We start from the raw sequence: 144,179 nt of genomic DNA on the forward strand, positions 1-144,179 counted from the left end.
GAAGGGAGTTGGGCTGATAACAAAGAGTGTTGCTGAAGTGAATTGTGCTGATAGCCAAGAGCATTACCGAGGTGAACTGTGTGAGCACAACGAGCATTCCTGAAGTGAACTTTTGAACTTTTGATAACAGAAACCTACCAGTTTGTTTTTGCTAGAAACATAACAAGGAAACAATGTTGCTTTATATGTATGTGCATTTTCTTTCTACCATTTTGATCTGACCAAAAGCTGTATAAAGATATTGATATTTTTATAACAACCTGTGTGGTGTACATTTGTGGTGCTTCACTGTGTTACTGTGAGTGTTGGTGAAAATACTTTACGCATTGCCTGCTCGTGCCAAGCTACCAAGGGGGCAAGCAGGGGTTATCAACAGTGTGTACCCCCTTACCCGGACTAGAAGCAAGGGTCCCTATTTGGACAAAGGTACCTACCTCTGCCAACCAGGTCTAACACATAACAACATAAGATGACCGGTCAGAAACAAATAAGTGTATCTAGGAGCACAGACTTTCATCAAATATTTACAAATTTTAAAACATTTTCTTAATTCTCTATGGCTGTGCTTAGAAATTGTTGGTTTCAATGTATATTAGACTTTTTGTAACTATATTTAGAACCAAAAGAAAAATGTTTTTTTTGTGGAGAAGCACCTTCTCTAACCTCATGATTTCTTGTGGTGCTGTCTTCTCCTTCAGGGCAAATATCAATCAGGAGAGTGACACATCAGGGGTGCCCTCTGTCAGCCCTACTCTTTAACCTATACAATGAACCCCTGACAACTAAAATGAGATCGCTCTTAGACATCAGTCCATTCAGATGTAGACGTTGGGAAAAAAACATTGGTCTCTATGCAGTCAATTTGATGATTTATACCAGTGATATCAAAAGGTCCCTCTCCGAGATTTTGAAAACCTTAGAGGAGTTTAGGAATATATCAGGTGACTCAGTTGACAATGAAAAGGCTGAAATTATGGAGTGGAATAGGCAGTGCTTTAGCCCTTTGATGATACAGGAGATTAGATGTTGGAAAGTGGGTTATTGGTAGGGGCAAATGTAGGTCTGCCACTGGCAATAACACAGGGTAGGACTCAGCATAGGTCTTAGAAAAGTATTTCTATGCTCAACCCTTGGTAATGTGGCTGCGAGCAGAAAGGCTTAACTTCAAAGAGAGGTATGTAAAGCATTTAAAACATAATTTCAGTAAATATTTAAGACACAACACATAATAAAAATCCAAAACTAATTTATAAATAAAGGAAATATTTGTATCTTTAAAATGACACCAAAACAACAAATATCCAATGTAGTGAACCGGAGATATACATTTTCAAAGATTTAATAAAATATAGCACTTAGAAGATTATAGCACCATATTGTGATACCTGCTCGTGATAGAACGGACCAAAGTCAAAGTTTCAGGCCGAGCGCGATGGAGCGAGGGACCACTGCCTGCCCTTAAAAAATTAGACTAAAACGTTTCATATATTTTTTTTTTAATGCATCCAGTTTTCCTTTAAGGAAAACGGGATGCATTTAAAAAAAAGCTGCTTTATTTAAAAGCAGTTCCAGACATGGTGGTCTGCTGAGCCCAGCAGGCCACCATCCCTGGGAGGGCCAGTCATTCTCAATAGGGTCGCAAAATGCGAGTGCCTCATGAATATTGATGAGCGTCACATTTTGCGACCCCATTGACAATTGCTAACAGTATCTCTGACATAGTTGTACATTTGGAATTGCGACTCGCAAATTGCGACTTGCTATTTTTCGCAATTTGCGAGTCGCAATTCCAAATGGTCGTACATCTGGCCCTATGTGGCTTGGGAGCATCCTAAAAGGAGTTTGCCATGAGTAGCAGAAAAGCCATAAATGTCAGACATAAAAGTGTTTTGGATTTGACCCTCAGGGCTTAAGACAATTGACCCCAACTGAACAAATGGTGGCTGCTTCTTTAGCTGTGGGTGTTGATGATGCAGATCAGTTTCTTAAAATGGCCAATGCTTTCCCTGGGTCCCTTCTCTTCATCAGTCTTTACACTTCAGATCATTTATATTATTCTCATAATAGGGTAGTTAGGTTATGCTCACTGCTACATCTTGTTTTCAGTTGCAACATTCTTTTTACATGAAATTGAGTTTCAAACTTCAAAAAGTATCAAGAAGAATAGTAGGGCAAGTTATTATCTTCAGATGACTTGACCACTGAGTAACTCAAATGCTGGTTTCTCCTTACACTCTTTTATTTATCTGATGTATTTATTATACATTACAAAGCTGACATATCAAAGTGAGATTTCTGCCAAGGCAGATAGCCAGCGTGGCTAGCTCGCCCTTAATAGTTAATGCCCTGCCTATTACGTTTCTCATCATGCTTTTAAGACAATGCTGGCATTGAAAGAGTATAGCTGGACGATATTTTCACGTTCCAAAAGCAGATACAGAAGAAGTTGCAAGATTTTAGATAATATTCAAGGATCGCCACATTTCACAGCGTTCATTCCAGTAACATAATGTGAAAATTCAATACAGCGTTCGCAGATCCCAAATGACCATAAGTTTGAGTTATTCATTTTGAGATGAAAGAAACAAGCACAGAACAAACGTCCAGGTTAACAATCAGTCGATTCGAGTGCAGACCAACGGGGACACCTCGTGTTAGAGCATCACTTTAAAAAGCAGATTTCAGCATTGTTCTCCTCATACTTTTGCTGTCTGACTCATTCTTGGAATTCCCAAGGATGGAATATCACATGAGAAGAATACATTTCCTTTTTGTCTTTTAACAGAAAGATACAGCCTTTCCAATATTACCATTTGTAACCGGATCTACATAGAACCTTGATTTAAATGCAACGTAAAGAAGTCTACTAGCCCATGTGTATGTTACTATTTATCTATTTTGAGGCATTACCATCTTCTGTTTTGATTCACGAGCAGCTATAAAGAGTTCTAATTAAAATGTTAAAGCGTTAAGAGGTTACTGCAGTAACTAATAATACAAATAATGAGGGTGGGAGAAAGCAGCTTGGTCAATGTGAAGAAACCGAGGGGCATATTCTGAAGGGCCTATCGCCGAGTTATACATCGCCACAGATGACCTTGGCAACTATCGCTAATGAGATGCAGAGTAGGCGTTCCTGAGCAAAAAGCCTCAACAACACCACACCTCAACATTCTCAACGACCAGCAAGATTGGCGATAAGGTCACAAAACATGCGATAAGGCACTTTAGCAGCAGGACCTTAACACCTGCTCTGACCTGGTGTAAAGTTGGACGACAACTGGCACCAGAAAAGGGAGCCCAGCACACAGCCACACCTGCAGACCAACAGATGCCATGGAGCCAATGATCATGCAGCTCGTAGCCACAACGGGGCCACAACACCCACCGCCACCACCCCATGACCTCCACCCGGACCTCCTGCCACCTCCCCAGACCACCCCAGAGGCAGCACAGACAAAGACAGCGGACCCTCAGAAAACGCACCAACCTCACAGACCCAACACCAGATAATAACATTGCCCACCACAGGCTCAAAAGGACAACCACCCCCCGCATCCTGACCATGATTGCCCACAGGCCGATGGTACCAACACAGCGGACAACCAACATCCCTCCTCAGACAAAGCTGCTGGCTGTGCTGCATCTGTTGGCCTCTGGTACCTTCCAACCAACAAACGCCAGTCGGAGGAGTCTCACAGCCAGCCCTATCCAAGTTCATCACAACTGTCTTTGATGCCAACATCAGCTTGGTACTCCAGTACCCATACCCCCCGCTGCACCGGAACAGCTGGAGACCAAGCAAGGTGTCTATGCCATAGCTGGCTTCCTGCACGTGTTAGGGGGAAATTGACTGCACACATGTCCTACTTGTGCACCCAGGTGACACTGCATACAATTACCTCAACGGAAAGCACACGCATTCCATCAATGTGCAGGCAACAGTTGAACACCGGGGAATCACCACCAATGTCATCGCCAACTACCCAGGCAGTGTGCATCATTCCATCTCTACCGACAGTCCATCATCAACCAGTGTGGCACCCATGGAAATGCAATGCTCGTTGATAAGGTCCAAATGAGCACACGACACACCTCAACTCCACAATCATGCAATTCACAACACTGGGAATGCACATGTTACAAACTCACTTACAACATGCTCAACAACATGCCCACCCACCAGACAGGACAGCACAACTTACTGTGGGAACCTGGGTCAGCCATATACATGAGTCATCAATGGCATGGCACATCAGCCACACAATAGCAGATTGTGGGGAGAAGTGGTAACCAGGCATGTGCGAAGGAGGCAAGTGACCCACGAATGAGAATGCACACAATGCCAAGTGTGGCGTGGATGTGATGGCCAGACTGCAGTATGCAGACTACACACATATCCATGTCAACATACACCTCTGGTGTATGGAGTGTAGTGGACAGTGGATGCAACCATGTCACCCCAGCCAGTGGGGAAGATCGCGGAACTGTAGCTTGTTACGTCGCCCCCCTGTAAGCGTGAGCGGAGTGGGCTGGCCCGGCGTACACCAGGCCAGCGTAGGGGTGAGAATAAAAAGCACGTAGCTCTGGGCGTGGTTCTCTTCTGGAATGCCCAATGTCTCTGCCAGGGTGGTGCCTCTCACCCCGCCACGAGACCGATGCCGTCTTCATGAGCAGAGTAGCTTGCGATCCTCTGCGCCTGCTGTACCCTGGACCGCTGGTCCCTGAACCCGTCCTGTCCACCCCTGCGCACCCAGGCCTCTCTGCTCACCTGCCGACACCGGCGTGTGTCAAAGAGGGCCCACCACGTGCCGATGCAACCTCCAAGCCCGAGGCCCGCAACCTTGGCAGCCTCCTCAGACCATCACAGCCTCCCCGAGCAAGGCCTGAAATCCTCCTTTCTCGTTGACGTACTCCACCGGCATACACAGCGAAAAAGTAGGTCACACATTTGGAACTGAGTCTTGATTACACTATGGCAGAGTATATATTTATAGCTGATTTTATGTCACTATACTCCCTTCGATGTGGTGCCACCAAGTCTGTGTATTGCTGCCCTCAGGCCACACTGCGCTCGAGTAGGTCACAAATTTGGAACTGATTTTGATTTCATCTTGGCAGAGTTCATATCATTGCACGCAAGGAGAGATGTAACAGGAAGACTTGTGTCAGTCAGGAGGAAAGAAGGATCATTGTTACAGAGGTGATTGAGCACTACCAACAACTGCCCTGGTGTCACTAACTCTGTGCATTGCAAGCCGACGACACTTGCTTGTGGGCCCCTGCTGACCGCTGCCTTCAGCCTACACTGTGGTCCAGCAGGCCTCACACCAATCCAATCCAGTCCGTACCAGGCAGGACACCGCATCGTCGCTGACTGAACACCCACTCAGCTCTTGTGCTTCTACCTCTGTCAACCACAAGTCAGTCACCCCCACATGCCATTTCAAGGTCGTGTGTTAGATTTCCAGGAGGAGCTCGCTGAACAGCGGTTGGCCCGTGCTGACCGCTGCCTCAGGCCTACACTGCGGTCGAGTAGGTCACACTTTCCGAACTCTGTCTTGATTTAATAATGGCAGATTTAATATCAGTGTAGAGGCCTCATCGCAGACTGCATCCCCTTTCAGCTGCTGTGCCACTAAGTATGTGCCCCGACATCCATGGACACTTTCTGGTTGTACTTTGGTGGTGACTAAGTCTATGGACTAGGGTTGTCTTCATCATCATCTCGGAGATACTGACTTGGTGGTAAAAATGAAGCAATAGCATTCCACTCCTCCATTTGCCGCTTCCGGACAGTTCCTACCCTCTGCATCATGCCCTGGAGGACACCTTCCACTGTCTCCCTCAACACTTCGCCACATTCACCTTGGACATCGATGAGGACCTGCTCAGCTCGCGTGGCCCTATCTCTCTGTACCGCAAGTCACCATCCCGTGGCAGTGTGCCTGTGCCGGCTGCAGTGCATCCGGGGCCACTAACTCTGTGCAGCTCAAGCCATGGACCCTTTCTAAATGAATGTTGGATGGCGTCTGTGTCGATGGCCTGGGGCTCATCCACGCTATGTGTCTGTGGCCCTGCGCTGTCCGCTGCCTCCGGCCTCAACTGTGGTCCACCTGGGCTCACACATCAAATCGAGTCCTGACCTGCCTGGACGTTGCATCACTGCAGGATGCACATGCCACCATCAACCAAACAACAGGTGCCAGAGTCTGAGGTGTCTTACTGGCAGACTATCAGAGTTGCTCACACCTGTCGTGGGTGCCATCATCAGCTTGACACCGCTCAGCTCTTCAGGTGACGCTAACTCAGTGCACCACAACTCATGGACCATTCTGGTTGCATATTGGGTGAACACAGTACTGTCTCAAGCTCCCACCATAATGCTTCACAGTTGTTTATGTTTTGCTGGTGTTTTCTGTTACCGCTTTAATTGTAATCATTGTTCAAGTTGTTGCCAGCACCAACGACTCCATGAGGGCTGGCTTACACTCACCCCACACACATCCAGCACAGGAGTCACTGTACATGTGACCCTGATAATAAAGGTGTCGGGGGCACATGCCGTAGCCAGTTCAACAAACTATCTGAGTGTGTCCGTGTGCTCATGATGTATGCATTAGGGCCCCAGGCCATACAACATTACCTTGTGCCATGTACAGCGGAAGCAGCCATGTCACCGCAGGCAGCAGGTGAGACCTTGCACATGTAGCTTTGTTGCCCCCCACTCAATACGTAAGAGTAGTGAACTGGGCCAGCGTATGCCAGTCCAGTGTGGGGGTGTGGATAATGATCCTGTGGCTCTGGGTGTGGTTCAGTACTAGAGATGTGCAAATGCATGTGTCTCTGTCGCAGTGTGGCCTCCGTTGGGGAATGTAGGTGGTCCCTGATGGGACTTAACACCCACGTATGTGATCTAGTTTGGCTTCCGTGAGGTCGAACCCCACCTGCAACTGTTCGGCCACCCCCTTCTGGCAGTCTGACACCTGGCCTTGGGATGCGATGTGTGCCTCAGTGGGCTGCTGGGAGCCAGTCGTGGTGGTGGGTGCATCCAGCTGTATGGTCTGTGCAGGGGGTGGGGCATCCTTGATGCAGATGGGCTGCCCTGCCTCTGGAGGTCGATTGCCTAAGATGTCCATGTACTGTTGTAGGGCGTCGGTGTAGAAAGTGTGGAGGTCCTCTTCAGCATCACTTTCGAGTTGTCTGGTCTGCTCTGCTGGAGGTGTTGCTTGTCCCTCTGCAATGTGAAGGGGAGATGCTTATTGACTTTGTGTTGGCATGTATGTTGACAAATATTTCAAGTTTACATATGGACTACATGACAATGTACATTGTGACTGTTTGGGAGGAGTGGACTATTTTGATGCGGGACAGTGGACATTTGGACTACATGGCGTAGGTGAGGTTGTACACGTACATTTTCATCTCACAGTTTCCTGCTATGTCAGATGTGATTGGCCATTTTCTACGCACAAGCGGACCCAGTTGTGTCCTCTGTTCTGCAGTGTAAGTGTTGCACTGTGTGCCACATTGTCGTCCACGTGGATGTGCTGTCATTGCTATGTGTGTGTGCTGCATTGTGGGAGAGACGCCCCTGCTGCTGTGATTTTGCTACCCCTTATCCCTTGGAGGCGGTGTGCCTTTGACTTTTGTGCTTTTAAGGTGCAGTGATGTTCACGACTTGGATCATTTTTGCTCTTGGACGGTTTTTGTACTCTTGTGCATTGTTTGTCTGCAGATGTATTGTTAACATCAGTGGTTGTTTGTGGATGTGGATGTGTCAGAGTGTGAGCTTCCCCTTTACGGATGTGGTCCACACTAAGCCACCTGAGTGTTGTGGCATGCACGATGTCATGGTGATTGTACTCCAGCCCTGCTGCTCGTCATGTACTGTCACTTGCATTGTCAGTGTGGCTCATAAATACGCATCTTTGCTGTGTTTGGCAAGGGTGCATGTGTGTGTTGTGGAATTGGTGATGTGTGGTGTGGGACACCTTTGGGCACATGGTGGACGGGGGACTACTTGATGTTTGTATGTGTGCTGCAGTGTGCCACGGGGATCAGGGACATGACCCAGGGTCATTGTGGGTGTGCGGTGTGCTACACGCCGTTATGCATGTGTGTAATTGTGCCCATCACCCCCTGTACCTCCAGCCCCTGTACATTACTCGCCCTGTTGATGTTGTGCCACATCATGTTGGGCAGTTTCTGGACTCCCGACTCCTTGCACCGTCTCCACATTGGTGATATTGGCCACCTTTTGCTCCAGCTCCTCCTTATGGCTCAAAACTCCCACTTCCATTGACCGTTGCTGCCTTTCTGTTGGCAGCGGGTTTCTGCTTGGTTTGGCATTTCACATCATGCCAGCACATCTTGGCCTCCTCGACACTCCGACTGCATTCATGATGGAATGCCATTTTGCTGTCTGTGTTGCCAATGACACGGTGGAGGTGATGGAAAGTTGTTGTTAGTGTTCTGTCACCTACGTGACGACGATCCGGTTTTCCTGCGGACTGACCCCGCCTTTCTTCCTCTTCTCCTTGGCCTTCCCTGACCCCGGGGTTCCTTGCTGCTAGTCTGTGGGGCTTTTGGGGTTCATGTTGGTGTGGGCACTCGGTCCAGGTGCATCCATGGGGCCACGCAGTTTATGTTTTTTGCCTTTGATTTTGTTCCGTTTTTTGTGTGCATTTTCCTGCATGAGGCATGGGAATTGCAGGCCTGTCGCTGGCTATCGCTGACTTTTGTATCACGTTAGGCCTCATCGCAACTATTTAGGTGTTCATTTTTCGCATTTTTGTGGCATTGCGTTGGTGTTAAAGCGGTCATTTGACGCGTTATCATATGACTATTGCATGGTGCCGCCGTGTTGAGAATACCACGTTACCACGGTGTTATTTTCCAGCGATAGACTGTGATGTGCAAAGTTGCATTACGCTAATTTTGCGATGATTATCACACGTTCTTGAGAATATCCAGTAGCTCCCGAGCTACTCGTTGGAAACCCCTGCCCTAGAGTCTAACTTAGCCATGATAGCATGGATAAACTTTCCTTTGTTATGTCCATTGCGCCTTCATCCACAATGATTTCTTCCTGACTTCCAGCTTCCTATTCGATGACTTCTCAACCTACAACATAATGGAAGCCTGTCCTGCTCCTCCCCTACTTGGCAAATGTATCACAGCCAGCACAGTGCTGATACATAAACACTTCCAAGGAATATCTTCTAAAAGATAAATTCATAATTCAAGACAACACCAGAACTGTTACTGATGATGAAGAAAATAAAGAAAAGGGAGAGATGGAAGTATGAAAAAACCTCCAGTCAACTTCAAATTGTAACCAAAAATGAATCCAAGGGGAGTGGGTGATATAAAAAAACGACTACAAAAACCCAATGATAGTGGGTTGCCTCAGAGAAACCTGATCCAACATGTAATCCCTTAGGGTTTTTTCAGAGACCCTCACTCAACGTGGTACCTCAGTGGCATGTTTCATCATCAGGTCGACACACAGCCAACTAATGTGTCCAGATCGGGTCTAGTGGCTTTCCACAGGAGCTGACTCTGATATACCCTTGCATGCCAATATATTAGAGGACAATATCCTCTACTATGTGATCAGAAAGAAAGTGCAAGCATGCACAGTAAGCCATATAATTTATGCGAGTCACTGAATTACACCATTCTTCAGTCTACTGGCCCAGTGCCTTATACGAGGACCTAATAAAGCCATAAAGGGCAAGTTAGAGGTGGGCAGATCCTGTAGTTACACATTCATCAAGGCCTCTGTGCCCCGCTCGGGATAGTGTCCCCTTTTATTCTGACACAGAGGGATCTGTAACAGTTAGATCCTGAGGAAAGACACTGGAACCGGTTTGGGCTCAGGTGGCTGAAACATATAGACCCCCCTTTCACAACAGTAGATGACAGAGATCGTAGTTACCCCAAGTCCATCTTTATCTTTTTTAACCATACCCCAATGCCCGTTTCCATTATATAATTAGGTTAGGGACATTGTAGGTAATTTTACTATACATTTCACAGATCCCACTAGTAATCCATTTCAGAGATGCTCCCACCATGAGGAGGTTGAGCGCACTCAGCCACATAATATCTGTGTGTCTACCTGATGATGAAGAATGCCGTTGAGGCACCACAGTGTTCAGGGATTTGAAGTTGAATTGCGTTTCTTTGAGGCAACCCACTCTCCTTGGAGTTTTGTAGTAGTTTGTTCATGTTACCCACTCCCCTTTGATTCATTATTGATAATAAAGACTCAGTCACCTCTGTGATTGACCTCCATATCTCTGTGGAGAAGAGCATTAGATCACCACTGAACAGTACTCAAAGAGGCCTATTCACAGAGGTAAAATTACATGTGACTAAATCTACACGGGTACCTTCACTCTTACACTTTTGTGTACCTGAACTACTTTGAGCTGTTCACCATTTGTGAATGTAAGGCCAAATTTACAAAGGGTAAAGTTGCTACAGCTAAAAAAGAGCAGTAGTTAGTCCAGCACCGCACATGGCTCACACCTCATACTGCACACCCTCCCATAGAAAATAATGGTGGTAGGTACTTAAAGAAAATCCCATGCTCACATTAAATCATTTAAAATAGTTAAAAAAACATCCACTCATCGGTTTGTGGATAGCATTTTGTAGTCCATTAGTAGCACTATTGTCCTCCTCGTGTGAGTAATGGTGGCAGACAGGCACATCGTGGAACATTATGTACCTAGATAAGTGGATACTGGCCGTGGCAGAACAGGATATACGAGGTTGCAAACGTGACGGATATCCCATCTGCCGAAATTACAATTCCATTATATTGTATGGAACCAGGACCGCACTGGGAACCAAAACCGGCCCTGGCAAAGTGCTCGGCCGGCCCCCTGTGGGGTTGGGTGTGCGGCTGAGCAGTTTGACAGGGCAGGCTTTGGCTGATTTGCTTACAGCGGCTGATATTGCAGCTATCCTGTAAAAAAATAGGCCCCCCCAGGGGCCCACAACTGGCCACAACCCTGGCAGCCCGCCAGGTATATGCCCGGTGCCTGCTGCGGCCAGTCCGGCCCTGTATGAAACATGAAATTTAGAGGACGTGATCCCGTCATATTTGTGACGGAGTATCCAATACGCTAAACTTGTAATCAGGCCTTAAATCTTTCTATCTTTCTGTACCAATAAGGCAAGATTTATTTGTATGTGCATTTCCTGCTCACTTGAATTCTGTGTCTGCGCCTTTAGCAAGTACTGTGCGATATGTACACATATCTTAGGGGTCAGGCACAGCGTATTATACTCGCTTTACAGAGACAAGGTTCTAGGAGGAGATCAGGCTCTGTGTGCAGTTGCAACTGGGAGCAATGCAAGTTTTACATGTTATACACAGAGAAAAGCTCATGCACCGACAGGACCCCTGCTCCTTCGGCTCCATTGTCAGCCTCAGAGCATAAAAATGTCTGAGACCCAAATGAGCGGTTGCCTACCAGGCGTGCCTCGTGTGCTGGAGATCTGTGAATCGTCGCAGGCTGTCAGCACTCACGGACAACAAGATATGCATTTTTGGGTTATTATGAACTTAAGAAACACCATATTATACATAAAAATAAATGCACCCAAATTCGGAATGCAAAAACTTCACACAAGACTCACTCTCCTACATATTCTCCCGGAGGCCTGGTGACTGGACTGCACTGGCATGAACTATTAATCCCCACAGTAGCTAAACCTCAAAGAAAGCTGCTGGACTCCTCCCCTATGCCCCAGCCCACCTATCAGAAGAAAATCAACAGGAGTTGCTGAGTGGCAGTGGAGGAGGCGGAGACCACTGAGACACCCAATCCTACCTTGTCCCAAATGGCCCCATCCCTGTCTATTGAGATGAATGGAGGTCTTCCTACCCTACCCTGTGTCATGTGAATAACGCCCAAAATTAATTCCTATTTCTGGCAGTAACACACACCGTGCCCACCAATGTGTCATCATTGCCCAGGACTTATGCCTTCAGGTTGAGGGAAACCTCACAGAGTCAACACAAGCACAGGGTCACCCAATCCCTCAAAATAACCACGGAGTTACACATCTTTGTCACCTAGTAACAAGCACAGTTTATTGCAGCTGCCTGGTGTTTCTTCTCACCCTTTTGTTACTCCCCGGGATGGCAGGGCGACACCCCTCTTGCCCCTTAACTCCAACCGTTCTTGCACACCATTTCAAATCAAATGAGTTACATGACAAGGCCACCCTTGTTACTTCTCTCTTTCATGCTCACAATTGAGATCCTGGCCAGCACTATTAGACAATCCTATTGATGCCATCGCTCCCTAACCACAAATCTTTCGAAGGGCTACAACTATGCTCAACCTCCTTTACTTTCTCAACAGGGGAAAAGGGAGGTATTTCCCATTATCAAGTGTTATTCTAAATCACAACTCATGGATTACACATTTATAGAGATTCGGAAAAACATCAAATATCCGGTTGCTTTGATAAACTGAGCTGAGAACAACATATTGAAGAATAACGCCTTGTCCCTCCTATGGCCTACAACCACAAGCTTTCTACACTGCAGCAAGCTCAGTTTCTCTTTTTCTCTTTGTGGGGTTGTGTTCCAGATATAACAAGCATTGAAAATGTAATTGGGTCTCGCCTGTGATGCAGGGGAATATACCTATATTCACCTTGCCAATAATGTTCTCGCTTAACCAGATGACACACATAGATCTACTGCAACAATTGGCACATTCCTTTTCAACATCAGACGAAAAAAATGGATAAACCTTTGCTTGGAAGAATCTAAATAGTTGCTGAATATTTCCTATATTTGATGTAATTTCAATTCCCTCCAATCCATAGCGGTAAAATAGCGAGACTCTCGAAGAACAAGCTAGACAACATTTTGCGTTCCAGCAAATCCAGTGTGTTTAGTGTTTGCTCAGCCCTTTAAGTCAAGAGAATACAAGAAAACGACCAACTGCAGCAAATGCTGATGGGTATACCTTTCAAAGTAAAAACGCGACTCTACATTGTAGCATGCATCCTTTTATACAATGTACTGCATCAGAAAGCATAGTGAGCAATTTACTAAAATATTTCGCATTACAGCTCAGTGCAGCAACCAAAGTTGCACTGGTCAGCAGTGGTAAAGTGCTCAGTGTCCTAAGGCTAACAGAAAGAATCAGCAAACAGAGGGGGTAAACATGCAAAAGGTTTGGTAGAAGACCATCCTAGGGCTGAAAGGTCTAACACAGGGGTCTCCAACCTTTTCTGTGTTGAGAGCTACTTCTGCTCAAGGAAAGTTCTGCTGAGCTACTAGAATATGTTATCACTGTAAAATAGTGTCAACATGTGTCAACATTACACTATGACCACTCTTAGCAGGTTTATCAGTAGTGCTCACCCAAGCATTCCGGACAAGGTTACCAGCAGAAATGACAGGAAAACATATCTCACTATTAAATGCCACCACCTTACTAATGAAGTTACATTCAAATTATCAAATGCTCTGCGGCACAGAGGAGAGAACGAGAGCAGTAACTCCCCCCCCCCCCCCAACTCAGCTTGAATTATCATTCGGCTATTAATTTAAATGTGTTTTAGAATGAAAATAATTTGTCTTCGCCAGCAGATTAGTTTTTGAAAATATACATATTTATTTCGATCAAATATCATTTTCCATTTTGGGCAACCAAACTGAGTTTCCAGATTAAAAACCTTTTCTAAAATAACATATTTGCCATTAAAATATCAGTTTTCATCTTTAGAAAACACACAATCCATAAACATCAATACTATCATGTAAAATGCCTCACATAGACAGTTTCTGCTTAAAGTGCCCAGATATTCCAATCATAGGTAATGGATGCTCACCGTAGCATCAAGGATGCCTATGTTGTACGAATAATGGCCACCATTTTACCAGCGCCAACGTACCAAAGCTGAATGCCATAACATTCAGGATGCCCAACGCATATTAGTTATGACCATTATTATGCGAGAAACATACATCATTCTGCAAGGGGTGGCTAAAAGTAGGCTAGTCATGCTCTTAATATGTCAATGATGGCAGCCAATGTGTGAAAACAACAATAAATAATACCCATAATAGTCAAGGATGACCATTATTACACCATGGCCACTATTATGCCGTGAACTGACCCAATTGCACCAAAGATAAAACCCTTATACTGTGGGCCAGCATAAACGTTTGATGGTCCTTGACTCTAGGCGTAGCTTACAGTAAGCAACACTGTTTATTAAGGAGAGATACCATGTCAGACAGACAAACACATAAATGAATGCAGCAGATGAGGCTCTTATTTTTCTTTGCACTGGATCCACACTCTGCTCCTCTCAGCTCTTGGGTTGATCATGCTCCTAACAAATTTTCTCTGTGGCTCCTACAGTCCCACACTTTGGTTGGTCAGCATTGATTACTACTGCCATTCTTTGATGGTGCATTGTTCACATATGTGCTGCGACTGATAGAGCAGGGCATATAACATGGCCAATCTCCTTGTGATTTAGAGTGGATACAGACAGTCATGTGGCAGACCCCGTAACCAAACTCTGTTTGTATTTGAGTGTTATTATAAGGCTCTGCTATTGGTTTGGTTGGCTTCACTCCAAGTGTTTTGAGATGAGCAGTGCTGCCATCTTTAATATGCATAGACTCGCTGAGATTGTCTTGGCTTGTCTTCAACTCTGAGAGCTACTTTCAGGGTGCTGGTGAGCTACCAGTAGCTCCTGAGCTACTCGTTGGTTACCCCTGGTCTAACACATGGGGTATTTCCTCCATTCTGGTTAGTAACCCAACGGTCTCAATATTTATAGAAGCACTAGTGTAGCAAAATTGTGCATGCGCTAACATATATGTTTGGGGAAGTTGGATAGAGCCATCCCCATGCAGAGGCCCTCCCTGACTGTTGCCCTCCCCCCTCCTCCCTACCCCGGTTGTGGCCGTATTCTCCCCGACATTATTCGAATGGTGGGCCTGACCCAGTGATAGAAGGGCGACCCCGCTCAGTCGGTTCGATGGCAGAGATAGAGAGTGGTAGTGCTAGAGACAGTGCATGTGAGGACTAGTTTTGTGGGTTTCTTTCTCTCTTTCTTCTTTCTGTTTCAAGTTTCAGTTCAATTGTTTTCTTATGTACTGGCATATAAACATTTATACTCACTGTGATGGATCTCAAGGGGCTCATCACTTGTTGATAACGATTGGGCCCCAGGGAGGGCAGAAAGGTGTGGCGTGAGCATAACCAAATCACAGGACTGGGTGGGTCATCCTACCCACACAATATGACAAAGCTATGGGGTATCATATGTACCAATTGATTACATTGACTGTTTCACCGCATATCTCTGTACTGTAAAGAATATACCCAACGTAATGTCAATACCTGGACAGACAGATATTTTTTATACTGTGTTTGTTGGATAGTATATCCTGAACCTCGCAGTGTGAATGTTCTGTATATGATTAAAAATGCCAATAAAAATATTTTCCCCCCAAAGATATATATATGTTTGGGGAAGTCAAACATATACATGTATAGTGAAACTGTCCTTTGTGACATTAAAACGTACACAAGAAAAGTCCTAAAAATATCCCAAAACCTTACATAAGACAGGGCAGAAGACTAGTAGGAGTGGCAAGTCAGTGGGTTATCTCATTAGATAGCCAAACCCTCAACTGAGAAAACATTTTTGGCTGACAAAATAATGTTTTCGTTTACTGATGATCCAATAATTTTTCCAACGTGAATAGTTACGAGCTATTCTTGAGCACCATTTGTGAAGTAGGCAGAAACATTAATTTAGGGCCAGATGTAGGAATGTGAGGAACAGCAATTCCTAAGTAGAGATGTTTATCAAATCACTATTTGGTAATAACTACTCTTAATGTAATACATTTTAAATTTTAAAATAGTAATTCCTATACATCATGAAATTAATGACAGAGATCACCATTTGTGACCCATTATGGTCGATAGTCATCACAGGGATGGTGGACTGGTGGGGTCAGCAGACCACCATGATTGTGATTTCTTTTAATGAAAGTAATCTTTTTTTCATAGAAACACATCCCATTTCAAAAGAAAAAAATGAAATGTTTAAGTCTCATTTGTTGAGAGTAGCCTGCTCTTAAAAATATATATTTGTTAACATCAACAAAGGGGAAAGGTTCCGATAAGGACCCCTTACCATTTGCCAATGGCTAGCACTATGTTTCAGTAGTAAGTAAAAATTGTTGTGCAACCATAAATCGGTTGCACAACAGTAATACATACCACTATGATTCAGTATTAGGAAGGGACGCACTTAACACACTGCTTCCAAATACCAAATCACAAACCCAAATTGTGATTCTGTACAATTGCAATTTGGTGTTTGTACTTCAAAAAGCATTTTGCGATTGGCAACAGCCCAATTTTGGGAATCAGTCCGTTTGTGACCTAAAAAAGCTTTGTACGTGTGACCCCTAATTTGTTCCACCACCTTACTATTTTATTCTGTCATTTGACACATAGTCATATTTGCATCTACATACACCTTTCAGTATTACTTAGAATTTCTGAATAGTTTATTTTTGTTGTTGCCCAGAATAAGTGACATGACACTAGCATAATAAAGTGACAAACTGACCACTGATCCTATAATGATGTGTCAAAGTAGGTCATATTTATAATAGTTCAAGTAATGCAGCACAGCAAGGAATGTTGCTGTGCTGCAGTATGTGGATGGGAGACAGCAGAACAATGCCATATTTACCAGGAGATGGTGCTGGTCAGCCACCTCTATGCGCTGGCACACTTATGGCTGCCTAGAGCTATTACAGGCACTCTTGTGCCATTGTGAAAGGGTGCCTATGTAATAGGCAGGAATTTTTTTTGTGCTGGAAGGGAAACATTCCTGCACAAAAACAATCTTTAGAGGCATCTTCTTCTTTTTTATGTGCTATAGAATGCAGCTCATATGGAAAGAGGAAGTAGTGAGAAGAAAAGACCATTATGGCACAAACCCCTGTTTACAAGTCTTTGTAAATCTGGGTTTACATCAAAATACATGGGTGGATGCAAGGGAATGCCTAAGCTCCACCCATGTATTACCTACCTAATGTAAAGTGACACAATTTAGCGTTATATACTGCCTTGTGTTACTTGGTATTTACTAAACCATGCAAAGCCACACCAAGTAGCACTGATTAATAGTGGCAAAGTGCGCAGAGTCCTAAAGCCCAACAAAAACAGGTTCAGAAAATAGGAGAATGAAGGCAAAATGCTTGCGGATGACTCTGCAGAAAACAGCTAAGTCCAACAAGAATGCCGTCAAGCCAAAAATCAGGGTAGACCAGTTAATACCTTGATGGCTTCTCTGTTTAGTCAATAAGACATGGACGAAGGCCCTGTCCTACAGGGGCGCTTGTCATTTCCACGACTCACTGAATGGATCCCTCTGTCTATATTTTCCTGTACCTCTGGACTGATCTATGGGGAACCCTTCACCTCATATGCAAATCCCTTCTGTGAAGCACCTAATCTTAACTTGCTCACACATGTATTCCAGTAGACAGACAATACCACCATGACTAATGAAGTGATTTGGCCCACTACACCCCTTGAATCAGACTTCTGTCCTCAACTCAAGGAAAATTAGGTCCATAAGGACAGTACCCAAAAGAGGCCACTGACAGCTGTCAGTTTCAAGAGCCAGGTCCTGGCCCATACCCTATCATGTGGAAGATCTAGTCTGGCATTAGGTACGAGTCTCCTACAGCCTGAGGTTTCTCAGAGGGGGAGTAACAGCCCGGGATCTTAGGCACCCTACTGCCCACCAGTCCAGGGTTGGTATCCTGTGACTGGCTTTTCAGCCCAGGGTCTGTACCCTGAGTCTGACCAGGAGACAGAGGTAAGTCCATCCTCACCCTACACCTCCATCTGAGCTCTAGGCCCCCTGCTTGGAAGGAGGAATGTAAGAACTTACAACGCATACATTTACAATGCATGCCTTTACAACGCAGTTTTTACATCACAACATCCTTTACAACACACACATTTACTTCGCATGCCACTACAACAAATTTGTTAAAACTACACTTACAACGCATTCCACTACATTGCATCATACCTTTACAACGCATACCATTACCATACATACCATTACATTGCATTTAAGGTAAGTGTTGGATAGTGTAGGGGTAAAAATTACAATTCTAACTCCAGGGGGTGCAACAGTAGGTTAAGTGTTGGATAGACTAGGGGTAAACATTACTATTCTAACTCCAGGGGGTGCAACAGTAGGGTAAGTGTTGGATAGAGTAAGGGTACAAATTACTATTCTAACTCCAGGGGGTGCAACAGTAGGGTAAGTGTTGGTTAGTGTAGGGGTACTATGAGGTGTAATGCCTGCGTTGTAGTAACATGCGTTGTAGTGTCATGCGTTGTAGTGACATGCAAAGTAATGGCTGCATTGTAGTGACATGCATTGTAAAGGATGTTGTGATGTAATGACTGCGTTATAAATGTAGTTTCCCTGAAAGGAGCACCTTCAGAAACCTGAACTGTCAGGGGTACCTGGGCAATCTTCCCCGCCAGCTCTCTTGACACCAGGGTTAACTTATTCCTTAGAATGCAGTCAATGGGCATTTGGGGACTAACTATGACCCTCCTGTGGGTCATTAGGTTTCTTAGGAGAGACAGAGTTCAACTGCTTCTGTCCTAGCTGGGAATACTCATAGCATTAAGGTTGGAAATGGGGTGCCCTGGGCTACCACTCATAAGAATCTCCCCTTGTTTCTCAAAAGGGAATGGGAACCCATTCCCCCACCTACCTCTAGGATTTGTCTGGGTCTCTTTTAACCTCCACCTTATTCTACTGGCGGGAACCCGAAACATCCTTCTTGAAGTCACTCCCAGGTACCTTCTTGTGGACATAGATGTCGAGCCATAGGTCCGCCTCCTTAGCAAGCATCCTGTATTCAGTGAGTGTACTACCATTCTAGGTCTTGGCACAGCTGTGAAAAATAAGAACTGATCATGTGCTCTCTTGCCACAAATTGTACAGCCCTGGTAATCTTTATTTCACTGCCTCTCACCCAACTATTCAGTGCCTTGTTAAAGGAATCTACACAACCCACTCAAGACTGATGGGGCAGCTTCTGACTGTCCCTAAATGGCTGCCTGTACTTCTCTAGGGTGAGGCGATATTTCCTCGCAAGGGTGTCCTCACCCTGTCTCCCTTCTCTAGGGCCAATAGGGCATCCCTCTCTTCACTAGGTGTGTGCCTCCAGAGACTGTCCCTCAATCCTCCTCAGGGACCCTCCTCATCGCCAGAGCAACCTCATAGGTTTTAAACCACTTGTTCATGTGATTTCCCACAACAAGTTTAGGCGCCAGGGGACACATTTAAAAGGAATTGAAGTTATTTTGCTGTTGTGCACTACCCCAATTCAAAAGAGCAGGAATTGCTTGTATTTACAAGATACGGTCTATTCCTGTCCTTTCAGCCAGTGCCGGTGCACAATTAGTAGTTGTGTGCCAAAGCAGACACCCTTGCACTAATGTGCAAGGGTGTCTGTCTTGTTGGAAGGATTGTTTTTGTGCAAAATGGGACAATTTTCTGCACAAAAATAATAATTGGAGGTGTTTTCCTTGTTCCATGTGTGCTACAAAATGGAGCACACATGGAAAGAGGAAAAACGAGGAGCACTTATTACATAAGCTCTAGGGAGGTGCAAGGTTTTGGCGTTGCCCCAGGTTTATTAAATATTGTCAATCTAGGACAGCATCAAAGTCCATGGGTGTTGATTGGGAACACCCACAGCAACATTAGTGGAATGTCTCTTTGCCTCAGAGTAAGGCAAGGCATTGACTTGCGTATCTTTGCCGTACTCCATATATACAAGGTCATGAAAATCAATGCAGGGTTGTTTTACATGGCCTGTAGATATGGCTAAGCCCTGTGTGCCACCAGACCGTCACAAAAAGTGATGTTCCGGCAGTGCACATGGTTTGTAAATATGTCCCCAGGTCCTTCAGAATGTGGACACTGTTGTCACCAGAGGATCCTGCGGGTATGCTGCCACCATTATTGCTGAACTCCACTTGTTTAGTTCTGATGTCCAGCCTTCTGAGACTTAGCTCATGGGCCAGTCTCCTTTCCTTCATGGCTAGTCTCTCCTTTGCCAAGGCTCTCTCAGCCGGAGTCTTCTCTTTCTCTGTTTCTTTATCCATTTTCTTTTCCTCTATCTTGAACTTGGCCATCTGCAGCCTAAACTCCCTGTCAGCTGTCCTGCCTGCCAGCTCCTCTGGGGGAAGACCTTGGAAAGATAGACTGATCTCCATGCTTGCAGGAAGCTCCAGTTCAGAAGACAAATCATCCCCCTCAGCTGAATGCTGCATCTCAGGACTAGTATCCTGGCCCACTCCCTGCCTTTCCACATCATCATCCCCTTCTGTTGCTTAAGCAGTGACTGGTGGACTTCTGCTTAGGCCATCAGCATCTTTTAGAGCTTCAGCTTTACGGTGTTGCTCTTGGATGGTAGTCCCCTTTCCTTGCAGAACTCCTTGAGCTTAGCCAGAGTAGGCATACATGTTGGCAGGCTCGAACTCCATCCTTGCAGATGTGAATCCAGGCACAACAATCAGGTACAATGAGGGTGAATTTTGAAAAAGCAAAAGGGTCAATCAAGGTGAATTTAAAAGATACTCAAAATGTTCTCAAATAATTTATCTGGGATTTTTGTGTAACACAGAATCACTGTATGGCACTGCACGAACGGAAGTCCTAATATCACTGCTAAACACTAATGCTGCAAATTGAGTTATTGGTTGATTGGACTGAAACCCTCCTCAAGCAGCAACCACAATTCCTGTCAGGATGAAGTCACAAGTAACCCCAAATTAACCTGTGCTTAACCCTCTGATAGCTTGACACAAAGCAGATAGGCTCAACTGAGTGGCAACGTATAAAGTGTTTATGCAGCACTTCCATTAGTATTAAAGTGAAAACATAACAGAAGAAAAATTCCAGAACACTTTAGAAAAATAGAATGAAATTGAATACATTATTTAAGACCAAAATTACAAAAATCCAATTAGTAGAACCAGAGATAAGCACTTTTAAAGATTTAAGTAAAAATAGTGAAAAAAATCACAATGCACCAACTGTGGGTATCCGGTTGCTCTGGACCGTGACACAGTGACATGTTCAGGCTGACTGCAATGGAGTGAAGGCCGGATACAGGCATCAACTTATACATGCTGAACAAAGTACCTTAAATCCTGGTTGCAGAGCATTGTGAGAGCCCGTGTAGAGAATGTGCTGCACAGCAGCAATTACGATGGGCTTCTAGCTGCGATACGAGGTCCTTTGTAGAGGAGGTGTTCTGGATGCGTTGTGCAGCAGCTGTTCCAAAGAGCTGCAAGGTACTGTGCCACAAATGCATTTCATATCGGCAATTCCAATGTAGAGCTGTGAGGCGATGCGTCAGTTCTGCTTGGACTGCAGCTGGCTGGCAGAGCAACTTCAGGCCCACTTCCAAGGGTATAGGACTAGGGTGGCACCACTTGGGGCAAGATTCACAGGTGATGGTTTAAATAGGGGTGGAGACTTTTCTGTCCCTGATGCTCTGATTGGAAGGACAGCCAACTAGCCTTTGGTGTCACTCTGGTAGTCCTGTGTACAAGATGCAGGTAATGTCCTTGCCACTCAGGCAGCAGGGAAGCAGGCAGCAGGGCAACAGAGTAACAGGAACAGAGTAGCAGGCCTTCTGACAGCAGAGCAGTACAGCAGTCCTTCTGAACCTTCCATAGGTCCAGAGGTGCAATGAAATGTTGAGTCTGAAGGTCCAATATTTATACCTGGTACCAGCTTTGAAGTAGGAGGGGACATCAAATATCTCCTCCAAAGATTAGAGTGTAAATGGATTGACACTTTTGGCACAATCAGAAATGGACTCAATACCAGTAACGAATAGCGTTCTTTTATTTCTTTGATGAACTACTAGACATGTATTCACTCTAGGGTATGTAATTTCTGTGTTTTGTGTACAAGTTTGTGTTCATGTTTCCCATTGGCCATTGTATAAGCATTTGTCACCACATGGCTCATCCCCTCCACATTATCATCAACGATTTAATTCCAACCGTCCTCTCCAAACCGCCCTATCTTTTGGATACACACCATGCTGTGGATACACTGTGTGGGAGACATACTGACATGTCCATACTTGCCCTAAACTCCCATATTTGAACACAGCCACTATGTTGTACCCACTACTAGCTCCATTCTTGCCACATCAATTTTGGACTTGGCTTTGGCTGCTATCTCAGGTGCTATTCGCAGGCCCGTAGGACAGAATTGAGGTTGTTTGGCTCTTTCTAAATCTCACGACCCTTGCTAGCGTGGGTCGAATCCTGCTTCCACACACATTTGTGTATGATTTTTTAGAATGGCACACAATACCATCCTGTTTATACAGATTGTGTGTGACATGCTGGCATGTCCAGATACTTCTGTTTTACTACTAGCTGCAACAATGCCACATCAATTTGGGACATTTCTTCCCTTGCTATGTCATAGCGCTCCTTATATGCTCCTCACAGGCACGCAGGATAGAGTAGAGGTTGTGCTGCCCTTTTTTTTACACCACAACCTTCGCTATCATGGGTTTTATCCCTGCTTCTGCTCATTAGTAATTTTTCCATTATCTTGAGAATATTTTCAGATTTGTATTCCTCATTCACTGAGTCTTTTCTATCAAATTTAGATTTTGAATTCCACCTGCCTTGATGTGGAATCTTCAACGCTCACCCCAGGATCACTACGTTCCACATTGGACATACAGTTTGAGCAAGCACACCTACAGACACGCCCCTCCTCGAGGACGCAACACAGAGGCTTTCCAAAATGCATATCTTTGGCAGTCGGCAACAGACGCGGACTGAGCACCTTCATCCGGCAGGCTCATGCACTTCAAGAAGAGCATCGTTCTCATTCAGGTATTTGCTCGCCTTGGACTCTTATTTCCTAGATGATATCTCTAGGCCTAGCTCTGACGGCTGTCTTTCACATACTTTGTGTCCTCAGGGATTTATATAACCCGAACCCTGCTGTTCCATCCTAATTAAGTCCACAGATCATTCCGACTAGTGGACCCTAGGTGAGTGATTTTTCTCCCCTCCTCGGTGACCACTCTCACTATTGACTCTCCCCTAATCATTCCTTGTTTTTTCAGGGAATTCTGCCCCCACTGGGATTTGTCAATCAATGTTCATCCCGGATACTAGACTGATATCTGCATGTCTTTCTTTGCTACTACACCTCAAATTACTCTAGGTAAGCGTCAGTGAGTATAGTCCACCACTGACCACTTTTACCAACTTAGCTCCCTCTAATAATTCTTTTTATCTTTAGCTACAGCCATCTATCACGGAACTGCCAGAAACCAGATGGAATTTTCACAGTTCCATTACAAGCCAGTATGTACTTGATTGCTACATAGAACATTAGTTTTTTATAAATCACTAAATTACTTTTAATAGTAAGCCATGTCTTCCTCAGACCCCTGCCATTGTTAGTCCTGATGAGACTCCGGTACCCTGAAAGGGCCGAAACATCGTCGACTTAACAGTGGAGACAGACAGAACTTTGCTTCACCTGCGGATACAATAATTACATTTTTGTATCTATAAATGTGTATCTTATTTGTATCAATCAATCACATTGTTGTGCTGATTCACAATTTCACTTCCTGCCTTTTTTCTAGTTTTGTTTTGATTACACAATCAGGGTTTTGTTGTTCTTCATCTATTCACTGAACACAACCCTATTTATTGTACAATTTATGCATACTTATGAATAAAACTCATTCAGTTGAACCTTGTCACATACTGGCAGAGTCATTATTGCTTCTTCTAACTATTTGTAACTTGATATTTATTGTTCCTGGATTCAGTCTGCACAGAATTATCTGTGACATTTATAAATTTCCTTTTGAATGAGTTCCATGTAAACGCCTATTTCATGAATTACTTGATACCCCTGTTCGCGACATAAGGGTTGCTCCTGTTGCTTTACTAAAAGTTTCTAAAAGTGGCATTTTCTGAATTGCGACTTAAAATGCAATTTGACCATTTCAGAGGGTTTTAAATTGCAATTTTTTAGACATCAAACTCAATATTTTGACTTACTCCCAATTTAAAGTTACCACTTATTAAATGTAATAAGGTAACCCAATGTGATCCTATGAGAGAGGTAGGCCTTGCAATATTGAAAAACAATATTCAGAGTTTTTCACTACCACAGATGTTAAAGATAGATATACATGTCCACCTTTTTCAGTACACCTACCTTAGGAGCAGTGTTCCCTGTAAGGTGCACGCATGTTCGCTAGAACGTTCGCTCCGCCGCATTTAAACACGAGCGGCGCTAAAAACAGTAATTTTCTGTTGGGGGAAGCGGTGTTAACACAGTGTAAGAGTAGAGCACAGAAAACACGAGGCCACTGCAGGTAAGTGTATTTTTGTATGCAGATTGGCAGCCTCTGCAGGCGTTCAGCAGTAAGTTGCCCCTGCACTTGCTGCATTTATTTTCTTAATGGCACGCAGCAAGTGCAAAAGCAGGGCGTGTGTTTTACACGTCATGCTTTTGCATTTGATGTATGTCTTTTCTTAATGGAGCGCGGCTGTGGGCTGATTGTGGGCATTTGTAAAAGTATTCCTGTTAATCGCAGCACAGTCATGCGCTGCGATTAACATAAATACTTTCACAAATGTCCACAATCAGCCCGCAGTTGAGAAAAAAAATGCATCAAGTCCAAAAGCATAGCTTGTGTTTTACACATTGTGCTTTTGGAATTGATGCAGGTGGCATTTGGCATCAGGCGCGCAACGCCCATTGGGCTCAAAGGGCTTCAAAGTTATCATGCATTACTAAATTGATTCATCATCTCTGCCTGGTGGCCGGGTAGTTCATTTCCAGTAGCTGGAAAGCCGAGCACTCCACTTGCTGTGACAGATAGAGCTGAGCCCTGCAGCCAATAAAATTACATTTTAAGACTACAATATTCATTAGCCTGAGCTGTTGTGCACCATAAGGCTGAATATTCATGATTGGATAATGACTAGTGACGTGTTACACATTACAGGGCAGTCAGCCTACTGCGGGATCTGTGGCCCTCCTGAGAAATGACGATTGTAACTATTTGAGAAGCGCAGGTGCATGGAGGGGACCGGACAGACATTCTGACCAAAGTAAGATGATTTCTGAGATAGAATGCGTATACGGGTGTGAACTGGGTCACTTTAAACTTTGTGAAAGTGACCTAGTGGCTCCTTCCTGACTGTGTGGAGGGAGGCCTGCATAAGTTCAAGGTGACGCTGAACCCTCCACCATAAAACAGGTGGAAAGCTGCGACCGGCAAGCATGAGCTCCAGTTTTATTATTTGTCCAGTATTACAGTACATTCTAGAGTTCTTGAATAGTGGCAAAGCAATTTAGCCAGAACCAAGCAAATATATGAATATTGGTTCATTTGCCTGCTTGAATAACAGCAGGGAATCAAACTAAGTTGGCCAGATTCCCTTTCTGTTTTTTAGATCGATTGACAGTATAATCTCCTAGTTGCACTTGATATGCTATGAAATTTGCTTTTTAGGCTAGCGCGCAGGTCATGAATGATCATATCAATGAGATCTTCTTCTGAGCAACAGCAGTGCGTGCCTGCCCTCTTATATTGAGAACTAAAGTCACACAGTCTGTCGATGGTTAGTGCCCCTACTTCCGTTTTCTGGTGCTTTGCAGCAGTTGTAAGCTCTTCATAGACTTTCTCATTGCTCAAATTGGTGTAATTTCTGATAGTAATGTTACCCTGGTCTTTATTGCTTGATTTTGCTCCTGAGAAAGTGTCACTCATAATCGTTGAAATTTAACTCATAATTTCTCTGAAATTAGGAAAATGTCACACATAGTAATCTCAAAACTTGGCAGCTATGTTCATTTGCCACTTATATGTTCACATAACATGAACGTAGTTTTAAGATGTTGTGCGTGAAGGCTTGCAGTTTGCACTTTTGCAAAAATCGTGCTTTTTTGCAAATTCTATAAAGCTTTACGTGCCTCTCACAGCTACTTCCTATCAATGTGAATGTCAGGTTAGAATTAATGGCAAACAACTGGCATTTTTTGGCTTTGCATGAAAGGTTTCTTTGGGGAACCCAACACTTTGTTTTCATTGAACTTTGCTCCTCATAATTATGCCCACTGACTTATTTTTTGGTGTGCTTCCTATAAAAGCTATTCAGCATGCTTTTTTCCACTTTTAAAAGAAAAAAGAAAGATTGTCATGAATCAAGGCAAGAAAGTGGGGTTGCAAAAGATGACTTTTAAAACGTGGTGATTTAAAGTGCATGCAAAGGAGTACCTGAGGATTTGTAAAGCATACTTGGGCACATGCATCAAGGCAGGATTTTGCGAGTCCTTAATTGCGATTATTAAGGAATCGTGATTAAGGACTCGCAAAAGCTTATGCATGTAGGAATTGCTATAAAAATAGCTATTCCTAAACATTCCTTAACTGCGACTTGCAAATTGCTAGTCGGAATAAAGGAATGGCATTCCATTCTTTCCTATGGGCCTATAGGAATGAATGGAAAATTGCTTGCCCAATTTGTGATTACTGAAATTGCGCTTGCCAAATTGTTTCATGCATCGCAAAAGCCCATTTTGCGATTGCAAACGGATGATTTTTGCGAATCGCACCGTTTGCGCTCGCAAAAAGCTTTTATATATTTGCCCCACTGTTCCTCATTACCAATGGTCCTTTAAATCCAGTTACCACATATTAATTATAACACAATCAATTATGTACACATCAATGTTAGTTTTTATTGTGTGCGATGACTATTGCATATAAAACTAGGCCACTCGTAATGAGGGTCTAAATCTGCTCACCTCCATATTGTACCACAGGCATCCACAGCTGCAGTGCAAAGAAACAGGACTTGGGGTAAGATTTTCTGTATCGCAGCCTACTTAGTATATATTCTTTCCAGCACTGTGATGGGCCTCACAGCGACCCCGAGAGACCTCAATAAACATGTTTACACACCGTTCAGCTCCAATAACCTTCTCAAGCAAACTCGTAATATCATGTCACTGGACATCTGTAAGTCGCAGTTACTGATCTGTGTCAGGGCCAGAAGCCAATACAAAACAACTTGCCTCTGCTGTGCGGATTCTCACTTAGGAAAGGTATCCATAGCAAAGAACCAGAAGGGGCCTGTTGGACAAATACTGCTGATTACTAATTCAAGGCACAGGTGGGAGGAGGATGGGGGTGGTGAGAGGAAGCTCTCAGAGAGGATATGTCGAACAACAATACAGGATTCTCAAAGTAACTTTCACCAGAATTGTGACTTATTTCATTGTAGGCCTAATGGGGCCATTCACACTATTTTTGATAGCCTGATAAGACAAAAGATAAAGCGCCTTTGCAGGAGCGCGAGGTGTATTCCTCAAATATAGATGCAGTACAAAGAACATATGAAACGTTTTTATTACATTTAGCCCAATCCTATAATGTTAGAACTTCTAGATATGCTCTTTTATATTTACAGTAACCGTCCCCAAATATTATAGACAGGGCTTTAAGTGAGATGACAAAACTAGGGGGTCTCTTAAAGGGGTGTGACCGATGTAATTAAGGGCGTGGCTTTAAAACACAAACTGGAAATCTGTACTTAGCATAGTGTGCTGCCAAACTGGTATTTTGCTGCTTCTGTCACTGCATCCAGATATATAATACAAGTAACATTACACCTACAACAAGCCAGGACAATTGGCTTTGTCATTCGTTGTATTTTGCTGCTTCTTTCTCTCTATGCATCCAGATATATAATATAACAAGTAGGATGCCAGATGCCACCTGCATCAAGTCCAGAAGCACGACGTTTAAAACACGATGTGCTTTTGGACTTAATGCATTTGTTTTCTTAAAAGAGCGTGGCTGCGGGGCTGATTGTGGGCCTTTGTGAAAGTATTCAAGTCAATCGCATTTCATACACTGTCTTTGACGGGATAGCCCTATATTACTCAGTAGCTTTCCCATTAAATTGTAAATATATTATGTAAGTGTGTAACTTATTGTGTATATGTGATCTTGTATAGACTCCCAACATTTCCCCACGCAATGAACAGTGCTCCAGTTAAGAATCTTTAGTAACATTTTATGATGGTACCACCATTGGAGTCTTGTTCTTTTCTAAACCCGAAGTGTGCTTGCCTGTGTAACCAATTTATGTCATGGCATGCGTATCCAAATTGCAAACCTACTATAAGACACAAACGTGGCGCTGTATGTGTTGAAATGCACCATCTTTACACTTTTCTAAGCAAAAGTTTGGAGGGCTATTTGGTGCAGTCTGGTTCCCTGCGCACATAGCCATGGCTGCAGCGCACAGAGACCCTACACTGCCACATACAGAGGAAAAGAATTAGAGAGAACATTTCTTAGGAGTGATTTATATGAATTAATAAGCAAGATTTAGGTCTTGCAAAAGATTCAGGGGCATATTTTTAAGTCCCTATCGCCACAGGAACGTCACTTTTTTTGACATTGCAGTGGTGATAGGGGCTTGACCTTATTTACAAGGCGGTCTTAAGCCACTTAACGTGGCTTAACACCTCCTTGTAAAGAAGGCACCCTTTCACGCTATACTTAGCGTGAAAGGGGTGGGCAATGGGTGTTGTGGTGGGCGTTCCGCCGCAACACCCATTGATTTTGACACTGCCCCATATTTACAAAGGTCGCGTAAATATGGGGCAGTGCCAGTATTAAGGGCAGGGAAAACCTGGTCTCAACATGTTGAAACGAGGGAAAATGATTTATTTCTCCTCATTTTTGATGTTTCTATGAGTGCTGCATATGGTGCAAGGGTGCCTGCGTTGACGCTAAGCAGCTTATTTAGCGCCAGTGCTAGGGGAATCGCAGGGGTGCTATATCTTTGCTGTATCTTTGTTAATACGGTGCATCCCTACGTTTTCAGAATGGCAGAGCGTAGAGTTAGCAAGTTTTGCTTAATGCCGCACTCCGTCATTCTGTGGTGCATATGCCCCTTAATTTGGCAGGCCGAAATGGCAGTTTAACACTGAGGCAACCATACCAGGGCAGACCGGAGGCATGTTTGAAAAGGCTACTTAAGTAGGTGGTGCCATTAGTGCTACAGGCCCACTAGTAACATTTAATTTACAGGCCCTGGGTAGATGTAGTACCTCTTTTACTAGGGACCTATTAGTAAATTAAATGTGTCAATTGAGTGTAAGCCAATCCCACCATGTTTAAAGGAGAGGGCGCTAGCACTTTAGTACTGGTTAGCAGTGGTAAAGTTCGCAGAGTCCTAAAAGCCAACAAAAACGGTTTCAAAAAGCAGGTGGGTACAGACAAAATGTTTGACGATGACCCTACAGAAAGGGCCAAGTGCAACACACACCGACTTATAAACATGTGCTAAATAAGAGGCTACAAAACCATTTGGAACCCCCCTAAATAGCCTTGAAACATAAGTCAAATCTGCCCTAAAAGAATTCTACATTGTTTAAGTAACCCCGTAAATCCAAATTAGACTCTGTGGTTCTGAAGCCCTTATAAGAATTTATGTGCAGCTGACCCTAGCCCTTTAAAACCACAATCACCTGTCATGTGTCTACATGAAATATTGCGGTGATATCAATTTTAAACAGTCATGCCGACTAATATTATTAAACAATGTTTTTTTTTTTCTTTATTTATTGAGGTTTTGCATTCGAGTATAGAATCCATTCGTAATAGAGCAGTAGAACAAAGATAGAAAAATAAACAAGCAGAGTGAAGATCTAGTTGTCGATTTACGTACAATTGTTTGGCTTTTTTGTGACATCAATCGATGCAGGATGGAGGTCAGCGGTCAGCGGTCAGTTGAATATCATCACTCCAGGGGGTTGCATATCCAGGTAGGTGTGGGCATTGACATCATTGGTGAAAGGTCTCTCCAGGGGAATGAGGCTCTGAGCATTTCGAACAGTGGAGAGATCCGAGAGGGAGGAGAGGGAGCTGCTGAAAGGGGTCCAGATGCCCACGGGGTGAGATCTCTGAGGCATTAACTCTCAATATAGAGTGCGTTGTTCTTGATAATAGGTCACATCGCGCAGCCAGTGGCTAAGTTGAGGGGCTGGGCGGTGGTCTTAGTGGATCCCAACTCAGGGGCATATTTACAAGGTCTGGTCATCTCTGCAAATCAGCAGCGATGCGCCAGAACACTTGCGACAGGCAAAACCACCCGTGCGCCTCCACTGCACATTTACAATGCGGTGCGCCGTGCTGCACGGATGGGCAGATGCGTGTCGCATCCCCCGTTGTAAAGGTGGCAAATTGCTGGAGTTGTGTCGCAAGCGCGACTTGGCTCCAGCAAGGCTCTGGGCGCCCTATGCCTAACATGCTGCGTCACTCCTTGCGCCTACTTCAAGCAGGCACAGGATTTTGACGCAGCATGGCCGTAAAAGTGATTCAGTGATGTCAGGTTTACGAGGCGTACCTGCGAGGGAACGCCAACCCTGCGCCGTAACACCCACATGAAACCTGATGCAGGTTTCATGTGGCGCAGGGCTTTACAACATGATGCATCTCCCTAGATGCATCACATTGTAAATAGGGCACAACGTGGCGCAAGGTTTACGCCCATGCTGTGTCACAGAAGTGACGCAACAGCGGCGCAAATGAGGCGCAAGGGGCTTGTAAATCTGCACCTCTGTGCTTTGCCAGAAGTAATAGCATTGCAGTTGGGCGTCGGAAACACTGGGGACCTCTGTTACGTAGCCCAGTAAGGCTGCCGTGGGAGTCCTATGGTTGGGAGGGTGGTCAGTGAATGCTGCAAATGCAAAACAATGGCCAACGTGCACACTTTTCAAATGTTCAACCAAAAATAACACTGTTTTAGCAAAATGTGCTCAGAAATGCTGCAAATGCGTCATGAACACAGGTCTAGGAGTGGACCACTGCAGAGCATCCCATGAAGGAATGAGGCATTGTCCGCTCGACATCTGCAACACCGCCCGTCTTCAGAGTGACCAATGTCGTGCATTTGGAAGAGGGTACGGGTACATCTTATGAAGAAATAGGAGGTGCACGCAGGTGCACGCTCTGGGGGTCCATATGTGTGCTTTAGCCTGCATGGCCGTATAAAGGTGTCTGATCAACTTACGGGGGATGGGCTAATGAACAGCATATAAAGTGCATGGAGAATGGGGGAGGCATTAGGGAAGGTGTGATGTAAGGCTCTGAGAGTCGCTCGGAGTCCACGATATATGAAAACATCAAGTGGAGTATACTGTGGGAATGCATGTATGTGCTGTACTGGGAGGAATGGGTGCCTAGGTAAGAAGTTGTAGCGGGTTGAGCTTGTGGCTTACCCCAACATCTGTTGCTGCTGGCAGCCAAGGGTGCCCCTTTATGGTATCCTTTAGAGATCAGATCAACAAACTCACTTCTGCCTGCTCATTTCTCTTCTTAAGGACGTTGAGAAAAATGCTTTTTTTTCCCCTACGCTCTGCAGAACTCAGTGGTGATTGCATTGGTATTGTCCAGGCAGGACAATTTTAATGCCCTTTATCAGGGCATACAGCAGCAACTCCAGCTTTTGCAGAATGCAATAGCCTGTTTCATCAAAAAAAATCCAAATATTAATCAGTTTCTCAGGCCTTGGTGGATCTTTATTGGTTCCCTGTTAAGAAAATAGTTGACTTTAACGCACTCTGTACGGCATATAAATCCCTTCACCGGACAGGCCTAGAGTAAGCAAATAATGTACTTGGTGCATGCCAAGAAGAACTTTCTGTTCAGTCAAATCTAAAACAGTGCAAGTGAAACACAGTATGTAGGGTGGTAGAAGTTTTATCTACTCCATATGTAAGTTGTGGAATAAACTTCCTTGGGATGTACGAAATCAGCCGAATCTCACCTGTTTCAGGAAACAACTCAAGTCTTGGCTTTTCTTGCTCCCGCTCTAAAGATTAGAGCGGGTGTTTGAACTTGACGCCTCTGGACATCATGTGCTAAATAAATATGATTAATTTCTGTGTCAATTGCTATATTGGGTGAGTATAGGCAAGGGACACGGGCAAGGAGTCACAGTCTGTCCCTCACCCATGTTGTGAAGGCTACTGAACTGATTGCTGGCTGTGGGCAATGGACAATTCCATAAGGTGCCATGTGTAATGGGCAGAGGGTCATACTGTCTGATTTAATAGTGTAGTGTGGCTGAAATGGAGACAGGTATATCCCGAAGTGTGCACACTGCGCTTGTGTGCAATAATAGTAGAGTTCCTTATCTGGTGCACATATGCTGCCCTGCTCAAAAGCGAGAGTCAATCTGTCAGAACTAACCCTCGGCTGTCCACCTGCCCAGGCCACACTACAAGGTGCGCACAGAGTAGTTTAAAAAAATGCAGTGGGAGGGGGGATGGGCATGTTAGTGAACAAGTATAGGCACTCAGGAGTCTGAGCATCCTTTTTTTTCAGTTCAAAAAAGATTTTATTGATAAGAAATAAAGAATGTCACAACATATTACAACATAATACATATATGTAAAACAAGAGAAAATCTACATCATTATGAATGAATCGGGTTGATTAGAAAATTAAAAGTAATAAAGCATCAAAAACAATAATACAGAATATCTGAAACATAAGTGCATTAGGAACAGTTGGGGTTAATTAAGGGGGTTTTGAGACTTCCTGCTGAGATGGAGGTAATTGAAAAGAACGACTAGCACATGCATCTAAATAAGTGGTAATGGGAGACCACAAATCCAGTCTTTTGGACCTCAAATGGAGAGGGTCCACAAAGGAAGTGTCTAACCTATGATTATGGCACACAGCATACCACCATGCCCTATAAGAATGTTTCGAGAAGTCTTTCCAGTTTGCTGTGATTTGCTGAAATGCAACTGCTAACAACAATCAACAATTTTAACATTAAGCGTTGTATTCTCCCAACAAGATGACAAGCTACCTAAGAAAACATGAGTAAAGGCAAAAGAAAAAGCAGTGCCGAAAATCAAATTAATTTGAGACCAAACTCGCTTCCAAAAAGTATGTACAGTAGGACAAGAAAATAACATGTGGAATAAATCAGCCTTTGGTGAGGAGCAAGTCCAACAGGTATCAGGCACAGTGGTGTAATTCCTGCTCAGAGCGTGCGGTGATAGCAAAAGTCTATTATATACAAAAAACAAAGTTTGCGTTGTATTTGCAGCTCTGGAAGATTTGCGAATATTAATCCATAAATTGTTCCATAAGGACACTGGCCAAGACAGCGCAAAATCATGTTCCCAAGCCTCTTCAGTTTTGGATTTCAGTCGAACCGTGTCAGTATTGTATAAAAAATGATATAATGTGGACGCCTTAGGTGATGTTGCTAATAGGGATCGTAACTGTGAGGAAGGAGTGAAGGGGCAGGAACAGCAGGGTTTGCTAATAATCGGGCGCGTGCGCCTAAGACAGTATTCCTAAGTATAAGGTATTTGTGGATGAATGAAGCAGGTAAATTAAATGAATGGCTAAGTGAGGAGAAGGATAAAAAGTCTGAGTGGGAAAAAAGCTGATAAATCCAAAGTATGCCTCTCTGGTGCCAGGATTTCCAGTAAAATGGTTTATTTCGAATGAGCAGACCTGTGTTGTGCCAAATTGTGGAATTGAGAAAGGAATCGCTGGTGTTTTGAGGAGAAAGGGATACAGGCATTAAAAGCTTAGATGTCAGTTTGATAACGGGGGTAGACAATGTTTGGGGTTTGCGTGAGAAGGAGAGGTATTCACTGAAAGAAAAGGGAGACAGGAAAAGACGTTCCACTGTGGTCCATAAGGGGCAATCATCATGAGGATCCCGTAACCACAGCGAAGCTTGACGGAGAAGGAACGCTTTTTGGTATGCTGGGAAGTCAGGAAAATTGACTCCGCCCTCAGATTTGGGGCGAGTTAATCTGTGTATAGACATCCGAGGTTTCTTATTGGCCCAGAGGAAAGAGGAAAGAGTAGAATTAATTCTCCTGAAGAATTTTTGCTGGATGGGAAATGGGATATTAGAAATAGTGTATATGATAATGGGTGATAACATCATTTTAATGGTATCCAGGCATCCCCACCATGATAAATAAAGGGGATGCCATTTGGTGGTTAGATCCGAAATCTTTTGCGCACACTTATTCATGCACAATGAGACAGTATCTGAAATTGAGGACGTGACATGTAAACCCAAATATTTAATGTGATTAGGATTCCAAGTAAAATTGGAAGCACTAAAATCAGGTTTAAACATGAACTTTGTTAAGGGTAGAATTTCACATTTATCATTATTCAATTTATACCCCGAGATGTCAGAGTAAGCCTGTACTTCCGCCAAGAAGGTAGGGATTGAGTCAGTTGGACGGGACATAAAGAGCAGGATATCATCTGCATATGCTGCAAGTTTAATGTGAGAATGGAGCGTCTGGAAGCCATGCAAGTTAGGGTTCTGTTGTAATTTCAATAAAAATGGTTCCAGGGCTAGGTTAAAAAGGAAAGGGGAGAGAGGGCATCCTTGACGAACCCCTCTTCCTAGATCAAAAAAAGGAGATATCAACCCGTTGGCACAAACCACTGCCTTAGGTTTAGAGTAAAGGAGAAAAATCAGGGATATAAAGTTGGGGCCAAATCCAAACCAATGGAGAGCGTAAAAAAGATACGTCCATTCAACTCTGTCGAACGCCTTTTCAGCATCTAACGCTATTGCTGCCAGGGAGTCCTTAAAGGGCGAGGATTTTGACAAAACGTCAAACAAGAGTCGCGTATTATCGGTTATGTTGCGACCTTTAACAAATCCAGATTGCTCAATCCCCAACAAGTCTGGCAAAAAAGAATCCAAACGTAAGGCTAGTGCTTTAGAAAAAATCTTGTAATCAATGTTCACCAAGGAAATGGGCCTATAATTCTTACAGTGTTTAGGGTCCTTACCGTCTTTGGGAATGAGGCATATATGAGCATCTGAGAAAGAGTCTGAAGAATGCCCCAAAGCACTGAAAGAGTGTAATAATGAATGTAATTTTGGTAAAAGGAGTTTAGAAAAATGTGAATAAAATTCAGCTGTAAACCCATTCGGTCCAGGCGCTTTATCACGTTTAAGGGTGTGAAGGGCGTTTGATAACTCGAGCTGTGTCAGATCAGATTCTAATGAAGTTAAGTCTGGAGTGGTGTTCGTAGGCCTTTAAATGGTGGAGAAAAAGTGTGACAAAGCCAAGTCAGAGGGTTGAGTTTCGGAGGCATACAATGTTTTGTAAAAAAGAGAAAATTCATGTAAAATATCATCATCCTTAAATTTCAAAGCTAATTGTGCGTCAAAAATGGACTCAATATTCAATTTATTATGCTTAATTTTCAAGCAATTAGCTCAAATGTTCCCAGCCTTATTTTTACCACCATCAAATTTGGCACTGGATTTTAATAGATATAAGGAGGCATCCTCTGTAGATTTTTTATTATATTGCAATTTGGCGTTAACAAGAGCAACTAAGCTGTCGTTTGTATTTGAGGTATAATAAGAGTGCTCCAGTCTCTTAATATCTTGGAGGAGATCTCTAGTCTGTTTGCGGGCAATCTTACGCTTTTTTGCAACAAAATTAATTATAAAGTCTCGAGCTGAGGCTTTAAGGGCATCCCAGACTGTAGATAAAGCTATGGATTCGGTTTGATTTATCATTAAAAATTCGTCAAAAAAGGTGGTGAAGGAGGCTGTAAATTTCGGGTCTAAGAGCAGGGAATTATTAAAAGGCCACCTTCTAGGTCCAATAATTTTCGGTAAAATGTCGATACCAATAGAGACCGGGGCATGATCTGAAATCAAAATAGGGCCGATCTCTGCGTGGGTGAGAGTTTGTGAAATATTATGAGATACGAAAATATAATCAATTCTTGATTGGGAATGGTGAAGTGGAGAGTAAAAAGTAAACTCTTTGGTAGTTGGATTGCATATTCGCCAAGCATCAAAAAGCTTATGTTGATTAACGGTATGAACAAAAGATTTATGAGGCTTATTGGGCACAAAGGGAATCTTAGAGTTCCTGTCAATAAATGGGTCAAATACCTGATTACAATAGCCTGCCAAGATAAAATTATCATCTATGCAGTGAGATATTTGCTTAGCAAGTGCAGGCCGAAAGGAAGGATCTCCGCAAGTAGGGGCATAAACATTCAGAAGTGAGACTGGAACACCCTTTAAGGACAGCTTGACATTTAACCACCGACCATTGGCATCCGACTCTTGAGACAGAAGTGAGAGTGAGAGGGATTTATGACAGAGTATCACTACGCCACTGCGTTTGCCATCACCTGGAGAAAAGAAAACCTCTCCTACCCAACCCTTCTTTAACTTTAATGACTCAGCTTCAGAGAGGTGGGTTTCTTGGAGAAATGCAATATCCATGTTTAATTTAGCAAGGTAAGTCAAAACCCGTTGTCTCTTAATGGGAGAATTCAAACCCCGTACATTCAAGGTTATAAATTTCAATGACATTGATTAATAAAAACAACTAACCCTAAAAGCATAAGATAAGAACCCAATTCAAACAACGAAGAGAAATGTAACAAACGAGAGAAAAAATTGAAAAACATATGACTCGCCTTCAGGATAAAAAGATTATGTAAACCATAGAGCAAGAACCGAAAAAGACATTGTAAATAAAATAAGGGTCAAGAAACACCAACAGCACAGAAAGCGAAAGTTGTGATCGAGAAAGAGGGATATAGAAGAATAATAAGAAATAAGCATGCAAAGACAAATTTGGGAGAGACGTAAAAAAAATGAAAGAGGAAGGAAATATAAAGAATATCCGAAAAGCAGATAAATACAAGTTGAGAGACATATGGAAAAGATACAGGGAATGCAATACACAGAACAAAAAACAAAATAAAAAACATACCTACAAAAGGGAAATGTGACGGAGGGGGAGGTGAGGCCACGTGGACAGACGGAACATCCGGGGAGAGGCACACGGCAAGCCAAGGAGAAACCACGCCATGATGAAAAAAGGAGATCTGCGAAAACAAAAAAGAACAGTTAAAGCATAAGAATAACAAGACACATATATACGCCTGAAAAGCAACTCTAACCAATAACTTATGTAAGCCACCAAGCGACTATGTCAGTGAAGACAATCTACGCAAAGCAATCTACGTAAAGTAGAAATACCTTATGCATGAACCCAGAAAATGAAGCAAAACATTAAAAAGTAGCAAAATGTTAAGTTATGAATGACGAAGAAGAAGCAGTAGAATCCATGTTAGTCGGACCGCAGGAGTTGATGAAACTCTAAAGTCTCGTCGGATCTTCATATGTGGTCGTTCTGGTAATATAGGTGACCTTGAAGAGACATGGATGAAAGAGTCCATAGCAAGCTCCCATGGATCGAACATCAGATCTCATACTTAGGAAGGCTTTGCGTCTGTTGGCCGTAGCTTTTGCATAGTCTTGGGCAAAGAAGAGAGTTGAGCCAGACCATGTAATTTTTGGAATGGATTTGGCCACTGACAAAACTTTTAGCAAATCCGTATACTCCAAAAAATATAGAATTACTCCTCTGGGTCGTTGCGAAGGTGAAGAATTGGAAGGGACACGACCCAGTCTATGCGCACGTTGAATATTAAGTGCAGTGCCCTCAGGTAAGTGAAGTAGCTTAGGAAGGAAGGACTTAAAAAAAGTGAGAGCATCCGATCCCTAAAGTCCTTCCCCCAGGCCGAAAATGCGAAGGTTATTTCTTCGGTTACGATTTTCAAGGTCTTCGACTTGGCGCTGGAGCATCGAAACTTGGGAATGAAGATGTGAAACACTAGCACATGACTCCTTAAGTGAGGTAACACTTTGCTCAACCACCGAGACTCTAGTGTCCATCTTAGACCAATTCTCCGTAAGAACTTGTAATTTTGCATTAGTGTCTTCCTTAAAAGGTCGAAACGCTCTAATTTCCTCCAACAAGAGCTCCAAGGAAACCGGCGAGGCAGACTTAGGAGGGGAAGGAGGATCCTTTTTCAAACGTTTCGTGACGGACTTCCCAGAAGCTACAGAATTGGGATCCATGTTGGGCTCCGCAGATTGTGGCAAAAGTAGTAGAGAATCTTTGAATTTAGAAAATTCAGTAAAAAGCATTGAGTTCTTAATAAAAGTGTGCCACACTGTTGAAGAGGTCTTGGTTCTGCCCATCAAACAGACCAACAGAGGAGATAATTATGGAGCTGTAGAAGAGGAATGACCGGAACCACTGTATATTCAGCGAACAGTCAATGAACAGATAAATGGAACTGGAACCATGAGGAGAGCAGAGCTCAGTTAGGTCGGAGCCACAATTGGTAACAAACTGCAGGCAAACCAGAAGCGCGACGTCATCTGTAATGATTCTCCTAAATCCACACCTGAAAATGGCTGCCAGGAAAGTCCCTTCACAATGGAGGAAAATACACGTGGAAAATAAGGCAACCAAGTTCATGCGACAAAGGCAGGCGACAAATGGTGAAAAAATGAGTAAAAAAAAACATTGCTTGCTAAGCTAGCACACTTTGGCAAGTTATTGCTGACAGGAACACCAAACGCGGCAAAAAAAGAAAATGGCGGCCGTTATGAAGCGGCGCTCCATGAATACACATAATGCGTGAGTAAAGCTCATTTCAGCAAGCGTTCGCAGACACCTTCAAATTCATTGTGGGCAGCGTACCTTCCGACGACGCTGGAAACGGAAAGCAGCACGCCCGGTGACAGGAGACGCGGTAAGACCGAGGCGAATCCGGGAGCCTCACACGGAAGCCGCCATACTCCGTTGGCGTCAAGCCATGCCCCCGAGTCTGAGCATCCTTGAAATTGCACATCTGACTGCCTTGGAACGAGACAGGTGTGTCCAGATCAGCACCTGCTCCACGAGCCTAGCGACTGGGATACGGACCATTACTTCGCAGTTAATACGCGATCTGATGCAGAGTAGCGTGCATAGTTTAATTCATCTTACAAACCAAGGGATACGACCTAGGTGATTGCAAAAAGGATAGGTAAAAATGGCAGCAGCCTATTTTCAATCAGTTTGGCAAGAATTTAATTATCCACATTTATCAGAGACAGTGGACGGTTAGAGTGACACTGGTTGGGCGGCTTCTTTGGCTTCAGGAGGGTCACAATTACTGCTTCACAGTTGGAGGCAGGCACCCAGTATGCAACCCCTCTTCATAGACTGCAAGTAGGTGAGGGACAAGGATTTGGAATATGCTTTATAGAAAGACATAGTCAGACCACCCAGTCATGGGGCTTTGTCCCTCTGACATACTCTGTATTACGTGTATAATGCCCTCCTCCAAGAAGGGGACTTCAAGGTATTGCTGATGGGAGTTGTCAAGTCAGAACAGTTTGTTGGAATCAAGGAACTTACCCAGTTGTTCAGGATCGGATTCTCTAGCTGACCTATAGAGGTTAGCATAGAAAGTCTCCATAGTGTGCCAGTTGCCTGCAAGGTTGATCATCTCCACCGTGTTATCACCAGCCCAGGGTCTATTGAGAAGTCTAGTGAGCGTTTGGTCGGCCGTGTCTCCTGCCCCATAGCATCTCACCGCTCTCTTCTTGCCAAAGTAATGCATTTCGTGGAATGCCTCCTCATCATATTCACTGATTTTCAGCCTAATCGACGCAAGCGTGCTAGTGTCACGTGATGGACAGAAGGCCAGCTCCAGCGAACGAATGTCCTTTTCAAGTTTATCAAGCTGTATGCGTATTGCACGTAGCACTCCAATCTGTTTGGCCCTGCAAGCGTCTCATATAACCACCTTGAACGACCTCCCACAGGGAGGAGGACAAGTTCACAGATTAATGGCCTCATTTATGAGGCCCCTTGCGCCACCAGAACGTCACTTTTTTGGCGCAGGAGCCTGCTCCATATTCACGAGGAAGCACTAAGCCACTTTTTTTGGCTTAATGCTCCCTCAAAAATATGGTTCCCTTTAACACAGTTTTCTGCATTAAAGGGGCATTTCATGGGTTTTGCTGGGGGCGTTCCCAGCAATATCCATGGCTTTTTGACACTGCCCCAGATTTACGAGAAATCATAAATCTGAGGCAGCAGCCAAAACTTACACCTCCGCAGGGGAGGCATAAGGTATGGCACCACAAGGAGAAATATCTTTCTTTCTCCTCGTTTTTCCTTTTTTTTTTTATGTGTGCTGCATTATGCATTACACATAGAAACAGGAAATAAACCTCTTGTGATAGATTTTGTGCAGGAAGTTTTCCCTTCCTGCACAAAAACAATCATCCCGTCAACTCAGGCACCAATTGCACCATGGTGCAAAGGTGCCTGCATTGGTGCATGGCAGCCCATTGTATTCTGGTGCAGGGGAAAAGGGCAGGAATGCACCGTATCTCATAGATATGGCACATTCCTGCCCTTTTCTTTTGCTGTAGGGCAGCGCAGCCGGAAGGCCTGCTGCCCTGCCCTTCTTCAATAACACATAAATGAGGCCCTGACAGTTTTGGGCAAAGTACTCCACTATTTTAGTATAAATTTCATTTGCAGAACGTCTCCAGGTGTAGGGGGGAACTTGCGCATTAGGGACAGCAATCTCAAGAAGGGTTGGAGCATGAACGGAGAGTGTTCTAGGGTGATGTTCAGCCTTAATGGTCTAGGGAACTGAGTCTTTTGTGACCAGCCTGTAATCAATTTGTGACCATGCATGTTCCTTTTATGTCTGAGGGGTATGTAATCCTCCATACACCTATCATGTCTTAGCCTTTCATGATAAGTTGGAGCCAGGCTGCTGCTCCTGGACGTGGCCATCTGTAGTTGCTTGACCGGTTAAGATGGTGGCTGAGTATTTATTTAAAGTCATCACCCGACAATGCTGTGGCCAAATTTCTGCACAAAATGCTAGGTCCATATAAGGGTACCCGTGTGTTGGAAATGACCCTTTTTCCGGCACACCCGCAAACATTTTGCCTTCCTTCTTTTTTTTGCTGAATTCCTTTTTGTTGGCCTTAGGACGCTGTGCACTTTACCACTGATAACCGATGCTAAAGTGCATGTGCTCTCTTCTCTAAACATGGTAATATTGGGTCATACTCAATTGGCATATTAAATGTACCTACAAGTACCTAGTAAACTGGGACTACATGTGCCCAGGGCCTGTAAATTAAATGCTACTAAATGGCCTGCATCACTACTTGTGGCATCCTCTTAAGTAGCCCTTTAACCATGTCTCAGTGATGCCATTGCAGAGCCTGTGTGTGCTGTTCTGCATTCTGTCCATCAATAGTTCTTTTTGCATTTGTCACCCCGAATGGGACGGGTATGCTCAGACGTGAGTCCCGTGCTCTCCATGCCACTGGAATCAAGTTATCCTGGCTGAAGAGGGGTGAAACCCCGAAACCGGTCCTAGGATGCTTGTTTCCAGTCCAGGGAGGACCTGGCCTGGCAGTTCGGGCTGGACTGTTCCCATGGGGCACAGGGTCAAGACTGATTTGCATATGGCTGGGTCCAAACTGGAAAGGCATGGTGAGCAAAACAACGATGGATTTAGGCCCAGATCTCTGTACTGGGGTGAATGTATGATATTGTTCCGCATTCTGTCCATCAATAGTTCTTTTTGCATTTGTCACCCCGAGTGGGACGGGTATGCTCAGACGTGAGTCCCATGTTCTCCATGCCACTGGAATCAAGCTATCCTGGCTGAAGAGGGGTGAAACCCCGAAACCGGTCCTAGGATGCTTGTTTCCAGTCCAGGAAGGACCTGGCCTGGCAGTTCGGGCTGGACTGTTCCCATTGGGCACAGAGTTAAGACTGATTTGCATATGGTGGGGTCCAAACTGGAATGGCATGGTGAGCAAAAAAACAATGGATTTAGGCCCAGATCTCTGTACTGGGGTGAATGTATGACATTGTTCTGCATTCTGTCCATCAATAGTTCTTTTTGCATTTGTCACCCCGAGTGGGACGGGTATGCTCAGACGTGGGTCCCGTGCTCTCCATGCCACTGGAATCAAGCTATCCTGGCTGAAGAAGGGTGAAACCACGAAACCGGTATTGGATGCTTGTTTCCAGTCCAGGGAGGACCTGGCCTGGCAGTTCGGGCTGGACTGTTCCAATTGGGCACAGGGTCAAGACTGATTTGCATATGGCTGGGTCCAAACTGGAATGGCATGGTGAGCAAAAAAACGATGGATTTATGCCCAGATCTCTGTACTGGGGTGAATGTATGACATTGTTCTGCATTCTGTCCATCAATAGTCCTTGTTAGGTCTCGCTGAGACAGCGAAAGCTGTCTCTTTGAGACATTTTGTAAGTGGGTTTTCAAAAGTGCTACCCACATGGTTTTGCTGGTCTAGAGTTGAGTGCACGATGGCGTGCACGTGCACAGCTGCTCCTCTGCTCCTTGCATTCCCCCCTCCCTTCTCACCCAGATTACTTTCACTTTCGCGGACGCACGGCCGCTTTGATGTTTGATCGCAATCGCGATCACTTTCGCGGCTGTACGGCCTCTTGGCATAGCCTGTACTTGCTATTTCTTCTTTTGTGTTGCTATGTGCTAGTCAACTTTGAATCACCATTTAAATTTCTAACCATACATACCTTAAGGACACGTTTGCTATGTATTTTACATTGCAATAGAGGTTGCTAATCTCTGCCCTTGCTTTTAAAATTGAATTTTGCCAGATGTCGAACCTTGCTGTTTAATGTTGTTCTAGCCCAACTGTGAGGTTGCTTTTGCAGTATTTGCTCGTAATAGATACATAAAAAACACTGCTGAGTAACAAATGACTCCTTCATGGACACACAACTGAATTTGGTTCAACAACGTTCGGTATATTAAGGACCTTATGTATTTTGTATTGCTCTACATTTAGCAAAGCACTGCTACATAACAAAAAATATATATTTTCAGTTGTTTTGCAAAATAAGTTGTACAGCTCTGTGTGGTGATTCCAGCCGCCCACAGAGATTACTCAGTCATTTTCTAATTGTACAATTACTAAAACACTGCTACTTCAGGAAAGAAGCTATCTGTGTGTGCAAGGCAAAGTTTCACGAAATCGCACGTTTTCAAATGGTAGCAGTTGTCATAGGCCTCCCCCTTGTGTCTGAAGCTTGAGCGCACCATGTAGGCTGTCAAATGTAAATGTCTCGAGAGCAGCGACTGACTCCCGTTAGTGCGACATAGATGGAGGACACAAGATGCACACACAAATGTTATGTTTGGGATCTGGGGCTGCGCCAGTTCGAGACACCATTCCCTGTATTTTTTTCTTTGTCCCACCAATTACTCTCTGCCTCCCAAAGTTAGTAGATTAGCTCGCAACTACCATAATGCAGATACCTTCCTGGGATGTTCTGAGAGGTCACATCCGCTGGTGCTTCTGCCACGGAGCTGGACGGGACGTACGCCAAGATCTGCTGTGTACAGTGTAATTAATATGTCTATCGGATCAAATCTGCGAAGTGGCAGTTGTGCAGTGCACATTTGAGTAGGATGTGCCAGAAAGTGTGTAAATGTCTACTTTGTTAATAGGGAAAAAAAAGATTAAAAAAAAAAAAATTAGTGCGACATCCTGACTATTCAAGCAGTAAAGTACCATCATTTGTCGAGAAACGGCAATAGCGAGAGCGGTGTTTTTTTGTTTGTTTTACAAGCCAACACATGCTTTTTAAAGAATCTAACAAGTTTCTTCTAAACACTTTATCAGATAGCCATGCAGTTGTAATTTGGGAGCAGACGTCATGAACGTGTGTTAAACCTAATACCTAGCTAATAATATTTAAATAACTACGTTCACCTGAACAGTGTGAAACACACATTTTAACAGTTTTGCAACTATCTTGTTTCCGAGAAAGATTGTGATTTGCCCAGGATCACAGGATGTTGAGCCGAGGAATTTGAACCTCGTTACCCAGTTCCAAAGTCAGCAGCTCTCGCCATTAAGCCACACCTTCTCCCATATGCTTCTAACTTTATAAAAATGTAGACATGAAATCAAACAGCACAATTACACGTTGTTTACAATAAGTTTCTAAAAAATGATAGATCTCTAACTATCAAATCAAGGTGTTATATATAAAATACATTTTACTGCTATTAATACCATGCTATTGCAGAACTGCAGTTTAATATTTTTGTGTGTTACAAGTCTATAATAATGTAGTTCATTTCCTAATGTCAAATAACTTCATACAGTCACATACTTATGCCTGTAGCACATTGGTCAGCATTCTTTAAAAACGTTCCAACATAGAACATTACAAGTAAACCAAAATATCGAAACCAGTAGCTAGCACCTCGCCTGCATATCATAGGCTAAACGTTTTGGCTTTGCCAATGCTTGTTACTTTCATATGCTCCCTGTGGGTTAGTCGCCCTTCGTCAACTCTGTGCAGCTGTCAGCCACTGTCACCTAAACATGTTTGTGATGTAGCAGGGTAGGAGATGCAGTTCCATGATAAGGAAAGCCAGCATTAGCAAAGCCCAATGTGTCCAGCTTTGGCATGCTGGTGCGATGGTTAATTCATTTTTTATTGCATATACCGCAAAAATAAAAAAAATAAAAAATACATGAGATCGCTTTAACATGGGCTCCACATTCCTGTAACAAAAATGTAAGTAGTCACCTATGGAGCCTTCCTGTTGCGCCATGCATTTTATTATTATAATTATTATTATCACTATTATCATCACTATTAATATCAACAAAACGAAATCACAGTTTAACCTAGTACTCTAATATAAAACGTGGCAATAGTGTTGCACCGTTACTTCAACACTTTATAACATAACCTTCAAAAGGTGTGAAGGCAAAATAAATAGCGGTTATTTAAAGTTTATATATATATATATATATATATATATATATATATATATATATATATATATATATATATATATTCACTTAAAAAACCATAGGTAAACCATAGGTTTCACACATGTTATAGTTAGCTGGACATTTCACTCGTAAAAAACCAATGAAATTCCCCCGTTATAGTTAGTGCAGGCAACTATAACTCACGCGACCGCAATCCTCTGCTGATGACGTCAGATATTACATCACTGATGACATATGTGTCTTTATGAAAAATAAATATTTGTAATATATGTATAGCTAAAGATTAATGGAAGAAGACATGGGTAAATAAGTGTCTAAATACAGTGATGTAATATCTGACGTCATCAGCAGAGGATTGCGGTCGCGTGAGTTATAGTTGCCTGCACTAACTATAACGGGGGAATTTCATTGGTTTTTTACGAGTGAAATGTCCAGCTAACTATAACATGTGTGAAACCTATGGTTTTTTAAGTGAATTTGCAAGGTTTTTTAAATGCTAATTCGTAACTAAAACGTGTGTGAAACCTATGGTTTTTTCAGTGAATATATAAACATATAAATATAATCTGCATATCTATATAAATATAAATTCATGCAAACATATACATATATGCATACATATGCATGGTATGTACATGAAAGTTTGAAAAACTCTAATACAAGCAAAGCTAAAAAGCCACCTAATTACAAACAGAATTGCTTTAACTTAAACGAGGGCGAGACCTATTGCATTTTCAATGCTTGTTTACTTTGATTCTATCAAGAAGGCATTCAGATGTGTCCCACATTTTCCATAAATTCTGAATGGTAGCACTCTAGTTGCTCATTAGATCACTGTAGTAAAGCTACTGCTCACCAGGGAAGTTTGCTGCTGGTATTGAAAGTGCATGTTTCAGTCTGCATGTCAGAATTTTTTAATGAAATAGAAGAGGATTTGATAAGTCACTCAAAATGTGCCCTAATTTTCTTTTTTCCTCACTAATCATAATTTCTATGGCAAAATGAACCTCCTCATTGTGTTCCTTTTAAATTAAACTACTCACTCTCTACTACTCACTCGCTACTACTTTCTACTACTCACTCTCTACTACTCACTTTCTACTACTCTCTACTACTCTACTACTTTCTACTACTCACTCTCTACTACTCACTCTCTACTACTCTCTACTACTCTCTACAACTCACTCTCTGCTACTTTACTACTCACTCTCTACTACTCTCTACTACTCTCTCTCTACTACTCTCTCTCTCTACTACTCCCTCTCTACTACTCTCTACTACTCTCTACTACTCACTCTCAACTACTCTCTCTACTACTCTCTCTACTACTCACTCTACTACTCACTCTACTACTCTCTACCACTCACTCTCTACTACTCTCTCTCTCTACTACTCACTCTCTACTACTCACTCTACTACTCTCTACTACTCTCTACTACTCTCTCTGCTACTCACTTTCTACTACTCTCTACTACTCACTCTCTACTACTCACCCTCTATTACTCTCTAGTACTCTCTCTCTACTACACACTCTCTACTACTTGCTCTCTACTACTCACTCTACTACTCACTCTACTACTCACTCTCTACTACTCTCTACTACTCCCTACTACTCCCTACTACTCACTCTACTACTCACTCTACTACTCACTCTCTACTACTCTCTACTACTCACTCTCTACTTCTCCACTACTCTCTACTAATCACTCACTACTACTCACTCTGTACTACTCTCTACTACTCTCTCTACTACTCTCTACTACTCACTCTCTCTACTACTCTCTCTCTACTACTCACTCTCTACTACTCACTCTCTACTACTCACTCTCTCTACTACTCACTCTCTACTACTCACTCTCTACTACTCTCTCTCTACTACTCTCTACTACTCTCTACTACTCTCTACTACTCACTCTCTACTACTCTCTACTACTCACTCTACTACTCATTCTCTACTACTCATTCTCTACTACTCTCTCTCTGCTACTCAGTCTCCACTACTCACTCTCTACTACTCTCTACTACTCACTCTCTAATACTCACTCTCTACTACTCCCTTTACTACTCACTCTCTACTACTCTCTACTACACCCTCTACTACTCACTCTCTACTACTCTCTACTACTCTCTACTTCTCGCTCGCTACTACTCTCTACAACTCACTCTCTACTACTCACTACTACTCTCTCCTACTCACTCTCTGCTACTCTCTCTACTACTCTCTACTACTCTCTCTACTACTCTCTCTCTACTCTCTACTCTCTATTACTCATCCTCTACTCTCTACCTCTCTACCTTTCTCTACCTCTCTCTCTACTACTCTCTACCTCTCTACCTCTACCTCTCTACCTCTACCTCTCTACCTCTACCTCTCTACCTCTCTACCTCTCTCTACCCGCACACATATGCACATATATGCATTTATATATATGTATGTGTATATATATGTATATACATACATATATAAATATATATATAATCTGCATATCTATATAAATACAAATATAAATGCATGCATACATATACAGATATGCATGTTATTTACATGAAATTTTGAAAAACACTAATAAAAGCAAACCTAAAAAGCCACCTAATTACAAACAGAATTGCTTTAACTTAAACGAGGGCGAGACCTATTGCATTGTCAATGCTTGTTTACTTTGGTTCCATCAAGAAGGCATTCAGATGTGACACATTTGCCATAAATTCTGAATGGTAGCACTCTAGTTCCTCATTAGATCACTGTAGTAAAGCTACTGCTCACCAGGGAAGTCTGCTGCTGGTATTCAAAGTGCATGTTTCAGTCTGCATGTCAGAACTTTTTAATGAAATAGAAGAGGATTTGAGAAGTCAAAATGTGCCCTAAGTTTTCTTTCTGCAGCACTAGTCATAATTTCTATGGCAAAATGAACCCCCTCATTTTGTTCCTTTGCAAATTAAATGTTTTAAATGTTACCACTTTATTCCAATCATGATGGCTGCAGGTGTGCCATACCTTTGTCATAAGTAAGACTGTTAGCGCTCTAGTTGTTCTTTAAAACACTCTGGGATTTCTGTCATTGGGCTATACTTGGGCTACATCTCGGTGATATTTGTGCTACATTTGGGCTCTTTTGTCTCTGGTGGCCATCTTGGGAGACTTGTTATGAAGTTTCCTAATTTCCTCATTTACTGCAGTCTCCTCAGTAGGCATACTGTCAGTTTTTTTACTTTGATTCAATAAAGAAGGCATTCAGATGTGTCACACATTTGCCATAAATTCAGAATGTTAGCACTCTAGTTGCTCATTAGATCACTGTAGTAAAGCTACTGCTCACCAGGGAAGTCTGCTGCTGGTATTGAAAGTGCATGTTTCAGTCTGCATGTCAGAATTCTTTAATGAAATAGAAGAGGATTTGAGAAGTCACTCAAAATGTGCCCTAATCTTTCTTTCTGCAGCACTAATCATACATTCTATGGCAAAATGAACTCTCTCATTTTGTTCCTTTTTAAATGAAATGTTTTTAAATGTTACCACTTTATTCCAATCAAGATGGCTTCAGGTGTGCCATACCTTTGTCATAAGTAGGACTGTTAGCGCTCTAGTTGTTCTTTGGAACACTCTGGGAAGCTGCAGTAGAACACAAAGGAATCAACTGACAGTCTCTGCCCTTGTTGGATGTACATGTTTTACTGAGAATGTCAGACTTCATTCTCACATGACTGAGAAAGTTAATGTGAATTTACAGAAAATATGCTCTCAGTTTAGCTTATAGATCACCTTCCAAACCTCTGTGGGAAAAGCATGTGAAAATAGTTTTCTCTCAAACATGATTCATGATATCCCAGCAGAAGGCTTTTTCACATGGTAAAATCACCTTAGAACATACTACAATTCCTAAAATGAGTATGGTACCATCAACAAATGATTTATAATGTAACTAAAGTCTTAAAACCTTCTATTAACTGCAATGCTTTTTAATGAGGTGCTATCATGTATATTGGTCCCAAGATGGCTGCCAACACTTCTTGGATGAAGTGCTGACAGCCAATCAGATCTCACAATGAGATGTGTGGTTAGGCTCCGCCCAGATATGTATATGATTTTACTTTTGATTTTCTCAGGAACTACTGAACGGATTTACACCATATATGCAAAAGGCACATGCCTGACCTGAGGACTACCTCTTTGCCAAATTTCAAGTAATTCGTTCAGCCTTTCTGGCTGTAGCTGTGTCTAAAGGTCCTATGGAAAAATGCATGGGGAAAACGCGTTTTGGGACCCCCCTTTTTTCTCGGCCCCCGCTTGACGAATCACCCCGAGACTTTCAGGGTAGGAGCTGAACGGAGCGCCCCATTAGTTTTGAAAATTTCGCGAGGATTCGTCAACCGGCGCCAAAGTTATTCAAAATAGAATTTTGAGATTTCCTATAGAAACTAGGTTGTAACTATAACTATCTACTGGCGACCGCCAGTAGATAATATATATATATATATATATATATATATATATATATATATATATATATATATATATTACCTACTGGCGGTCGCCAGTAGGTAGTTATAGTTAGGACCCCTTTTCCATAGGAAAACCTCAACATTCTATTTTGAATAACTTTGGCGCCGGTCGATGAATCCTCGCGAATTTCTCAAAATAGGTGGGGCGCTACGCTCCGCTCCTACCCTGAAAGTCTCGGGGGGATTCGTCAAGCGGGGGCTGAGATAAAAGGGGGGTCCCAAAACGCGTTTTTCCCATGCATTTTTCCATAGGACCTTTAGAACGAGCTACAGCCCGAACGGCTGAACAGAATTACTAGAAATTTGGCAGAGAGGTAGTCCCTAGGTCAAGGAAGTGCCTTTTGTAGGTTTGGTGTAAATCTGTTCAGTAGATTCTGAGAAAATAGCCTTTAAATCAATATATATATCTGAGCCCGCTTACCGTACGCTTACCGTACGCTTACCGTAAGCGTACGGTGGCGTGCGCGAGCGCGATTCTGATTGGCTCTTAGATCTTAGTAAACATTCGAATCGGCCGAAACCAGGAAGCGGCGGCCGCCATTTTGTCTCTCGCACTGAGTGTTGTTTATCAAACAAGATGGCCAAAAACATGTTACGGGGCTGTTTTGACAACTCCCTCCCACATAGTCATGTTGAGGGAGTCCCCAAACATCCCCCAAGAGCAAAAACGGTTTTATTTTTTTTTCGGCAATTTCGCCGAGTACGCTTACCGTACGCTTACCGTAAGCGTACGGTAAAAAAAAAAAAAAAAAAAAACACTATCCACACTTACCCCACCCCCTGCGCTTTTGGTGGCCGTAGGCCACCAAATGTACAGGGCTTATTAATAGGTAAAGAAAACTAAATTTTGGCAACATGAAATTATAAAATCGAAATAAAAAAAACACTATCCACATTGACCCCACCCCCTGTGCTTTTGGTGGCCGAAGGCCACCAAATGTACAGGGCTTATTAAAGTTGATAAAAACCGTGCACGGAACGAACTGCGTTAAGTGGGCGCGCACGCCTCGAATGGCGTAAAGTAACTTAGCATTTAAAAAACCGTACAAATTCACTGAAAAAACCATAGGTTTCACACACGTTATAGTTAGGAATTAGCATTTAAAAAACCTTGCAAATTCACTGAAAAAACCATAGGTTTCACACATGTTATAGTTAGCGGAAATTTTACTGATAAAAAACCAGTGAAATTGCCCCGTTATAGTTAGTGCTGGCAACTATAACTCACGCGACCGCAATCTTCTGCTGATGACATATGTGTCTTTATGAAAAAAAAATATTTGTAATATATGTATAGCTAAAAATGTATGGAAGAAGACATGGGCAAATAAGTGTCTAAATACAGTATTAGCATCAGCAGAGGATTGCGGTCGCGTGAGTTATAGTTGCCAGCACTAACTATAACGGGGCAATTTCACTGGTTTTTTATCAGTAAAATTTCCGCTAACTATAACATGTGTGAAACCTATGGTTTTTTCAGTGAATATATATATATATATAGACTACTGATCCCACAATGCTATTTTGACACCACGTGAAGCCGCACCTGCTGGCAATAAAAGGTACTAGTGAAATACATCAGAAGTCTGTTGCCATTTATCATGCTGCCACCCATGCCTATGATCAAGGATGTACAGAAAGTCTGAAACGCGTAAGGCAAGTTTGATTGACCCGTGCATCAGCTAACTGCGCTGCTGCCTTAATCACGGAGGTTGCTGATGGAGAGTGCATCCTAAAGCTTTGGCACTTGTGAACCCTAATAAATTACACGGCAAGCCTGCCGTGGGGACTGCACCACCACGGACGAAAGCGGGCTGATGGGCTCCTGGAGGTGGGAGCCTGCTTCAGTCTATCAGTTTGGCAGAATATTTTGCAACGCAGCGTGCTGAGCAGGGGAAGCCCATTAATGGCTGTATTGTTTAAAGAAATATGGAGTTGACAGCTTTAAGTCTTATCATGAACTGTTGGTGTTTATTTCAGAGACTACTGATCCCACAATGCTATTTTGACACCACGTGAAGCCGCACCTGTTGGCAATAAAAGGTACTAGTGAAATACATCAGAAGTCTGTTGCCATTTATCATGCTGCCACCCATGCCTGTGATCAAGGACGTTCAGAAAGTCTGAAACGCGTAAGGCAAGTTTGATTGACCCGTGCATCAGCTAACTGCGCTGCTGCCTTAATCACGGAGGTTGCTGATGGAGAGTGCGTCCTAAAGCTTTGGCACTTGTGAACCCTAATAAATTACACGGCAAGCCTGCCATGGGGACTGCACCACCGCGGACGAAAGCAGGCTGATGGGCTCCTGGAGCTGGGAGCCTGCTTCAGTCTATCAGTTTGGCAGAATATTTTGCAACACAGCGTGCTGAGCAGGGGAAGCCCATTAATGGCTGCATTGTTTAAAGAAATATGGAGTTGACAGCTTTAAGTCTTATCATGAACTGTTGGTGTTTATTTCAGAGACTACTGATCCCACAATGCTATTTTGACACCACGTGAAGCCGCACCGGTTGGCAATAAAAGGTACTAGTGAAATACATCAGAAGTCTGTTGCCATTTATCATGCTGCCACCCATGCCTGTGATCAAGGACGTACAGAAAGTCTGAAACGCGTAAGGCAAGTTTGATTGACCCGTGCATCAGCTAACTGCGCTGCAGCCTTAATCACTGAGGTTGCTGATGGAGAGTGCGTCCTAAAGCTTTGGCACTTGTGAACCCTAATAAATTACACGGCAAGCCTGCCGTGGGGACTGCACCACAGCGGACGAAAGCGGGCTGATGGGCTCCTGGAGCTGGGAGCCTGCTTCAGTCTATCAGTTTGGCAGAATATTTTGCAACGCAGTGTGCTGAGCAGGGGAAGCCCATTAATGGCTGTATTGTTTAAAGAAATATGGAGTTGACAGCTTTAAGTCTTATCATGAACTGTTGGTGTTTATTTCAGAGACTACTGATCCCACAATGCTATTTTGACACCACGTGAAGCCGCACCTGTTGGCAATAAAAGGTACTAGTGAAATACATCAGAAGTCTGTTGCCATTTATCATGCTGCCACCCATGCCTGTGATCAAGGACGTACAGAAAGTCTGAAACGCGTAAGGCAAGTTTGATTGACCCGTGCATCAGCTAACTGCGCTGCTGCCTTAATCACGGAGGTTGCTGATGGAGAGTGCGTCCTAAAGCTTTGGCACTTGTGAACCCTAATAAATTACACGGCAAGCCTGCCGTGGGGACTGCACCACCGCGGACGAAAGCGGGCTGATGGGCTCATGGAGCTGGGAGCCTGCTTCAGTCTATCAGTTTGGCAGAATATTTTGCAACGCAGCGTGCTGAGCAGGGGAAGCCCATTAATGGCTGCATTGTTTAAAGAAATATGGAGTTGACAGCTTTAAGTCTTATCATGAACTGTTGGTGTTTATTTCAGAGACTACTGATCCCACAATGCTATTTTGACACCACGTGAAGCCGCACTGGTTGGCAATAAAAGGTACTAGTGAAATACATCAGAAGTCTGTTGCCATTTATCATGCTGCCACCCATGCCTGTGGTCAAGGACGTACAGAAAGTCTGAAACACGTAAGGCAAGTTTGATTGACCCGTGCATCAGCTAACTGCGCTGCTGCCTTAATCACGGAGGTTGCTGATGGAGAGTGCGTCCTAAAGCTTTGGCACTTGTGAACCCTAATAAATTACACGGCAAGCCTGCCGTGGGGACTGCACCACCGCGGACGAAAGCGGGCTGATGGGCTCCTGGAGCTGGGAGCCTGCTTCAGTCTATCAGTTTGGCAGAATATTTTGCAACATAGTGTGCTGAGCAGGGGAAGCCCATTAATGGCTGTATTGTTTAAAGAAATATGGAGTTGACAGCTTTAAGTCTTATCATGAACTGTTGGTGTTTATTTCAGAGACTACTGATCCCACAATGCTATTTTGACACCACGTGAAGCCGCACCTGTTGGCAATAAAAGGTACTAGTGAAATACATCAGAAGTCTGTTGCCATTTATCATGCTGCCACCCATGCCTGTGATCAAGGACGTACAGAAAGTCTGAAACGCGTAAGGCAAGTTTGATTGACCCGTGCATCAGCTAACTGCGCTGCTGCCTTAATCACTGAGGTTGCTGATGGAGAGTGCGTCCTAAAGCTTTGGCACTTGTGAACACTAATAAATTACACGGCAAGCCTGCCATGGGGACTGCACCACCGCGGACGAAAGCAGGCTGATGGGCTCCTGGAGCTGGGAGCCTGCTTCAGTCTATCAGTTTGGCAGAATATTTTGCAACGCAGCGTGCTGAGCAGGGGAAGCCCATTAATGGCTGCATTGTTTAAAGAAATATGGAGTTGACAGCTTTAAGTCTTATCATGAACTGTTGGTGTTTATTTCAGAGACTACTGATCCCACAATGCTATTTTGACACCACGTGAAGCCGCACCGGTTGGCAATAAAAGGTACTAGTGAAATACATCAGAAGTCTGTTGCCATTTATCATGCTGCCACCCATGCCTGTGATCAAGGACGTACAGAAAGTCTGAAACGCGTAAGGCAAGTTTGATTGACCCGTGCATCAGCTAACTGCGCTGCTGCCTTAATCACTGAGGTTGCTGATGGAGAGTGCGTCCTAAAGCTTTGGCACTTGTGAACCCTAATAAATTACACGGCAAGCCTGCCGTGGGGACTGCACCACCGCGGACGAAAGCGGGCTGATGGGCTCCTGGAGCTGGGAGCCTGCTTCAGTCTATCAGTTTGGCAGAATATTTTGCAACGCAGTGTGCTGAGCAGGGGAAGCCCATTAATGGCTGTATTGTTTAAAGAAATATGGAGTTGACAGCTTTAAGTCTTATCATGAACTGTTGGTGTTTATTTCAGAGACTACTGATCCCACAATGCTATTTTGACACCACGTGAAGCCGCACCTGTTGGCAATAAAAGGTACTAGTGAAATACATCAGAAGTCTGTTGCCATTTATCATGCTGCCACCCATGCCTGTGATCAAGGACGTACAGAAAGTCTGAAACGCGTAAGGCAAGTTTGATTGACCCGTGCATCAGCTAACTGCGCTGCTGCCTTAATCACGGAGGTTGCTGATGGAGAGTGCGTCCTAAAGCTTTGGCACTTGTGAACCCTAATAAATTACACGGCAAGCCTGCCGTGGGGACTGCACCACCGCGGACGAAAGCGGGCTGATGGGCTCATGGAGCTGGGTGCCTGCTTCAGTCTATCAGTTTGGCAGAATATTTTTGCAACGCAGCGTGCTGAGCAGGGGAAGCCCATTAATGGCTGCATTGTTTAAAGAAATATGGAGTTGACAGCTTTAAGTCTTATCATGAACTGTTGGTGTTTATTTCAGAGACTACTGATCCCACAATGCTATTTTGACACCACGTGAAGCCGCACCGGTTGGCAATAAAAGGTACTAGTGAAATACATCAGAAGTCTGTTGCCATTTATCATGCTGCCACCCATGCCTGTGATCAAGGACGTACAGAAAGTCTGAAACACGTAAGGCAAGTTTGATTGACCCGTGCATCAGCTAACTGCGCTGCTGCCTTAATCACGGAGGTTGCTGATGGAGAGTGCGTCCTAAAGCTTTGGCACTTGTGAACCCTAATAAATTACACGGCAAGCCTGCCGTGGGGACTGCACCACCGCGGACGAAAGCGGGCTGATGGGCTCCTGGAGCTGGGAGCCTGCTTCAGTCTATCAGTTTGGCAGAATATTTTGCAACGCAGTGTGCTGAGCAGGGGAAGCCCATTAATGGCTGTATTGTTTAAAGAAATATGGAGTTGACAGCTTTAAGTCTTATCATGAACTGTTGGTGTTTATTTCAGAGACTACTGATCCCACAATGCTATTTTGACACCACGTGAAGCCGCACCTGTTGGCAATAAAAGGTACTAGTGAAATACATCAGAAGTCTGTTGCCATTTATCATGCTGCCACCCATGCCTGTGATCAAGGACGTACAGAAAGTCTGAAACGCGTAAGGCAAGTTTGATTGACCGTGCATCAGCTAACTGCGCTGCTGCCTTAATCACGGAGGTTGCTGATGGAGAGTGCGTCCTAAAGCTTTGGCACTTGTGAACCCTGGGCGGGGTGCCTGCCAGCAAGCTGCCAAAACAATTAAACAAGCTCATTCATAACTTCCTGCGATCTTCATTCAATTGGGTTCCTGTTTGATGGATGTTTTACGGCCGGTCAGGTCGTGAATGAAGCCCACCGCTTTTGCGGGTCCCTTCAGACACCACAGCGGTGTTTGGAACTTGGAAGGAAGACAAGCTGGCACTTTGCAGGGAGTAGCCGGCTTGAAGCGAATTGGCATCTACAAAGCAAGGCAGACGCCCGCCAGTATTGCACATCAACCCACTGTGGTTTTATTTTGTTTGTTATTGGGGGAGAACGTTAGCGCACCCACTTGGGATCACTAGGCGGCACTACACATCCCACAAGGCCATGCGAGTGGCCACGCCCACTGAGGCAGGTATGCAAATAAAGGTGTGCGCCATGAACAGTGCTTCCGTTTTATCCCGAATAACTTTTGCCGCTGATGAAGGGATTTCAGTTCCCGAAACGCGTCCTGGCATTTGAACTTTGGTTGTGTTTTCCTGGGCGGGGTGCCTGCCAGCAAGCTGCCAAAACAATTAAACAAGCTCATTCATAACTTCCTGCGATCTTCATTCAATTGGGTTCCTGTTTGATGGATGTTTTACGGCCGGCCAGGTCGTGAATGAAGCCCACTGCTTTTGCGGGTCCCTTCAGACACCACAGCGGTGTTTGGAACTTGGAAGGAAGACAAGCTGGCACTTTGCAGGGAGTAGCCGGCTTGAAGCGAATTGGCATCTACAAAGCAAGGCAGACGCCCGCCAGTATTGCACATCAACCCACTGTGGTTTTATTTTGTTCGTTATTGGGGGAGAACGTTAGCGCACCCACTTGGGATCACCAGGCGGCACTACACATCCCACAAGGCCATGCGAGTGGCCACGCCCACTGAGGCAGGTATGCAAATAAAGGTGTGCGCCATGAACAGTGCTTCCGTTTTATCCCGAAGAACTTTTGCCGCTGATGAAGGGATTTCAGTTCCCGAAACGCGTCCTGGCATTTGAACTTTGGTTGTGTTTTCCTGGGCGGGGTGCCTGCCAGCAAGCTGCCAAAACAATTAAACAAGCTCATTCATAACTTCATGCGATCTTCATTCAATTGGGTTCCTGTTTGATGGATGTTTTACGGCCGGCCAGGTCGTGAATGAAGCCCACCGCTTTTGCGGGTCCCTTCAGACACCACAGCGGTGTTTGGAACTTGGAAGGAAGACAAGCTGGCACTTTGCAGGGAGTAGCCGGCTTGAAGCGAATTGGCATCTACAAAGCAAGGCAGACGCCCGCCAGTATTGCACATCAACCCACTGTGGTTTTATTTTGTTCGTTATTGGGGGAGAACGTTAGCGCACCCACTTGGGATCACCAGGCGGCACTACACATCCCACAAGGCCATGCGAGTGGCCACGCCCACTGAGGCAGGTATGCAAATAAAGGTGTGCGCCATGAACAGTGCTTCCGTTTTATCCCGAAGAACTTTTGCCGCTGATGAAGGGATTTCAGTTCCCGAAACGCGTCCTGGCATTTGAACTTTGGTTGTGTTTTCCTGGGCGGGGTGCCTGCCAGCAAGCTGCCAAAACAATTAAACAAGCTCATTCATAACTTCCTGCGATCTTCATTCAATTGGGTTCCTGTTTGATGGATGTTTTACGGCCGGCCAGGTCGTGAATGAAGCCCACCGCTTTTGCGGGTCCCTTCAGACACCACAGCGGTGTTTGGAACTTGGAAGGAAGACAAGCTGGCACTTTGCAGGGAGTAGCCGGCTTGAAGCGAATTGGCATCTACAAAGCAAGGCAGACGCCCGCCAGTATTGCACATCAACCCACTGTGGTTTTATTTTGTTCGTTATTGGGGGAGAACGTTTGCGCACCCACTTGGGATCACCAGGCGGCACTACACATCCCACAAGGCCATGCGAGTGGCCACGCCCACTGAGGCAGGTATGCAAATAAAGGTGTGCGCCATGAACAGTGCTTCCGTTTTATCCCGAAGAACTTTTGCCGCTGATGAAGGGATTTCAGTTCCCGAAACGCGTCCTGGCATTTGAACTTTGGTTGTGTTTTCCTGGGCGGGGTGCCTGCCAGCAAGCTGCCAAAACAATTAAACAAGCTCATTCATAACTTCCTGCGATCTTCATTCAATTGGGTTCCTGTTTGATGGATATATATATATATATATATATATATATATATATTCACTGAAAAAACCATGGGTTTCACACACGTTATAGTTAGGAATTAGCATTTAAAAAACCTTAGAAATTCAGTGAAAAAACCATAGGTTTCACACACGTTATAGTTAGGAATTAGCATTTAAAAAACCTTAGAAATTCAGTGAAAAAACCATAGGTTTCACACATGTTATAGTTAGCTGGACATTTTACTCGTAAAAAACCATTGAAATTCCCCCGTTATAGTTAGTTCAGCTAACTATAACTCGCGCGCCCGCAATGCACTGCTGATGACGTCACATATTACATCACTCATGACATGGTCAGTGACATCACTCATGACATCACTGATGACATCTCAAATGACATCACTGATGACATCACTGATGACATCATCCAGTGAATGTGTGTGTTTCTGAAAATTACCTATGTTTTATATATGTATATCTCAAGGTCGATGGAAGAATAAATGGGTAAATAAGTGTCTAAATGGATGATTTGTTTTTGAAAAATTGATTGTGTAACTGACTGATTAAGTGTATCATAGTGAATACATGGCTTAGTGAGTAATGTTTAAATATGTATATATCTGTATCAGTCTTTCACTTTGTGTATAAGTGGCTGTATGGGTTGGTGAGTAGCTACATGAGTGTCTATATAGGTTTTTAGTTGTTTTTTTGAGTAGCAGTCTGAGTGTCTGCATGGTTCGGTGGGGGGTATTACGTAGTGCATAGGTGCGTGAATGAGTGACTCACTGTTTGTATGTGTTGAAGACAGCATGTGTGCAGGACTGCATGGGTGGATGAGTGTGTGTATGGGTGTGTTAGTGAGTGAATGACTGTCTCAACAGTGTCTTTATGAGTAACTACATATGTTTTTAACTAGTATATGTGACTATTGGTGTATATAAGTGAGTATATGTGAGAGTGAGAGATTGAAAGAGTTCCTGTATGAATAAGTATGTGTTTCTATAAGTGATTGTTTAAAAGACTAAGTATGTGTAAGTTTTTGTAGAAGTAAGTGTGGTGGTGTGTGTATAACTATATGCAAGTAAATGTATGTTTGATTCTTTATTAGCATGAGTGACTATGTGTGTGAGTAACTCTATGGATGAGTGGCATTGTGTAACAGGATGTATAGGTGTATGAGTACATATGATGAATGAGTACATGTATGAGTGACTGTATAGGACTGTTGGTGAATGAGTGGATGTGTATGTGGATCTTAGAATTACTGAAGAGGTTGTTGTAACTGGTATTGGTATGTCCATTGTTTTGAAAAGTTTAGTCTCTATTTTTGAATGTGTGTATCAAAGGTTATATTAGGGTGAGAGGAGGTCTGCCACTCTATCACAAGGATGATGTCATCAGTGATGTCATCAGTGATGTCATTTGAGATGTCATCAGTGATGTCATGAGTGATGTCACTGACCATGTCATGAGTGATGTAATATGTGACGTCATCAGCAGTGCATTGCGGGTGCGCGAGTTATAGTTAGCTGAACTAACTATAACGGGGGAATTTCAATGGTTTTTTACGAGTAAAATGTCCAGCTAACTATAACATGTGTGAAACCTATGGTTTTTTCACAGAATTTCTAAGGTTTTTTAAATGCTAATTCCTAACTATAACGTGTGTGAAACCTATGGTTTTTTCACTGAATTTCTAAGGTTTTTTAAATGCTAATTCCTAACTATAACGTGTGTGAAACCCATGTTTTTTTCAGTGAATTTGCAAGGTTTTTTAAATGCTAATTCCTAACTATAACGTGTGTGAAACCCATGGTTTTTTCAGTGAATTTGCAAGGTTTTTTAAATGCTAATTTTTTTTTTTTCTTCTATTTTTTTAAACATATTTTTAATTTAATGTTCTAACCTTTTATAAAGACTATGGTTAAATTTTTAAAATTCTTTAATATGTTTTTTTAAATATATTTCATAAAATAAACATGTAAAATTTATTTGCAGTACATTTTTTCCTTTTTTTTTTTTTTTTTAGTACGCGTACCGTAAGCTTACGGTAAGCGTACGGTTAACGCAACGTCCGTAATTTATCTACGCTGTTTGCGTAGCCGCGCGTACTGCGCGTGGGGCGCGTACGCGTGTACGCTACACGCGCACGTTACGCGGAAGTGTTGGGGAGTGACTGTTATGCGCATGCGCGCGAGCGCGTGTCTTTTTTACGCGCATGCGTACTTTTGCCGTAAGCGTACCGTAAGCGTACGGTAGGTCATGTGATCATGAAACACAACTTTTGATTGGTTGAAACTACTTTCAGTTCTAGAACTCTCCTACACCACACCCATTCCCCTCATTTCTGCTTGTGATCCCTTAGGAGAAGGAGCTGGGTTGTCTTTGTGATACGATGGCAGAACAGCAGAGCTCTTCTGAGAGTGAGGCTAGCACTAGCAGCACTACCTTGAGGCAGAGAGCGAGGAAACAAAAGACCTCTTATGTATGGGATTATTTTACTTTTCCTGAAGGCCAGGAAAAGGTAAATGCACCCTTAGTTACTTGTAAGCTGTGTAAGCGTGTACTTTCAAGAGGTAATCCTGACAGGAAGTATTCCTTTGGGAATCATACCATGATGAGGCACCTCAGGGATGTACACAGAAGGACACATGCTCGACTTACTGGAGGTAACCCTTCAGTAAGTCATCCAAGCACATCCACAGCAGCTCAGCCTGGACCATCATCTGCAGGGCTGACTCCTTCTTCTGCAGGTCAGGTGAGCCCTTCATCTGTGGGGGGAGCATCTCCTTTTGCTGGCCCTCTGGAAATTAACCCTCGATTTCTGAGGGTTGATATTCGATGTGCCTCTTGTCATGATCTAATTTGTCATAGGGAGACCAGTGTTTCCCTAGTGAACCTCAAAATAGATCAGCACACTTGTCACAGAGACTAATTTTCCCATTCTTTCTTTCCTCTCTCCCTGCATGAACACAACGGCTCTTTTAAGAGCCAACCTTATCTTTCATTTTTTTTTTATATATGTTTTTAAAAACTGTTTTTTTTTTTTTTTTTTTACCGTACGCGTACGGTGCGCGTAATTGTTTTTTTTTTTTTAAAAAAACACTAAAAATCAATTATCACATTACAAGGTCTTTGAGACACTACAATTATTATTATTGACTTACCATACCCACTCAAAAAAATATTTATTCATTTGTTTTTTAAAAAAAAAATTGCTTTAAAAATGGTTCTAGTTTTCGAAAATTTTCTATATCAATCTGAAAAAAAAGAAAAAAATATTAATATTTTTCAAACACTTTAAAATACAGTACACGTATTTACATATTTACCAAAAAATATTTTTGCCTTATTTTTGCTGTTTTCAGAATATATTGCATTTCACTATAAATTGTGAAAGCAATTGCATTCATCATTTAACAGCGGGCAAAAAAAAAATAACAATCTCAAAGATTGTATTAAAAAAGCCCAGAATCTCTTCTCACTTAAACTTAACATTACAGAAATGCATAATATTCTAAAAAAATATCATCAAAAAACAATACTTATTTCTTTAAAATACCGTCTGATATTTTTGTTACAGAAGTATAATCACAATATTATATCTCAAATAACTCCACAATACATCTGATTCCATTTCCTTTAGGCCAAATAGTAATTTTAAAAAAAAATTTTGATTAAATTTACAATGGTAATCCAATAAAATTCTAAAGTTTAATTTGTCCTGATCTCACCGATTCTCTGTAACATTTTGGTTCCCGAAAAATTTATTAATAATTTATTAAGTCCACAATAGAATTGGTTACTTTTCCGCATGGCCAAATAGTAATTTTAAAAATCTTTTTTGAAAAAATTTCCAATGGCACTCCAATAACATTCCAAAATTTAAATTGTGCAGATGTTACCGATTTTCTCTAAATTATTGGTTTTTGTAAGTTTCATAAAAAATTAAAAAAGTCCACATTACAATTGGTTATCTTTCCATTAGGCCAAATGATAATTTAAACAATCTTTTTTTTTGAAAATTCCAATGGTAATCCAATAAAATGGTAAAATTATTTTGTCCAGATCTTGCCAAGTCTCTCTAAAATTTAGGTTTCAGGAAGATTAGATAGGAATTTGCTAAATCAAAAGGCAAACGTTGCTTGAAAATCAATTGGGAATCATTACACAGTGTCCAGCCTTTTTCACATTTAAGATAAACTGTGTAATGTCCAGAAGTTACAGTAGGTCCTTCATGGAAAATTATTGCAACAGTTACAAAAGTTTTTCCTGAAATTGATAATTGCTGTCCTGTAAACTTCTTTATTAAAGTATCCAATTTTGAACCATCAGCTCTACATCGTTGCATCATTAAAATTACATACTGTCCGTATTCCTTTAAAATTAATGTTGAAAACATGTCAGATTGACACTCACCGCATTTCATGCTATGATTAGCATCTTTAACTAATTTTACAAAAGTGACTGTTTTACTCTCTGGCAATGTCAAATAAATAAACCTTTCATTATCAACATTAGAGCCACATATACTATAACAGTTTTCACAACTATGTTCCCATTTATAAGAGAGACCAAATAAAATATCAATTGCAACTTCTTCTTCTTCCAGTACTTGAAGAAAATACATCAAAAATTCGTGTGCATCTTGCTGTTCATTTTGAGAAAACTGTGTTCGTCCTGAACATACATCTAAAAGTTTTCTAATTTCAGTAGCACTTTCTATTTGAGTTTTATCATTACTCTGCTTTTGAAAAAGGAGACTCAGCTCAGAACAGAATCTTTTTCCCTGATTTACTATTATCTGCTCTTGCAAACTTTCCAGATAAAATGCAACATTCAGCACTACATTTGCGTAGCAGTTGACACCAGAGCTATTTTCAAAATGACATCCTACAACCTGTTCTTCTTTTTCCTTACTCTTTTTGCTTGCAATTACATCACTCCTCTTTTTTTTCCTCCTCTCTACATCGTCATCACAGATATTCTCATTTCTCCTTTTACGAGAAACTACACATTTCTCCAACACAGGATACTGACCTAAATGAGGAGCATAGCTTCTTCTTAATCTATTATACTCCTTTACACAATTTGTATCAGCACTAACTTTTGAGTCATCAAAGTCTATCATGAATAAACCTGATAATGTTTTCACTCGTGACAAAGCAACATATGCCATACCTAATTTGAACACAGTTGAACCAATGTTCACAAATGCACAATCTACAGTCAATCCTTGAGACTTGTGAATAGTTACAGCATATGCTAGCGAAAACGGAAACTGCTTCCTACGTACATATAAGTCTTTCACAAGCATGAAACGAACTGTACAACGACAAATGTCTTTAACTTCTTCTATCTGATCAAATTTTATTTTTAAACATTCAATTCCATCTTTTTTCTGATAATTAATAAAACCCACAACTCTTCCCATAGCTCCATTAACTAAACCTTTTTCAACATCCAAATTTCTCATTAAAAATACTCTACAGTTCATGCAAACATATAGATTTTTTTCTAATCCAGCTGTTTTGGAGATGTTCTTCTCTAGTGAATCCAATTTATTTTTCAGTGTGCCTGTTACTGTGACAGTAATTCTTCCATCCTCAATTTTGTCCACTGCTTCCAATTTCCTGATCTCTTCCTTTTCCAATTTCAAAAGCTCCTCATTAAATATTGAGCATTCACGTAGAGTTGGCATTAAGCAGATGACACTTTTGTTTTCTGCAATGTTCTTGTATATCTTCTCTGCAACTATTTCTTCCTTTGGAAATAAATTATGTAGCAGCCGACTCTGTAATGCTTTTTTGCCAACTTCTGTGAGTAGTCCAATTCTGATATCTTTCAGAATACTTCCATATTCTTCATCGCTTGCTTGCCTCATATTAGTAGTAAGTTCCTTGTACTCAAAGAAGGACCAAATATTTGTATTTCCGATGCTTCCCAATGACTTCTTCGTGTCTTCATGTGTGACAGTATTAAACACTGGTTGTCCTTTAACTGGAGTAAGTTGCAAAAGATCTCCAAAAACTATGACGTGTTTTCCACCAAATAACATGTCATAGTCTGTCTTCAAAATTTGCTGCATTCTTAAATGCACAAAGGCAAGCATTAAGTTTGATACCATGCTCACCTCATCAATAATGAGAACTTGCATCTTCTTCAATACTCTTGAAACTTCCAAGGATGCTTCTCCAGTTAGCTTGTTGTATTGTATTTTGTTCTCATGCTCCACTGGTAACATTAGCAAACGATGTAAAGTGATTCCTTTTATGTTATATGCTGCTAACCCAGTTGGAGCAGTAACCACACAAGACAAAGTTGAATCCGTTTTTTGCTGTAGGTAGCTTCTGATGACTTTTATAAGGAAACTTTTTCCAGTTCCAGCTTGTCCGCTTACATACATCCTGATTGGATGAAATGATGTGCATGAGCACTCTTTTTTTTCATGTAGAAATCCGTGATCAATTTTGCTTCTGATCTCTTCATAAATTTGTTGCTGCTCTTGATTCAGTTGTCTTTCCAAACTTTGTAAGTCTATAAATTCTTCTTGAGCTTGATTCATAGTCGTTTCCACTTCATTCATGGCTATTGATGCTTCATTTTCAACGATTGGTTGTCCTAGGGGATCTTGACTGAGTGTTCCTGAACTTTGGCTGTCTTGAGAACTGTCTCTAGCTATTTCTGCTGCAATTGTAGTTTCCTGTTCAATTTCTTCATTTAACATTTGCAGATAACTTGAGAATGTACTGCATTGTATGCTGTCTTTGCAAGCATTAAAAGAATCTTCATAGCTTTGAAATTCTCCCAGTAGTTCATCCTCTGTACGCCATGGTTTAAACAACTGTAAAAGAGCCAAGTAGTAAAATTCCTTCTTGTCAGTAGTGTCGCAACTCAGCTTCCTGTGATTTATCAAACTTCCTTTTGTTTGCTTCACCAAACATCCTTCCTCACCAACAACTTTATATTTTCCATTGTTGATGTCTTCTGCGGCTTTCCGTGAATAAATGTAGTTCTGCAGCACTTCATAGAGACACATGTTCTCCAGATGTTGACTTCTCTTGGGATAATATGTGTCCAACATGTTTGATTTCAAAATATCTGTACTTTCTGGGTCATTCTCGGCCAAATATTCAATTTCTCCAACAGATTTCAGTACCCGATTTCTCATTGCTGCAAGGCCTAAACTTGCCCAAATTATTCTTCTTGACTTCGAGTAGAGACTTGCAGAAGATAACCTATCTGAACATTCGTAGGATCCAATTTCTCGATGCGATAACATCTTCAAACTGAAACTGTACAGCTTCTTACTGACAGTCTTCTCGTGAGAAATCTCTTCCCACATTTCCTTCAATTCTGTTTTTTCTGATTTCGTAATGTAAGACGTTACATATCGAGCAACAGCAATGGAATTGTCAGCTACATACTGTATATCCATGTTAGCATTCCACATGGATAAAATGACTGGGTTGTAGTCATTTATATTTTTTGATTCTTCTTTTCTTTTTAGGTTGTAGGTATTCTTAGGTGATTTTCTTGTGATAGTATGTCTCACAGCTGACATAAAACTGTTGACTCTTCCATTTGAAAGAACAGGTCTAGGAAATCCAAATCGACATTTAGTGTAGTATTTATCTTTGCTCTTGTATTTCCGTCGACAGTATTTTCCACACCGATGACTTTGGAAACGTAAAACTTGCTCCTTTAACTTTTTCTCTTCTGTGCTTTTTGGTATAGCACATGTTGCATATTCTTCAATGAAAGATAACACTGCTTCATCAGTATCTGTTCCAAACTTTGGGGCATCCTTGATCCACAACAGCATATGAGTATGAGGAGCACCTCTTGCCTGGTACTCTTTTCTCCAAAAGAAATCTACTACTTCTCCAAGAGGTGGATTTTTTTTATTGCAGATGAAGGACATCATAGCCTCAAATCTATGATTGAAATATCTGCAAACATTAACCGGATCCAATGAGCACAGTTCTCCTGCTGTCTTGTATTCGATGTTTTTAATGTTTGAATTTGCCTCTCGTAGAAAATCCAGTAAATCATCCCAAGCGTACTCGGCACAGCTTAGGGTAAGAAAGCGGACGCGCTTAATGTAACGGTGAGAGCGAGAGCAAGAGCGCCTGCTGGTTACGTGAGAGGAGCGCCTGGTAAAGGGCCCTCTGTGTTAGGTAAACCACTATTTTGACTGCCAAGGTGGAGCGCCTGGTAAAGGGCTCCTAACGTACTACACGATATTTTTAAAAAAACATTGTTTTTAACCTTTTAAAACATTGTGTGATATTGTGTATATTTTAGTCAATCCTTTTAAAAACAATCTTACCGCATTCATACCGCTGACAGGCGCACATACTCCCCGGTCCACCACCGATTCTTCGGATTGTGTGGAGGGAGTCACGTGCAACACAAGGGGGCCGGCACTTCCGGTCCAACCCCCAATCAGTTTCGAGCTAAGCGAGGTAAAAGACGATGCACAGCGCAACGCGCAGCGGACGCGCTTAATGTAACGGTGAGAGCGAGAGCAAGAGCGCCTGCTGGTTACGTGAGAGGAGCGCCTGGTAAAGGGCCCTCTGTGTTAGGTAAACCACTATTTTGACTGCCAAGGTGGAGCGCCTGGTAAAGGGCTCCTAACGTACTACACGATATTTTTAAAAAAACATTGTTTTTAACCTTTTAAAACATTGTGTGATATTGTGTATATTTTAGTCAATCCTTTTAAAAACAATCTTACCGCATTCATACCGCTGACAGGCGCACATACTCCCCGGTCCACCACCGATTCTTCGGATTGTGTGGAGGGAGTCACGTGCATTACAAGGGGGCCGGCACTTCCGGTCCAACCCCCAATCAGTTTCGAGCTAAGCGAGGTAAAAGACGATGCACAGCGCAACGCGCAGCGGACGCGCTTAATGTAACGGTGAGAGCGAGAGCAAGAGCGCCTGCTGGTTACGTGAGAGGAGCGCCTGGTAAAGGGCCCTCTGTGTTAGGTAAACCACTATTTTGACTGCCAAGGTGGAGCGCCTGGTAAAGGGCTCCTAACGTACTACACGATATTTTTAAAAAAACATTGTTTTTAACCTTTTAAAACATTGTGTGATATTGTGTATATTTTAGTCAATCCTTTTAAAAACAATCTTACCGCATTCATACCGCTGACAGGCGCACATACTCCCCGGTCCACCACCGATTCTTCGGATTGTGTGGAGGGAGTCACGTGCAACACAAGGGGGCCGGCACTTCCGGTCCAACCCCCAATCAGTTTCGAGCTAAGCGAGGTAAAAGACGATGCACAGCGCAACGCGCAGCGGACGCGCGCAGCGGGCGCGCCGGCGGCGCGCCGAAGGCGCGCCAAAGGCAAGCCCGTCTGCGCCCGTCCGCGACGGGCCGGGACCAGGGGCCATACCCCCTGCACAAACAGGCAGCCCCAGCCAAGGAAATACGAACCACCGCATACACTACTCCAGTGAGAAGCTGAAAAGCCTCAATACTAAAACAATTGATATTGAATGGGACCGGTAAATACCTCAGGCCCCTTCGGCTGCATTAATTGCAGGTGGGAGAGTATGAGCTGGCTCGAGCCCACTATAACAAACACCCCAAATCTTATCCTGAAATGCATCTACATCAATGCCAGATCACTTCCCAGACACGCCACGGACATATGGGACATCCTAACTGAAATCAACCCTGACTTAGCTTTCATAACGGAAACATGGCTTGATCACCACAGCGCTCCCGATATCGCAACTGCCCTCCCAAATGAGTATAAAATACTTCACCTGTACCGGACAGAGAAGAGAGGCGGGGGGGTAGCTTTATTATTTAAAGACTCCCTCTCCTGCAGACAGGAGGCAATCACACAGGCCAACAGTCATGAAGCTATGGCCTTCTCGATCTCCATCAACACCAACATTCTGCTCGGAGGAGCTATAATTTACAATCCCCCAGGCAGCACGTTGGATTTTTGTGCCCAACTCCTTGCACAAATCATGCCAGTCTGCCTCAAAAATAAAAACTTCCTACTGATAGGTGACTTGAACATACACTATGAAAACGGTAACAATGTCCTTACTAGACAATTACTAGAGGACATGAAAATTTTACAACTTACGCAGAGGATCGATAAGCCCACACATACAGCAGGACACACTTTAGATCTAATCTTTTCGAATATAGACTCCATTGTAATCAACACTATAAAACCACTGATCTGGACAGATCATTCTTTAATCGAGTTCTTGGTCAAAGTTTTTTCCAAAAATTCAAAATCTCGAACCTGGACCGCATCTAAAACCAAGAGTTGGAAAAGATTTTCAATCGAAAAAATTTCAGCAAGATTTTTCACACCCAAATACGACTATCACTGATCCAAATGACGAAATAGAGTTACTCCAGTCTCACATTAGTAAGGCCCTTGATCACTGCTCTGTCACCCAACACAAAAAAAGACCCACGAGATCTGAGAAATGGTACGGACAAGAATTAAAAGCAATGAAAAGAAAATGCACACTATACGAACATAGATGGAGACTTAACAAAACCGACGACGCTAGAGCCATCTACAAAAAAGAACACACACTCTACAATAAAGCGATTAGGAAGGCAAAGAAGGACTACTTTTCGCATAGAATCACAGAAAACAAAAACTCCTCGAAAGAACTCTTTAAAATTGTCAAAGAACTATGCAGTCCCATGGGTCTCTCATCCAACCTCCCTCCCTCTCAAGAAAATTGTAATAAAATCAACGACTACTTCTGCAACAAAATAGATACAATCTATGCTTCCTTTTTAAACACCAAGACTATATCCACTGAACCTCAGGGACCACCCTCCCTGCAGGAGATTTGCCTCAACTTTGGCCCCTTCTCAGAAGAAGAAGTGAGTCAAGTTATGTTAGAGGTAAAATCAGGCTCCCCATCAGACCCTTGTCCTCATTTCATTTTCTCACAACTGACCCCAATAATATGCCCGGCAGTCACAAAAGCTTTGAACTCCTCCTTAAATCTTGCCGAATTCCCCAAAATCTGGAAGAACGCCATAGTGACCCCTCTATTAAAAAAAGTGGGCACAGATGTAAACAATCCTGCTAATTACCGACCTATTTCCCAACTCCCCTACTTATCTAAAGTACTTGAAAAACTGGTCAACAGACAGTTGTCCCACTTCTTAGAAACCAATGATTTATTGGATATATCCCAAACAGGGTTTCGAACAAACAATAGTACGGAGACAACCCTCCTAGCTGTAACAGACAACATTAGGACCATGGTAGATCAGGGGAAAACAGTGGCCCTGATACTTTTGGACCTCTCAGCGGCCTTCGACACTGTACCCCACAATCATCTACTAGAAATCCTAGCAGCAAAGGGAATCCGGGAAAAAGCTTTAAGTTGGCTACAGTCCTTCATCCAAGATAGGACGCAATCAGTACAGATAGGTGACTTTCATTCCCCTCCTCGGAACATCAAATATGGGGTCCCACAAGGGGCCTCGCTAAGCCCGACCTTGTTCAACATATTTGTGTCCTCACTGGCCAAATTAGGGCGAAAATGGGGTGTCGAGATCTGCTCATATGCAGACGACACCCAGCTGATGATTTCCTTGGATGAGGAGAATGACCCCAAAGGCAGACTACTCAACTGCCTTACTGATTTAGCAACCTGGATGCATAGTCATTGTCTGAAACTCAACGCTGACAAATCTGAAATAATGCTATTTGGCAGACATCCCCAGCTATGGGACAACAGCTGGTGGCCTACAACATTAGGCACCCCCCCAGACCCGACTCCAACTGCCAAGAATCTAGGGGTGTCTTTGGACACAGCCTTAAGCATGAAAACCCACGTATCCACAACATGTGGCAAAGGCTTTGCCATGTTAAAAATGCTGAGGAGAGTCTTTCCATGGATACCATTGGACTGCAGAAAGATTCTGGCACAATCCCTACTAATGAGTAGGTTAGACTACGGAAACTCTCTGTTGTAGGAATGAATGACTTTCTCTTTACCAAATTACAAACTGTACAAAATGCCGCAGCTAAAGCGATATGTAATAAAAGAAAATTTGACTCAGCCAAGAGCTGCATGAGGGACTTGCATTGGCTGCCGATTCGACAAAGAGCTCTATTTAAGCTACTTTGTACAACACATAAAACACTACACAACTCAGGCCCGTGCATCCTAAAAAACAAAGTCACACTCTACTTCCCATCCAGAAATCTACGCTCTCAATCCACTGCTAGAGCCAGAACCACACGCGTCAAAACCGCAAAGATGGGAGGGCGAGCCTTCTCTCACCTGGCGGCCAACAGATGGAACGATTTACCTGTACATCTCAGACTCACAACTAACTACTTATCATTCAGGAAACAGCTAAAAACGTTCCTCTTCCCCAAACCCGATTAATAAACGTAACCACTTGGCATTTCCCCGCATTACCTACGCAATTTTGTCTGCAACCATAGCGCCGTGATATCCCATTGGGATGATTGTTTGCGCTTTATAAGTACCCCATAACATTAACATTGGTGTTCCTAAATTCCGTAACATGCATTTTAATTCACCATGACGTCGGTACCAATATTCATTTGTCCCACGCTGACAAGCCATCAGATTGATCAGTTGTGTTTCCAAATGATCATCTCGGTGCTGCACTTTCTCCATAAAATCCTTAGCAGACACATTTAAAATGTGATTTACTGCATAAGACAGTGCAGACAAGTCGCTTTCAAATAAAAGATGGAACAAATAAGGAATACTTTGTCGAAATCTGGGATCTTCAGCATATAGTCTTGTAGTCCGATACTCAGAAGCTGGAATCTGTTCTGGACGTTCATCGTATCGTCCTCCTTTTCCTTTAGGAAACAGCTGGGGAAAACATCGAGCTTCCAAGCTCTCCTCCCATACACTCACGGGAGTTCCTTTTGCTTTCTTCATCTGAAAGAGATCAATATTGTCTCCCATAACTTCTTTTGAATGAAGAGGATGTATGCTAAAATGTTCATAAATTTCTTCTTCCTTTGACTTGTCCACTTTTTCAATTTGGCCAGTTGGTGTTTCTGTGTCTTCTTGTAAATCTTCTTCTTCTTCTTCTTCTATATAAATTGATTCATACCATTTGTTATTCCTTTTCAAATACAAATTTGCTCTTTGTACTTTCCGCACATCTACCAGCTCCTGCCAAATCTTCTTATTCTTTGTGGGTACACCATTAACCAGAATAACTAATGGTTCAGTTTCCAAAGTATCCGCATCAATAGTTTCCATATTTTTTTTCAAATCCAAGGGCAAATACACCACTCTTCCTTTTAAACCTCTCAGTAAATCAGAAGGAGGTAATTTACCAGTTTTGGGCTCCATACGTACTATGGTCTGGAACGGATGAACACATTGAATGAGTATAGACTCATATGTATTTAATTCAGAAAGTTCAGCAGGAATAGCATCCAATTCTAAATTATTATGTACAGTTCTGGTTGGCATTCTATTTTCCTCTAACTTGTTGTAACAGTATTTACAAATACGCTGATCTTCACCCAAATCAAAACAATTTTCTAGAAATATATATGTGGCAAAATCCTTCCACTTATAATTATCTTCATTTTCACTCTTTCTGTAGAGATCAACATTCCTAGTTTGTTTTCTATAATGAGTTCTGCGGCAACAAATACAAGTAAAATTTGGTCTTTCATTAGAGACTATTGCAAATTTTGTTATGTGATCATTAAATGTGTTACTTACAGAGGGTTCTACATTCTCTTCCACTTCTTCCTCATTTACTGTGTCCTTCTCTGCACTGTTTTGTTCAGGACCAAAGTAACAAAACTGAATTTCATCAACAACCTTCTCTACATCTGATACCGTTCCTCGGAACAGAGCCCTATTCAATTCATTTAACTTTATTGCTGGACTTTTGGCAAAATACAACCGTCTCACAAACTTTCTCATTTCAGTATGATGAACAGCCAGCATCCTAAAATGATGGAAAACACTATTACACACTTTTCTAGATAGACAAGCCAGAGAATGACCCTGCAAACCAGTATTCTCTCTCACTCTGCATGGATCCAGACTTTGAAGCACCTTGATCTTCTGTTTTATACTTTTTTTACTATATTCTCTTAGAAACTCTCGAAATTTGTCAATAGATTCCTGACGCACAGTGCAAATACTACTACAATTCCAAATGTACACTGGGGCTTTAGGACGTCTCCCTATAGCCTCATCTGCCATCACTTGTACCTCATCTCTTGGAACCATTATCTCCTTCTCCATTATGCAACCATTTTTTACTTCGTAAGAACGACCTCTGGTGTCAACTGCATGCAGCAAACTATTACTTTGAAAATAGCTCTCTTCATTAAAAAAAGGTTCACTACTTGAACTATGCATCCACTTTCCTAAAAACACTTTACAAAAGTTTGTTCTGTTCACTACTCTTTTCCTTTTGCTATGTGATTTCAGTACATTAACCATTTTGTCTAATGTACGCATCCTATTCAAAATTAAAATGAATAGTTTCCTTTTTAATTCTAATGCCTTTGCTGCAATGGCTTCTATTTCTTTTTTTCTTTTATAAAACTTTGTCTTTTTCTTATATTTCTTCACATCCTTCATCAAATTGGACATAACTCTTCTCTGAAACATTTTTCTACGTATCTCTTTAAACGCTGTTTTTCTATTTACATAAATCTTTTCAGTTGCTGAAGGTATATTTGCATTAACTAAATTCTCAATTTTTTCCTCTCCTTTTCTTTTCAATACATCCTTTCCAGTACAGACATTTTGAACATTTTTCATTCTTTTGAATATATTTTTTAGAAATTGTTTTTTCTGCTTACCAGAAGATTTTTTCTTTTTCCCAACATGAGCATCTTCTACTAACTTTGGTCCTCTAGTTGTCTTCAAATATAGGTTTTTTTTGTGCGTTTTTTGAACTCTGGATTTTGTAGGCATCTTAAATTTTGTTCACTGCTCTTCAGCAATACCTGAAAAAAACTAAAAAAAAAATTCCTTTATTTAATTTAAATATATTACTACATTTCTTTTCACAATAGTCACAAAACGAAATTTCTTTGCCAATTTGAATGCACACTTACTGCTCTTTTTTTTTGGCAAGTGAAAATCACTTTTACAGACTGACACATTATGAAACCACTTTTCAGATTTTTTTAAAAGCCCATGTCCAGACTGCTTTTTCAGACCACCACCATGTGTATCCTCGGTGACTGCCTACACTCCAGCAAGGGCAACCAGCCTTAGTGATGCTGAATGTATTTGCATTACAGACTGAAACCTCAAAACCCCACTCGCTTGTAAATACTGTGCATGATTATACATGGAAAGGAGCTGGGTGTGTGCTAAGAGTCTGCTTCTGCACCAAAAAAATCGCTCCCCCTTTTTCCTACTAATGCAACTGTGAAATCACCAGAGCAAAACGCAATAAATCTCTGCCTGTAAATCCTATTTGCACACAGAGTCATGTTTTCACATTAGTCACAAAACGAAATTTATTTGCCAATTTGAATGCACAGTTACTGCTCTTTTTTTTTGGCAAGTGAAAATCACTTTTACAGACTGACACATTATGAAACCACTTTTCAGATTTTTTAAAAAGCCCATGTCCAGACTGCTTTTTCAGACCACCACCATGTGTATCCTCGGTGACTGCCTACACTCCAGCAAGGGCAACCAGCCTTAGTGATGCTGAATGTATTTGCATTACACACTGAAACCTCAAAACCCCACTCGCTTGTAAATACTGTGCATGATTATACATGGAAAGGAGCTGGGTGTGTGCTAAGAGTCTGCTTCTGCACCAAAAAAATCGCTCCCCCTTTTTCCTACTAATGCAACTGTGAAATCACCAGAGCAAAACGCAATAAATCTCTGCCTGTAATTCCTATTTGCACACAGAGTCATGTTTTCACATTAGTCACAAAACGAAATTTCTTTGCCAATTTGAATGCACACTTACTGCTCTTTTTTTTTGGCAAGTGAAAATCACTTTTACAGACTGACACATTATGAAACCACTTTTCAGATTTTTTTAAAAGCCCATGTCCAGACTGCTTTTTCAGACCACCACCATGTGTATCCTCGGTGACTGCCTACACTCCAGCAAGGGCAACCAGCCTTAGTGATGCTGAATGTATTTGCATTACAGACTGAAACCTCAAAACCCCACTCGCTTGTAAATACTGTGCATGATTATACATGGAAAGGAGCTGGGTGTGTGCTAAGAGTCTGCTTCTGCACCAAAAAAATCGCTCCCCCTTTTTCCTACTAATGCAACTGTGAAATCACCAGAGCAAAACGCAATAAATCTCTGCCTGTAATTCCTATTTGCACACAGAGTCATGTTTTCACATTAGTCACAAAACGAAATTTCTTTGCCAATTTGAATGCACACTTACTGCTCTTTTTTTTTGGCAAGTGAAAATTACTTTTACAGACTGACACATTATAAAACCACTTTTCAGATTTTTTTAAAAGCCCATGTCCAGACTGCTTTTTCAGACCACCACCATGTGTATCCTCGGTGACTGCCTACACTCCAGCAAGGGCAACCAGCCTTAGTGATGCTGAATGTATTTGCATTACAGACTGAAACCTCAAAACCCCACTCGCTTGTAAATACTGTGCATGATTATACATGGAAAGGAGCTGGGTGTGTGCTAAGAGTCTGCTTCTGCACCAAAAAAATCGCTCCCCCTTTTTCCTACTAATGCAACTGTGAAATCACCAGAGCAAAACGCAATAAATCTCTGCCTGTAAATCCTATTTGCACACAGAGTCATGTTTTCACATTAGTCACAAAACGAAATTTCTTTGCCAATTTGAATGCACAGTTACTGCTCTTTTTTTTTGGCAAGTGAAAATCACTTTTACAGACTGACACATTATGAAACCACTTTTCAGATTTTTTTAAAAGCCCATGTCCAGACTGCTTTTTCAGACCACCACCATGTGTATCCTCGGTGACTGCCTACACTCCAGCAAGGGCAACCAGCCTTAGTGATGCTGAATGTATTTGCATTACAGACTGAAACCTCAAAACCCCACTCGCTTGTAAATACTGTGCATGATTATACATGGAAAGGAGCTGGGTGTGTGCTAAGAGTCTGCTTCTGCACCAAAAAAATCGCTCCCCCTTTTTCCTACTAATGCAACTGTGAAATCACCAGAGCAAAACGCAATAAATCTCTGCCTGTAATTCCTATTTGCACACAGAGTCATGTTTTCACATTAGCCACAAAACGAAATTTCTTTGCCAATTTGAATGCACACTTACTGCTCTTTTTTTTTGGCAAGTGAAAATCACTTTTACAGACTGACACATTATGAAACCACTTTTCAGTTTTTTTTAAAAGCCCATGTCCAGACTGCTTTTTCAGACCACCACCATGTGTATCCTCGGTGACTGCCTACACTCCAGCAAGGGCAACCAGCCTTAGTGATGCTGAATGTCTTTGCATTACAGACTGAAACCTCAAAACCCACTCGCTTGTAAATACTGTGCATGATTATACATGGAAAGGAGCTGGGTGTGTGCTAAGAGTCTGCTTCTGCACCAAAAAATCGCTCCCCCTTTTTCCTACTAATGCAACTGTGAAATCACCAGAGCAAAACGCAATAAATCTCTGCCTGTAATTCCTATTTGCACACAGAGTCATGTTTTCACATTAGTCACAAAACGAAATTTCTTTGCCAATTTGAATGCACACTTACTGCTCTTTTTTTTTGGCAAGTGATAATCACTTTTACAGACTGACACATTATGAATCCACTTTTCAGATTTTTTTAAAAGCCCATGTCCAGACTGCTTTTTCAGACCACCACCATGTGTATCCTGGGTGACTGCCTACACTCCAGCAAGGGCAACCAGCCTTAGTGATGCTGAATGTCTTTGCATTACAGACTGAAACCTCAAAACCCACTCGCTTGTAAATACTGTGCATGATTATACATGGAAAGGAGCTGGGTGTGTGCTAAGAGTCTGCTTCTGCACCAAAAAATCGCTCCCCCTTTTTCCTACTAATGCAACTGTGAAATCACCAGAGCAAAACGCAATAAATCTCTGCCTGTAATTCCTATTTGCACACAGAGTCATGTTTTCACATTAGTCACAAAACGAAATTTCTTTGCCAATTTGAATGCACACTACTGCTCTTTTTTTTTGGCAAGTGATAATCACTTTTACAGACTGACACATTATGAATCCACTTTTCAGTTTTTGTTAAAAGCCCATGTCCAGACTGCTTTTTCAGACCACCACCATGTGTATCCTGGGTGACTGCCTACACTCCAGCAAGGGCAACCAGCCTTAGTGATGCTGAATGTCTTTGCATTACAGACTGAAACCTCAAAACCCACTCGCTTGTAAATACTGTGCATGATTATACATGGAAAGGAGCTGGGTGTGTGCTAAGAGTCTGCTTCTGCACCAAAAAATCGCTCCCCCTTTTTCCTACTAATGCAACTGTGAAATCACCAGAGCAAAACGCAATAAATCTCTGCCTGTAATTCCTATTTGCACACAGAGTCATGTTTTCACATTAGTCACAAAACGAAATTTCTTTGCCAATTTGAATGCACACTTACTGCTCTTTTTTTTTGGCAAGTGATAATCACTTTTACAGACTGACACATTATGAATCCACTTTTCAGATTTTTTTAAAAGCCCATGTCCAGACTGCTTTTTCAGACCACCACCATGTGTATCCTGGGTGACTGCCTACACTCCAGCAAGGGCAACCAGCCTTAGTGATGCTGAATGTCTTTGCATTACAGACTGAAACCTCAAAACCCACTCGCTTGTAAATACTGTGCATGATTATACATGGAAAGGAGCTGGGTGTGTGCTAAGAGTCTGTTTCTGCACCAAAAAATCGCTCCCCCTTTTTCCTACTAATGCAAATATAAAATTACCAGAGTTGTACACAATAAATCTCTGCCTATACTTCCCAACATGTGTAACCTGGGTGACTGCCTACATTCCACCAAGGGCAACCAGCCTTAGTGATGCTGAATGTATTTGCATTACTGAGTCCAACCTCAAACCCTTAAACTATTCATTTTTTATACCAATACTCCTTCATTTATCGTGAAAACATAGTCCATATTATTTTACATGTTCCTCACATTTAAATTTCTCCCAAAACAGAAAATAATAAACGCAACTTCAACAAAAAGAATTACATTTCTATTTTTCATTTCTTAATTTACCATATACGTCCCCTCTCAAACTCTAACCTCACCTTTTAAATTAGTTAGTTGTGAAAGAAATGTGGCACTCAAACAGCAGATTATCAGAGCCAGGATCTCTGTTCTCTACACCTCTCTCCTCTCAGCAGAACCAGATAATGGCAAAGTTTCCCTCTATTTTTCCACACATATACATGTAAGTTTCAAATCTCAGTGCTTCCCCCTTTTTTTCAAATGTAATCACACATTTCTATTGGTTGAAAACCAACCCTTTTCCAAAAGTACCCTGCCCCCAACTTGACTTCAGCCTAGTACCCTTCCCCCAACTTGACTTCTGCCTGCTACCATAGCAACAGCTCATGGAACACTGCTGTGTGGAGTTAGGTCAGAAGTTCGCCACACAATGTTTCAATTCCACAGAGCAAGAGTGCTTGACTTTTCAAACCTAACAGCAAATCCATAGTACTGTTCTTTGGTAACACATTTTTCTGTACCAATACAAAACATGCTTCTATTAATTTACACATACAGCCTAGTTTTTATTCTAGAATGGTATGAAACAGCCAATCAGTTCTTTTTTTATGAAAAAAATATGTATGCCTCCATTTCCAAACTGTCTTTCTTTTCATATTGCCATTCTACTGAAAGACACCTCCTGAGAGCATCCAGTTCTCCTTTGAAGATGTTCACAGTGTGGATTGTAGGGCACAGCTATGTCTTCTGGAGTGAAAAGTTTGCAGAGAAAACAGGTATGGTGAGAGACCTTGCTTTGCCAAATGTAGACATTAAATGGATTGGTCAGAGAGGGTTAAAGTGGCACCAATTGATGCCATTGGTGAAATCCTTCATGCAAATCCAACACCCTGACCTCATAATAGTGCACTGTGGTGGCAATGACCTAGGCACTTTGACTGGGGTAGGTCTGGAAATGCTTATGAAGGACACCTTTGCACAACTGTTTTCACTTTTCCCTAAAACTGCCTTTGTGTTTTCTAACATATGCCAAAGGCAAAAATGGAACTGGTCCAATCATTTCTGTCCGCAGATTGACAAAGCAAGAAAGCACGTCAACAAATCTGTTTCTGCTTTCCTCCGTGACTATGGTATGGGTTCCATTTACCACAACAACTTGCGTTACGACATGCAAGACATTTATAGAGGAGATGGTGTGCACTTCAATGATGAAGGGAACAGAGTCTTCCTCTTGAACCTTAGACTCTGCATCGGTACTTACTTGTAGGTACCACAAAAAAATCACTTAATAAACACAACGGCTCTTTTTAGAGCCCCCTAATATCTAAACACTTAAATCTGAATTTCATTTCTTTTTTGGTTTTTTTTTTTACCGTACGCTTACCGTAAGCTTACCGTACGCGTACCCCGTGATTTTTTTAAAAATCAATAAATGTTTTCTTTGTACTTTTCTGTCCTTCTTTGACCCCCTCACAAATGTAAGGGGGTCTGTAACTCTCCTCCTTGCCCCCTTTTCTTGTTATCACTCTTTTTTTTCTGAGTGAAACACACAAAATGGCGGCCGCCGCTTCCTGGTTTCGGGCGATTAGAATGTTTACTAAGATCTAAGAGCCAATCAGAATCGCGCTCGCGCACGCCACCGTACGCGTACGGTAAGCTTACGGTAAGCGTACCGTAAGCTGGCTCAGATATATATATTGATTTAAAGGCTATTTTCTCAGAATCTACTGAACAGATTTACACCAAACCTACAAAAGGCACTTCCTTGACCTAGGGACTACCTCTCTGCCAAATTTCTAGTAATTCTGTTCAGCCGTTCGGGCTGTAGCCCTGTCTAAAGGTCCTATGGAAAAATGCATGGGAAAAACGCGTTTTGGGACCCCCCTTTTATCTCAGCCCCCGCTTGACGAATCCCCCTGAGACTTTCAGGGTAGGAGCTGAGCGTAGCGCCCCACCTATTTTGAGAAATTCGCGAGGATTCGTCAACCGGCGCCAAAGTTATTCAAAATAGAATGTTGCGGATTTCCTATGGAAAAGGGGTCCTAACTATAACTACCTACTGGCGACCGCCAGTAGGTAATATATATATATATATATATATATATATTACCTACTGGCGGTCGCCAATCGATAGTTATAGTTAGGACCGAGTTTCCATAGGAAATCTCAAAATTCTATTTTGAATAACTTTGGCGCCGGTTGACAAATCCTCGTGAAATTTTCAAAACTAATGGGGCGCTCCGCTCAGCTCCTACCCTGAAAGTCTCGGGGTGATTCGTCAAGCGGGGGCTGAGAAAAAAGGGGGTCCCAAAACGCGTTTTCCCCATGCATTTTCCCATAGGACCTTTAGTCGAAGGTACAGCCCGAACGGCTGAACAGAATTACTTGAAATTTGGCAAAGAGGTAGGCCTCAGGTCAGGGATGTGCCTTTTGCATATATGGTGTCAATCTGTTCAGTAGTTCCTGAGAAAATTGCAGTTAAAAGTACATAAATATCTATAAGCGCAGCCCGTGCACGCCCCGTGCGCGCACCCTGACGTGCGCGAGCGTAATTGTGATTGGTGGTTACATGTCAGTCAACATTCGAATCGGTCGAAATCAGGAAGTGTTGTCCGCCATTTTGTGTGTGACAGTGAAAAAGAAAGGTGGAGAACGTGAAAAGGGGGCAGGGTGCAGAGTTCCTGACCCCCTAGCTTTTGTCAGGGAGTCGCTGAAGGACCCCGAAGGGTGAAAAAAACATTTTTTCTTTTTCGCGCACGGCGCAAAAAAATCATTAAAAAAATAGAATTCAAAATCAAATTTAGGTGTTTAGATGTTAGGTGGCTCTAAAAAGAGCCGTTGTGTTGATTGAGGAACAGAGGAACAGAGGAACAAAAAAATGAAAAAAATTATGGGGTGCCGCATGTGTGCTGCTGTATCTTGCACAGATGAAGTGCTCGGCTGAGCTGCCGATGATGTGCTCGGCTGAGCTGCTGCGGATGTGCTCGGCTGAGCTGCTGCAGATGTGCTCGGCTGAGCTGCTGGAGGGTTGTCGAGCATAAGCCACAGGATGTACTCCTTTAACGTGCCTGATCATAGTGAAAATACTAAAAGAGTATTTCTTTTTAGGATCTCCTCTTGATAAGACAACACCACAAATAGTGCAGGTGACTTTCGGAGCATTCACCTTCTTCTGCTCCTCTGGAAATGTAAAAAATTGCCATATAAAAGAGTCTTTTTGTTTCCTCTGTCTCTGTGGCACAAGGGTCTCCTGCTCACTCCCAGAAGATGACTGCTGCTCTGCCATTCTCAAGTACTGAAGTACTGGAAAAGCTGCTCAGCACCTTCTCCCAGGGAATCAGAAGAAATAATGAGGGGAGTGGGTGTGGTGTTGGAAGTTTCTGGAACTGAAACTACTATAAACCAATGAAAAGTGTTGTTTCTTAATCACATGACCTGAAACTACTATAAACCAATGAAAAGTGTTGTTTCTTAATCACATGACTTGCCGTGCGCGCACGGTGCGTGCACGGAACACGCGCGCATGCTCGTACGGTGCACGCGCGTACGGAGCACGCGCGCATGCACGTACGGAGCACGCACGACGTACGCATGCGCACGTGGAGCACGTACGCATGCGCACACGGAGCACGTACGCATGCGCGCACCTTTGCGTACGGTGCGCGCACGTTCAAAAACCATTAAAAAAAACATTAAAGTGTTTATAAGTTTATAGAAGATATTAACTATGCTGTTCAACTTTAAAAAAAAGAGCTGAGCCATTCCATATTACAGGATACAGTCAATCTATAACTATATACATAGGTAGTTTATTGTAAAATAAATATTTAAAAAATATAATGATACATTCATAAATTAGCATTTATAAAACCTTGCAAATTCACTGAAAAAACCATAGGTTTCACACACGTTATAGTTAGGAATTAGCATTTAAAAAACCTTGCAAATTCACTGAAAATACCATAGGTTTCACACATGTTATAGTTAGGAATTAGCATTTAAAAAACCTTGCAAATTCACTAAAAAAACCATAGGTTTCACACACGTTATAGTTAGGAATTAGCATTTAAAAAACCTTGCAAATTCACTGAAAAAACCATAGGTTTCACACATGTTATAGTTAGCTGGACATTTCACTCGTACAAAACCATTGAAATTCCCCCGTTATAGTTAGTTCAGCTAACTATAACTCGCATGCCTGTAATCCACTGCTGATGACGTCACATATTACATCACTCATGACATGGTCAGTGACATCACTCATGACATCACTGATGACATCTCAAATGACATCACTGATGACATCATCCTTGTGTAAGAGTGACAGACCTCCTCTTATCCGAATATAAACTTTGATACACACATTGAAAAATACAAACTAAGGTTTTGAATACTATAGAGATACCAATACCAGTTAGAACAACCTATTCAGTAATTCCAAAATCTACATACGCATCCACTCATTCATCAACACTTCTATATAGTCACTCATACATGTACTCAGTCATAATATGTACTCATACATCTATACATCCTGTTACACACCTACACTCATACATAGAGTTACTCACACACATACTCACACATGCAAATAAACATCCAGTTCAGTTCATAAGGCTTTATTCGGAGCTTAAAAACAAAGTCCATAAAAGCACAAGCATACATAAAAACTTCATCATTTTAACAATCAAACATATAAATACTTTAAAACAGTTTAAAATGACAGATTAGGCCTCGCTTTAATAGCCCGTAGAAGGAAGGTGGCAGTGAAAAAACATACATCAGGTGACGGGTTAAATAACAGATTCCTAGTGTCTTTTACAGTCCTGACTCCATATTTCCTAAAAACAGGTTTTAAAAAAGCTGATCGGATGTTTCCGTAAAATGAGCAGAACAGTAAGAAGTGTACAGTACTTTGTGCGGTAATATTGTCACATGGGCAAGAACCTGTTGGGTGTTTCTTAATGCTTGGAAATGCGACCAGATGATGAACAATACCAAAACGGAGTCTTGTCAGAACAAATCGATGGGAGGGTCTAGAAACAAAACTCAGATACGGTTGAAACCCTATCGTTTCACTAAAACTTCCATAAAAACGACAGGTTGTTAAATTACCACTGGTCCTCCCTCGCTTCTCATTCCTGTGGTTCATAAAAGTAGATTTCAACTCATTTTTGGTAAAACAAGAGGCTGCATGATGATCCTCTAATACATTAAGATCATAAATTTCGGAAAAACTTTCTGAAACAAATTTTACCCATGGAATCAATAGATGCTTATCGGTGGAGAGACAATCTTCAATAATGGCTCTGTTTAAAGATGTCTCTTCCTTTATCCATATTGCACGCCAAAGCATAAGCGGTCTAAGGGCTACATGGTCTGAGAGATGTTGGATCCCAAACTCCCTATGTACCAGATCGGTAGAAGCCGAAGTGGGTAGACTTAAAAGTCTTTTAAGAAAGGTATTTTCCTCCACTTGAAGACTACTGCTCGGTGCATGCCCCCAAATACCGGCACCATAAAGAGTAATAGAAAGGCACCTCATTTGGTAGATTTTCAGCATATCCATGAGCCGTTTATCCCCTAATTTAAAAGCGAACTGAAATACCCCATGGGCACTTTTCGCCATTCTACCCCTTACATAATTAATCTCATTGGACCAACTACCTGATTTAGAAAAGGTGATACCTAGGTAGTTGAAAGTGTCCACTGTTAATACCTTTTGTCCTTCAATGAAAAAAGAATGTGGCTTCTTACAACTATTGCCACACTCCATGACAAAGGTTTTTGATTTATTGATCTTCAACTTCCTGTCCTTAATGAACAGAGAGAATCTGTCCATTAGACGTTGCAGACCGATGGGAGTCCTAGATAAAATAACGGCATCGTCTGCATAAAGTAAAACAGGAATATGGAAATCAGGGGTTTTAGGGGTATCAGCCGCAACAGTCTTTAAGACCGAATCGACCTCGTTAATAAAAAGTGTAAAAAGCAGGGGGGCGAGTACACATCCCTGCCTGATACCACGTCTAATAGGGAACTTAGGGGTACACTCCCCAGCCGAGCCATAACGTACGCTCGATCTAAGATTGGCATAGAGCCGGGCCAAGAAATGAACAATGCCCTCTGGTGCACCCATTTCCAGGAGTTTCTCCCATAAGATCTTATGGTTCACCATATCGAAGGCACTGCTCAAATCTGCAAAGCAGAGATAAAGAGATCCTTTCTTGGCCTTCGTATATTTCCCTATTAGAAGTTCAAGATTGAGGCACTGTTCTACTGTTCCCCGTCCCTTCCTAAAACCATATTGAGATTTGGCCAGGATATTATTAGAATCAGCCCATTCTTCGAGTCTAACCAAGAGCACCCTACTCATGATTTTCACGGAGGAATCAAGAAGGGAGATTGGGCGGTAGTTCTTGGCATCACTTCTCTCCCCCTTCTTGTATATTGGTACTATAATAGATTCCTCCCATGAGGGTGGGACACCGAGGCAGACTGCTGCATTGAACACAGTTGTTAATAACGGGCCCCAGATCTCTGGTTCTTTTTTGTAGACATCAATGGGCACCCCGTCCGGCCCCTGGGCCTTACCTCCCTTACTGGCAGAGATACTATCCTGAACCTCAGTAATGGAAATATCTAAGGGAATGGCAGACCAGTCGTCTCGGTCTACATCCAAGCTTATATTCGACTCGAAAATCATTGAAAAATGGGAGACCCAGCTTTCCACGCTGACGTTAGCAGTCAGCTCAGGCATCTCCTCGTTTTTAAGAAATGGACTGTTAACAGTAGCCCAGAAAAGGGAGGAATCTGAGGTTTCAGCCGCTCGTTCTAACTTATCCCAAGCCTCTAGCCTTAATTCGGCCTTCCTGTTATTAATTGCAGACCGATAGCTGGCTCTGAATTCCCTTACCAAATTTATGTCTCTAGGTTTAGCAGCAAGCGCCTCCTTGAGACCCTTAAGTGCATTGGTACTAGCATGGTCGAACCATCCTCTTGACCTACATGATTTTCCCATTAGGTACACTGTAAATTTGGCATCGATAGTAGTGTTAATATTAATAAACTTAGGGATAGTTACCTCCATTGCTTCTTTATTCTCTAAAATAACAGTAATATCATTTAAACAGCTATTAATAATGGAGTTGGACAAGATATCTGCTTTGTCCCCTTTCCACCTAATTCTAGTGCCATTGGGACGATGGGGTTCAATATTAGCAATGATGTTAGGTTTAGGGCCCCTTTTCGCCTTCCATAGTACAGCTTCCATAGTTAAACAATTATGATCGCTGATAAGGTTTTCCACTATCAGAGGGGCTGTACACCACTGGTTAAGGCTGGATGAAATGCAAATGAAATCAATCACAGTATTTGCATTCCGGCCCGTAAATGTGGGGATGATTTCACCAGAGTCCCCCGTCAAATTCTCCAACGGTTCCATATCATAGGTCACCAGGATTTTATTAAGTGATTCTCCATAAGTATTGTGGGGAAAGTGACAGACACCTTCCCCGCAACAGTTAATAAAACCACATGCCAAATAAACATCCATTTACTTGCATGTACAGCTATACACACACCAGTACACTTACTTCTACAGAAACGTACACATACTTACTCTCTAAAACAATCACTTATAGAAACACATACTTATTTATACAGGAACTCTTCCAATCTCTCACTCTCATATATCCTCACTTATATACATCAATCCTCACATAAACTAGTTCAAAACATATGGACTTACTCATAAAGACACTATTGAGACAGTCATTCACTCTCTTACTCACCCATACACACACTCATCCACCCATACTGTCCTGTTCACATACTGTCTTCAAAATACATACAAACAGTGAGTCACTCATTCATGCATCCATACGCTAAGTAACATCCTCCACTGAACCATACAGACACTCATACTGATACTCTAAAAACGAACTAATAACCCATATACACACTCATGTAGCTACTCACCAACCCATGCAGCCACTTATACACAAAGCGAGACGCTGATACAGATATTTAAATATTTAAACATTACTCACTAATACTTGTATTCACTAAGATACTGTTAATAAGTCAGTTATACAATTAATTTTACAAAAATAAAACATCCATTTAGACACTTATTTACCCATTTTTTCTTCCATTAACCTTTAGATATACATATATAAAAAATATTTATTTTTCAGAAAGACACACATTCACTGGATGATGTCATCAGTGATGTCATTAGTGATGTCATTTGAGATGTCATCAGTGATGTCATCAGTGATGTCACTGACCATGTCATGAGTGATGTAATATGTGACGTCATCAGCAGTGGATTGCGGGCGCGCGAGTTATAGTTAGCTGAACTAACTATAACGGGGGAATTTCAATGGTTTTGTACGAGTGAAATGTCCAGCTAGCTATAACATGTGTGAAACCTATGATTTTTTCAGTGAATATATATATATATATATATATATATTCACTGAAAAAACCATAGGTTTCAGGGGTGTTATAGTTAGCTGGACTTTTCACTTGTACAAAACCATTGAAATTCCCCCGTTATAGTTAGTTCAGCTAACTATAACTCGCGCGCCCGCAATGCACTGCTGATGACGTCACATATTACATCACTCATGACATGGTCAGTGACATCACTCATGACATCACTGATGACATCTCAAATGACATCACTGATGACATCACTGATGACATCATCCAGTGAATGTGTGTTTTTCTGAAAATTAAATATGTTTTATATATGTATATCTCAAGGTCGATGGAAGAATAAATGGGTATATAAGTGTCTAAATGGATGATTTGTTTTTGAAAAATTGATTGTGTAACTGACTGATTAAGTGTATCATAGTGAATACATGGCTTAGTGAGTAATGTTTAAATATGTAAATATCTGTATCAGTCTCTCACTTTGTGTATAAGTGGCTGCATGGGTTGGTGAGTAGCTACATGGGTGTCTATATAGGTTATTAGTTGGTTTTTTGAGTATCAGTCTGAGTGTCTGCATGGTTCGGTGGGGGGTATTACGTAGTGCATAGGTGCATGAATGAGTGACTCACTGTTTGTATGTGTTGAACACAGCATGTGTGCAGGACTGTATGGGTGGATGAGTGTGTGTATGGGTGTGTTAGTGAGTGAATGACTGTCTCAATAGTGTCTTTATGAGTAACTACATATGTTTTAAACTAGTATATGTGACTATTGGTGTATATATGTGAGTATATGTGAGAGTGAGAGATTGAAAGAGTTCCTGTATGAATAAGTATGTGTTTCTATAAGTGATTGTTTAAAAGACTAAGTATGTGTAAGTTTCCGTAGAAGTAAGTATGGTGGTGTGTGTATAACTGTATATGCAAGTAAATGTATGTTTGATTCTTTATTAGCATGAGTGACTATGTGTGTGAGTAACTCTATGGATGAGTGGCATTGTGTAACAGGATTTATAGGTGTATGAGTACATATGATGAGTGAGTACATGTATGAGTGACTGTATAGGACTGTTGGTGAATGAGTGGATGTGTATGTGGATCTTAGAATTACTGAAGAGGTTGTTGTAACTGGTATTGGTATGTCCATTGTTTTGAAAATTTTAGTCTCTATTTTTGAATGTGTGTATCAAAGGTTATATTAGGGTGAGAGGAGGTCTGCCACTCTATCACAAGGATGATGTCATCAGTGATGTCATCAGTGATGTCATTTGAGATGTCATCAGTGATGTCATGAGTGATGTCACTGACCATGTCATGAGTGATGTAATATGTGACGTCATCAGCAGTGCATTGCGGGCGCGCGAGTTATAGTTAGCTGAACTAACTATAACGGGGGAATTTCAATGGTTTTGTACAAGTGAAAAGTCCAGCTAACTATAACACCCCTGAAACCTATGGTTTTTTCAGTGAATTTCTGAGGTTTTTTAAATGCTAATTCCTAACTATAACGTGCCTGAAACCTATGGTTTTTTCTGTGAATTTCAAAGGTTTTTTAAATGCTAATTTCTAACTATGCCTACAGAGATAGGACATGTGAAGAAAGAAGAAAAAATGCACAGAAAGAAACAAAAGAAGTGCAGAAAGAAGCAACAGAAGTCCTCAAATACGAAGATAAGTGCAGGAAGAAGGATAACGTGCAGAAAGAACAAAAAGAAGAGCAGAAAGAAGCCTTGTTGCAAAATCATCCTGTACCCTCAACTTTTTCAGACGGATACTGGTGGTAACTGAGTCTGACTAACCAGTCCTAGAGCCAGTGCTATGTTAAAAGACACTTAGAATACAGTGAAAACACCTACATACACTAGGGAACATTATGCGTTGGGGTCCCCCTATGATTAGCATGACCTCCTCTGTAAGCCCCTAGTGTATAATAGGGCATGGGGATTAAAACTACCTCTTAAAACAGGCCACAGGGCGTTTTTGCACACGTTAACTCAGGCCCCGTCCCCTCCCTTCACCACTGTGTAAATACTCCCTGTGTCCATTTTTAGTTGGGAGATTAAGTTCATTTGAATCCTGAGGGTCCCTAGGGTCCAACTAGCCCACTAGGTACCTCCAGTAAGTGCCACAGAGCTGCGTTGCAGAGAGGTGTAAAAAGTGGCACGGCCTGGACCACCTCTCTGCAATGCAGCTCAGTGGCGCTTACTGGAAGCACTTGGTGGGCTAGTTAGCCCCCAGGGGCCCTCAGTATTGAAGGGAAATTATATCCCCAATTTAAAACGTGCCATAGTGCGTGTTTGCACACGTCACCTCAGGCCCCGTCCCCTCCCTTCACCACTGTGTAAACGCGCCCTGTGGCTGTTCTAAGTTGAGAGATTAAGTCCCCCTGAATCCTAAGGGTCCCTAGGGTCAAACTAGACCACTAGGTACCTCCAGTAAGCGCCACAGAGCTGCGTTGCAGAGAGGTGTAAAAAGGGGCTTGGCCTCAGAACACCTGGCTGCAGCGCAGCTCCCTGGCGCATACTGGAGTTGCCTGTTGGGGGCGCGTTTGCAGAGTGCTGCACGGAGGGGGCATGGCCTCCGGCACGATGCCAGTCTTTTATTTATTTTAGTTTTTTAAGAAGGGGGGCTGTTTGGTTCCCCTTCTTATTCTAATTTATTGGCCCTGATGACCCCATCCCCCAGGGCCAGTCTCCTAATTATATTTTTTTGACCCCAATCCCCAGGGCCGGCCACTGTTTTTTATTATTTTTAAAAAATATATATTTATAGACACACCTAGGACATGCTGTACAAACCGTACGTACCTATCACCATGACGATTTGCGTGATATTCATTAAAAGGCGACTATGCATGCAATGAATCCATGTGGAATGTATTTACACCACTAGTGAAGCTCTGACATGTCTGATGCCCTACCGTGCCTACTCCTGGTAGACACCCTTGTCGTTCATTTATACAAACATGGGTAGCTATTGACGGGCACATTTAATACACATGCACACCAAGCCATTCAAAGGGGATTCGACAAAAATTCGACCAAAACTATGCAAGAAACCCCCCTCACGGTTAATAAAACACACATCCACTGCCGGATGTGTAATACTTTTTATTTTACTCTCTGGAAAGGGGACGAACATCACTTGAGAGTCACAGCGTGCTCCTGACAGAGCCCAATGCTGTGTTACACCCACCATTGCCTGCCGAGTGCCACACACCTCTGTGTTGTATTCCACTAGCTAGTGCATATGCTATGACACTCTCTAGCCCATGTGCACTGTAACACCACCCCGTGAATATGTCATGCCACACTTGTCTTCGCACGGGTTATATTGCCCCATCTAACGTGCCTTTCTCGATGCCTATGTTATAACGCACAGTGCTATGCCATACATATTACAATCTGGGATCCATATCTTTGTCAGAGTGCATATGCAACGTTACACTCCCCAGCACATATTTTATATTACAACTTTAGAGACTAGTTAGGTTACACAACACTGCCCTGTGCATATTACACTCCAAGGCGCAGATCGCATAGCACGCGCTAGTGCCTGTGCTATCTCGCGCTCTCCAATGAATCTGTCATTGCGCACAATATATTGCATATTATATTTCACGCCCGGTTCATCTTATATCACACTTTTTGGTGCATAGTTTATACCATACACTATATCTAGTTTTCATTTTCAATCGTGCTCTCAGGACTATGTTCTATATAACACTGTGTTCACCTACCCTTTTCACGGGCATTACATTTTGCGATAGGGGGTGGAGGGTCAGGGGGTGTTTCTGCCAAGTGAGCCCGGAGTCACAGTCACAAACGTCCTCTTCTTCCTGAATAAAAGTGAGATTATGCTGCATACTTGTTCATATTTTAAGTAGTTCGCACAGACACAATGTTTTAAAAACAATAAAGTTCCTAATACCCGCCTTCTCTGAACAGTTAGCTTGCTGCCCCATCCCCTTCCTCCCTATCCTCTGTTGTGTGAATCCATGGACTAGCCTCCTCCCTCCTGCCATGCATGGTCTGATGTGCTGCCACTGCCCTCAATTTAGTATGATGTACCAGTCCACTCCTCCTGCCCTCCATTGCCCAATTATATGCCCCATCATTGACCTCCTGCTTAAACTCTGTGCTTAGCTTGCTGCCCCTATTCTCCTTCCCCCTGCCCTCCGATGTCTTTGTGCATGCCCCTGCTCCATCCTTTTTGCCCACCATGTCCCATGGACCTGCCACTCCTATCTACTCTGAGTGTTCTGTTGAGCTGCCACTCCCCTCCCACCTGCCTAGCATTGTCAGATGACTGTAACCTGTCCCTGCCACCTCCACCCTGCCTGTCCACATGCCATGCCCCTATCCTCTTCCTCCTGTCCTACATGGTCCATTGTACTGCCACACCCTTCTGCCCTCCCTGGTCTGTTGTGCTGCAACTGCTCCTCCTGCCTGCCCCGTGTGGTCTCTTGTGAGGTCCCTTCCCCTGAACTTTCTTGTCTGTGCCCAGGTCCTGACCCTCCCTTCTATCCTCCATGGTCCTTTGTGCATGCCCCTCCACCCTCCTTCTTGCCCATCATAGCCATTGTGCTGCCACTAACCCTCCCACTTGCCATGCATGGTCTTCTGTGCTGCCATGGCCCCTCCCACCTTCCCTGTGTGGTCAGTTAGCTGCCCCTGACCCCCTCCCACCTTCCCTCCATGGTCTGTGTGTATGCCATCACAGTCTCACTGTTGCTCTTCATGGTGTATCTTGCTTCTAGTGCCCATCCTGCCTGACCTCCATGGCTATCCTGCTGCTTCTGCCCTGCCCCCTTGCCCCCAGCCCTACTCCCTCCCTCCTGGCTTGTCTGTTCCATTGTAATGCCCCTGATCCGTCCCTCCTGCCCTTTATGGTCTGTTATGCTGCAGCTTTCTCTCCTGTCTGTCCATTATGGTCAGCTAGCTACCATGGCCTCTTGCCCCTCTGTTCTCTGTTGTCCATGTGCATGGTCCTGTCCCCTCCCTCTTGCTTTCTATGGATTGTTGTGCTGCACTCCCGTCCTGCATGCCCTGTGTGGTGTATTGTGCTGCTGCAAACCCTGATGCCTGCCCTGCAGGGTCAGTTTGGTGCACCTCTCCATGTCCCTCCTGTCCTCTGTTATCCAAGTCCATGTCCCTATCCCATTTCCTTCCATGATCCAATGTACCATACTTGCGAACATTTTGAACTTGGTAAGAGGGAGATTTTGAAAAAAAACTGGGGTATTGATTTTCCCCTTTGAGTTACATTGAAAAAGAGGATATTGTAGACAGGAGACAGATCAAATAAAGCCCATTTGAGCTTAAAAACATTGGACGTTTCCTGGCTGAATCGGGTCTGTTGGCATGTATGGTTGTACTACCATTGCCTCTTCCTTCTGCCCACAATGGTCTATTACATTGCCACAGCCTTGAAGGAGGGTAGATTTTGTATCACAGGGGGCCCCTGGCCCGTTCTGTCCACACCTGAAGTATGAGACCCTTGTCCTTGCCCTGCCAGCTGCATTTGTAGGCCGTATTAAATTGACCAGCGGGTCCTGTGTTGCTATATAATTATCCTGAGACATCCTTACCACTCAGCCAGCATAAAACCCCTGTGTAGGCCCTTCTGTTCAATATGTAGGCCTCTTTGTTAAATTGACCATAGCTCTGCAATTTTAGTGTATAGCAGTCTGAAGGCAGGTCTGCGAGGCCTTCTGATCCAAACTAGTAGCCCCCACCCTACCCGAGTGCTCCGTGCTCGGTATCAAAGTTCAACATCCCCCTGAAGCTGTCGACATACAGTAGGCTGCATCCTGGACTGGTACTTGCTTCCTGGGCAGGTTTCCCGCTTTTAAGGAAGTGGCAACCGCAGAGCGTCAAGTTAGAAGAACTGAGGAGATTTTATACATGAATATATTGAATTCCCGTACAATACCCATTATTTTCTGCTTGCTCTATGGAACTTACGATAAGCGATTGGCCTGAGAGACTGACCTTTTCACCCAGTCCATTGTCAGCATTAAGTGGGTAAATGACGAAATGTCTGGTAAAATCTGCAGACGAAGCTTTTGGGTAGCATACGTAGGTAGATGTAGCGTGCAAAGGAGCCCACAAAATGATATAAAAAGGGAGCACCCACAGATATCGACGGACTACCTCGCCGTCTGTATGTAGGTTAACAGGCAGTGCAGGTTTTCCCCAAGAGCTGGGAGCTCTTGTCTTCCTTTGCTTAAAATGTCTTGCTCTGCTTTGCTTGAAGTATCTTATTCTATTTTACCTATATGAAATGTCATGTTATGTTTAACCATTGTTCTCTTTACTTTTGCATTTAAAAGATTTTGTATTGTAATTGCAGGAATGCTTGCTCTAAGAGTAAACGTGAGTGTTCCTAGGTAACATTTTCCTTGGTGTAACTTGTTTCTCATGATGCATTTATAGATGTGTTTTCTCTCTCTCTCTGTCAGTACATTAATTGAGATACAGAGAATATTATGACAGCTGTATGATTATCTGGATTCTGTATTTTGTACTTTATGTCTCTATTCTGCGGTTTCTTTGAAGTTGCATCTTCTCATTAAACTGCCATTGTATTCTGCCTCCAATTCCATGTCTCATATGTCTGTTTTCTTCATTTTTGGAGCAAGCGTTCCTAGGCACCCCGGCTCAACTTAAGGTGCCCCTTTTGTCCCTGACTCACTCTCCAACTCAGTTCTGTGGTGGCTCCCGGGGATCTGGGGACCGCCCCTAGCTTCCTTGACCCGTAATAGATCTTCCCTCCAACAGCCTTTCTTGCAAGTCCTGTATTGTTGGTTTGTTGCCCCTGCCCCCTTTCCACTGCCCTCCATAGTCTGTTGTGCTTCCACGGCCCTTCCTGCCTGCTCAGTGTGGTTAAATTGTTGCCTTTGCACCCTCCTACCTGCCTTCAATTTTCAGAGTCCGTGCCCCTGGCCTCTGCCTCTCAACAGTATCCTAATGAACAACTAGATTGCTAACATTCTATATTTATTACAAAAGTGTGGAACGCCTGACATCATCTTGATGTAATCAAAACTGTAATACCTAGAGCATTTCCTTTAGAAATTACATATATGAGAGGGTCTTATTGGCATCAAAATTATGGTTAGTGCTCTAAAAGACTAAAATAAGGACATCTTTTCTGAGTTTTCAAATAGCGACAAAGCACTTTTAAATTATTTGTTATCTTTATGTTTTTTTATCCAGTTGACCACTTGATTAAATGTTGCACTTAGGGGAGAGGATGTGGTGTTACTTCCAGAACTGCAGACTTTGCAACTGGGGAACCAGGTTGAAGTTTCTGCTTCAGCTCGACATTCTGTGATTCTGGTCAAATCACTTAGTCTCCCCATGTCTACAACCAAAATGAATTTGTTCTTGTGTGATGTAACCAATGCTCATGTAAAGCACTCCAATACCTGACAAGTCTGCACTATATAACACTGCAAAAACACAAAATAATAAGTGTTTTGCACACTTCTGTCATTGGGCTATATTTGGGCTACATCTGGGTGATTTTGGGCTACATTTGGGCTCTTTTGTCTCCGGTGGCCATCTTGGGAGATTTATTTGTTATGAAGTTTCCTAATTTCCTCATGTACTGCAGTCTCCTCAGTAGGAAATGCTTTCAGTTTTTTACTTTGATTCCATCATGAAGGTATTCAGATATGTCACACATTTGCCATAAATTCTGAATGTTAGCACTCTAGTTGCTCATTAGATCACTGTAGTAAAACTACTGCACCATGGAAGTCTGCTCCTGGTATTAAAAGTGCATGTTTCAGTCTGCATGTCAGAATTTTTTAATGAAATAGAAGAGGATTTGAGAAGTCACTCAAAATGTGCCCTCATTTTCTTTCTTCAGCATTAATCATAATTTCTATGGCAAAATGAACCTCCTCATTGTGTTCCTTTTTAAATTAAATGTTTTAAGTTTTACCAGTTTATTCCAATCAAGATGGCTTCAGGTGTGCCATACTTTTGTCATAATGAAGACAGTAAGCGCTCTAGTTGTTTTTAAGAACATTCTGGGACATTCTGTCATTGGGCTATACTTGGGCTACATCTGGGTGATATTTGGGCTACATTTGGGCTCTTTTGTCTCTGGTGGCCATCTTGGGAGACTTATTTGTTATGAAGTTTCCTAATTTCCTCATTTACTGCAGTCTCCTCAGTAGGAAATACTTTCAGTTTTTTACTTTGATTCCATCAAGAAGGCATTCAGATGTGTCACACATTTGCCATAAATTCAGAATGTTAGCACTCTTTTTGCTCATTAGATCACTGTAGTAAAGCTACTGCTCACCAGGGAAAACTGCTGCTGGTATTGAAAGTGCATGTTTCAGTCTGCATGTCAGAATTTTTTAATGAAATAGAAGAGGATTTGAGAAGTCACTCAAAATGTGCCCTAATTTTTCTTTCTGCAGCACTAATCATACTTTTTATGGAAAAATGAACCCCCTCATTTTGTTCCTTTTTAAATTAAATGTTTTAAGAGTTACCACTTTAATCCAAGCAAGATGGCTTCAGGTGTGCCATACGTTTATCATAAGTAGGACTGTTAGCGCTCTAGTAGTTCTTTGGAACACTCTGGGAAGCTGCAGTAGAACACAAAGGAATCAACTGACAGTCTCTGCCCTTGTTGGATGTACATGTTTTACTGAGAATGTCAGACTTCATTCTCACATGACTGAGAAAGATAATGTGAATTTACAGAAAATAAGCTCTCAGTTTAGCCTATAGATCACCTTCCAAACCTCTGTGGTAAAAGCATGAGAAAATATTTTTCTCTCAATCATGATATCCCAGCAGAAGGCTTTTTCACATGGTGAAATCACCTTAGAACATACCACAATTCCTAAAATGAGTATGGTACCATCAACAAATGATTTATAATGTAACTAAAGTCTTAAAACCTTCTATTAACTGCAATGCTTTTTAATGAGGTGCTATCATGTATATTGGTCCCAAGATGGCTGCCAACACTTCTTGGATGAAGTGCTGACAGCCAATCAGATCTCAGGATGAGATGTGTGGTTAGGCTCCGCCCACATATATATATGCTTTTAAATGCTATTTTCTCAGGAAATACTGAACAGATTTACACCAGACCTGCAAAAGGCACTTCCTTGACCTTATGGCTACCTCTCTGCCAAATTTCAAGTAATTCTGTTCAGCCGTTCGGGCTGTAGCTGTGTCTAAAGGTCCTATGGAAAAATGCATGGGGAAAACGCGTTTTGGGACCCCCCTTTTTTCTCGGCCCCTGCTTGACGAATCCCCCCGAGACTTTCAGGGTAGGAGCGGAGCGGAGCGCCCCACCTATTTTGAAAATTTCGCGAGGATTCGTCAAACGGCGCCAAAGTTATTCCAAATAGAATGTTGCGGATTTCCTATGGAAACAGGGTCCTAACTATAACTACCTACTGGCGACCGCCAGTAGGTAATATATATATATATATATATATATATATATATATATATATATAAATATGGCCTGATTAATGATTATTGATGAGGCCCATACATTGCATAACACGTGATATTGAAACCGTGTATAAATTCTGTAATATCACAAGTAGAATGACATTTACGGCTTGTAGTACTATGTAAGTCGATTTAATGAATGCTTAAAGTATTATATGCAGATATTTGCAATGTAATAGCTCAATCATGCTTAGGTATGCTCTTAGTTGTATACATTACAAGATGGCCGCTACGACATTGTATATACACAGGGTATGTGAAAGTCCTTTGTTTATTTTGTACAAAGTGAATATAATCACATTAACAATGAGCTTCGATAAGCGTGACCAAGGCGTAAAGCCGAAACGCGTAGTTTCAACTTGCGATTAAAATACGAAGAATTTTGCAGCACGTGAAGGTGTCCGAGTGGTTCTTGCAGATGTAAGCAACCTTGTGTGTACGAAATACAAAGATTTCCGGCGTCTTTCTCGGACCGCCCACGACAGCCTGGAGCTTTGTGACCGCAAGTAGTGGATTAATATATATAAATATATATATATAAAAGACATGCTTTGAACCAGTTGTGCAACTAAAGAAAAAAGAACTGTTTGTGGACGGGCTTGATCAATGTGCAGACTTTGGGCAGTCACACAAAGTGATGGGAGCCAATGGGTAAAGTGAAGCGACTGATTTCGGCATGCTGCGGTGAGTGGTAGCAAAATGCGAGTCACAATTTAATAAACCAGTGGATGAAGCCCGCTGGCCAAAAGGCCCTTGTAGTATCGATATTATGTATGAATTTCATGAAAACAAACGCTGGTCAAGTAGGATCACTGGTTTCCTCAAAAGTCAGGCTTAAAATAAAAAGTTTAGCCTTGTGTGGTGGTCGAGCATCTCTGTTACACGGGGAAAACGGTTAAGTGTGGGCACCACCATTAGGGAAAATCAGTATTCAAACCTGGGCATAGTAGTGCACTGAGGTAGAACAACACAAAAACAACCAAGAGATATGCAGTGCACAGAAAAACACAAGCAACATTTTGGACCCGGAAAGGAGGCTTGCTCTACTGAGGAGATGGGCCACAGAGCCCAATTCATTATTGTTTTGTGGTTGTGGCCTTCCTCCACCACTTATAACTGTTTGCGCTCCTCCACATACAGTAGGACAGGCCCGGGGATATGCAGTAGAAATAATAAACCAGCATTGGCAAATCCAATAGGTCTTGTCAATTGGCTGTGCCATTGCTGCTTTCTGATGTTGTGCACCATTGGCAACATTTTTATTTTTCCCAGGTCTGTGCAGCATCGGTCAAAAAAAACCAACAAGCATTGGCATAGCCAATAGGTCTCGCTTTTGGGACCTTATAAGTATTTAGTTATGCAGCACAATATCCTTGGTGCTACAACATCAACAGTTGCATGGCTAAACACTTAAGATCCCAGAGCGAGACCTATTGGCTATGCCAATGCTTGTTGCATTTGTCACCCCGAGTGGGACGGGTATGCTCAGACGTGAGTCCCGTGCTCTCCATGCCACTGGAATCAAGCTATCCTTGCTGAAGAGGGGTGAAACCCCGAAACCGGTCCTAGGATGCTTGTTTCCAGTCCAGGGAGGACCTGGCCTGGCAGTTCGGGCTGGACTGTTCCCATTGGGCACAGGGTCAATACTGATTTGCATATGGCTGGGTCTAAACTGGAATGGCATGGTGAGCAAAAAAATGATGGATTTAGGCCCAGATCTCTGTACTGGGGTGAATGTATGACATTGTTCTGCATTCTGTCCATCAATAGTTCTTTTTGCATTTGTCACCCCGAGTGGGACGGGTATGCTCAGACGTGAGTCCCGTGCTCTCCATGCCACTGGAATCAACCTATCCTGGCTGAAGAGGGGTGAAACCCGAAACCGGTCCTAGGATGCTTGTTTCCAGTCCAGGGAGGACCTTGTCTGGCAGTTCGGGCTGGACTGTTCCCATTGGGCACAGGGTCAATACTGATTTGCAAATGGCTGGGTGCAAACTGGAATGGCATGGTGAGCAAAAAAGCTATGGATTTAGGCCCAGATCTCTGTACTGGGGTGAATGTATGACATTGTTCTGCATTCTGTACATCAATAGTTCTTTTTGCATGTGCAGTTTACACTGCCATGTCGACCTGGCAAAATAAACCTTCTGCCAGGCCCACTATTTCTCTTTTCATACATATAAGCCACCCCTAAGGTAGGCCCTGGACAATGCAGAGGGCAGGGTGCATTGTATTTAAAAGACAGGACATGTACTTGTAAGTTATATATGTTCTGGTAGTGAAAAACTCCCAAACTCGTTTTTCAATACTGCAAGGCCTATGTGTCCTATAAGATAACATTAGGATTACCTTATTACACTTTATAAGTGCGATTTCCATTGGGAAGAGATACAACTTTCATGTCTAGTGTCTCTGGAATCCAAATTAAAACTTTTAACTTATGGTAAACTAGGATTTTAAATTACAATTCTGAAGATGCCTTTTTGAGACAGATGGCATTTTCATACATTAGCCATTTGGTGCCTGCTACCTGCCTCTGGTCACATGTCTTGTGTGGGTGACAGCTGGGCTTTGTGTATTCCCCCTTGACAGTTGCACACAATAGTGTGACTTGATAGGCCATCTTGGCAGTATGGGAGGGAGGAGCTGAATCCAGCCCCACTTACACCTGAATAGGTGGTGTCCTGTCCCCACACAACAGGTTGTATACCCACCTGTAGTGAGTCTGGAGCCATGGCAGGAAGGGCAGGACCTCTGTGTGCTTCAAAGGACTGTCTTTGTAATTTCACCCACTTCAAATAACCAACTGGGTGTAAGTGCTGGAACTCTGACACCACCACTTCAGTACACCTCTGGACCTGTATATACTCTGCCAGAAAGAAGGACTGTTGTGCCATAAAAATGACTGTCACTCTGCTGGACTGCCACTCTGAAGGAGCTGCTACCTTGCTGTGCTGGCCTGCTGCCCTCCTGCCTGGAGAGGAAGCACAGGACTTGAAACTCATCTAGAACCCAGGACCCAAGAGGGACTCAAAGGGCTAGTCTGTTGGCCTCCTGATCTGAGCCTCAGTGACATAACAGGCTCCCCACAGCTCCTGGACACGTCTTCAGTGTGTTCCTCACTCCAAAGAGACACCTCTCAGGTCCCTGGGTCCTTGGTGTGGTCCTCAAACTCTGAAAGTCAAGCTTTTGGGCTCTTATTGAAAATGAATGGGCCTGTTCTCTCCGGAATCAGGTTGCTGGCAGAGAGAATCAGTACAAGCCATTGCAAGTTCATCTTTCACCTTGCAAGCATTCTTCACCAGCATAGATCGCCACTGTGATGCACCAACCCACCCGCGTTCGATGCATGGCCTGCTCTTCATGTCAACCATCTGGGACTAGTAGTACATCGCGGATGACCTAAACCTTTGGATTGGTCCAGTGAGACCAGGTATCCCTGGTTGGTGCTTTATGCTTTTAAGTGCAATTTTACCTTTTACTCTTTAAAATTCATAACTCCAGTACTATTGATTGGATTTTTGTTGTTTTGGTCTTGTCTTATTAATACATATTAGCTCAATTTTTCTAACCTGTTTTGGAATCTTTTTGTGGTGTGTTTTTAGTGTTTTACAGTTTGAAGCATTGCACAACTACTCTACACATTGTCTCTAAAGTTAAGACTGACTGTTCTGTGCTAAGCTACCAAAGGGTGAGCACAGCTTAATTTAAAGTTTCCTTGTGTCTTACCCTCACTAGGACTGTGGTTACTGTTTTACCAGGGCTTATACCCCAGTCAATCAGTAACCCAATTTCTAAGACAGGTTGGCCATAAGGTGTGCCTTGCAGGATGGCATATCTACCCTGTGTATCACAAATGAACGTGAGTGTGTGCCACTGAAGGCCCTTACAAATGAAAATACCCACTCTACAGGCGTAATTTCCGTATATGGCTACATGAGTTTCCACAAACCAACATGTTTGAAGTTAGGGGTATTTACATTGATCAAATGGAGTTCCTGTAGATAGCAAGTGTCCATGTGGTGTCTACCAAAATAGATGAAGGCTAGGTTGGCCTTATGCTGGCCGTTAAGTGCATGGATAGTCCACGTAATATTTTAGAAGCAATTTTCCCTGGCAACCTTTTTCTTGCTCTAAACCCAGTCTCTCATTCACAATGTTCTGCCCAAGGGGTTATGTGTTATATTGAATATTGTTTAGTTTTTTATTTTCCTATACGATAACATTTTCATAATTTCATTAGTAATTTCACAATGTGCATATCCTGTTTACATCAATATAGATGCAGCTCCTAGGCTACATAAATATAGATCAGGATGAGAAACACAAGTTTTTGACTTAAAAATTACATTCAAATCATCTCTCATTCAGACCTCGTACATCAAAACAACTGTTCATACATACATACATATACATATTAAAACATTTGCTATTATGTACAACATCATTGGTCTTGAATCCCTACAAACATTTTAATCGTAATTCAATACTTTGTGCAATAGCATTCCTTTTTGATCCTTTAGGTCTCCTATGTAATAAAAAAATGTGATGGCAAAACCTCATTTTTTCAATCGTAATTCAAACTTTTGTACAATTAGATTCTTTTTTGATCCGTTAGGTCTCCTATACAGCACGAAATGTGATGCAAACACCTTAGTTTTCTCTCATTATTGTAGCTTAGATTCACTGCCTAATTTAGATCTCAAGGATGGAATACTCCATCACAAACAAGACGGATAGCCCGTCTACCCTATTACAATCTCAAAAGTATATAATGGGATCATAATACTGCGGACGGGATCTCCATCACGTTTGTGACAGAGTATTCCCTCCATTAAGATCTAAATTAGGCCTTCAATCTTTTTAACATGCATTTCAGTGTATAGCGCCTTTTTCAGGAATGCCACAATTCAAGACTCCACCTTGCTTTCCATGACCTGTAGAACAGCAACATAATCCCTACTGACCTGCAAATCTATGTGCATGTACATTTTTGTCAAGCAATATGGTGTAGTAAAGAACCATCAACTTCTGTGTACCTTTCACCTAATAGTAAACCATCACCAAATGTCCTCCAGCAAAAAACAGAATTTGCAACCGGTGTCATCTGAGCCCCTAATCCTTATCTCTCCACATATCCACAAGATCAGCACACGTACTTTCAGACGCGGTGGTATGTCCTAATCCTTTTATTTCATGCAAAAATCATCAAGCACCTCTGAAACTAACCAGGAGGAAAGGGCCAAAATGGGTCCTTAAATGTACAAACAATATACCAAATCAATTAGAAGAATACTCTCCTAAATTTAAATTCAAAGCAGGGAATAACAGAGGTTGGAGAGGACTACGGCAATGCCCTCTATATGGGAATTGCCGCACACCTTCTGCAGAGACACCAGACCATACAGAACACTGCAGCCAGACTCATCCTCAGCCTTCCCCGATGAGCCCACATCACACCCCACCTCAGCAAACTCCACTGGCTCCCCATTCAGATGACATGCAGCACAAGGCTCTACACAACCAAGGACCCACCTACACTAGCCACTGCCTGAACTTCTACCAACCATCAGGAAGACTACACTCCACCTCGCTTTCACTTGCCCATACTCTGCATCTGCCAAAGCAGGAGTGGAGGACGCTTCTTCTCCCACATCACAGCAAAAACCTGGAACAGCCTCCCCATGCACCTCTGCATCATCACCTCACTTCCAGAATTCTGAATGGCCCTCAAGAGCTAGCTGTTCGAATAAGCCTCCAGGGCCAGCAAGTGTTTGGTTACCCTATCGGGTGATTAGCCATGCTTTATAAAATGAGATTGAGTGAGTGATTTTAACACATTGCCTCTAAGTTAGGCCTAACTGCTTTTGTGCCAAGCTACCAGAGGATTAAGCACAGGTTAATTTAATGACTTTGTGGTTCATCCGGACAAGATTTATGGTTGTTACCTGAGTGGAGCTCTCACCGTCCTTAACTAATAACTCAATTCCTTACAGTTCATTTTGGTGAATTGCTAATAGGTCCAATAATATAGGACTGACATAATAAAAGATGTATTGTCATTCATTTATACTGTAATATTCATTATGTTGCAGTTTCCATCAACATTTTAAATGCTAATTGAATTGTTAGCATTATTTGAAGGGGTGGGTGCCAGAGAGACGCTCACAAGATAGCTGGATTAAACGAGAATGAACTGCCTTGACTGGCTGGAGGTTATGAGTAGTGGTCTGATTTTGGCATGTTTCCAGGTGTCGGGAAATGTTGCTGTAGTGGTAGAGGTGTTGAATAGGGTGGTGAGTTCCTGGCCAATCTTTTGGTTTCTGAGGTTGAATATGTGGTGCGGGCATGGGTCTGTGAGAGTGGATGGATTTCATGATGGAGGTGGTGTCCTGGGTTTGAGAGGTTGTTCTAGGTGGTCATTGTGTGGTTTGTGTCAGTTACAGTGGTGGTGTATGTGTTGAGGAAGTCTGTAGGTGTGGGTTGGGGTTCAAAGTTTCTGTATATGGTTGCAGTCTTGTCGTGGAAGAAGTGGGAAAGGTTGTCTCACAGCTCCTGTGAGGGTGTGATATTGTTTCTGCTGGCAGCCGGGTTGCAGAATTGTTTAACCATGTTAAAAAGTTCCTTGGTGATGTTGGTGCTGGTTTTGATACGTGCGGTAAGTGCTGCCTTCTTTGCTGCCCTCTGCAGGGACGTCTTGAAGACTGCCCTGTCAGAGGTGTCCTTGCTGGTGCACCATCTCCTCTCCAACTGTTTGTTTAATATTGTTATTGTTATGTATTTTAGTATATATTTTATAAGTATGTGATGAGTGTTTTTTGTATAAGAATTGTTTGTATTTTTAATGTACGTGTTACATTTTTAGTCGTTTTTTTCTTTATTTGAACTTTGTGCTTTTAGTTCCGTTACAGGTTGTGAGTTTATGGGAGAATATGGCGGGAAGTATTTTAACCCCTTGGCTGCGGCGGGAATTCCGCCGCAGCGCTGGGGGGGGTTTGGGGGCAGCGCGGTGGCGCTGTGCTCATGACGGAGCCACTCCGTCATGAGCCACTGTTGAGCTGTGCTCATGACGGAGTGGTTCCATCATGACTCCGCCCACCGCACTAATCGCCCGCACAGGCGGGGAATCAGCGCAGCATGGGAGGAGCGGCGGCCAACGGCCGCAGCATGACGGAACCACTCCGTCATGAGCACACGGCACCCGTGGTTCCGTCATGAGCGCTGAAAGGGTTAATTATATTGAAGTTATTCATTTAGTTTTGTTTGAATTTTGCATTTTTATTTCAGTACTGGGTTGTGGATTTATAGGGGAATAGGGTGGGAAGTAATTTCTTTATATTATATTTATTGATTAATTATTATTTATTACTATTTATTAATGTAATGTATTAATATTTGTTTAATTGAGATGTTATACTGTTAAATGTGTAAAATAAAGTATTTTTAATTAATTAATAATTAGTTGTTAATAAAATGTAGTGAATTAATTGGTAATTAATTATGGAAATGGTGTAATTAATTTTAGGTGTGTTATGGTGTTTATAGGTGTAAAGGGTGGGAAGTAATTTATTTTTAATTCATGAATTCATAATCAGTTGTTAATTAATTTAACTTAATGAATTGGTTATTAAGTTTGGTAATTGTGTAATTAATTTGAGGTGTGTGTTGTGGTTTTTATAGGTGTAAAGGGTGGGAAGGGTGGGAAGTAATTTATTTTTAATTGATGAATTAATAATTGGTTGCTAATTAATTCTAATTAATTAATTGGTAATTATTATGGTAATTGTGTAATTAATTTTAGGTGTGTGAAGTGGTGTTTATAGGAATAAAGGGTGGTAAGTAATTTTAGTTTAATTAATTAATATATATTTGTTAATTAATGTGAAGTATTTGATACTTATTTTGGGTAACTGTTTATATTTTTGTGTTTTTTTTAAACTTTTGAATGGGTAAAGGGTGGGAAATTAAATTTAATTATTTAATTATTATTTGTTAAAAGTGGTAGTTTACATTTTAAAATACGGTTTAATTGTGTTTTATTATTTTACAGTTTAATTTAGGTGTGTGTTGTGGGCATTATAGTGTTAAAGTTTGTGTAGTTAATTAATGTTTATTCGTTTTTTATTAATAATATGTTTTTAATTGATTGATTATGTTAATTGTGTAAATGCATTTAATGAAAACGTTGAAGTGTTTTGTTTTTGTTTTTGGTGTGGTGTATAGGGTAGGAAATAAAATAAATACATTTATGGGGGTGCTTCTCACTTGCGCCCAACGGTAGTCGGAGCCGGACCAGAATATCTGCGCTTAACTCCCAGTGCAGTGAAGATTGGTTGCTGCCCCGGGGTGGATGGGAGTGCCTGGGTGAGAACAGAGCACGCAGTCATTGCGGTACCTGGCTGGGAGATGGCCCATGAGTAAGCAGCAGGGCAGCGCCATTTTGCCAGCGGCCTAGGGCCACGAGTGTCAACCCACATCAGCCCTTCGTACACTGCTCTGTGTGTCAGAGGCCTGTCAGTCACACATTACTCTGCCCCATTGCCAAGCCTAGGCCGCCAGGACCGGCTGCCCGAGACCAGCGGGAGTCCTAACATGTCCGCACAGGCCCACGTGCAATTGGCCTGATACCTTCCCCGGGCCGTCCTAGGAAGCACACATCAGCGGTCTTCATGCACCAGCTTATGGTGGCCAATGCAAACTGGACCACGCCACCTCCTCAGCCCTGCAGCTGCTTGTGGCGGAAGCGGGACAACTGGTAACTGAAGCACGCCATTGCCACAGCAGCACACGTGCAGTCAGAGAGTTGCTGTGAGAAAGCCACAGCCGCAGAGGTCAGCCTTCGTCAGGTAGTCCCAGGCCGCCAACAACGTTGGGGAGAAGTATCATCACACAACCACTGTCTGCTCTGTTGCATGGCCAGTCGGGCTGCACCGCCTGGCCCACTTTGGACAGGGAGAGTGGCCCCCTGTGATGGAACAGTAATCTTAAAGGAGAAATCAGCGACAAAGAATTTGCATTTCTGACCAACTCAAAGAAAACTATGCCATGCATTTATGGAGTACCAAAAGTCCACAAAAATATCACACAACCCCCTCTGCGCCCCATTGTATCCACAATAGGATCGGTCACTGAACCACTATCCAAATATGTGGATCATTGGCTTCGTCCTTTCATACCTAAAATTACATCGTATGTGAAAGATACCGGTGACATGAACTCGAAAGTCGAATATCTTCCTTTCAATCCTGACCAAGAAACCCTCGTGACTCTAGATGTAGAGTCATTATATAGTAACATCCCTCAAAAGGAAGCCATTGCAGCTGTCTCTTGGTTCATTGACAAACACGAAATACCCTGCCCAAAAATCTTCGTCCTGGAATGTCTCAGTATTGTACTAACTGAAAATACGTTTGAATTTAACAACACCTGGTTCAAACAAATTCGCGGCGTAAGTATGGGAGCAACTGTAGCTCCTTCAGTGGCGAATATTTACATGTCCAAATTCGAATCCCACTTCATCTACAATGAAATTGCTCCCTTCTTCGAATCAGTGTATCGCTGGGCACGATACATTGATGACATTTTTTTCATATGGAGAGACACTGAAGAACAACTCAAGGAATTCCTCCTATGGATTAATGTCACTGACATCAACCTCAAATTCACAGCACATACCAATAAACAGAAAATCGAATTTTTGGACATCCTGATTACACACAATTCTGGACATCTGGAAGTGGACCTTTTCACTAAACCAACAGCCAGAAATACTTTATTACACTTCAACAGCTACCATCCTAGAGCACAGAAACAAAGCATCCCTTTTAGTCAATTCTTGCGACTGCGTCGGAATTGTACTAATATCTACGATTTTGATTCACAATCCATAACCATGAAAAGTAAATTCCTCGCCAGAGGGTATCCACATCGGCTTATTCGAGAATCCCTCAAACGAGCGAGATTCTATGACAGGGACTCTCTATTACGAGCCACAGACCCCAAAACTAATGACAAATTGGTATGTATCACAAAACATTCCACCATGAATGAACAAGTACGTCGCATCATCAATGCCAATTGGCATATTCTCAATTCAGATCAAGATCCTTCTACACACTTAAAGAAACCCCTGTATGCGCATCGTCGCAAAAAAAATTTAAAAGACTTTATTGTCAGATCACGTTTCAGTACCCATGCCCCGTTCATTCAGAAAAGCATTGATGGCAATCTCCCCATCAAAGGAACATACAAATGTCTACGCCCCAGCTGTAAAGCATGTGATGGAGCAATAGAAGGTAGCACTGTAACTCTCAACGGATATACCACTCACTCTACATCCATGACCAACTGCAGAACGACCAACGTCGTTTATTTGATCATCTGCCCATGCAACTTTGGCTACGTTGGAGAAACCTCCAGACCCATTGCCACTCGCCTTAATGAACATCGTTCCGCTATTCGTACCAACAAACTAGCGGCCCCTATGGTCAAACATTACAAGGAGCGGCAACACCCAGCTGAAGAAATCAAATGGCATATACTTGAAAAAATCCATCTGGAAAGTGAAACACAGAGCGATGAAATCCGTAAAAAAAGAGAAGTTTTTTGGATTTTCACCCTCAACACGTTCCACAAGGGATTGAACAGTGATCTACCCTGGGAAAATGCAATCCTCTTCAACAGATTCTAAGGTCCCATATTCCCTGCACTATATACTTTTTCATGGAATTCTTTGTTCATATTATTCCATTGTATTAATTTCATTTATGTCCGATTTTCATCTTTTTATTGGGTAAACTTACTTTACTGTTCCTCACATTGAAGGTTATTCATTGGTACCCATTATACACAGGTCACGTTTCTTTTTTATATATTTCTTATCCGTTCAGCTTGTTTATCTTTAACGCCCCCTTCTCTGTCCCCTTCCCATCATGTCCACTTTCCGAGCATCCATGCTCTCCACAATACAGCAGTTCAGCCCTTCTTTTGCTGTCCCCTTTCGATCTTGCTTACGCCCGACGGCAACGCCTTGTTCTATCACATGACCTTACATACTCCGTTTAAATAGGGCGTTTCAGTTGACCAGCTCACCCTTGACGGTGGTCCATCGACGCGGAGCTCTTTGATGCGGGACTCTATTAAGTAAGTCGACCTTCGGTTCCCTTTCAAAACCACATCTATTTGCATGTATTTCCAAGTATTTTAAAAAGACATTATTGGTCTTTTTTTCCATTTTCCTCCCATACTTGTTTGTTTCCCCCAGTGGTCACCTGCATACCTTATGCGTCTATCCATGACCCATTACGAAAGCTGCCAGCTTCATTTAACTACATTCGCTTAAAAGAGAAGCTCCGCTTATCTCTGGATGGTTATCGTGATTACATACATCAACCGGATCTGCATGGCAGGTACATTCTGGCATCCCCCGTTTTAGCGATGTTTCACGTCCATGCTATCGCCCTTAGTTACATTCCTTGTGTTTCATTCATTATATTTTTTTCATTTTCCATAGTACCCTTCGGTAGTTTAAAACCTGTAATTGGACGGCTCTGAACTTCCTCCTTCGCGGATTTTTACTATTTTGGCTCATCCTTCGCCACAAGCGACGCCTGTAATTGGACGGTTCTGAACTTTCTCCCTTCGTGGATTGTCACTATTTTGGCTCATCCTTGGCCACAAGCGACGCTTTTAATTATTAGGTAGGTTTGATAGTTTCTGATTCTAGTATTATTATACTGCCCCATACCACAGGTTCTAATTTACAAGGCGAGTACTGTATATGTATTTTGAGGTTTTGTCTGTTTTTATCTTAAATAGGTAGCATTCTTCACGCCCGTGATTTTCAGTTGGACCTCATGGGTTTACTCACCGTCTTGCTCTATTATCGATACAGTAAGATCCTTCCCTTTTTCTCTCTCACTTTTTCTTTCTCTGCTTAATTATCACTTCATGACTACTTCCGACATCTTTGGTCGATTTACTCTTTACATATCACTTTGATGTCTCTACATTAACCCTGTAACATTGTTTCCATCTATTCCTATTTCTTTCTCTTATTCACACATTGACAGCTGTGTTCATTCCTTTTTCTTATCTTGTTTTTCCTCTATTGGATTGGTGTGTGACAGCACTTTTATGTTATTGATATTACACTCATGTGAAGGAGCACCACGCTTTCAAGAAAAAAGTGTTTAGAAATCTAACAAAAAAATGATAATCACTTGATTAATAACTGTTTGACCTTTTATGAAAAATATATATTGTGCATTGTGCTTTACATTGTATATTTTGTATGTCTAATACGATTTAAAGATACTGTGGCTCTCCTGATGAAGACGCTGTGTTAGCGTCGAAACGCGCGTTGAGAACATCTCGGTCTTCGCCACTCCTTTTTTTATTTTTCTGTATTTATATTCTGTTATTTGATTGACTACAGATGCGATTTGTTGCATATTGTTTAATGCATTGTCCATTTCATTCAATCTCTGTTTAAATCACATCTTCTAATTATATAGTCCTGTATCATCAATTTATCTCTATCATTGCTATATTCAAATATAATAAATTTAATATATTTTTTATAATATATCGTATGTTGTGTCTCCTTCTATAACATTCATGTTCTTCTATTGAATATTACATTGTTTAATGTCTTTCTATTGAACATTATATTGCTTTGTGCTTAGACTGCCTAGGTGTTTATTTTTACAATGGAACAGTAATCAGCCAGCGCCCCTGCAGTGTATCCCATTGCGCCATTCTGGGAGAGTGAAATTGTACACCGCAACACTACATCCCTGGGCCGCGACAGTGAGGACAGGGACAGACTGTCTTAGCTTTCCGCAGGGAGCCACGACATCATCACTGGGCTCACACATTCAGTAACGCCCCAGAACTGACGGGGCGATCAGCGTGACAGCAGTGGATAGCGATCAGGCCGGATGGGGAAGACAGACAAAGCCCAGCTGAAATTATCTTTCGAGGCAAGGAAAATCACCCACGCATCGGGGGAACCTACTCTAACCATGGCAGAGCAGGGCACAAACCTAGACGCACTTGCAGCAACGCTGGATGGCGTGCAACAGAGTTTGCTGACCATAGATGGTAAAAAAGATCACCTCAACCTCCGCATAGACCACATGTCGGCCAAACTAGACCAACGAGCGAACAGGATCACTGAGGTTGAAACCCGTGTTTCGTCCACGGAAGACGTAACACAAGAACTACAGAACAAAAGCCTCCATATGGAAAAGGTATTGGCCATATACAGGCCAAGAATGAGGAGCTGGAAGCGCAGTCCCGTCGCAACAATGTTGGCATCACTGGGGTGCCGGAGTCGACAAACACGGGGCGTATGGAACAATACTTGGAGACTCTGCTGAAAGACATTTTCGGAGCGGAAGAACTATCCCCCATGTTGGTAGTCGAAAGAGCTCACCACATCCTCGCTCCTCAACCTCCACCAGGGGCACAACCACGCCCCATTGTGGCTAGATTGTTAAATTACAGGGACCACAACACAATACTACGTCTGGCGAGGGAAAATGGGCCCATCACCCATCAAAGCAACACGCTCCTTTTCTTCCCAGACTTCACCACGGTGGTGCAGTCGGCCAGACAGGAATATCAGCAGGTGAAAAACCGACTTCAGAAGACATAAATCAAATATGCCATTTTATACCCTGTTGCCTCAAGATAACGCACAAAGGCAAAGACAAGATCTTCACTACACCAAAGGCAGCTATGGCCTACACCAACGTGCAGCTGAAGAGCGAGAGGCAGGACCGACAATTCGGAGATGTGGATTGATCCCGCTTGCCAACGGGATAATGCATGTGTCTGCAGATGACCGGGTGAGTCGCTCACCATAGAACATTATGCACCAATGACCACTCACCGTCGACACAACCAACTGACTGTTCGCACAGTTTATTGGCAATCACAGTACAATGGTGCTCATGGCCCACCCCCTCACCAACAAGGGTGTAAGATGGATCTCTGGCGTGCCCCCCGCAATGGGTAAGCCCCGAGCAGTGGTATATTTGTTCATTAAAATTACTGAGAACGTACTAGACGTCGCTCAGAAAGCGCAGGTTTCTGAAGTAAAAGGGATGTCCTACAGCATAATCGAGATGCGGGAGTGGGAGGGGGGACTGTTCATATTGGATGTAAAAGTTTTTGCTTTTTCATGAGTCATGCAGCATAGGTATTGCAAAAGTGTTCACTTTAATGGTGTACATATATGCCTGTTTCAATGTAACATGTCGGAGCCAAACAGAAGTAGACCACTAAGATGCTTAACATGGAATGTGGGGGGACTGAACAATCCCAGAAAGGCCCGTCAAGTGCTGGCATTCCTCAACAGACACCACATAGAGGTAGCAATGCTCCAGGAGATGCACCTCACCATGCATGCTGACAGGACAATGGGTCGGAGCTGGGCGGAGCTGACAGCGGCGTCCTCCTTTTCCACATATTCCCGGGGATCATCGTTATAGTCAAGAAAGGCATACAATTTCAACTGGACAGGGTGTTAAGAGACGACCAGGGTAGATATGTAATCCTCACGGGCACTTTAAGAGGCTAACGAATTGGGCTGATCAACAAATATGGGCCAAACAGAGACGACCCCGAGTTCTACACTACCGTTCGTAACAAGTTAAGAGACCTGTCATTCACTGACCTCATCTGGGGTAGAGACTTAAACATTATACTTAACACGGAGCAGGACAGATCACCAAATGCGATAGAACACCACAAGCAGGCTACGAAGGAACTGCTGGCATGTATGGACGAATTTGACCTGGTAGATACGTGGCGTCTCCGCCACGCAGGAACTAGATAGGCCACATATGTGTCGACGGTGCATGCCAGTTGGTCTAGGCTGGACTATTGGCTTGCCACTACACGCATTAATGACTGGGTGACAGACATTAGACACCTCCCAAAGACACTCTCCGACCACAAGCCAGTGCTTCTAGTGGTAGATATACCTACCTACACACCGCCTCAATACACATGGCGTTTTAGTGGAGAAGTGTGGGTCAATGGTTAGAGCGGCAGACCCTGATGCAGAGGTCTGGCCCGGACCAGGGTTCAATTCCCGCCTCGGCGGGTCTTGGGCTCAATTTCCCCGGACCCGATAATTCTCGCCTCGGTGCCTATTCTAATCATGGGTCCCACTCTTCAACTCTGGGCAATAGCTTGCTTAATCTCCACACCGGCCCCAAAAGCGCTAGGATGCCTGGCTTCACCTTGGGGGTGCCCAGGAGTGGGCACTTCACAGGGAAAGGCCAGGAAGGGTTCCACAGCAGTATGTGCACAGCGCCTGAGAGACCCTTTCGGGGGGTGTGGAGCGCTATATAAATGCACTACATTTACATTTACATTTAATGCCAGGTCCTTATTGGACCCTGTGTACAATGACACTATATGGAGGGCAGTGAAGGAATACTTCCAGATAAATGTGGGGTCGGTTGACAATCTGTGAATAGTGTGTGAGGCCTTCAAGGCCACTATCCGTGGGACCTGCATTAGCACCAGCGCAGGGATACTGAAAGACATACGTTCCAAACTGCAGAGTATAGAGGCAACCATCAAAATGCTAGAAGCTGAATACGAATGCACGCATCACTCTGACATACTAGGACGAGTCAAGGACCAACTTATACTCTATAATGACTTTGTGGGAGATGAACTGAAATATTTGATGATGAGACATACAGCGAGGGCATATGGAGAGGGTGGCAGGTCAGGACACAACTTAGCCCAGAAAATCCAAACTAGAAGCACACAGCATGCAGTAATGCAACTTACTGACGACAGCGGAGTGATGCACTTTGATAATGAAGGGATTACCTCCTCATTCGTTGCTGCATACAGCAACATGTATACATCAGCAGGGGACACAGACTGGGCAGGGCTTGTGGAGTACTTGGAGGATATAGCCCTGGCATGGCTGTCGGATGGCCAACATGAATATCTGGCGCAGCCGATAACGGTTCATGAGGTTCAGGAGGCCATCAGATCGCTGCCGAATGGAAAAGCGCCAGGCCCAGATGGACTCACTAATGAGTTCTATAAAACCTATAACGATCTGATAAGCCCGCACCTTGTGGACATGTACGCTATGCCCATGAAAAACAAATCCTGCCCCCCACTCTAAGAGAAGCGCTCATAATAACGTTACTCAAGCCCGATAAAGCACGGGATAGATGGGACACATACCGCCCACTGTCCCTTATCAATACTGATGCCAAAATACTGGCCAAGGTATTAGCCACCAGACTGATGCCATTAATGCCCAACATCGTATTCCCAGATCAATCAGGATTTATCCCGGAACAATCGACCTCCCACATAATCCGCACCATATTCTCACTCTTGCACGTCCTAAACCCAGAGTTGGAGGCGGCGGCTGTCTTATTGGATACGGCCAAAGCCTTTCGACTTGGTGGAATGGGATATCTTTTCTCCATCATGCAAATAATTGGATACAGCTCCTCTATACGGACCCCATGGCCCAGATCAAAGTAAATGGGATGGTGTCGGGCCGGTGCAGATACAACGCGGAAAAAGGCAGGGATGTCAGCTTTCCCCGCTACTTTTTACCATAGCGTTAGAACTCTTAGCCTGCAAAATATGACAGAACTATGTCGACATGGCGCTTAGATTCTACCAACGTCAAATAAGCATATCCCTCTATGCGGATGACATGGTGCTCTATGTGAAAGACCCGCAGCACAACCTGTCTAGTACATCCGATTTGGTAGATTCTCCGGACTCCAAATCAACTGGAGCAAATCCACAGTCATCCCTCTAACAGAAGGCACCCAGCCATGCTCACTAGACTTCCCGTTGGAGTGGCAAACCAACCCAGTTAAATACATGGGGATCTGGATTCACAGGGACCCAGTGGAAGGCATTAGGATTAACTATGGAAGGACAATTGGCCAGCTTGAAGCGCAGGTGGACAAATGGGTTAAACTACCCTTAACTCTAGCCGACAGGATAGCCATCATAAAAATGGTCACGCTACCCAAATTTTTATACCTATTCAATAACATCCCGATCACCCTACCTAATCATCTTTTTAAAACTATACAAACGTATGTAATCAAAATGGTTTGGGTCGGGAAGCAGTCGAGAATAGGATGGGACACACTATCGCCCTATGAAGAGGGTGGCTTTTGCCACCCCAGATTTCAAACTCTACTATTTATGTGCCCAAGCAGACTACTCCCATTATTGGTATCACCCGGTGCGCTATCTGCCACATCTGGTTGTAGAAGACGGGGATGCCCATCCTATACCACTACACCACATACTACTGCACAAGCGCAAGAAAATCTCCCTCACAGAAATCAACCCAGTACAAGCCACTGCAGAGGCATGGAGGCGGTTGGGTGGCATGGCCTGTAAACTGCCGCAGTATGCGCCAAGTATGCCACTTGCCAACCACCCTGCACTGTCAGTGTCCGGTATGCAGGAAGCATGGTAATGCTACGAGATATGGGTATAATCACTCTGGGTGATCTATATGAGATGGGGCAGTTTGTGGAGGCATCCGTCCTGCACTACATTAGCAATCAAACACTGCTGTTTAGGTTCACTTACCACAGACTGAGGTCTACCATCAAAACCCTAACCCCAGCTTCCCTGAGGAGCCAACTGCTTTGGCCCTACTACAAATGATAATTGCAGACTCTAACAAAAAACATTTAGTGGCCAGACTATACCAAGCAATGCAAACAGAAATCGCACAACCCACCAACACAGCACTTGACAGATGGAACCAGATATTAGACGTGCCTCTAGCAGAGGTTGAATGGACATTTTGTGGCAAACTTACTGAAATGCTGACTCCAAATGGTAACTTGCGAATTATCCACTATAAATATCTTCATCAAGCCTACCACACACCCATGAAATTATGGCATCTAAGAGTGGACTCCGCTTGCCCCAGATGCGGGACACAGGATGCAGAATTTGTAAATCTAGCATGGAGCTGTGTGAAACTTAGAGAATACTGGGAATAAGTGGTATCCTTTTTACGTGAGGTAACGCAATGTGTACTACAGTGTTCAAAACCGGTCTGTCTCCTGGACCTTCTCCACACGACTTGGCTGGCCAAGAGGAAACTGCTGTCAATAGCATTTAGCATTGCTCATGGCGAAATGTAGAGAGCCCATGCACTGGGACAGCAGACTCTGCCCAACGTTCCACAAATGGGTATCAGATCTGGTGTGTTGCAGAGACACCTTGAAGACTTATGAGTAGGAATTGCCTGGCAGGCCTCACCTGAAAGACTTCTGGGTGCCCCTTACCACATATCTGCTGGATCACGGAGACATTCTTTCCGCGACGCCCACTATAGACTCTGTAAACCCTGTTTTAGTAATGTCTGTGACTCTCTGTGTATTTATTTAATGTGATTTTTGTAGAGAACTGCTAATTAACGAATTTGCAGTGCTGCCTGACTTGGTTATGTTGTTAATTGCATTATTGGAAAGCAATTAAAAAATAAATAAATACATTTATGTTTGAATTAATTTATTTAACATTTTCTAGTTTAAAAGAATGATTTTTTTGTAACTTAAAATATATATATATATATGTTTCCAGGTTTTTGTTATATGTAATTAATATTTAATATGTGTTCTTTTTATATGTTTAATATTTTGTATATATATTTTTTAAATATTTTTGAATTTTTTGTATTTTTTATTAAAAAAATTAAGTGTTTGAGTGTGAATAGTTAGAAAAAAAAATCTCCGCTATCCAACACTTTCCCTACTGTTGCATTCACTGGAGTGGCAATAGTGATTTTTACACCTCTGCTATCCAGCATGTTCCCTACTGTTGCACTCACTGGTTGTGGGAATACTCATTTTTACCTCTCTGCTATCCAACAGTTTCCCTACTGTTGCACTATTTGGAGTGGGAATAGTAATTTTTACATCTTTGCTATACAACACTTTCCCTACTGTTGCTCTTACTGGAGCAGGAATAGTAATTTTTACCCCCACTATACAGCAGTTCCCCTAGATTTTCTCTCACTGGAGTGAAAATAGTCATTTTTACACCTCCGCTATCCAACACTTACCCTACTGTTGCAGTCACTGGAGTGGGAATAGTAAATGTAATTGTTTTGTTATCCAACACTTTTGAATTTTTTCATAGTTTGTTTTAATTTATTCTAGAATGTATTTTTTATATTTTAAATTATTTATACATGTATATATATATATTGAATTTTTATATATTTTTAAAAAATAAATTAAAGATAATAGTTTATTAATTATTTTAAAGTAAATATTTGTTTATGTGTAAATTATTATGATTGTACATTTATTACCGTTGGGGATTACTGTGGCAATGTCTAGGGCAGATGTGGGTTTGATCCAGGTCTCAGTGAGGAAGACGATGTCGGGTGCGAGGGTTGCGATGAGGTCTCATAATTCAGTGGAATTCTTGCATAGTGAATGTGTGTTTAAAAGGGTGCATGCAAGTTGTTTTTTTGTTCAGGGGTTGTGTGTGGTGTATTCAGGGTGGGGCTGGTCTGTGTGCAGTGGCAGGTGAAGGTGCAGTTGGTGCAGGTGAAAGGTCCTACCGTGGAGCATGGGTCAGCGCTGTGGCAGTGTTTGTTGCAGCGTCCGGTGATTGACGGTCATCTTTGGGGGCCAAGAGGGTCAAGAGTCATAGAGCTGGGTGGGATCCAGGCACAAACATGCAAAGACAGACATGCGTTTGGCACACATTCAGCACGGCATCAGCATGCGTCCACTGTATGATCGTGCTGAGGCCTGCATTAAGGAGGTCCTGGAGTGGGCAGGGCTTCTGTTGGTAGGGAGAATGGTGAATGGGAAAGCCCTGTCAGGAAAAACCCCAGCAGGAAAACCCAGGCAGCTGCGGCATCACAGGATCAGTCTGGAGCAAGCAGTCACTGGAGGCAACAGGCAAGTGGCAAGCTAGGTGTCCAGGTGCCTAAAGGTGTAATAATGTGACAATACCACACAAGAAAAATTGGAAACCAATTTAGAAACATAGAGAAAATATTAATAAATAAAATGATGCCAGAATGACAAAAGCCAATCAGCATAACCAGCCATATTATTTTTACAAGTTTTATGGAAAAACAGTGCCAAGAAGGACTAAGTGCCACTCACGGTCACCTTGTCGTGCTAGACTAGGGAACAGTCAAACGCTCAGGCCTCCCACAATGGAGCACACTTTTGATACAGGAACCAGGAACCAAGTCAGTCTCACTGAAAAGTTACCTTGTCAAGTCACAAAGATTTCCATTCATGTTGAGGGGGGCAAGAGGAGGTGGTGTTAGGTGCGAGGAGCAGGTCAAGTGTCGTGGACGGTTGTTGGTGTAGCGCGATGAGTGGGTTGTCAATGAAGTTTCTAATAGGTTAATCATTGCAGATGGTTGCATTCATCGAGAAGGGCAGATCTCATGTTATAGGGTATCGCAGATGGTCATTTTCAGTGAAAAGAGCATTTTCCGCTGAAGCTTCATGTTGCCAGTTTTTTCAGGCAGTCTATTCCCAGAACAAAGAAGTCACTTCACAGTCGCAAGGAGCTTCTGGATTTTCAGCTTTTCTTGAGGACGAGTCACACTGATGACAACTAAGGGTCCAGAACTTGTGAGGCTCCTCTCGGGGATCAGGACTCACTCCAGCAGAGGCCAGCAGCAGGGTTCAGGCAGGTCCAGTTGGTTGGACAGCTGAGCAGTTACAAGGAGGGCTATTGAATCTTGGTGTGTCCTTGTAGCTCCCACAGTAGGTCAGACAACTGAACCTTGGAGTCACTCTGGGTAACCTGGAATCAAGGCAAGCAGGTCTAATATTCTTTTTTCAGTCAGCAAGGCAGTTCTTCCAGCAGCAGGGTGGTCCTTCTGACAGCAGGGCAATCCTTATTCTGAATCTTATCATACATATCCAGTGGTCTTCTGATGAGAGGTTTTGAAGGTCCCACTTTTATACGTAGTGACAGCCTTTGCATGGGGTCATTCCTTGTCCTACTACAAAACTGGTTCTGGTCAGTTCTCTCCCTTCCCCAGTCCTGGCTACAACTATCTTGGTTGACAAAGGCAAGGACAGGCCTGGCATTAGGTACCTTTATGTTTGCTACTGGTAGGGCCCTTTGAAATGTAACCAGAGGGTACAGCTTCACTCCAGGTATCTGGTCCTCTGGAGGTGGGATTTAGAGACAGCTGATTCTCTCTCATTCCATGCAGACCACAATTTCTTTTTTATGAACACAGTGAGTAGGTTAAGCACATGATGAACTTGTGATGTTAAGGGCCACCTCTCCTCTAAAGGTGAATGGCACAGGTCCCAGAGGGAAAGAGGCATTTCACTGCAGGTTCCTAACCTCAATGATGGACCCTTTTGAAAAACACATGAGGGACTCAATGACACAAGACCCACGGGGTTGAAATATAACTCACACTTTGTATTTCTGGATGTGTGGGTGCCCCTTACCCTCATGGCACCAATTGCATTGCTAAATTAATCAGACATGAACAGTTGATGTTTTTAAAAATATAACCATCTCTGTTTGGCAAATGTGCAAAGGATTTCTTATCAGTGGTCCTGGTGGTGCAGTCCAGCCAACAGGAGTGCATTTGTTAAGCACACGTGGGCGTCTTCCTTTTAAAGGTGTTCATAATAAGGGAGAGCGTGACAATCACTTTCCTGAAGGCAGTGACTCTAGTGATAAGACTGCTCTGTCTAATCCTAAATTTAAGTGTTTGAGGTGTGGTAGTTTCTCACACTTCTCAAATTATCCACACTGTTTTGCGAGGGAGGCGGTATGCAACAAGTGTGGTGTTAAGGGACATTATGCTAGAGTGTGCAAAAGTCTGGATAAGAACCGTAACTCAAAAAAGAATGTTGAAATTGTACGCACCATTCTCTTGAGTGTAAAAGCTGATAGTGGGGAAGTGGATGCTGACAGAATAATCATGCCAGAATGTAAGATCATGGTTGATGAGTATGATTTTACTGTGTTGGCTGATTCAGGTTCACCGTTTACCATGATTGGAAATAAGCAGTGGGATGAGTATGTAGGTTTAGAGAATAGGACCTTGTTGGCGCCAGACATCAACCCTGTTAGCTATGGCGGTGCCAAGATTAATGTTCTTGGTTATGTTCAAGCTCTGATCAAGTTTAAGGATAGGCACACCATGGGTAAAGTTTATGTGGCTGAAAGGGGAGACAACTTACTGGGATGGAGACACCAACGGGATCTTGGCATTATGCTTAACCCTTGTGCGAGTGACCCCAAAGAACAAGTTATGTTGGTAGATTCGTGGGGTGTGAGTGACGAATGCTACGAGAAATTCCCAGAGGTCTTTTCTGATACCCTAGGCTGCCTCAAAGGATTTGAGCATCACATTATATTGAAGGAAAGGGCCATACCTTGTGTACACAAGGTTAGGAAAGTGCCCAACATGATGGTTGAACCACTAAAAAAAGAGTTGCAGAGGTTACTGGGTTTGGGAATTATTGAAGAGATTGAGGCCTCAGAATGGCTTGCGCCCGTGGTTCTTGCTCCGAAGGATGGAGGAACGAGTGTTAGGATGTGTGTGGACCTTAGAGGGTTAAATGAGTGGATTTGGGTTGATCGTCAACCTCTACCTAACATATCAGAGTCTCTTAGTATCCTGAGAGGGGCTAAAGTTTTCAGTGTGCTGGATCTGTCGTCGGCTTACCACCAAATTGTGCTGCACAAGGACTCGAGGCACCTCACATCTTTTGTGACGCCTTTGGGAGCTTATCGTTTTCTCCGAATGCCTTTTGGGTTGGCGTCGGCGGCGGCTTGCTTCCAAAGGGTCATGAAGATGGTGCTTGGGAAAATACCTAATGTTATGTTTTTCCAAGACGACATTTTGATATATGGCAAGAATGGGAACGAACATTGCTCAACCCTGTATGCGGTGTTGGGAAAATTGCGGGAGGCTGGACTCACAGTGAAAAAAGAGAAATGCCGAGTGGGGTTGAGTTCTGTGACATATTTAGGGCATATAATATCGGGGGAGGGTATTCAACCCAAGTTGGAGTTAGCTGAATCCGTGGTGAAAGCTCCTACTCCGCAGGAAAAAGACCAGGTGAGATCGTTTTTGGGTCTCGCAGAGTTTTACTCGAAGTTTGTTCAAGGTTTTGCTAGTGTGGCTGAGCCAATCAGAACTTTACTTAAGAAGGGGACACAATTTGTTTGGTCTGATGAGTGTCAGAAAGCTTTTGATTCTATTAAGGCTGAAATTGGTAAGATGCCCACTTTGGGACATTTCGATGTGAATTGTAAAACTGTTTTGACAACGGACGCCAGTCTAAAAGGGCTGGGAGCTGTGCTCTCCCAAGTAGTGGATGGTGAGGACAGAACTATTGCATTTGCTTCTAGAGCTCTCAGAGATGCGGAGGTGAATTACTCTTGTATTGAGAGAGAAGCGTTGGGTGTATTTTGGGCAATTCAGCACTTTAAATTTTATCTCTGGGGTATTCCCTTTTTGGTTCGGACGGATCACCGTCCTTTGGTTCAAGTTTTCTCATGCCGTCATAATGAGAACACTACGCCCAGACTCAAGCGTTGGAGTGAGGGACTTCAAGAGTTTAATTTTGTGGTTCGCTACATTCCTGGCTTGAGTAACAAGTCTGCGGATTGTCTTTCTCGGTTGCCGGTTGGAGAGACTTCGGATTGTGGTGAGGTTGAGAGTGTGTATTGGGTTGCGGAGTCTGCCTTTTCATCGGAAGAATGGAAAGAAGGTGTGTGCAGTGACAGGGACTTTGCTCTGCTTAAAGGGTGGATAAATCATGGGTGGCCTGATTACAAGGTGTTGGGTTTTGACATGAAACCTTTTTGGGCTGTGAGGGATGAATTGTCGTTTTGTTGTGACAATCTCATGAGAGGTGATAGAGTGATTCCTCCCAGTGCTTTTAGGGAGAGAATTGTCAACCTTGCTCATGAAGGGCATTTAGGAAGGAGTCTGACTAAAGCTCGGGTGAGAGAGAAGTACTGGTGGCCCAGTATGGACCGCATGGTTGAGGGGGTGGTTAAAGATTGCTTATCTTGTGCTACTAATGATAAGTCTCACACTCCCAGTAAAGCTCCTTTATCTCCTGTGGAGGTGCCTGAGAAGGTATGGACAAAAGTTGGATTGGATATTGTAGGTCCATTTGAACTGCTACCTTCTTTTGAAAGGTTTGTTCTTTTGTTGGTGGATTACACCTCCAAGTGGGTGGTCACCAAGTGTGTGTCTGTAGCTAACACGAAAACGGTGATAGAGTTTCTTAAAGACATCTTTGTTTCGAAAGGGGTTCCAAAGTTCTTAGTTACTGATAACGGTGTGCAGTTTATCTCACATGAGATGCACAATTTTCTTAGAGATTCTAATATTATTCATCAGAAGACAGCCCTATACTCACCTCAGGCTAATGGTTTAGCAGAAAGGATGAACAGGGTGGTTAAGAGTTGTGCTCAGCGTGCATTGGAGTCTAAATTACCCTTTAGTGTTGTTTTAAGGGAGACTTGGTGGGCTCACCGCACTACACCGAATGTTGTCACACTAAAATCTCCTTTTGAGGATTTGAGGGGGAGGAAGGCGTTTTCCAAATTGAACCCGAGTTGGTTACCTCCCAGCGTTGGTGGTGGTATTTCTGTAGATGCAAGACGTACCAGGGTTGCTGACCACCAGAGGAGGTATAAATCTGGTTATGACTCTAGGATGAATGTGAAATTCAAGAAGTGGTGTGTTGGTGATCGGGTGTTGGTAAAGAATCCCAAGCACACGTTCAAAGGTAGATCTGGTTTTCTGGGTCCTTTCACCATTGTGGCGATCAGGAAGAATGTGGTGAGGGTTGACACTGACTGCTGGTGGAGTATGTCTAGGTTGGTCAGGTATTCAGGTGAATTTCAGAATGTGGAGGTTCCCAGATCTGCTTTGTCGGACATGGGTAATTCTGTTGAAGGTGGCACTCTTAATGGGGGGGGAATTAGATCTCGTTCTTCAAGGTGTAGGAGTGTGCCTGTCAAGTTGAAGGACTATGTGTTGAATTAATGTCACCATGGTTTGTGCAGTTACCATACTGTGCTGCAATAATGTAGTTGCATGCAGTAATTGCTGTTGCTGCATTATGCTGAAGTTCTGAGGTGCGTGTTGCACTTGTCTTAAATTTTACCTGCTCTGCTTAATTGGTGTTTCTTGCAGAGTGCTGTTTTGATTTTTGTTATTGCTTATTTGTTTGTTGGGAGGGGGATGTGTTGTGATCTGGGTTAGAATGTTCTCCATGTCATGGAATGGAGTGATGCATCTGATGATGTAGATTCATTCCAGACGGAGAGAGGGATCAACGGTAGAAGTGTTGGTGCTGTGTAGATGTCTTGCTGAACTGTCAATAAACCTTTGACTACAAGCCTGCCTGGAGAATTATCTCATCTTTACACCCTCCCGCACCCTAAAATTCAGGATATTTGCCCTTGAGGATTCTGATGAGTTTATACAACACTAGTACTGTCTTGTCATCTTGGCAGTAGGGGCCTGGATCAACCCTCCTGTTCTGTCTAGCCTTCCTTCCAATAACACCTTATAACCCTCAGAGCAGACCCTCTCCAGGACTACACTCCCCATGCACTCAGCAATTCAGTCCCTTGCAAGGAGCACATCTGCAACAGGAGCCTGTAGTACCCACTCCTGGGGCACAGGTGCAGTTCACAGAAATACAAAGGGGCCCTTCCCTTCAAATTCAGAGTTCCTAGCAGTTGCACCTACTACTCGTTCTGAAAGTACATAAAAGTGCTAGGAGTAGAAATGCTGAGTATCTGCCCTTCTTCCTTTAACAACAGTTTTAGAAAGGAGCTGGAGATTTCTAGAACCTGGGAATCGATAACCAATCCAGTGATGCCACATCATTCCTTCACCTCTTACTGATATTTTAAGAGATCTGCCCACTGGCTGCTCAACCTCTTGGATAGCATTCTGGGATGAAAGAAAGATGACAGCGATCTCCAAATCTGCCTATTAGCTTCACAACCCCTTGCACAGCATTCTGGGAAGAAAAAAAGATGGTAGCTACCTCCAAAAGTGCCACGCCTCTCGCTTGTAGGGTCTGGCTCTGTCCACTCTTGTCTGGTTTCTTTCCTCCAAGACTTTATAGGAACCCTCTGTGGCAGCTGGATATAAAGCTCTCTCTGTCCTCCCTTTATCCCATGTAGGAATATCCTGCAGTTACATGACAGAGCAGTGCTGTTACTCAGCTCACAGAGATGATTTCTTCCAGGAAAAATGTAATCTTTCAAGGATGGACCTAATGTTTTGGAGTGAGAAGGCTGGAAGCAGAGTAATTAGAATTCCCTGAAGGGCAGTCCAGAGCATGAATCACCTTTAGACAGGCTCAGAGATGTATGACAAATGTGAAAGTATATAATCAAACTCACACAAAATAAAACAGACTCTTAACATGCCCTATTAATTGATAGGAAATGATAAGTCAATGATTGTTGTAACTTTTGTCAATTAAAATGAATTTTTGGGGGTAATTTTAACCAAACGTATTTAAACACTACAGCTTTTCACTTTAATCAAACAACAAATAGAGCATTTCTTATGCTTGATTCCCAATTAAATTATAAGGCCTCAGCAGGCCATAAGCAATTTAATCTGTGTTCTTAAATATCTTTTCTGCATAGTAATATGTCATCTTGGAAGCATTGGTGTTCCAGGAGCTTTTGCATGATTGTTTTGAAAATGGCAGCAGAGGATGTTTAGTTCGAAAAGCATCTGGAGGAACATGAAGTCCCCCATTTGCATAATAAAAGCGATTCAAAGTCTGGAATCTGGTTGAAGATTTACCTGATGGTTGTACATTGTAAGATCAATGACACTGTTGTAGTTGGCTTCATCCATGGTGCACAGTATAACATTAATCTGAGTTAGAAGGTGTCCTTCGACCCAAATGTTTTTATCAAGGCTACTCCAATCAACACTTAGAAGCAACCATTTACCATCAGCTGTCATAGCTAAGACTATTGGGGCTAACCACTTAGCCAATGCGTTGTATAACACCCATCTTTGCCAGTCTGGAGAGCTCTTGCTCTAGAGCTCCCTTTGTGAGGTGTGCAATAGGTTGTAATTTATGTACCACAGCTGTTGCATTATTCAGTGTGATTTTGTGGTGGAAACTTTTCAACAGACCCAAATGTTCTGAAAGGAGGTTGGTGAGTTAATTGCACCATTTCTTGTAGGTGCCCATGGATCTGTCAACAAGAAGTTCTTTATAGTTAGGGTCTAACATAATGTCAAATTCTTTTTGATGTTGTCACCCCAACAATTCTTAACCTTTCTATGTCACATACAGCTTACCATAGGTAAAATGATCTTTAAATGTAAATCAGGCTTTACTCACACCTTCTAATAGAACTGGGTCTCTCATGTACCCTGTAGTATTGAAATCAGGTGTATCTAGTTTAAAGTTCTCATACCCCTTCAATTTTATATGGTCATTGCGATTTACCAATGTCTATGGGGAGCAAGTATCAGCATACATTGAAACAGCATTGCCATCTAAGTATATATGACATTTCGGATACTCTAGGGTACACTCTGGAATCTATCATATAAACTTCCCTCTCTCTGCAAACCCTGGTGAAATGCCCTTTTTTGTCACATTTCCTACTGGTGACATTGTATGTCTGAAAGAATTGTTTGCAAGGTGGTTACTGCTCCCACATTGGAAATAATTCTAAATACTTTTGTTTATACTTCATATAAGGGTTGACATCTTTTTACATATACCCTCTGTGAAACTCGTCAATAGCCATAGTTGGTTTTTCATTTCTTTGATATAATGGGCTGTGTGTTATACAGACTTGGTTATTTCTATTGTTCCTGTATTGTTGAGTTTCTTGATTATAGTTTCTCCTTTTATTTGTGGGATATTTGTACATCTGACCACCTAATCTCTTTCAGGGAGTCGTTGAGGCTTCTGAAATCACAAAACTTAGATACGCCTCTAAGTACAGCTATATAGTTTGTTAGACTCTTTTGCTTGTCCTGGCTTCTGCTACAAAAACTTTCGAACAGTAGATTGACTTGATCTCCAAAATGAGTTTTCACTTTAGAATAATGATCTTATAAACATCTGACTCACTCTCATCCGCTCCATCTTATATGTTATCAGGTTTATGCAGGGAGTTTTCTAACAACAATGTTCAGGTTATGCAGAAGAATGTGTTGTTTAAGTGCAGGACTGAATCTCTTTCCCCCTATGGCTATGAGGTTAGATTCAAATAATTTTACCCATTCCTTCCAGGGTAATGAAGGTACACCCACTTCATTGAGGAAGGCTGACTGCTGGTTTATACTTGCTGTTGTCATAGTGACTGCGGCTAATATGCAACTAAATTCTTAAAGGTCTCTCTATTAAGTTTAGAAAGTTAGCATAACAGGATTATGAGTAAAATTACACAAACATTCTTGTAGCGATATGTCATCAACTTCAAAACTCATGTACTTATACAATTGTTTATATATGTAGCAACAAAAGTTATAAGGAACAAGGTATGGCTGTTATTATGGTGTGCTGGTCACCAGAATGCCAGTTTGTATGAGTGTGGTAAAGTATTGGCACGCCCAGATATCTTATATTTTTCTATATTCTATTGTGTGCTTGTAACCGTAAGGTTTACTCTCCTGTTTTATGAAATATTTCCCTCACTTCCAAGTTCCCTCAGTTGAAAGTATTAGGTTTATATCCCCGGCATTATAAATTGTAAATATGAGATTGTCGACAGGGCGTGACAACCCTACCTCATACAAGATCAAGGAGGGGTCTCACAGATGAGGAAAATACTCCTACGCACTGTTGTTAATTCTATACAGCTAAGCGGATTACACTAGATAAAGTGAGTGGGGAATATTTACCGGGTGAGGCAGGAATCAGCAGTCCCACTTGCTGCCTTTATCAGCTATTGCAGGTGTAGTCAGGATTGTAATACTGTGAGACCCTAGGCCAGCATGCATAGATAGTAACGAGTACTAACGACAAGGACACAGTATCATAGTGGGTAGAACTGGACCAGGGCACGTGCATGTGACCCCATTTATTAACAGGGTCATATGTCCTGTGATGCCTGTGTTGGATGGGTGTGGGGTGGGGTGGAAGCCAGCCCTCGGGGATTGGCTGGTACAATTGAAAGACTAAAACAGTGACCAGCAGGTTACTATATCCCTCCCAAACTTTATTCGAACTAGAACAACAAAGTCCAACCTGAGGGAGAGAATAAAACAATGACAGAATCTTCTACTGAGTCTGTTCAGCTGCTTGCAGAAGAAGACAATGGTACAATTGTAGCTAGGATCACCAGTCCTGCTTGGCACAGTTCAGTGGTGCCCCCCTGGTCCGGTCCTCCTTCGACTGACAGCATGGAAGTTGACACCGAAGTCTCTATATGTACAATTCTCTGTGATGGTGCAGGTGGAGTGATGGTGAATCTGGTAGATGTTACACTTTTACAACTCAGTCCTGGTTGTTGTTGTTTCTTTGCAGATGCAGCATTGCTTCTAGCTACAGAATGCAGAAGTAGTTACACACATCCCTCTCTCACCAGGATGCTCTCCTCCTGGGTGTTTCAATCTCACAGGATGTCCCTGAAGTCCACCTCACTAGACTTTCACTGGACTGGGTATACTTTGCCGCGTCACTCCAATGCCACCCTCTCGGTTCATGGAGGAAGTGATACGAGTTCCACATTCAAGTCCCTCGCACCATCTGGAGGGTAGTTGTTTCTTGATAGGATTACTCCTGCCACTTAGACTCTGGCATTAATAGGATGGTCTTTGGAAGAACCAGCTTATGACACAAGATCTTCATTTTCTTGGGACCTGTGGAATAGCGGCTGTAGACTCATGTCTTATGGCAGGACCCACTCTCAGTGGCAAGCCCTGAGGCCTTTGCCCCTGGATCTCCACCGTGTGGTGTGGAGTGGTCAGATCCTCTTCTAGACCCCACATCTGAGGTCACCCACGATGTCTGAGCAGTATACCATCCAGTCTCCCGTGCGACCCCAAAGGTGGATGTCACAAATGGTCCAGCTTGCTCACCTCTGCCGTCACTAGGTTTGCTTGGCGTTACAAAGACTCCTGGACCGCTAGCTTCTTATGGTGCCACCGATGTTACCCAGGTACTGTGCTCTATTCCAGATGTTCTTGCACTCAGTCGTCCTCTATCTTGCGGTGTGCGAGTTGTCTGATCACACATTCCTCTCTTCTTTTCTATTCTTTTTTTAGCTTCTTCTGTGGTGGCCTCATGCCACTCGATTTCCTCTTTCTTGTTCTTTCACTTCGCTACGGGGTCTAGTCCCATCAGGTCTTGCTCTTCTTCTATGACCAGGCCTCTCCATGTGATGTGCACTTCAAACTGGTTTCCCTGGCCCTGTCCTACCCCTAGGACAATGCATTCTCTTCGTTCAGTGACCAGACCTGTCCTCGCAACCTCCTTCCTTTCACTACCTCTCGTAGGCTTTCATACTTTGGCTTACGGTCAATCTTGTCAGACCTCGAGGAGGAGGAGCCTAGCGCGCATCCAAGATGGTCGCGTGAGCACAGGGCTCCCCGGACCCTTGCTGCTCCTCGGAATTTATCCTGAGAATATCCTGATGTGGTTTATGGAATCTGGCAGATGAAGACCGGCTGAGCACGTATCTCTTTTCAGAACTCGAATCGGACCTGGGAATCCTGAGTTGTCGTTGTTCGAACTTTTGGGACCCACCCGACGGAGGTGCCCGGGGCAAAGGTGAACCGTGGAGCCGTGTCGTAATTGAACAACAGCGGCTGCAGTGCGGTGCCAGTGGCCGCTCTACCACTTTTGGTTTCAGTTTCGGACTTCAGGGGGCTGGCCTGCGAACGCACTTGATGTGGCGGGGTGTTTCCTTGGCCTCTGCACGAGGCCTTGTCTCCACCTGCCACTAGTGTGCCCGTCGCCTTGGGTCCCCCCGCACCGCTATATTGTGGTCCCTGGTGAGGCGCTGGTCTGCGGTGCCGGTGCCCCTACGACTCTTGATCGGCGGTCCCCTTCGGTGTCCGTGACCACATGGGGGGCAAGGGGGGCCCCGAGGGGCGTAAGACTAAGGCCTCCCTCCGCGGGGGACCGGTCCAGGCCAACAACATGGACCGCTACACTCAGGGCAGAGGGTCCCCTGGAGCGACCGGCCCCCCCCGGATGCCGCCGGCGGTGGCACGACCGTCTCTCCGGAGCTTTCCCTGCAGGACATCATGGGCGCCATTGATGGCATCAGGGAAACCATCGCCACGCAATACGAGGCCCTGGCCCGTAAAATCGACACGGTGGCAATCGATGTCACCTTAATTCGGGCAGATCTCTCCAAAACTAACGAGAGGGTTCAGGCTCTCGATGCGCGGACCTCCACCCTTGGTGCGGATGTGTCGGACCTGCAGGCCGCGCTGGGTGACATTAAGGCGGTCAACGATCAGATGGCTCGGCGGCTGGAGGACTTCGAGGGACGGGCCCGACGCAACAACATCCGTGTCATAGGCGTACCGGAGTCCTCCGACAACCGCCCGGTTGACCTCCTGGTCGAGGAACTCATCCTCCAACAGTTGGCCCCTGCAGGCCTAAGCAAGTTCTTTGCCGTGGAGCGGGCCCATCGAGTTCCGGGCGGTCGGCCGCGGCCGGGGGCCCCCCCGAGGCCTATCGTGGCCAAACTGTTCCACTATAGAGACCGAGATGCGATTTTGCAGGCCTCACGGGTCCACGGCCCAGTTCGTCATGAGAACTCATCCATTAACTTTTATCCGGACTTTACCCAACTTGTCCAGAAACAGCGGATGGGATTCCAGGGGGTGAAGCGTCGTCTCCGTGAACTGGGCCTAAAGTACTCTATGCTCTACCCTGCAAAACTCCGAGTGGAACATGAGGATCGGACTGCCTTTTTTGACTCTCCTGTGGCCGTGAGTGACTGGCTGGACTCGCTGCCGGACAGAGGTGGCCGTCCCGGGCCCTCTGCAGGCGCCGAAGGTGACGGGTCCCCTTTGGAGTGACTTTTGGTCCTTGATTTTGCCATTTTGCACTGTTCAGCTGGGTTTTACTTCTTTAGTTCATTTTGTCTCACTAGGACCTGTGTGGGGGGCGGGCGGGGACGGGTCCCTTTCCTCCTCCGGGGTCTTTTCGTAGAATGGGGTTAGTAGGGCGACAGGCACACTACAAGTTGGGGGGGTTTTCTGGCCCGCAGGGGTGCAGGGTGGGGGGAGTTGGATTTGGGGGGGGGTTGGGGGAGGGAGGGGTTGTTTTGCTGTGTTTTTTTTGTTTGCAGGGCGAGGTACTGATTTTTGTCCAGATTCGGGAACTGTGCTACTGAATGGGGGGCCTTTGATCTATTGGAGGGGATGGGGGGGGACGGGTTGAGGCTGATGTCATGGAACGTTAATGGGTTGGGGGACCGTATCAAACGGGGTGTAGTACTGCAGTATTTGCGCCGTCTGACTCCTGATGTGGTGTTTATCCAGGAGACGCATCTGGTTGGTAATGTTTGTCATGCAATGAACAGGGGGGGATACCGCCTCGTGGCCCATTCTGGTTTCACAACTGGTTCCAGGGGGGTGGGCATTCTCCTGCGATCCTCACTTCCGTTGGATATCACTAGGGTAATCTCGGATGACAGAGGGCGCTATGTGTGTCTGACTGGGAGGTGGGAGGGGCAGCCCCTTTCCCTGGTCTCAGTTTACGTCCCCCCGGGCCTCCAGAACTCCACCTTTGCTGACTTGGGTCGAATGCTGCTTGAACTTCCGGATAGTCTTTTGCTTATGGGCGGGGACTTTAATTCGGTGGTTTCGGGTGACCTGGATCGTCACCCACCCAGGGCCCTCCCCGCTGCCCAGGCATGGCTTGGTGGACTGCTGGAGACCTTCGGTCTGGTAGATAGTTGGAGATTAATGCATCCGACCCAATGTCAGTACACCTTTCACTCTGGGGCGCATGGGAGTCTTTCTAGGTTAGACTATTTCCTTATGCCCGCGGCACAGACTGGTCGGATACGAGAGGTTAGGCACCTGGCGCGGGGTATCTCCGATCATTCCCCGCTGTGGCTGCTCTTTGACACCGAGTCGCGGTCTGCAGGGCGGATCGCTCCCATCAACCCGTGGTACCTGCGAGACCCTACGACTCGCGACAGTCTGGTTAAGGCTATGGACCAATACTTCCTTGAAAACGAGGGGTCGGTGTCGTCCGAAATGTCCCTGTGGGAAGCCTGTAAAACCGTAATCCGCGGACACGCCCTCTCCCAGATAGTGGTGGCTAAGAAGCATAAGAGTGAGGCAGTGGTGAAGCTGGAGACTGACATCTCGGGGCTGGAGTCGGCCTTGGAGACGGGTGTCACTCCGGACGGGCTCCATGCCCTCAGCCTGAAACAGTTTGAATACAGGTCTCTTGTCACTGACGCTGCCAAAACGATGTATAGGGAGCAGCAGGGTCGATTGTATGATGCCGGGGACAAGGCGGGAAAGTTGATTGCGTGGCTGGATAAGAAGGAGAGAGTGAATCGTGTGGTCCCGGAGCTGTGTGTCTCGGATGGAGTGTGTGTGACTGAGCCTGGTGAGATTGTGGAATGTTTTGCTGACCACCTCCGGGCCGTGTACTCCCCGGTGACTGATAGGGATGAGGAAGACTCTTGCCTTCTGCTGAGGGATATTGCTTTGCCCTGCCTGTCCGTCGAAGACCGTGAGCAGCTGGACACCCCCTTGTCTGTAGATGAAATTGCATCTGCGATTCGGTCCCTTCGTTCGGGCAAGGCGATGGGTCCCAACGGTCTGCCTATTGAATTATATAAGTTGCGCCCGGATAAACTCGCGCCCTTCCTCCGTCGTATGTTTCAGGAGTCCCTTGAGGCAGGCTCCCTTCCTGACGACCAGCGTCTGGCTACGATAGTCGTGATCCCCAAGGACGGTAAGCCACGAGACCGCTGTGCCTCCTATAGGCCTATTTCACTGCTAAACGCAGAGCCTAAAATCCTGGCCAAAGTCCTTGCCAATCGTTTGTTGAGCGTCATCTGCGATCTGATTCATCCTGATCAATGCGGCTTCATCCCTCACCGTAACACCGCTCTTAACTTGCGGCGTCTTCACGGCGCCCTCGCCAGGGCGGAGTACCTCTCCGAACCGGCCGTGCTGGTTTCTTTAGACGCCACGATGGCCTTTGACACCATCGAGTGGCCATTCCTCTGGGCTGTCTTGACCAAATTCGGCTTTGGGGAAGGATTTCTTGGCTGGGTGAAGCTTCTTTACACGGGACCCATGGCTCAGGTGGTGGTTAATGGTCGGGTCTCTCGGCCCTTCGCTCTCGGTAGGGGTACGAGGCAGGGGTGCCCGTTGTCCCCTCTGCTCTTTGCTCTTGCCCTGGAGCCGCTCGCTGCTTGGCTCCGCTGGGAGCCCTCGATCAGAGGGATCCGGTGGGCCCCGGGCTTCGAGGATCGGGTCTCGTTGTATGCGGACGATATTCTCCTGTATCTCACCTCGCCGCGGCAGTCGCTTAATGTTCTCTTTGATGTTCTGACTTCCTTTGGGAGAAATTCGGGTCTAACGATCAACTGGTCTAAATCCTGTGTCTATCCTATCTCCGGCGACCCTCCTCTCTTGCCGCCTCGGCTTCCGATCCAATTATCTCTGTCCGGCTTTAAATACCTGGGAATATACGTCTCGATGGACCCGGTGGCTCGCTATGAGCAGAATCTCCTGCTTCCACTTCGGCGTTTGAGGGAGGACACGGCTCGGTGGTGTAAGCTGCCCTTGTCCCCGCTGGGTCGGGCAGCACTATTTAAAATGATGTCCCTTCCCAGATTCCTCTATGCACTTCAGAACTCCTTCGATGTCATTCCTGTGTCCTACTTTCGGGAGGTGGAGAGCCTGCAGAGGAGACTGGTGTTGGACGGACGGGCTCGTATCGCTCTGGCAAAGCTTACTCTCCCCTGGTACGACGGGGGCATCGCGCTTCCCGACATTCGCAGGTATTATTGGGCCTCACAGCTATCGGCCATTAACCATGCCACGTATGCGCCTGGCTTGAATCCGGCGTATGAGATGGATAAATTCCTGCTTCCCGGCGGAAACTATAACAGGGCACTTTACTCCAGCTCGGCTGGACGGACCCTTACGGGCCCTACTAAGATTGCGGTACGGATCTGGAAGGCGGCCAATGTAGCCATGGGCTGGAGTGAGCGATTAACATGTGCTACTCCCCTGTTTGCCTCCGACCGACTGGGAAGCCTCTGGACAACGAAGGGGTTTGAACGTTGGGACACGATTGGTATTAGTAGAGTGGGAGACTTATGGATTAAGGGTGCGGTTAAAACATTCGCGGCGCTCCAGAGCGAATACGAACTTACGGAAAGGGAGTTCTTTCGCTACGCCCAGGTTCGGCATGCCCTGCTCTCTGTTTTTGGGGAGGGGACCAAGATCCCGGCTTCTTCGCCCCTCGAGGACCGCATACTCGATGGTCATGTCCCCGACAGTACTATCTCTTTAATTTATAAAAAACTTATCAATAATCGGGCTGACCTCTTGGTGCGCCTCCGGGAGGCATGGACGGGGGATGGGGTGGAACTGGACGACGAGGACTGGCAGTCCGCACTGTCGTCCCCCAAGGAAGTGGCCATTCCAGCCCGTCTCCGCCTGGTCCAGCTTAAGATTCTCCACCGGGTGTATGTGACGGGTCCCCGTTTGGTCTCGATGGGATTTTCTGAAGACGGGCTCTGTACGCGGGGATGTGGGCTCAGTGCCACCTTTCTCCATATCCTTTGGGAGTGCCGCGAGGTGGCTGAATACTGGCGCCGGGTTCATGTGGTCATGGGACAAGTCACCGGGGTTGCGCTGTTGCCAGAGGTGCGTCGCTGTGTCCTGAATGTGTGGGAGCCCAATGATTATAACGCGGCTCAGACTCGGTGGGCGGCCCTGGGGAACATGATTGCCAAGAGAGATATAGCGCAGCTATGGGGTTCCCAGCGGCCTCCCACCGTGTCCGTATGGAAGGAGAACATGGACTGGTGCATGTTCAGGGAGAAGACGGTGTATGTGGCTCGTGGTAAACCGGGGGCATGGGGTAGAATCTGGGGGCAATGGAACGCGTATCGTGGGGGTATCTGTACTCCCCCCCTAGTGGACACCGATATTGCTTTGTCCCCCTGACCCTTGATGGTTCCTTGCGACTTTTGGAATAACCGAATATAGACGTTCCTCTCCCGTGACCCCCCCCGACCTATCAGTACTCCTTCCTCTTGATAGCTATTTGAAGGTCTGAAGTAGAGTCCCCCGGAGGTAGCCTGACCCACACTTTTTGCCCTTATGCCTCGCCTTTTGTTTTTATTTGTTATTTATGTTAAACCTATGTATCCTGCTTCCCTAGGACTATCCGGAGCCATGTACGGGGCTGGGCCCCGGGAGTCGACTACTGCCTTAATAACTGTATGATCCTTTCTGAATCTAGCGGCCGGCCCTGGTGGTTTTAGGCCCATGCTTGTAATTGATTTATTGTTCAATAAAATTTTCAAAAAAAAAAAAAAAATATCTTGTCAGACCTCTCCTCAGTCATCTTCACTGACCTCTCCTTGGTCCTCTTCACTGACCTCTCCTTGGTACTCTTCACTGACCTCCTTTTTGTCACCTTCCCTGACCTCTCCTCGTCATCGTCACTGACCTCTCCTCGGTCCTCTTCACTGACCTCTTGCAGGTCACCTTCACTGACCCCTCACAGGTCATCTTCGCTGATCTCTTGTAGGTTGCCTTTGCTGACCTCTCGCAGCTCTTCTTTGCTGACCTCTCAAAGGCCATCATTGCTGACCTCTCGCAGGCCATCTTCGCTGGTCATTCTCAAGGAGCTCTGGCTCTTGGTCTCCAGCCCGTACTGTTAGTGTCTATGGTACAACCTTCGGCACAGTTCTCTCCCTTCGCTCTCCGTCCTCTATCTTAGTGTATTCCTCCTTCAGGCGGCTTGCACAACCACTTCTGCTACCTGCGGTGGGTTCCTTTCGCCACTGGCCATGAATTTCTCCATCTCTCAATAATCTTGCAGCCATTGGATGTTTAGGTAATTCTTGCCAGCTGGTCCACTTCTCACCCTTGGCCATCCACTATGGGCATGGTGCATCCTCTCCGCCATTTCTTGTCTTGGCAGTTCTTACCATATGGTCCTCTTTCCCCGTTGCCACAGCAGCCTCCCTCTTGCCACTGGCCTCTGACTCTGCCAACAGGTATCCTTGACTGCTGCAGTGACCACCCATGGCCACTAGGCATCACTGCAATTCTTCTCACAGGCTCCTCACTCAATCTTTTGTGTGTCTTTTGTTGTTTCTGCCTTGGAGCCTTGCAGTTCCTAATCAGTCTCTTTGGGGAAATAATTATGCACCTTCCCACCCGTATAGACTCGGGTTCATTCTGTCTTCCTCTATCCCTTTACTTTCATTTTAAATATGTATATATATATATTTTTTCTGTAGCTCAGCATGGAGCTGCCTCTTTTGTCACCTTTTTTGTAGGCCCCGGGCAGGCTTGTCCATGTCCATACAAACTGTTTCCCCTTTTTCCTCTTTTCTGGGGTGGTACTATCAAACGGCCACTAGGTAGCACTGCAGCTTTTGTGTTGGGCCTTAGCGGCTTCCACATTGCTGCAGCCTCTTTGCTCTTGCTTTCCTTTGCCAGCATCATCCATTACCGGCCGACAGCAGGGCCCAACCAGGACTGCCCCCTCAGTCCTGCCGACCACGCACACCCTGCAGCCATGGTCAGGGCACCATTGCCGACAGCCGTAACCTCGCACCATGCGGTGTAATGACTCCTGCAGGACAGCGGCACTTCCTCCACAGCACAGTCGTTTATTTTACGTTGGGCAATGCATCGTCAGTATCTCGTGGCAAATACTTTTCCCCCCCTTGCCTCCTTTTCTGTGTGTTTTTCAGAGTGGCCGCGGACTGCACACTGTCTCTTCCTTGCTCAACTTCTATGCAGCAGCCTCTCTCACCACACAAGCTGCGCGGGCCTGGAGTTGCCGAACGGAGACTCTGGTGCCTCACCTCAGCTCAGATACCGGTCGAAGGTCTAGACCAACACCACCTCCTCTTTCCGGTGGTCCCCTCACTGGGACCTGGTGCTTGACTATGGTGCAGCTTTCCTTTTCACGGGGGAGAGGAGGTGTGGGCAGCTGCTCTGCTCTCTTCCTCCACTCGTCAGGCTCTCTTCGCTGCTTTGTTTCCCACACTTAGGTCTTACCTTCTGCCCGATAGCTGATGAGGCCTTACTCCTCCTTGCGGCACTGTATGCAGGGGCGGGCCGGCGTATCGCCAGTCCGGTACCACTCGCTCTCCAGTTGAGGCCTCAGCAGGTCATTGGCAGGGGGCATGCACAGGCTTCCTCACTCGCTACCTGTACTGCTCGATTTTCCCAGCCCTATTGTGTTGATGGGTGATTAGGGTGACTTCAGTCTATTACCATTCAAGCCTAAGGGTTAGAGTAGTGAATGAAGTCTATTTACTAGGCACTTCGACATGATCCTGTGTTCTTCCCCATAGATTAGGGCTTGCACACATATCCTGGGGGATAGATTTGTTAGTCTTAGGGATAACCTGCCCTGTAGTGAGGGTATTTCATGGAGCCGTGTTGAATTCAGGCCTGGTAGGCCTCAAACGGGGTAGACTCCATCTTTCTTTCTGCTCCAGCAGCTTGAGATGTTTCTAGGTTACAGGGGATGTTTTAGTTATGAGGTGTTATTCGCTTGGAGAGAACCGGTTCAGACCGGCCCTTATCGAAGGATTGTATTTTTCTTCATGCCGAAGACGCTACATCAGGCCGGCCGGCTGGGAAAGTGTCCTTGGCACGGGGAGGTACAAGAATTTGGTGGGCGGCAGGTTACGGGCTGGAATTTTCCATGAGAAAATGCACCTCTATATTAGTGAAAGCCTGAGGCAGATACTGGCACTTATTCTTTCAATCCATAGGCGGCACCTAGCCGTTAGCAGAAAAGCTACTACTTATTCCAGGGAAGACAGATGACAAACTTGAGGGCGGAGAAAGACCAAGAGACAGATACTCTTCTAGCAGAATTGCCAGGGAGGAGAGAGTAGCCGATGAGGAAGAGGTCCCAGTGACTCGGAGAAGGGAGCTACGGAGGTGTGATCTCCAGGCAAGCCGAGGCACAGACGAGAAGGGGACCTAGATGACCATTGAGTGCAGGCTACACACGACTAAGGTGATGTCGACCCCTTTCTTATAAGAGTGTACAACCTAATCTTTCACTTTTCTTTACAGGTTATGTGTTACATTATGTGCTTGCGTATCTGATATGTATATATATATTAAAGTCAGTTTGTAGTAAATCAACATGTGCTGTGTGTTCTTGTATAAGAGGGTAGCCTATTCTTCTAGTCAGCTGCAACTCGACATGAACAGATGTTAACCCTGATCCGGTAAGTGGTAACTGAATAAGGGAGAAAGGAGCCCCTCGAACCAGAGAACAGGTTGTGCTCAAACTGGCAGTTCTTGTGTGATCTGATACACTGATTCCCTTGTCGTATGTTATAGTGATCATAGGATGAACTCGTGAAGGCTGCCGTCTGGGTAGGAAGTCCTGGGTCCGTTTGGGACCGCGAGGCTAAGGCTGCCGTCTGGGTAGGAAGTCCTGGGTCCGTTTGGGACCGCGAGGCTGAGGCTGCCGCCTGGGTAGGAAGTCCTGGGTCCGTTTGGGACCGCGAGGCTGAGGCTGCCGTCTGGGTAGGAAGTCCTGGGTCCGTTTGGGACCGCGAGGCTAAGGCTACCGCCTGGGTAGGAAGTCCTGGGTCCGTTTGGGACCGCGAGGCTGAGGCTGCCGCCTGGGTAGGAAGTCCTGGGTCCGTTTGGGACCGCGAGGCTAAGGCTGCCGCCTGGGTAGGAAGTCCTGGGTCCGTTTGGGACCGCGAGGCTAAGGCTACCGCCTGGGTAGGAAGTCCTGGGTCCGTTTGGGACCGCGAGGCTGAGGCTGCCGTCTGGGTAGGAAGTCCTGGGTCCGTTTGGGACCGCGAGGCTAAGGCTGACGCCTGGGTAGGAAGTCCTGGGTCCGTTTGGGACCGCGAGGCTAAGGCTGCCGTCTGGGTAGGAAGTTCTGGGTCCGTTTGGGACCGCGAGGCTAAGGCTGCCGTCTGGGTAGGAAGTCCTGGGTCCGTCTTGGATCGCGAGGCCGCCACTTGTATTATAAGAGGTCTTGATATATATATATATATATATATATATAGTAGGAATTCCCTGTCCTTAGGTGGTATATATATATGTGGTTACTTATTGTGAATAGGCCCTAGGGAGGGGGTAACGTTCTGGCTGGGTTAGAAAGGCTCTGTTGAGCGGGTTCTATCTGATCCGACAACCCAAGCAGAACATTTGGCGTCACGAACCGTTTTCGAAACCTGTGTGCGTCGTGTTGTCTCGTGTTTGCTTTAGGCATGTGCGTGGTTTTCTTTGTATATTATTTGTGGTATAATTGTGTGTATAGTTTTTCTTCTTCTTTCCTTTCTTTTTCTTTCCTTTCTTCTTTCTTTTCCACAATGTTTTCTAAAAAGTCAAAATCTACTTTTAAGTTGCCCATTGATATTCCCGGATGGGATTCAACGCCTTATGAGGCCTTAGCCCGGGAGTGGGCTGATTCTACTGGTTTGAGTGAGAATTGGAATTCTTCTTTGGAGCTGGCGGAGCCGGCTAATGTGATTACTTGTTTACAGAAGGCACCCATCTCGAAGGGTGAGGAGATTCCCAATTTAGGGCGCAGAGGTTGGATTGTTCTGTCTGCGTACAGAATTCTGCATGAGAGGTTGTTGATGCTACAGATCTCTCTTAAGGATGTGGAAGCGCACTTTGTTGAGATTCAGAATTCTCATACTTTATTGCGGTGTCAAAATAAGTTGCTTACTGACAAACTTGAGACTTATCAGACTATTGCCGAGAGGGCGGCTGTGTGAATTGCCCGTTATAAATACAAACATCGGCGCGGCCGGGTTTCGACGCGAAAGGTGCGCCTGGTCGTGGCGAATGCCGGACTGGATTGGAATCCTGATGAATGGGATGGTAATATCTGGAACTCGAGCGATTCTTGTTCCTCGGGTGAGGAATCTGTCAAATGTGAGTCCTCCCGCTCCCGCCATGATTGTAAGCCTGCTTCTCGCACCCCTGATGGTGCATCCCGTGATTGCGCTCGTCCTTCGAGCGGGGTTGATGCTTCTTCCGCTGATTGTTCCTCTACGTGTACTGGTCGAGCTCCTTGTGATGCTCACCCCGCGGTCTCGGTGCATCCAGTTTTTCGTCGGAAATTGCAGCAGTCTCCTGCTGCTCCGCAGGGTATTTCTTTAGACTCTTTAGAGGACTTTACCCAACAGGAAATTTGTGATATTTTGCAGCGATTTCGGCAGCGAGCTGGTGAGACATTACTCACATGGATGGTGCGCCTTTATGAACTGGGCGCTGCTGGCATTATGTTGGATAATGGTGATTGTTTGAAGTTTTTTTCCTTGAGCTCGGATTCTACTGTACAGGATCATTTTCGTAACTATAATGGTGGTGGTCAAATTTCTTTACTTCAATTGGCGACTGAGGGTTGTAATATAAAGTACCCTACTGAGTCTGATTGGCCTGTGAATGACAAACAGTGGTATACTTTGCGCGACGCTGCACAACGTCTCAAAGAAGAGGTGATGAAAACGGCGATTTTTCTAGGTACTGCTGACAGGTTGCTTGATGGTTCATTGACATCTTCTGTGCGGAATCGTATTATTCGTTCTTCCCCTGTTGCTTATAAGCAGGTCATGATGACTTTATTGATTAATCAAACTGGTAACGTGTTATCTACAGTACTGGAATCGGTACGCCAACTCGGTGAGTTAGGCGAGTGGTTTAAACCTGAACGTCAGTCCCGGCCTGACACTCGTACTCCTGGTGACAATAAGCTTACTAGACGTGATATCTTTTCTGGTCTTCTGGCCGATGGTGTGCGGAGGGAGGACATTGACGGTGAGACAACTGCTCGGTTGTGGGAGTTGTTTCGCAAACGTGGCTTGGATCGGAAGGAGGGTGCCCGGCGTGTTCGGATGTCTGAGTATGATCGCGGTGCTTCTGACGGTAGCGGTGATGACGACCGCCGTGGGCGCTCTGTTCGTCGTGATGACCGACGTTATGTACGTGATATGTCCCCCCGTCGAGAGAGAGACAGAGAGAGAGAAGAGGAAAGAGAGAGGGGAAAAAATGATTATATTTACAACAGACGTAGAGATGATAGGGATCAATCCCCTGAGTTGAGGAGGAGAGAGGATCGTCATAATCTGGCTGATCGAAACCAGCACTGTACTGCTGCTGACACGAATCCATTTCGTACTGGGAATGGATATGAACAGGAGGCACCTATACCTAAGAAACGTGAGAGTCTTTATCCTGATTTATCCTGGTACACAGAATGCGGTAAACATGACTAGGAAATAGGTCAAGCTCCAGTACACAGATGGGCTCACAGAGATAATAGACCCTATGTAGATATTGAAATTTATTGGAGACATCGTAATATCCAAAGGGCCCGAGCATTGGTAGATACAGGAGCGGAGGCCACTCTTATTCATGGAAAATTAAAGAAGTTTAAAGGTCAGCCTTTTACAATTACCGGATTAGGTGGAAAGGAAACTCCCGCAATTCAAACATTACTTGAAATGAGAATAGGTAGAATCCCTAGAAAAGAATACTCTGTACTAGTGGTGCCTCTCTTGGAATTCATAATTGGAATAGATATTTTGAAAGGAATGACTTTGCATTTAGATGGTGGATGTTACCAATTTGGAACTACGCATTATATATCGTCCAGGCCTATACGGGTTGGTCGTTTACGAATGCCCCCCATAACAGTTCCTCAGGCGACAAAAGTGGTTTGTCAGAAGCAGTATCGTATTCCGGGTGGTCATGAGGAGATTAGTACCACTATTCAGGAGTTGGTGGATGCAGGTGTTATAACCCCAGTTACTTCTGCTTGGAATAATCCTGTTTGGCCTGTACGTAAGAGTGATAATTCTTGGCGTATGACTGTTGATTATCGAGAATTGAACAAACACACACCCTCTTTGACTGTTGCAGTACCGGATGTTATTACTCTAATTGAAAGAATCCAAAAACATCCGGGTACATGGTATGCGTCAATTGATATTGCTAATGCTTTCTTTTCGATTCCGATTGCCCCTGAGTGTCAGGAACAGTTCAGTTTTACGTGGAATGGGCGTCAAATGACGTTTAGGAGTCTTCCTCAGGGCTATGTGCATAGCCCTACTATATGTCACCGGCTGGTGGCAGAGCATTTGGCTGAGGTACCAGTTCATCCACAGGTTCAGATGTGTCATTATATTGATGATGTTTTGATCCAAGGCGAAACACAAGAGGAAGTTCAGACCCAATTGGACAGAGTCATTGAGTGCCTGCGTGAGAAAGGTTGGGAAATCAATCCGGATAAACTACAAGGCCCGTCCCAGGCTGTGAAATTTTTGGGTATTAATTGGCATGAAGGGCACCGTGAAGTGATCCCTCAGGTTAAACAGAAGATTCTTGATTTTGCAGTTCCAAGGAATAGGAAGGAAGCCCAAAGCTTCATTGGTTTATTTGGTTTTTGGCGTCAGCATATTCCTCATTTGAGTCAAATATTGGCCCCCTTGTACCGTGTCACCCGTAAAAAGAATGCGTTTGATTGGGATACACCACAGCAAGATGCGTTCGACCTAGCAAAAGAGGCAATTCAACATGCTTTGGATTTATGGCCCGTACGTGATGGGGAGGTAGATTTAAATGTGTCTGTACAGGGCCTTTATGCGAATTGGAGCTTGTGGCAGAAGCAAGGCAGAAGTAGAGTGCCGTTAGGTTTGTGGACCAAAAAGTTACCTGATGCTAGTGAGCGTTATACACCCTTTGAGAAACAGTTACTTGCATGTTATTGGGCTCTGGTGGATACCGAGCAATTGACTTTGGGACATGATATAGTTTTGCGACCTGAGATTCCTATTATGCAGTGGGTTATGAGTTCGCCAAAAACTCACCGCATTGGACACGCTCAGGAGGCGAGTGTGATTAAATGGAAATGGTATATACAAGACAGGGCACGTGTGGGACAGAAAGGAGTTGCATCTTTACATGAGCAGGTGGCGCGAGCGCCATCGACTGAGACTGAGAGTGTATGTTCCGTACCTTTAGTACAGGAGTCTCCTGTCAAGTGGGGTAGACCCTTTGATGATTTGTCCGTAGAGGACAGGAACCATGTCTGGTTTACGGATGGTTCAGCAAGGTTCATAGGGCCGAAACGGCACTGGAAAGCGGTGTCCTATAATCCGGTCACGCAGAAACTGCTGAGCACAACTGGTGAAGGTAAGAGCAGCCAATTCGCTGAATTGTATGCTGTTTATCAAGTCCTGAAACAAGAATTACCCGGCACATGTCATATTTTCACTGACTCTTGGTCTACTGCCAATGGACTGGCAGTTTGGTTACCGACTTGGCATTCCCATAATTGGGAATTGCATTCAAAACAGTTGTGGGGAAGAGAGTTATGGCAAGAGATTTGGGAGATGCTCCCACAGAGTACTGTTACAATCTTCCATGTGGATGCTCACACCCCTATAGATTCTCTTGACAAATTTTTTCATAACATTGCAGATGAGAAATCTAAAATTGCTGAGGCAGTGGTGGACAGGCAAGATTCTGATATGGCGGGATTGGCGAAATGGGCCCACCAGAAGGCAGGACATTTTGGAGAGAAAGCCACTAGCAGGTGGGCTGCTGATCGAGGAATTTATATTCCCTTGGATTTGATCAAGAATGTTATTTTACATTGTCCCATTTGTCAGCATATCAGACAGCGCAAAGTGCCCCAAATTGTTAAAGGTCATTTACATCGCGGGAAACTGCCCGCTCAAATTTGGCAAATTGATTACATTGGTCCACTTCCCATGAGCAGGAATTGTCAATATGTTTGCACAATTGTTGATACATACAGTGGCTTGTTGGTAGCCCTTCCCTGTAAGCAAGCTACCCAATTGAATACCATTAAAACGTTGGAATTGGTTATCATGTATTATGGTGTGCCATTCCAAATTCAATCTGATAATGCATCCCATTTTCGTGGAAGATTGGTACAGGAATTCTGTGTGGAAAACAATATTGACTGGGTGTTCCATGTCCCGTACTATCCACAGGCCTCAGGTCTTGTGGAGAGAATGAATGGTCTGCTGAAGGGGCAGCTGCGTAAACTAACTGATGACAAATATAAGAATTGGCGAGACTTTTTGTCTCAAGCACTATTAATTTTGAATAATCGTCCTTTTCTAAATGCTGAATCTCCACTTATGCGTTTGTTCCCTCCGAATGTTAATGCTCAGCCAAATGAAATCAGAGAGACTGTGATGTACTGGGAGATTACTCCCGGAGCTTTGGCTCCATGTAGAGCGACCCCAGGGTCGGCAGGTTTAGACTTGCATGCCATGGATGACACCGTTCTAAAAGGTAAAGATCGGGTCATCATCGCGACCGGTGTTGGTGTTCATATACCACCCGGGAATTTTGGATTAATCGCCCCTAGATCGGGGCTGGCCGTAAAAGGCATTCAGGTACTTGGAGGGGTCATTGACAGCGATTATCAGGGAGAGATTAAGGTGCTCCTGCTAAATAGCAGTGAGGCTGATTTGCTGATCCATCGAACTGACCGAGTGGCTCAATTACTGATAATGCCTGTCTTCAGTGATGGGATGGTAAAAGGCACTGCCCCAACTTTGCTAACTGTACGAGGCCAGAAAGGTTTTGGCTCCACAGATAACCCTGGGGCCAGGGTTTGGGTGCAGTCGCCTAAGACTCCCCCTGAACAGGCAGAGGTCATCGCCACCGGTCATGATAATACCATTTTAGTTATGAGACCAGGGAAAGTTAGCTGGGAAGCAGTCCCGGCTGACAAATGTTACTTACGAGAATGATTAATGCCTGTATTTGATTCTCTTTCAGATCATTCTTTGGACTGTCGCTGCAGGATGTGTCGTCGCAGGACTATTTTCGGGTTGGTTCGACGAGGGAGGAGGACTCCCGTCAACCCCGGATGAGCTACGCGCCCGAGTGTCGCGTTCCTTTGCTGCGTGGGACTCATCATCGAACTTTTGGACACTACTGGCGAAAAGGGTGACCGATGCCCCTCACTTTTGTTTGACGCCGATGAGATCTGTACATGATATCCTAGCGACCTGTCTGGTTGCTGTCCCTGCTTCACTGGAAACCCTAACTAATATTTTCAACATTTCGAAGGCTCGCCCCAATGTTCTTCTGGGCGATTTTGCCACCCACACGTATTGCCCCTTATGTACGGAACTTCCGGACAGGATACCCCCCATCCAATCCCAAATAGTTACCTATAATATCACACAAGGTGATATATGCTTTTTTCTTACATGTAATCCTAGTGCAATCTCTGAATGTCTACAGCTGAAATTGAAAGGTGCTACTTCCTTCACCTTTCATGAGCGAACTTTGTGCTTTCAAAGGACACCGAAAACATGTGCTTCGGTCATGAACAATATGACTTGCAAGAGTTTGGTAGTTACCCCTAGTCATTATCGCACGATGTTGCTACCTGCCGGATGGCTTTTCTCATGTGGTAATACTTCTTGGCCATATGTCCCTGCGAATATTTCCGGTGGCCCCTGTGCTATTACAAGACTCAGTTTACTAATGTTCTCGTCACATCCGAATGCCAATTCTCGTGTGATTCGAGATACAGTGATGTTACAGGAGGATTGTGACTCCTCTTTGCATTTGTATTCCAAGTCTGAATACCTTAGCTTGGCTATTTCAATTATTGGTGTTCCTGCTTTGGCGGTTTATAATGCTAAATCTATTGAGAAAATGGCCTGCTGGATGGTAAAATCTATTAATCATACTTCTACAGTCCTATCTGACATGCTGTTAGACGCCCAGGGTGAACGTAGAGCCATCTTGCAAAATAGAGCGGCCATTGATTATCTTTTGCTTAAACATGGACATGACTGCTCTGACTTTGAGGGTCTTTGTTGTTTTAACTTGTCTGATCATACACAATCTATTCGCGCCCACATTGACAGGTTACATGATTTGACGGAGGAAGTGAGAAAACACATTGACCAGGGCTGGTTTGACTGGCTCTTTAATTGGTTACCTGACCTGTATCTATTACGTCGAATATTAGGAGGTATTTTACTTACCATCGCTGTTTTGATTTCTATTTGTTGTTTTATTCAGTGTATCCCTTCACTACTTCAATTCTGCACACTTGGTACTAGACATAGGTCAGTTAGTTTTGTTTCATATTATTCCTCTACGGATGTTAGTTCGGTTTAATGAATGTATAATAGACTGAAGTCAAGGGTGAAATGTACTGCTCGATTTTCCCGGCCCTATTGTGTTGATGGGTGATTAGGGTGACTTCAGTCTATTACCATTCAAGCCTAAGGGTTAGAGTAGTGAATGAAGTCTATTTACTAGGCACTTCGACATGATCCTGTGTTCTTCCCCATAGATTAGGGCTTGCACACATATCCTGGGGGATAGATTCGTTAGTCTTAGGGATAACCTGCCCTGTAGTGAGGGTATTTCATGGAGCCGTGTTGAATTCAGGCCTGGTAGGCCTCAAACGGGGGAGACTCCATCTTTCTTTCTGCTCCAGCAGCTTGAGATGTTTCTAGGTTACAGGGGATGTTTTAGTTATGAGGTGTTATTCGCTTGGAGAGAACCGGTTCAGACCGGCCCTTATCGAAGGATTGTATTTTTCTTCATGCCGAAGACGCTACATCAGGCCGGCCGGCTGGGAAAGTGTCCTTGGCACGGGGAGGTACAAGAATTTGGTGGGCGGCAGGTTACGGGCTGGAATTTTCCATGAGAAAATGCACCTCTATATTAGTGAAAGCCTGAGGCAGATACTGGCACTTATTCTTTCAATCCATAGGCGGCACCTAGCCGTTAGCAGAAAAGCTACTACTTATTCCAGGGAAGACAGATGACAAACTTGAGGGCGGAGAAAGACCAAGAGACAGATACTCTTCTAGCAGAATTGCCAGGGAGGAGAGAGTAGCCGATGAGGAAGAGGTCCCAGTGACTCGGAGAAGGGAGCTACGGAGGTGTGATCTCCAGGCAAGCCGAGGCACAGACGAGAAGGGGACCTAGATGACCATTGAGTGCAGGCTACACACGACTAAGGTGATGTCGACCCCTTTCTTATAAGAGTGTACAACCTAATCTTTCACTTTTCTTTACAGGTTATGTGTTACATTATGTGCTTGCGTATCTGATATGTATATATATATTAAAGTCAGTTTGTAGTAAATCAACATGTGCTGCGTGTTCTTGTATAAGAGGGTAGCCTATTCTTCTAGTCAGCTGCAACTCGACATGAACAGATGTTAACCCTGATCCGGTAAGTGGTAACTGAATAAGGGAGAAAGGAGCCCCTCGAACCAGAGAACAGGTTGTGCTCAAACTGGCAGTTCTTGTGTGATCTGATACACTGATTCCCTTGTCGTATGTTATAGTGATCATAGGATGAACTCGTGAAGGCTGCCGTCTGGGTAGGAAGTCCTGGGTCCGTTTGGGACCGCGAGGCTAAGGCTGCCGTCTGGGTAGGAAGTCCTGGGTCCGTTTGGGACCGCGAGGCTGAGGCTACCGCCTGGGTAGGAAGTCCTGGGTCCGTTTGGGACCGCGAGGCTGAGGCTGCCGTCTGGGTAGGAAGTCCTGGGTCCGTTTGGGACCGCGAGGCTAAGGCTACCGCCTGGGTAGGAAGTCCTGGGTCCGTTTGGGACCGCGAGGCTGAGGCTGCCGCCTGGGTAGGAAGTCCTGGGTCCGTTTGGGACCGCGAGGCTAAGGCTGCCGCCTGGGTAGGAAGTCCTGGGTCCGTTTGGGACCGCGAGGCTAAGGCTACCGCCTGGGTAGGAAGTCCTGGGTCCGTTTGGGACCGCGAGGCTGAGGCTGCCGTCTGGGTAGGAAGTCCTGGGTCCGTTTGGGACCGCGAGGCTAAGGCTGCCGCCTGGGTAGGAAGTCCTGGGTCCGTTTGGGACCGCGAGGCTAAGGCTGCCGTCTGGGTAGGAAGTTCTGGGTCCGTTTGGGACCGCGAGGCTAAGGCTGCCGTCTGGGTAGGAAGTCCTGGGTCCGTCTTGGATCGCGAGGCCGCCACTTGTATTATAAGAGGTCTTGATATATATATATATATATATAGTAGGAATTCCCTGTCCTTAGGTGGTATATATATATGTGGTTACTTATTGTGAATAGGCCCTAGGGAGGGGGTAACGTTCTGGCTGGGTTAGAAAGGCTCTGTTGAGCGGGTTCTATCTGATCCGACAACCCAAGCAGAACACTACCTCACTCACCAC

Source organism: Triturus cristatus, chromosome 3_1, assembly GCF_964204655.1.
Source record: "Triturus cristatus chromosome 3_1, aTriCri1.1, whole genome shotgun sequence".
In the NCBI taxonomy this organism is placed as follows: domain Eukaryota; kingdom Metazoa; phylum Chordata; class Amphibia; order Caudata; family Salamandridae; genus Triturus; species Triturus cristatus.